This window comes from Eschrichtius robustus, chromosome 1, assembly GCF_028021215.1.
Source record: "Eschrichtius robustus isolate mEscRob2 chromosome 1, mEscRob2.pri, whole genome shotgun sequence".
Taxonomy (NCBI): Eukaryota; Metazoa; Chordata; class Mammalia; order Artiodactyla; family Eschrichtiidae; genus Eschrichtius; species Eschrichtius robustus.
Window position 1 is genome coordinate 122,720,118 of NC_090824.1, and position 144,179 is coordinate 122,864,296.

The window sequence follows — 144,179 nt, forward strand, 5'->3', positions numbered from 1 at the left end:
TGGAACCAACACTTCTTTAGGCATGTAAACCTTAAACACAGCCAAATTCAACTTAAGAAAAGGCACCAAAAGTGTTTCCATACTAACAAGAAAAGAGAGAGAGAAGTTAAAGAGCAAAGCTACAAGAGTCGCTTGGTTTTTCCTCTTTAAATGGATCCTGGCTGTTTAGGGAGTGGTGGCTTCAGGCATGGGAAGAACTTTGGAGGAGTCCTTGGGCTATTGGGCAACAGACATCATTCAAATGGGAAAGATTAAGCAAAATACACTTGTGTGTGACGCTTGACAAATTCTGTCTTCAGCTGTGAGGGGAAGAAATTCATTGTTTCCTCCAATAACATTAATTATCCAACCACAGCAGAAACTTGACAACGGCTGATAATGTGTTTAGATACAGAGTATAGTGAATCACTGGACACAGGTCCGGAGATTCTGACACCCCACAAGAGTGACTTTCCCCTCCCCACACTCAAGGTGAGGGGTGACTCCAACATTTTCAACAAGTCAAGGCAGGAATGGGCAAGTGTGCCTTCCAGGATTTGTGTTCTGGAAAATGGGATCAATTAGAGAGAGAAAGATGCCACTGATGCCTCGGAACTCAACAGCCAGGGTGTTAATCCAGCTGCAACCATTAACCCTTCTCACACATGACTTTTCTGGAAGAAATTCCCTAAAACTTTCACAGACAAAAAGTCTCATGAGCTGCTCAAAGCCAAAGAGCTGTTCCTACTCTTTATGGGGTGACAAGCCAGTTGCCTGTCCCTTTTTTTTTTTTTTTTTTTTTTTTGACTATAAAGCAGAGGATTAAAAAAAAAAGAAAGAGTGGGTCACAAGGGAGGTATTAAAATATTTAAATAAAGATATTTAAATAGCTGTTCCTGTTACCATGTTTAGGATAACTGGTCCAATACCTTGTGTGGAAGAGGAGTCCGCCTGAGATAGGAGGTTCCTTGAGTTGTTTCTTTTAAGCGAAAGGAAGAAACAAAGGGAAGTTTCCCTTCTCCCCACACAGGCCAGCACCCCCTACAGCACATGAATCATAAATTAGCTCAGGGAAGAGGCTCCCCCAAGGAGTCGTCTCAGCTCCTCTCTATTATCTTCCCCAAATACAGGAAGAGATGGCGCCAGAGAACAGCCCAGCAGGAATCTGTGGGAGTGAAAAGCAAACAGGAAGCCTGAGACCCTAGGAGGTAGAGGCAGTTTGGGAAGGAGAAAAATGTTGGTAACTATGGCATTCTAAAAGCCATCCTCTAGGTTAGGGCCATGAAATACAGCCAAGGCTTGGAACTACACAGACCCTTGGAACTGGAGACTCCTCCAGACCCCTCCATTTTACAGATCATGTGAAAGCTGAGTGAGAAGAGGTCAAAAAACTTGTTCAAGTTCACACTTCTGTGACTTACTAGTAGCCCCTAACGAGGCTTTGCCTATTAAAAGGATCTTCCAGAATGTAAACGACAGCCTGTGCAGATTCAGCTCAACACCATCTATCTTCTATAACGAATGGGAAGAAGGATGTTCTTATTGAAGCACCTGGGGACTGCCAGAGCCCCGAGACCCTTCTCAATCACCCAAGCAATAATATGATTAATACATTAATACAACAGAAATTAACACAACATTGTAAATCAACTATACTTCAGTAAAGTCAATTAAAATTTTTTTTTCAAGGTAGAATATAATTGATTCTTCTCCCACCTTCAGAAAACTGAAAAACCCCACATGGTCCATGGAGTAAATCTTAAACACAATACTTAAGTTAGCTCCTGGCCCGTGGTAGGTACTCAGTATGTTTGTGGGATTAATAGATGACCAAAACCAAGTACTTTGGCCAAACGAGAGCAGATGATATCACTGGAAGCATTAGGTTTTACCACCTCTGGGGGGTGAGGGGTGGGAATAGCCCTTTAGCATGACACAAGCGATGCCATGAATGCAAAAATTGGCTTCAAACCAGACACAGTTCATGCTGGGCACAGAAACCAACACTGTCCGATGTTGGGGAGCTAAATTAGCTCCTCTGTGTTTCATCTACCAAGGAAAGAAAAACACCTTTTAATTTTCAAGAGTTATTTATGTAAAGCAAGGGATATAGTGAATATGAAACCAAATTGTAAAGTTAAATACTGGACAGAATCAGGTATTTGTGCTACACAAATACCATTTATTTGGTTCTCAGAGCACCTCACATTCAGTTGATTATAACACTTATCCTATTGTTCTCGAATAGCCAAGATTTAAGGGACAAACCCACCACCGTGAGCCGGGCGCTATGAAAAGTACTTGGCCTGCGCAGATGAAATAAAAATCCTTGTGATTGATTTTACGTAGATTTGTCCCACTAGTGTTTATAGTGACTAGCCCTAGACTAGGGACCGCCCCACACTAGGCCATTATTACATGACTGCTGAATAAATGGATGGATAAACGCACACGTGGAAGAATGAATGGATGAAAATGAAAGCAGCACCGGGCAATCACCGCATGCCTCAGACCCACATCAGGGTCTGAAAGAGAAACAACGTCAGGCCTCGGAAGCATGTGTATGTTCCTTGGTTGCAGCCAAATCCCACACCCTGGAGGGCATGAGAGCCACAGTTCAAATCATGGGAAAACATGCCAAAGCCCAACCCCAGCTGCACACTGACGCATAGGAAAACTCACCAAATTCCCTTCCAAGAGAGTTTGCAGGACCACGGTCCCAAACAGAGCACTGATCACATGTCAGACTTGGAGACCAAGTCCTTATCCACAGAGTGTGGGATGAGCAATTCCATCCTGACAGATGTGATCTCCAGAGCGCCTGCAGTGACAGCGTGGAGTTTTCCATTCCTCCAGACAACAGGGAAATACGTGCTGATCTGCCTTGGCTTACAGGAAGGTCTGACAGTCTCCTCCCTGGAGGGGTCATCTCTACTGGAAATCAGCCAGGATGTTTTTCTAAGTCCTGCGTTCTCAACTTTCTAGAACTGGTGGGGGATGGGCAATCTGGAACATGAATTGGACATTAACCTTCCATTCCTGCCCCAGGGTAGTTAATATTGCTCACAGGCACATTATTTTGACCTCCTCTACGTCTAAATAGGTAGGAAGCTCATTACTTTCCGGGGAGCAGTCAGTCTTTACCTTTATTGATTGAATCAACACTCTCTGAGCCCTTGCTATGTACTAACCACCTTTCTAGTGCTTTACAAGTATCCACTCATTCACTTCTCATGCAGTCCTTTGAGGTAGGTACCATTATCCCCCTTCCCCCCAGTTTGCAGATGTAGTAACTGAGGCCCCAAAGAAACAGCTCGTCATCCGGGTGGTTGCAAGAGCTGTCATGTTGGGTAAAACAATATTTAATGAAAGACTTGAGAATAAAAGAGCGCCATTCCTTTTCAGGGGTGAGTCATTCTGAAGCCAAGTCTCTCATATTTAAAGGATGGAGGCATGGATGGAGTGGGGAGGACCGCAAGAAAAAAGTACATCGTTAATATTGCACTCACATTTTTATCAGCACCTGTAGCTAAGGACAGAGGCCACAAAGGGGAAGCACATGACCCAAATGTCTGTAGGCTTTTCCCTTGGATTCAGCCTCAGTCATTTGAGGACTAGACTGCAGTAAACGGCAAGCATAGAGTAACTCACATATAAATATACAGACAGGAGATATATATATATAAATAGATATAAATAAATCAGGGCCTCTGAGTAAATATATTAAGAACAACCTCCTACCCTTTGCTAATTAGAAAATAACCAGCTCTGGCAAGTTCTCCTACATGGAATGCGAGGGGGTAACTTAGCCCACATAAGAGAGTTTCAGTTATTAGCCTTTTTGAAGGAAAAGCCACACCCTTTGAGACACTTCTCATTAAGAAATGGCTTTGCCTTTCCTATGTATCCATTAAGAAATGGCTTTGCCTTTCCTATGTATCCATCTACTCTGGCAAAACATCATTAAAACATTACGCCATCATCTAACCTAGGCGACAAAATTTAATTCTGAAGATCTACTCCCCATTTTTCTCTTACCATGTTATCACCTACAGCTATCCCTTTCTTCCGTCAGAAGTCCTTGTCAAAAACTGATGGTTTTGTTGTTGTTTTTGTTTGTTTTTTTAACATCTTTATTGGAGTATAATTGCTTTACAATGGTGTGTTAGTTTCTGCTGTATAACAAAGTGAATCAGCTATACATATACATCTATTCCCATATCTCCTCCCTCTTGCGTCTCCCTCCCACCCTCCCTATTCCACCCCTCTAGGTGGACACAAAGCACCGAGCTGATCTCCCTGTGCTATGTGGCTGCTTCCCACTAGCTAGCTATTTTATATTTGGTAAAAAACTGGTTTTTGCATGCTAATTTCACCACAAATACCTGATCTGAATTCAAAGTAATTAGCAAATCGCGTAACCTGTGAGATGCTGATCTTTTTTTGTAATCACAAAAAAGCTTTTCTTTCACTAAGGATATTTTAGTTCAAGAACATTTCCAATCAGGAAACCTCACATCGTGTTCCAAAATACCCCCTCCATGTTGCATTCAGGCAACATACTGACTGAGGGTAATAATGTACCTTCACATCAATCACACTGCATTTTGAATGGGCAATGGTAACGAGGTGTATATTATGTATGTTTCACTAGTTTGGGCAGCTGTCCATAAAGAGTACCAGCTATTGCCAAATTCATTTCTTGAGGTTCAGTTTTCTACTGTGAATGAAAAGCATTTGTTCATTTAAGTAGGAATATTTGTTTACTGAGATTTTCATTTGTGAGGCTCTGGGGATGAGTACACCCAAATGATAAAAAACACCATTCCTACCCAGTTCTGAAAAATATGGTGTAGTGGAATCTGGGAAAATGATTCGCTCCATTCCCTTCTCTGTTGATCACCAGCTAGGTGACCTCAGTTTCCTTGTCTATAAAGTGGGAACACTAATATGTACATACATCACAGGCTGTTGTGAAGAATTTTTTAAATGGGAGAGTGTTATACAAAATTAAAGCACTGTACCACATAAGCTCTCACGGTACTGACAGGAATCACTAATCCAAGAATTGACAAGACGAAGTTCAAACAAAAAAAAATAGCAAAGTAGCATGAACCTGCCTCCAATTACTGATACTAGTAAAAAACCATTCCCTGTTTATAGGCATTAACTTGCTAGGTCTTTAGCCTAAGGTAACATATGTAAAGTAACTGAGGTGAGAAAGATAATTTTTTTTTTTTTTTTGTAATTTACAAGTTCATGTTACATTAAATTTATTTTCACAGCATTGTTATTTTAATGTTGAAACACATTTCACACTATAGCATCTTATTATTGAGCTTTAATGTTCACTATATTAAGCAAGTACTAATAAGTAAGTAAGTTTATGCTTATTAGTACTTTCAACAAAGGTAGAAAATCCTTGAAACACTGCGTTCTGCAAATGATAAGAAAGGGACAGTGGTGAGGAGGCAGTAAGGCTCCGGGCCTGGTCCTGAGCTGGTCTTTAGTATCTGCTTGATGAATAAATGGATGAGTGAATACACTGCAGAGGTGATAAGAAACAGTGGCGAGTGAAGAATTTCAGAACTGCATGCTATTTTAGAGCTATCATAATTGATCATAGCAAAGACAGACAATTCTCTGAGCGGGAACTCTTAGGGGGTTATGAAGAGAACTGTCTTTATAAATGAAGACATAAAAGTCACAAATGCAGAGTTAGTACAAAGAAAAAATTTTTTTCACTGAGTCTCAAGCACTAATCTGTTCAATGAAGGAAGAGTTCCATTAGAAATCTGGGGAGGACGTTTCAGGCGGATGTACCACTCTAACATGCCCACTTTGTGCTGAGGGGAGCAAAGACCTGCTTCAAGCCAAGTTCCCATGAAAAGCCAATCGCATTCCTGTCCAACACTCGGGCAGGAATTTTGCTACTCTGAGAAGGGGCAAGCCGCAAAAATGGAGGGAAACATCTCACTCAGAAGCCCAGTCTGTAATACTAGGAGAAGCTAGGTTGCTCTGGTTGAAGTTAAAGGAGGGTAGATGCTGGAAACTGAGTATCAACTTGGATCCCACGTGAACCCCAACCTCCCAGGCCCAAGTAGCTCCAAGGAGCCAAGAATCCTCAAGAGCAGTGGCTGTCTTTCTGAATTTCTCCTACAGATTTATAGTGATGTGGGGCAGGGAAGCAGGTAGCGACTACCTTAAGCCAGGCTTTAATTGTATTTAGGCAGACTGGTAAAATATAGGAGGATTTGGGATTTTGGACTTGATAGACCTGGGTTCAAACGCTGGTTCTGCCATTTTCCAGCGGGATAAACCTGGGCCAGTGCAAAACCTCTCTGAGCTCAGTTTTGTCGTCTTTGAAATAAGGTACCATTTATCTCACTGCCTGGTCGTGAGAACAGAATGAGATAACATATGTGCATCCACATAGCCTGTGTTCCATAAATGTCTTCATCCCTTCCTATCTTTTCTGCATGTTTTATTGTTTTGACTGTTTTTATCTCTACTGTAGGGTTTAGTCACACTTAAGTATAAAAATAGAATCTCCAAAAGAAGTCCTTATGTATTATTTGAATTTTTAAACATTAAGCATCTTAGATTGTGGCTAGAAATTTTAAGATGTTAATTACATGTGGTTTCTTCTCCCAATCAACATAAACTTCAAATCTGTTAGTCTGAAGACCTATTTGTCTTCCTACCTACAAAGGCCACTTCAAAATGAACAAAAAGCTCACCAGGTCTAAATAAAAAAACACTGATACATTGTGGCAAAGATTAAATGAATTATGGTACAGCCATTATGGACTATACGCAGCCACTGAAAATTATGTTTTTGAACTACTTTTAATCACATAGGAAATGGATAAGTTCTAATATTTGACACAAGAGGCTGAACACATATACAAAATAGAAATGTATCTATATATACACAAATATGCTAAAAAGTGGTCATTTCTGGGATATTTTATTGTTTTCGATTCCAAAATAAGCAAATATTTTGCCTATAATCAGAAAGAAATTAAGGATGGCTTTCAAAAATATTCCACAGGTTAATAATAGGCTTCTGTAACTTGAATGAACTTGCTCTGAAACATACATGTAGCTTTCCCGTGTCATATGTACACATGTCAACGTGCCCTGAGCCATCAGCAGCCCCAGAGAAAGATGTGTTTAGTGACCACCTGGTGGAGTCTTTGATTCTAGGTCACATTACAATGGTGATAACTTCTAACAGCTAATTTTGCTCTTCATATCACATAAAGTGAAAAAATGGTAAAGCAAAAAGAAACATCTTTGTAAGTGTGTATTTTTAAAGAAACCAGTCTTGGCAAAAGCCCTGTCAGGCCACACCCAGGAGACCAGCCACATGCTGTGGACTGTTCATGAAGCAGGTGCTGCCCAAGAAGGCATTTCTGCTTCCACACCAGGCTCACAAGCAATGGTCTTGGTGAGGGGATCTACCAACTCTGAGTAATGTTAAGGGATAAGGTGAGAGCAATCCAGCAATAAGAGGAGCAATCCTCTTTCAGCCCTGACATTTCAAATTAACGTTTATAAATTAATAGAATTCAAGAGCTGGATCACCTAGATCAGCTGCCTCATTGTATAGCTAAAGAAGCCAAAGTCCAAGACAAAAGTTAAGTGTTTTATCCACAGTCGCACTTAGTCAAGAGCCGAGACCACAAACAAGGTCTCCAGACACACAATCCAGTCCTCCTTCAGCTGTATACAAGCTACTTTGTGAAGCAGGTTTCTGGGCTTTCTGTGACAGGTTCCAGCTACTCAATCCTCATCATAGTTCTTCAACGGAAAACCAGACAAAAGCCCACGATCACTGGGGAATTTGGCAGAACGTAGAATTGTCTTATGCTCGATTTAATAGGGTCGGAACAGGTCTTCCAATCTGTGTGTCCCTCACTGCACCCAGAAGAATAGCTCATAAGGTGCACAGACCTGATACAGGCCGGGTAACTCAATGCATCAACGAATCAATGTCAATGGCTTCAGGCAGCCCAAGAATCACATCCAACGTAGTTACACATGATGACTTCTTTCCATCTATTCCAGGGGGGTTTACCAAATTCTATTTACTGTTCTCCAGTTATCTATTTCTCCATTTATTTGTGTGTCTATGTTTGTACACATCAGTTGCTTCAGTGGCAGTTTACCAAAGCACAGAAGGTTACATGGGAATTAAGCAGACAAGGGTCCTAGGTCCTGGAGGAGAAACCAAGGGCATTCGTGTTCCAGTTCACACCCAGGTAAGTCAAAGTCCACAGATCAGTGCCATAATGGGTCAGGGCATCTATGACTATCTGTTCACGGGCAAGTCATCATTCCAAAAACCAGAAAGACCTCAGAGGGCAGGGCACGTAGAAGTTTCTAGAAACTGACAAATTAGACAAGGCAAGAAAGCACCAGCGACCAACACTCAGACATGAGCCTAACCTTCAAGTAAGAACAATTCATGCTCAGTACTTCCTCCTGGAGGAGGGGGGATGTGGAGGGAAGTGAGAAAATTGAGACGGGATGTGTGGAGATCAGGGTACACAGGTGAGCCAGAAAGTCAGTGGTAGTTGGTTAGGGAGGAGAGGAATCACAACTGTGGGTTTGCTCTGGAGCTAAGATGACTTACACAGAGTTCTCCCAGGAAATCTGGTGTCATCTTCTCATCCAAACCAATGCACAGCCTGTCTACCATCATACCTATCATTCTCCAGAGCACCTTTTACAGGCAAAGGATGGCACTGAGCTCTTTACATATTGTTTCTTTCCAAAAAGAGGCTATTATCTCCATAATTCACATGCAGAAGCTAAGGCTTGGCTGAAATCCCGTGACTTGCCCAAGGTAACACAGACTAATTTGATCTAAATTAGTCAGATTACTGAGGCTGGGCTCAATAGACTTCTAGATAATTTAATCACCTGTATGCTAAAAATAAACAACAATGGAAAACCCAGACAAGCTCTTATAATTGGAAACTTCATCTCTTGTGGGAGTGCGCCTATCACTGGAACAGCCAATGTGTTAGCCAGGTGGCTCAGTGACCTCTCAGATCACAAACATGTGGGGAGTGCATTCTTAATGATGTATTAATGTGTGCTTTTTCCTGACTTTGAGGATAAGGTTTCATCAGCACTTTAAATGTATTTCCCATATTTGTTGTCTTTCTGCAGTCCCCAAACCCAAAAATGGCCAGCACTTGTTGGCAGGCTGATAATTTTCCTATGTGGTAAAGCCGCTCTCTTTCAGACTAATTAGGGAGAAGAGGGGATGGAGGATCATGAGAATTAAAGGAAAAAAGTCTGCTTTTTCCTGAACAATCAGGTGTCATTCTTTTTATCAAGAAGAGCAACAGAAGCCTACATAACACAACCTTACTTTGAGAGGTCTGCTTTAATGAAAAGGCAAGGAGGATTTGTAATGAAGACATCACATGGCACTCTCTTAACTACCTACCAGCACCTTGTTCCCATGAACTTGCTCTGGACAGCCCTTTCCTCCTGAGCAGAGCTAGGCCCACTTTTGCTCTACCTCTGACACAGCGATCACAAATTCTGAATCCATCAAGCCTAAATGAACACTTATTTTTCTGTACTAGATCTGCAGATAATAAAGAGGGTTCCTTTGTAAGGGCTCAAGAGATCTGGAAGCTGCAAATTTGATTTTTTTAATTATTAAAAGAAAGGTATGGAGGTATAACAGAAAAATAAGACTGTTGCAAGTAATCAGAGTACTTTTCAAGGAAGCCCCACTCAATTCCGAGTGCCCGTGTATACTAAAGAATACAGTGCGATTTTATAACAGAGAATCTTTCCCAAGCCAGACTAGGAGCCCTGCCCCCAGTCACCCTGCATCCAGTACTACCTACTCCAGTGGAAGCTCCTACTTAGAGGTACGCATCCTGTTTCTCTTCCCAGGCCCTCCTCTCAAACCCAAAGAATCAACTGCTATCATTGTGAACACAGCATCTGTGTCTTGTAGGAAGAACGCAGTTTCATTCTTTTTTTTTAAATTTATTTTTATTTATTTGGTTGAGCCGGGTCTTAGTTGTGGCATGCATGTGAGATCTAGTTCCCTGGCCAGGGATCAAACTCGGGCCCTCTGCACTGAGAGTGTGGAGTCTTAACCACCGCGCCACCAGGCAAGTCCCCAAAGTTTCATTCTTTTCACCTTCCTGCTGCTCCAACCTGGGGAGGAGCATCCCCAGGTCAATACCACACCAAGCACCCAGTGACAGAAGTCAGTTCTTCGCCAGCTTTAGGAAAATGCCATCAATTGAACAACTGATTGCACATGCAACTCCAGCTGTCATCCTTTGGGGTTATTTCTTACTGGAATGATAGCCCCATCTTCAACAGTTCAAAAGCAGCTACATCTATCTAGGTCTACTCTTTATTCCCAGAACATTTCTATCATTTTATAGCTGTTCCACCTCTTCGGAGTCTTCTCCTTTATCTAACTCTTTTCTTTTGATCCAATGTCTTTATCCTAGACCAAGGCCAACACTGGCGTTTTCAAACTTTATTCCAAAGAATCTTTACCCCAAAGAAATCCCATATGTAAGACAGATGGAAGGCAGGCTGCCTGATTAGAGCCGAGTGGGGCCTGGGGTCCCACCAACCTTTTTAAAGAACTGTTTCCTTAAGAAGTTACTGAGGAATCTAATGGAAAGAGACAAGATTGATACTGGCAGTATTCAGGACCCGTTAAACTAGCCAGTTTTTACTGGATACCCACCACATGGTCAAGCACTGGTAGGTAACAGACGAATAAGCCAACCTGGAATGCCAGAATAATTTCCCCCTGTCCACCTTCTGAATCTGACTAGAGAAAATGGCCAGAGATAGGAATAAGAACAGACACAGATGGGAGCAGGAACAGTACAAAGGGAGAGGAATGGGGAGGGAATTAGAGGTAAACTTTACACAGCATTTGGGCTTTTCATAGAAATTGCACATCCACTGATTAACTATTATATCACCTTATATTTACTCAGAGCTGTTCGACTGAATCTCACAGCACCACTATATTGTAGAAAGGGCAGATAAAAAACCAAGCTTTACAGCTAAGGAACATGTGGCCTCAGGTCATCTTACCCAAAGTCATAGAGCAAATTAGGGGTGGAGCCAGGTCTAGCACCCAGACCTCAGGACTCTTTGCAAAGTGCTCATCCCAACACACACAGGGCTCCATGGGAAGCAGACAGATCCTGTATGTGTTTATCCATAGCTACTCTGACTGCTAAAAGCTAACACAGTTTAAAAAAAAAAAAAAAAAAAGGACTCTTTTCCTCACTACATCTCCTTGATCATAGTTATTCCTCCCCAAGCACCTTCCCCAACATCCTTACCAAGGAACCATTATCTGAGCCCAGCTGTGCTCACTTCTTCAGCCCAGCCCTCCTTAGAATTACAACAGAGAATGAAAAGGAAAAAGTCCTGGTTGCCAGAAGATGGCTCAAATCAGTTGCAGTGATAAAAAAAAAAAAAAAAAAAAAATCACAGAATCGGCTACATCCTCAACTCTTCTTCCGTTCAAAATCCAGTCCTTGTTGTAATGACATCTAATCAGGCAGTGGAATCAGCTGAAATGAGGGCTTCCGTAAAAATCACTGCTCATTTGGTACTCAGTTAAGTCTCTTAAATGCCAACCTGGTAGGAATTAAAGTTTTTCCTTCTTCATTACAAGTCTCAAAACTATTGAGTGCTCGCAACTTCTAGCTGAACCCAGATACTCATATATTCCAGAGGATATAAAAGTTATTTTTCTATCTGCTGGGTGTGAACAATTTTGAGTTACTTGAAGAAGTGTCCACACCAAAGATGCCCAGGTTAACACTAAAATATTCCTTTCCTTATACAGATATTTATAAACCTTTGGAAGTCTTTGGAGATGTAGATACCTTGACCAGGATTTTTGTCTTTGATGCAGTTTTTCTACAACCCAGGACTGTAAGACCACTAGCCCTACAATTTGGCTGTGTAACCGCTAGTTGGTGATCCTGTGCCACAACCCAGAACCAGCAGTGCTGGGATCAGGGGACTTTCCCCAGGTTTTCTCTATCAAAAAAGCAACCTCAGAAACAAAGCCCCCACTTAATTCCCCGCCACATTTCAACTGCTACTTTTAGCAAAGCATTTCAACCACCCCCTCTGGACTAGGTCCCTCATAAAATGTTGAACTCTGCACCAAATCTTAACCTGGCATTCAAGGCCCTCCAAGGTGGCAACAACTCCACAAACCATGCTCACCCCCTCTACTGTCCTACACGATCCTCGTATTGAATCCTTGTTGCCTGCACATTCACAGGGACGCAAAAATAGTCATAACATTTCCCGCTCCTACACATTTGCTCTTGCTCTTCTGATATGTTCGGAAATCCCCCAATGGCACCCACTCTTTCAGGCACCTCTAAAATACTTGGAAATCTCTGCTCAGACCAAACTCTTCCAAATGGGTTTAGAAGCCCAGAGTTCTGTTAGTATTTATCAATATATTAAGTGTTGTTCCCTGTAGAAAATCTGTAAAATAGCAAGAAGAATTTTTTTTTTTTTTTAGCAAGAAGAATTTTAACCAATCACCCCCAACTTCAACACTCTGAGTTAGCCACTTGATTTCATTAGGGCATTAGAGTGTATTATATATGCATCTTGATCTTTTAGGATAAATGTGTGTTAATAAGAGCTGGATCACATAACCTGCTTTATCCACTTAGCTGTATTTCTTGAACATCTTTCCACGTTATTAAATAACTCAGGAGGCATTTTATGATTCCCCCCCAGGAGTCAACACAGTGTGACTGGGCTTGAAACCAAAACCAAGTTTCACTCCTGGTTCTGGCCTGGACTCGCTGTGTTTGGGCAAGTTATTTAACCTCTCTGAGCCTCATTCTACAAAACAGTGTAACGTTCACCTCAGCATCTCTGACTGCCTAAATGAGAGAATTTATGTGAATATGTCTAGCATGGAACCTGCCTCAGAGCGACCCTCCGTAACTAGTCCCTTCTCTCCCTTCTACCTCAGGCACTGATTTCTTTCTCCTCCCAACACCCACTATTCTCTGTGCTTCGCTGTGGTTCTATCCTCCTGTTTCTTACCTTAGAGCAATTTGTGCAAATGCTGTCTTCTTCCTACCAGGGCTTAAGGCCCTTGGAGGTAGAGCTGGCCTGACTTCTCCAACCAGCCCCTGTAGCTGCCAGCACAGTGTTGGCCCCCAGGTGTTCACTGCATTGGGCCTCCTTTTGCCTTAACCAGGGACATTCTGGCCCTTTCCCTCTTGCATCCCTGCACACAGCTTCAAACGAAGTCTGAGCTTCTTTCGAACCCTGGCCTGACTTTGATATTAAAAACATTCAGTCTGGAGCTTGGCTCTTGGGGGGATCCTGATGATATCGCTGTGCTTGGCATCCCCACCCCCCTGGAGTTCTCTCCGGGTGGGCAGTTTTGCTGCCTCTTCTCTAGGCTCCTAGACTCTTTGATCCCAGAGCATAAACTTCCTAAATAAGTGGAAATGCAGCCTCTCACCTCCAAGCCTCCTCCACATGGGAAATGAACAACACACTTCAGCTGGGAGCTGGGCCATGCAGACTTTCTCCAGCCTTACAAGGCTTTCTTCACCCCGGTGTTTCTTAGTTGCTTAATTGTTCTCCCCCGTTTTCATGAGAAAGCACTTTTGGGGGCTCTGTTTTGAATCAGCTGACGGAGCTGCACTGGATGCTAAAGCCACTTCCTGTTTTCCTCTCATCACCACCCCCAGAAACTGCCTTCCTTACAAAATGCCTTAGAAAAGAGAGACGGCTCACATTAATGGTACAAAACCCTTGGGAAGAAAAACTCATCTCATTTCACCCCAGAGCTGAGTCTGCTGTCGACCTTCCTGCCGACTCTGCTAGGCAAGTAAAATAGAAAAGGGGGCCCAGAACTCAAGTCATACTATGCCAGACACCTTCTCCCGCAGAGGCAGTGTGTATCGTGAGAGTTCCAAGTGTGGCTCTGGAGCTGGGTTTGGGCATGATTCCCTGTTGTACCACTTCCCGGCTGAGTGACCCAGGGGGAGCTGCCTTGTCTTTCTGATCCCCAGTTTCCTCATCTGTCAAATGGAGACAGTTGTAAGACTTCCTATATTATTTTCTTATGGCTGCTGGAACAAACTACCACAAGCTCAGTGGCTTAAATAACGGAAATGTATTACTTACAGTTCTGGAGGTCAGAAGTCCTCAAAGCAAGGTGTTGACAGGCTGTGTTCCTTCTGGAAGCACTGGGGAGAATTCGTTTATCTTCCCCTTTCCAGCTTCTAAGAGGCCACCTGCAGCGTGTGACTCATGGCCCCCCTTCCATCTTCCAAGCCAACAGCATAGCATCTTCCAACTTCTCTCCCTCCCTCCTTCTCCCGCGTGCAGGCATAGCTCTCTCTCCTCACCCCTCTCCTCTACCTCTGACTTTCCGCCTCTCTCTTATAAGATCCCCGTGATCACACTGGGCCCACCCACATCATCTAGGAGAATTCCCCGGTCAAGGTCCTTAACTTACCACATCTGTGAAGTAATGTACTCACAGGTTCCAGGAACTGGGATGTGAACATCCTTAGGGGGTCATTATTGTGCCTCCCACCCTTCCCTACAGGATCATTATTTAAATGTGAGAAGAGAATACATGTCTAGTCCCCTGCACACTGCCTGGCCCCCTGAAAGGACTCCCAGGATGTCAGCCACGGTTACAGCAATAAAGCAATGCAAGCATCACAGGAGTGAGGGAATTGGTTGTTGGTGCTTCCTTAGGTAAAGTGGGGCCACGTGGTCAAATTTTAATGCGAGCCGCAGGAAGTGCTATTGTGGCCCAGAGACATCCCTTTAGTTTCATAGCCTCACCCTTCATTTTTTGTAAAAAAATGTTTCTTAGGCACCCACTAGACACCACTATTTCCCACTCCTCATAGTAAGACTTAGGCTACACAGTTTGTTTAGGTTATTCAGCTAGTGTCTGGCAAGGACAGGATTTGAACCCTCTTTTGTTCGACTCAAGAGCCCATTCTCTTTCCAGGCACCAGGATTGGCTCACACGCACTCTGGTCATCAGAACGATGCCAGGCTGGCCCCGCCGGCAGCCAGCACACTCTTTCAGGGCAGAAGGTAGGTCTGTGCTTCTCTCGTATCCTCTCAGCCCTCCACCCATCGATGGACACACGGGGATGTGGGCCACGACGCCCTGGTTATGTTTTGAGGAGCAGGAGATTCCGATGAGATGGATAAATGACTCTCAACTGGGAGCAGGCATCACAATCAGCTGCAGGGCCTGAGAAACCAGATCATAGGCCCCACCCCCAGACTTCAATAGGCCTTAATTTGCATTTCAAACAAACACCCAGGTGATGCTGCTGGTGGTGCTGGCTGACGCTTTGAGAAACACTGTTCTGGAGTGATCTGGGGATAAATTCATTAGAGGAGAATAAATGGCTCAGGTCTGTGGGATCCATGCTCCCTGGTCCCCACCCACTCTTTCCACTTTTTGATTTCCACAGAGCTGCTAGGGCAACCTGACTAATATATCCAGCAGAGGGGACGGGACCTACAGCACACTGCACACTCCACCCCCCGCCTCCCCACCCTGACTCCTCCAGGTGGCGCTTATTGGAAGCCTTAGCCTTGTATCGTCTTCAGAAGGAGCCCTGGGTCACAGGTCCTCCCAGTCTCTGCAGCTGGGCCAAACAATGAAATACAATGTAAGACACCAAACATCCCCTTTGGGAATGAGGCAGCAGGGCAGTGGGGTGATGCCTTTAAAAGGGCAAAGGTTCTTGGGTCCACAGATCCTCAACACCTCATCCACAGCTCAAGGTCATGAGCTTGCCAGGGTTCAAGGAATTCGGGAGCCAAGTTCTCCAGTGTGCTCCGTGGTGGTATTTATCTATTTTATTTATTTATTTTTAAAATTTTTTATTAATGTTTATTGGAATATAGTTGCTTTACAATGTTGTTAGTTTCTGCTGTACAGCAAAGTGAATCAGCCATACATCTACATATATCCCCTCTTTTTTGGATTTCCTTCCCATTTAGGTCACCACAGAGGACTGAGTAGAGTTTCCTGTGCTATGCAGTAGTTCTCATTAGTTACCTATTTTATACATAGTGGTGTATATATGTCCAATCCCAATCTCCCAATTCATCTCACTCCCTCCCCCCTCCTCAGTATTCATACGTCCCGTTCTCTACGTCTGTGTCTCTATTTCTGCTTTGAAAATACATGGTGGTATTTACATGTGACCCTCCAGCCTGAAGGTCATGCACATCAGCCTATTTTGGAATAACTGTTGATGAAGATTTTTTTACACTTTGCTCAGGGGACCAGTTGCAAGGAGGAGCTTTTTATGAGAGCAATATATATTATAGACATCTGAATATATTTCCATGAGAAAATAAGGATGAAGGAAACAAAAAGATGGTGTAATGTTCTTACATGGCAGATGAATATTTAATACGCTGGGGCTTATCTTTAAGAGAAAAAAAAAGACCCTTTGCAATTTGACATGCTTCCTACAACAGCAATCCATATACAAAACGACAAACACTACAGCCACCCATATAAATACCATGTATTTCATTATTCCCTTATTACGGTGGCACAAAGACCAGCTGCTACATGAAGTATCATGAAAACATAAATTACTGGTTATAAATAGAGTATTTAAAGCATGAGGCCATCCAAAACGGGTTGGTTTAACATAGGCTGCTGAGAACAAGTCTGAGGAATTGATAGGACAGGCAGGGAAACTCGGGCAGGGTATGCAGATGGCAGGAGATCAGCCAACAGAAGCTGCAAGAGGGGTTCTCGAAACAGACTTAGAGGGGGACACAGTGGAGCTTTCAGGGGCCCAGGGGAACAATTCTGCTTTCAGTTGACCCTTGCCACCCCAAGAGGGACCAATTCACAGACTGCTTATCACCACTATTTTTAACTTCCTGGCAGGCTAACCCAGTGCAATGGGAAAATCGCCCAAAGTAAATACACACTCTCCCTTGATTCTTCTCCTGGCAAGTAATCTTCTATTATTTTCCGTTAGAACCATTTCCAGGATAGATCACATTCCAGAGGCAGAGCTTAAGTGTGAGGGTCCTCTAAGGAGCATCCATCCTAGACCGGGGAGCTAAGAAAAGCCATGTCTTTGCTCTCCGCTCTAGAGGCTGTTTCCAAACAAGCCCTTTAAGAAGCTTTCCAGGCTCTTCACCTTCAAGGCTCCTTTGTTATTTTTATTTCCTCGGAGTTTTGCTACCAGACAAATTACACATAGTCATGTATGATTATTTTTCCATGAGACAGGTTAATATGAACAACGGGTTTTGAGCGTTTCTTTATGCCAGGCCCTGCACACGCATTCTCTCATGGAATCCTCTCCACAACTCTCTGAGCTGGGTACTACTGTTACCCCGTTTTACATACAGGAGTTACAGTCACACAGGTGAAGTAACTTGCTTGAGATCCTGCAGCTGGAAGGCGGTGGAACATGTCTGAAACTCAGATCTGTCTCCAAAATCTGTGCTTTTAACCACTGTACAGTGCTGCCTTACCTTACAAGTTGCCACACCATGTTAATACATTTCCAGACCAAAGAACGGACTAGTTAAACTAGTTACAAACTTAGGAAGGATGAACACATAACTTGCATTAGATTTTTCGAAACAATTAACATAGCTTGAAGATCCCCAGTGAAGTCTCTGTGGAGCCCTAGCTCTCCCAGATCTCCCATGAGGAGCCCCTAACCTAGAACTACCGGAGTATCATTTGCAATGAGCATCTTCTAGGTCTGCACAAAAAGAGCTAGTTAAAAATACTGTCTGATGCCCTGGGATCTAAGGTCAAATCAAGTCCAAACTCTGAATGACATTCAAGGCTCTTCTTAACTTGGCCCTCACTATCTCTTCAAATCCATCTTTCAGAACTGTGTTATGCTGTGACAGAGTCTGGAACAAGAGGTGAGAGGACTGAGAATCTGTAGCAGGCTCCCCAGGAGACCTTCATAGGCAGGTAGGATTGGGCAACATTTCCATCCTGACCATGACTCTTCACAGACATGGTAACTCTTATCTCCCAGGGCAACTCACCACGTAATAGGCACACTGCCTACTCTCTCAGCTTTGTGCTTTGCTCTGGACCATTCCCCAGGCTGTCCTACCCTTTCCTCCCAGGCCCAGCTCCCAGGCCTCCTCTGGGAACCTTGCCTGCTGTCTCCTGTTAGCAGTTGTCAGGCCCCACCTGCCCCCACAGCACCCTGCTTACATTCTGCCTTCTATCATGGAGAGCTGTCCCTAGTCTGACCCAGTAGACAGTTAGCTCTTTAAGCACAGGACTGGTTCTCACTAACCTTCTTTGCTCCCCCTGCTCTCAGCACAGGCACTGGCCAAAGAAGGTTCTTAATAAGGATTAGCACGTCTAATTTGTCACCGGAGACCAGGAGTAGCTACTGTACTAGAAACAGGAGGGAGAGGAAAAGAGAAGGGAAGGGAGAGGGGCTCATACAGCAATTAAACAGAGAGAAAAAAAATGATGGTTCATTTTTTCCCTTAAGAATGTGATCCAGGATTAATAATGCACAAATGGTTCTCAGGAACTAGTATTTCACTGTGATCAAAACTTCCTGTAATAAACTCTGACATAAAGTTTTAATGTTTGCATTTGTCATCATTATCAACCACCTCATTCACACCCAAAATAGAACAAATGTCTCCTGAGCCTGACTGCACCTTCCCAGACCCCAGGAAGCCTCAGCCATCCAACTCCACATTTTCACTTGGCATCTGTTCCCTGGGGGAACAGAATTTACTGATTACCAGCTAATGTTTATTGAGCACCTACTGTGTTCCAGGAACTGAAGCCTCTATTTATATGCATGATATCTAATCCTCACCAGAGCCCTCTGGGATACTAGGATCACCATTTTCTAGATGAGCAAACTGAACTCAGGAGGTTGACTAACTTGCCCACAGCTGCACAGTTAGCAATGCTGAAAGTTGAACTCCAATCTGCCTGACTGCAAAGCCCATGTTCTTAACTACTCTGCTAATTTTTAAATAAGAACATCCTTATGATTTTCCAGAGTATAAGTAGTGACATCAAAATATCAGTGGAAGAAGAAAAGGCTCTAGATCGAGGCTGGAAAACACTCTTTCAAAGGACACAGCTTCATCACGGGAGCTCACTGGCCAGGGGCACAGAGCTCATCAGGCAAAGGTTCGAGCCTGCGCAGGGGCACCTCTAACTAAAGATGCCACAAGGGCTGTGCCCTTCAGTCCTGAGAACCCTGGGCTCAAGGGGACCTGGCACCTTGCCAGCACTGCGTCTCACAAAGTTTCACAAATGCAAGGGCTAGGGAGACTCCGGACATCCCCAGTCTCATATTCTCATTTTGAAGATGGGAAACTGAGGCCCAGGGAAGTTAGGTGTTTGCCAAGGTCATACAGCTAATAAGCCCCTAAGCTGAGGCCCTAACCCATGTTTCTTGCTGTGAGTCAGACTTGTCTTTTTTTCCTTAATAATTTTTTTTTTTTAATCATAAAGAAAATAGGATCACTGTAGCAGCAGAACAGGAAGAGCTGACATGAAGAAAAAAGCGTTCCCCGTCTCACTCTAACCCCAGGCTCCTACCTTCCAGAGATCAATAGCTTGATATGTACAAGTCATATACTGTCATACTATTTCCTAGACTCACACTAACAAAAATGTAACACACACACACATCTATTCATTTCTGAACCTTAATCACTTAACATATGTTGACTATATTCCCAGGTCAACTAGATCTAGTTCCTTCTTACTCAGTGCTGCACATCACTCCACAGCAAGGAGGGTGTACAGTGCATTCAAACAGCCTCTTACTTGTGGACAGTCCGATCGTGGGGTGCACCTTCTGCAGGCCACCCTACTGCCGTTTAAGTAATGAATCCCGCCAGTATGGGGTCGGGGGAGGGGGGGTGGTTCTAACGCATTTAGTTTCATGTGGATCAAAATGAAAACCTGGTGTCCTAAATGGAGTCTATGGCCAATCTTGCCTAAATGGAGTGACTAGGGGATTCCTTAGTTTTCAGAGAGGTTCCGTTTCCTGGCACATCTGACGGCCAGCCCTTCCAGTAAACCAGTCTATGAAAATAAAATATTTTTACTGACTGCTTTAAAACTTACTTCCTAAGTGGCATGAACTTGGATGAGCCAATGTTTCTCCATCTGCAAAATGGGAAAATAATAGTACTTACCTTAAAGAAGTTGTGCAATTCAAAATCAAATGAGATAATACATATAAAGTGACCAACACGATGCCTGGCATACAATAAGCATTTAACAAAAATGGTTACCGCTCTTATGGTTGTTATTGAACTTCAGGCAGGCCTTCACACATGATCAAAAGAGGGACAAAGGTTATGATATGAATGTTCATGCTTTCTATGTCTTGACCTCTTATTAACATGTTATCGTGTGTTTGTGGAATGCCTGTTCCCATAGGTGGGGGGAAGCAGATGGTGAAAAAGAAGGGAGGAGGGTGGGTCGGCCTCAGACGGATGTTGGTGGTTGAAGATATCAAAGACACTGAAGAGATAATCCAATAATCCCCATACAGCCATTCAGTGTGTATAACAGGCCTGCCATGAAATGATAGAAGGAGCTCTCATGTTTAAGTCTAGAACATTTCAGCACCCACAAATAATGCTACCTCTAGCAGAAAGGAAGAGGATTCGCTGCTTTGGGTTAAGGTTAGAGAATCCAAGCGAGCACAGGGATTGAGGGGATGAGTGGGGACTTGTGTTTCCAGAAATCTGTTTTTAAAAATACTAATAGGCTTGGGTTTTTCACTCTGGACATTTTACATCTTTGAATATGTTTGTAATTTGTGTGGTCTGCACACTCCAGATTTCGTTTTGAAAGGGGAAATTTATAAATCACTGCATTTTTACTACAAATAATTGAACCAAAGACTAATTTGTGGTTGCACACATGTTCACAACCATGTGAAAAATACTGCTGTCAGCACCAGGGCCCAGTTTCCATCACATCGCTGTTTTTTACAATTTAATGGACCTCTGAATGTTGCAAATCTGAGGGAGAAAGAATAAAGAAATGTTTTTAAAGCAAAAACGAGGAAGAAAGAAGAAACTGAAGAAAAAAGTGAAGAGGAAGGAAAGAGCAAGGGAGGGAAAAAAGTCTTCCTTCCATTTCTTTATTCTTAGCCTTAAGGAAAACTTCCAAGAGCTCCACCGGAAAGTGTGTTGGAATACTCTGATTCTCTGTTAATGGTATTAAAAAAAAAAAGAGCAATGGACCTAATGTGTGTTTTTCAAAATCCTTTGATTCTATATCCATTCAACTATAAATCTGGGTTATTACTTCAAAAGCTAGATACATCCTGACTTTCCTAAAGTGACACAAAATATTCAATCCCAGGCCAAGAAAAATCCCAAACCAACCAACAGAAGTCAAGGAAAATTGAATACAGAAGCTTTCAACTTGAATTATTCAGATCCAAGGAAATTAAAAAGTCTTTCATCTTTTCTCCCTAGTTAACTTTTAAAACATTTTAAATACCCGGCACTAAATACTTCAAAATATAATCCAAAAGTGATCAAATTCCATTATGTGAGCTGAAGAGTACAGATAAATATATCAATTTTATCTAGAATATGCATACCCGTTTCTTTCAAGGGTACTGAAAAATACTCATAGTACTGTGTCTATTAAAAATGCTTTTACAGTCGCATTGGAAAGCTTTTTGATATTTTGATTAATTTAACTCTAAAATAAACCATCACCCCAAAATGTTCCTTAAAGATGCCACCAGAAAACTACTAGAGCTAATCAATGAATTTGGTAAAGTTGCAGGATACAGAATTAATGCACAGAAATAAATCTCTTGCATTCTTATACACTAATGATGAAAAATCTGAAAGAGAAATTAAGGAAATACTCCCATTTACCATTGCAACAAAAAGAATAAAATACCTAGGAATAAACCTTCCTAGGGAGACAAAAGACCTTATGCAGAAAACTATAAGACACTGATGAAAGAAATTAAAGATGATACCAACAGATGGAGAGCTATACCATGTTCTTGGATTGGAAGAATCAATATTGTGAAAATGACTATACTACCCAAAGCAATCTACAGATTCAATGCAATCCCTATCAAATTACCAATGGCATTTTTTACAGAACTAGAAGAAAAAATCTTAAAATTTGTATGGAGACACAAAAGACCCCGAATAGCCAAAGTGATCTTGAGGGAAAAAAACAGAGCTGGAGGAATCAGACTCCCTGACTTCAGACTATACTACAAAGCTACAGTAATCAAGACAATATGGTACTGGCACAAAAACAGAAATATAGATCAATGGAACAGGATAGAAAGCCCAGAGATAAACCCACGCACCTATGGTCAACTAATCTATGACAAAGGAGGTAAGGATATATAATAGAGAAAAGACAGTCTCTTCAATAAGTGGTGCTGGGAAAACTGGACAGGTACATGTAAAAGAATGAAATTAGAACACTCCCTAATACCATTCACAAAAATAAGCTCAAAATGGATTCGAGACCTAAATGTAAGACCGGACACTATAAAACTCTTAGAGGAAAACATAGGAAGAACACTCTTTGATATAAATCACAGCAAGATCTTTTTTGATCCACCTCCTAGAGTAATGGAAATAAAAACAAAAATAAACAAGTGGGACCTAATGAAACTTCAAAGCTTTTGCAAAGCAAAGGAAACTACAAACAAGACAAAAAGACAACCCTCAGAATGGGAGAAAATATTTGCAAACGAATCAACGGACAAAGGATTAATCTCCAAAATATATAAACAGCTCATGCAGCTCAATATTAAAAAAACAAACAACCCAATCAAAAAATGGGCAGAAGACCTAAGTAGACATTTCTCGAAAGAAGACACACAGATGGCCAAGAAGCACATGAAAAGCTGTTCAACATCACTAATTATTAGAGAAATGCAAATCAAAACTACAATGAGGTATCACCTCACACCAGTTAGAATGGGCATCATCAGAAAATCTACAAACAACAAATGCTGGAGAGGGTGTGGAGAAAAGGGAACCCTCTTGCACTGCTGGTGGGAATGTAAATTGATATAGCCACTATGGAGAACAGTATGGCGGTTCCTTAAAAAACTAAAAATAGAATTACCATATGACCCAGCAATCCCACTACTGGGCATATACCCAGAGAAAACCATAATTCAAAAAGACACATGCACCCCAATGTTCACTGCAGCACTATTTACAATAGCCAGGACGGGGAAGCAACCTAAATGCCCATGGACAGACGAATGGATAAAGAAGGTGTGGTACATATATACAATGGAATATTACTCAGCCATAAAAAGGAACGAAATTGGGTCATTTGTAGAGACGTGGATGGATCTAGAGACTGTCATACAGAGTGAAGTAAGTCAGAAAGAGAAAAACAATATTGTATATTAACGCATATATGTGGAACCTAGAAAAATGGTACAGATGAACTGGTTTGCACGGCAGAAATAGAGACACAGATGTAGAGAACAAACGTATGGACACCAAGGGGGGGAAAGTGGCGGTGGGGGGGGGGGGTGGTCGTGGTGTGATGAATTGGGAGATTGGGATTGACATGTATACACTAATATGTATAAAATGTATAACTAATAAGAACCTGCTGTATAAAAAAATAAATAAAATTAAATTAAAAAAAATGCTTTTACAGTAGCATTGGAAAGCTTTTTGATATTTTGATTAATTTAACTCTAAAATAAACCATCACCCCAAAATGTTCCTTAAAGATATAAGATACTCTCTAAGAAGAAACTACCAATGATGACACCCCTTTTACCAATACGCACACACCACCAGACAGGAGAAAATGGTTTATGAGTTAGTTTAAACGGAAAACAACCCCACATACAACTGACAAACAGAAAACTGCCAAGAGACATCTGATAAACAGAAACATCACACCAATGGCACAGTCTTGAATAGCTAACTGCATAGAATACATGCAACTTCTGAAATATCTTTTGATGGGATGAAAACATTTTCGTATATCTGGTCCATTATTTAATGTTTTTCCATGACCCTCCCTCATCCATATACTTTGGCACAAAGAAAACCTAAATACAGGAGGTCTCTTTTCTTTTGTGGACTTAAACCCAGAGAAACACAGTCTCATGAAATATCCGTGGACTCCTCTTTTGACGTGTAGCGTAGGCTGGAGGCCACCAGTCTGCAGTCGGCTTCCTCTGGTTCCTTTCAAGCCACCTCCAGTGTTTCAGCATCTCCACTCTAGGGAGAGTAAGGGCATCATTTAGCACAGCAGTTCCCACAGATGTGGTTCTTGGACCCCTGTAGGTCCCCAAGACTGTTTCAAGGAAACCGATGAGGTCAAAACTGTTTTCATAATAATACTTATCACAAGAAGTAGAGTTTTCCAGAGGCTACATGATGTGTATGGCAACAGGTTGAATGCAGAGGCAGAGTTGAGAATCCAGCTATCTTCTGCTAAGCCAGACATAAAAGAGATTATTTACAAGAATACAAAAGAACGCCATTCTTCTGTTTTCGTTTTGGAAAATAGTTATTTTTATTATAATATGTTATTTATGGTAGGATGCAATGGGTTTGTTACTATTTTTAAATAAATATATTTTTAAAACTCTCTCTATTTGCAGTTCTAATATGGCAAATATCATTCACATAAACAAAAGCTCTTGAAGGTCCTCAATAATTTTTAAGAGTGTAAATGGATCCTGAAACCAAACAGTTTGACAACCAGTTATTAGCACAGTTCTTGACTTACAGTAAATGCTCAATACACAAATGTTTGGCAAATTGACTGATTAAAGGGCATTAATTATTTTTAAATGTACAAGAGACTCCGGAGTTCAATATATGGATATGGCCAGTAAAGACCCTGGGATGACCATGTTCAGGCCTCTGTACCCGCTCACAACATGATTTTTTTAAAAGATGGTAAGAACACAAAAGTGTAGAGCCAAAACAAAGACAGAAGATGCCTGGTAAGTACAGGCTAAAGACAGGTAAAGGCAAGTAAAGGAGGGTAGGTATTGGTGGCAATGGGTTCTCATTATCAGTGGATTTCCTTTATCCATCCTATCACCACTTATTTCTCATTTCAGAGAAACAGTATGTTCTCTGAATTCAGAGAGCATGTCCTTCCAAAGGGGTTTATGAGGACTTTATACAAAGGCTAATTAAATTATGTAACATCCTGAATGATTCAAGTGCTAAGAAGACTACGAAGTCATAGGGTCATCTGTGTGGACCAATTAGTTAACTTTCTTGGGTTCCATGGTGTTCATGTGCTTCTTCCAATCTTTCTTCCTGGAAATGTCTTCTTTATCTTGTAAAATCCATTTTGGACAATACATCCTCCAAAAAGCTTTCCTTGCCTTCTTTCCCAGAAAAAATTAAAAATTCCTTCTTCTGACTTACCTCTGTACCTTGTACATAGGTCTGTGGCAGCATGAAGCACATGCTATTGAAATTCTTCACTTCCACTATCTCCTTAGTAGACTCTGAGCCACTTGCAGGCAGGGCCCATGCACTGCCTACCTTTGTGTTCCAGTACCTATCAGCGCCAAAACACTGTAGACATTTTAAAAACCCACACAAACTCTAGTCAGTCACCTTACAGACGCATAAGACAACTACCAGAATTAAGTACAATGCAAAAGAATAATAAGGAAGTTTACTACTTGAAATTCTACTTGCTTCCAGCTGGCTAGAAATCCAGCATGTGTGTCTTAGTGATGATGAGTTAGTCTTGCCATGTTTGAGAATGAAGAGCAGCCCACTGAAAGAGAGCCATCTCCTAAAAACATATCTCCTGGAAGAAGCTTTAGCTTTTCATCCTTCTGAAAGGATACAAATTGCAAATGGTAGAGGCAAGTATTGCAAATGATAAATCAAACCAAGGTAAAAACTTCACAAGGCAAAAAACTGTACTGAAGTGACAAACAGTCTATTAGCAGAAAAGGACTGGAGAAGAGGGGAAATCTAACTATCTGAATGCTTATATGACATCAAAGAAGGCTGGAAAGTCATGCTCTAAGATCAATCAGGCTTTGTTGCCACCTTTCAAGTGACATGCCCATCAGCAAAGAACACACATTTTCATTAGTACAGCAAAGGAAGAATTTGTGTGCCTAGGGTTAGTGTTGGCAAAGAAATGGGTAAAGTAGGTCGTTTCCATGTTTACCTTTAAGAATGTGGCCATATGGTAAGAATTAAGATGCTGCCCAGAATCTAATATGGAAGAGATGTCCACATGCCTCCAAAAGATGACAGCAATACCAGTAGCACTCAAGTGGAAATTTGAGATTGGGTAACTAAAGGCCATCTAATCTTATGTAAAGCTACAGAGAGCAAAGGTCTTGAAGCATAAAAGAGGTTTTCCACCCTCACAACCACCCGGTATAATTGGATGTGTATCCTTTTGTTAGACTTTGAAAATAGCAATTTATTTCTCATTCATTAGTCTGATTTCAAACCACCCTTATTGGATGTCTCAATTATAAGAGACTCCAAGGTCAACTAACACCCAGACACGGTCCGTATCTCTTTTCTTTACTCCATTATAACTCAGTTTTCCTCGTTAGAGCTAGAGTCTTAGCCCAGGGGGAAATCTCATTGAGGAACCACAGAGTGTTAAGAGGTGAAAGTCACCCCAGGAAGTGACTAATCTAACCCCATCCACTTTAGGAAAACTGAGGCCCAGAGAACTCAAATCCCTTACCTGGGGTCACACAGCTAAGGACTGTCAGAAACAGACAGGGCCTCAGGTTTCCTTTCCTGCAATACAGTGCTGTTTCCATCATACCAAAGCAAAGAAGTACAGATACTCGTTTGGAAATGTGTGTTTGGACAAATCGCTAGCCCTGAGCACCACTTCCTCCCTACATAAATAAAAGTAATGCTTTCCACCTGCCACCGCTACCCCGGGAACATCCATAGCATGTGTGTTTATTCCCTCGAGCTGACTGAGGGATGATGGAAGACAGACTATCACCGTGAAGCAGCAGAGCTGATCCTACAAGGAGGCAGCAAGAGAGAGCTCAGGCCCAGGCTTGAGGAGCGGCCCACACTTCTGTATGTTTAAGAAGATGGGCGTTTGCCTAGCCTCAAAGTGTCTCCCTGAAGTGTTCGTTGATTTCAAAGGGAAAAAGAGTGACTTTACAGTGGAGAAGCCTATTACACACCACCTTCACTAAGGGATGGAGGTCTACATCTCCCAAAATGGGAAACAGTGGGGTCCTGTTCCCCTGACATGGTGTGCTGGGAAGGGCAGTGCACCACTGTGGGCTTCCCCAGCAGCCCTGGCCTCCACTTAGCCATGAGGAAACACCAGATCACCCAACCTGGGGGACATTCTAGAAGGTACCTGACTAAAGCTCTTCACAAGGCTCAAGGTTGTGAAAAACAAGGAAAAACCAAGGAACTGTCCTTGTTGCGGGAGACTAAGGAGACAAGACAACTCAATGCAATGTGGGATCCTGGATTAGATTTTGGAACAGAAAAAGGACACTGGTGGAAAGCCAGTGTGAAATCCAAATAAGGTCTGTGGTTTCGATGGCGGCGTCTTGCTAAGGCTCATTTCTCAGTTTTGGTAACCGCAGCGTGGGGATGCTGTGGAGAATGCTAACTCTGGGTGGGCTGGCTGAGGAGCGGGCAGGAGTTCTTTGTACTATCTTTGCAACCGTTCTGCATATCTAACATTATTTCAAATTTTATAAAAGTTAAAAAAAAAGTCTCTCCTCCATCCGGAGGCAGGGCTCAAATCCCAGCCTCCGTCATCTCTTGCTTAGTCTGGGACAAGGGCCTCACTGGTTTCCCTACAGACCAACCCGACCTTAGGCACAACAAAAATCTCAGCTCTTCCCATGGCTCTGGTGGCCTCACCAGAAGATGGTCTGCAGTCACCTTCTCCCTCTGGTCTCTTACCACACAAGCTCCGTGAAACGCCCAGAGACTGAGACCTGCTCTGCTACCCCTCGCCTTTCCTGGGATGCTCCACTCTCTTTCTCTAAGTAAAAAGCTCCTATACATCCTTCGCTGCCCAGCTCTGAAGTGCTCTGGTTAACCTTCGCCCCAGGGAAGACACACACACACTGAATTACTCAGTACTCCATACTAAAGCTCTCTCTGTGGCCAGACCCACCACACTGTGAAGAATGGCGCATCTATGAATTGTCTACGGAATACAATTTGTCTGTTGCATTTAATTGCTTAACTCTTTGTCACTGATGTTTTCATGTGCGTATGTGCTGTGTCTCTAACTAGACGGTGAGCTCCTCCCTCCCTCATATCTCCCAGCACAGCACTCAGCCTACGTGGGTCATTTAAAAAGATGTGTTGGGGCAGTGAGTGACTGAAAAACCATCCTGTACCAGGAGATGAGAGAATCTGGGATTATACCTGTGGTCCTCAGCTCCTGTGTGCATCAGAAGCATCCAGGAAGCTTGTTAAAAATGCAAATGCTTTAGCACAGCCTCTGCAGATTCTGACTCAGAGGACTGGGGAGGGTTCTAGAAATCGGTATTTTCCACTGGGTTCTCCACTCCTGCTAGTTGACTGTGCTGCTCCCCAAACATGAGAACCACTCACTCTTTCACCGTGTGGGTCTGATGAGCTCAGGTCACCCGCTTGCCCTTCAAACTCCCTCCCCCTGGGGTCCGAGGTCAGAGGTGAAGTCAGAAGGAGTCACTAAAGGAGAGAAAGTTCAGGGCCCTCCGTGCCAGCTTCCCTCAGGAACTGGCTCCCCATCTCGGAGGCAGCCGAGAGGTGATTGTATCTAGAGAGCACACAAACTACTTCTCTGCTGTCTCCGAAATGCCAGCGAGTTTGAAAGGCACTTTGTCCAATTAGAAGTGTGGAGAAATATTCATCCTGTCCATGACAGAGATGAAGTGCTTCTTTCAAAAGCAGCGGTGGCAGCCTGCCAGGTTTAAGAAGTCCAACTCTTCCACACTGAGCCAGCAGTTATTAATTAGTTTTATTAGTGGCAGGTCTTTAATGCAAAATGACAGAGGGAGAGCACGAAGATCCCCGTTGCTACTAAAATACAAATTGTCCGGATTTAGGTTGTGTTGTTCCCCAACATGTATAGGCGGCCAGCCAGGCCCAAGTGGGGAATGGAGGATGCAGCCAAATGCCTTTCTGCAGAGTTCCGGACTATTAATGGCATGACAAAGAGGCTCAGATGCTTACCTCAGGTAGCTCTCTCGGGGAAAATCCACCCCTTTTAACGATCAAGGAGGAAGAGCCTCCTAGGAGAGGATAGGGGCATCTGAGGGGAAAACCAGGAGCAGGAGGAGGGGATGGGGTGGGGACGGGCTGGGGGCCTGCGTCATCCACGCTGCTCAACGTGCCCCTGTAAGAAATGAGCATTTCCAGAGAACAGTGCGGGGAGACTTTGCGGAGAATTAGACTTACACTGTCAACCTGTTTTTTATGACCATTAATCACATTTGTATTTATAAGCGCTAAGACAGGATAATCAAATCTCATGCTTCAAAGCATATGTTTATCACCACAGGCATAAAAAGGAAGGAGAAAGAGTTTACAAGCCTGCACTGTTGGCAAGAGCTGCTGTTTATCTGGTCGCTTCCCCAGAAGCCCCCTGGGGGGCTCTGGAGAACATTCTGTGAGGGAGAAGACGGAACTGCCCAGTGTCTCGCTTTGTCAGTGTTTCTACTTCCTTCCGCGCTGGTCCTAAGGCAGGAATTTAAAGGCAGTCCCCTAACATCCTCTCCGGTGATTGATGCTCCCCTAATACAGCCCTGAGCTCTTTGCCTCAGGCCTTCCAGACCTTCCACCTTTGCCCCATGAGAGGGAGGGTCCTGACAGGCTCTGGGCGGTGCCCTTCTCCACCACACCTTTTCTGTTAACATCTTGTACATTCCCTGTGGTCCCTCCAACTACAATCTAACCCAGCCTCAGGCTGCCTATGCTTTGAAGAGGTTTCACATACCGCCTACCTCAGTAGCCTTCCTTTAGACCAGGCCAGAGATGGGAGAACTTTTTCTGTCAAGGGCCAGATAGTAAATGTTTTAGTCTTTTTTTTTTTAATTTAAGAAAGATATGTATATATATATATATATTTTTTAAGAAAGATATTTTTTAAAATTTTATTGGAGTATAGTTGATTTACAATGTTGTGTTAGTTTCAGGTGTACAGCAAAGTGATTAAGTTATACATATACATATATTCGTTCTTTTTCAGATTTTTTTCCCATATAGATTATTGCAGAATACTGAGTAGAGTTCCCTGTGTAATACGGTAGGTCCTTGTTGGTTATCTATCTTATATATAGTAGTGTGGGCATGTTAATCCCAAGCTCCTAATTTATCCCTCCCCCCCAATATTTCAGTCTTTGCAGGCCCTACAGTGTCTGTGGCAACTACTCAACTTTGCCCTTGTAGTCTGAGAGCACATGTAGACGATATATATAAATGGGTATGGCTGTGTGCCAATAAAACTTTATTGCACAACTGAGCAGTACGTGGGCCGGGTTTGATCTGTGGATTGTAAATTGGCGGGCTCTTACTCTACAGCAGCAGTGCCTGATCCAGGGATCCAGGTGCTAATGAGTTATGCAAAACTGGATGGAATAGTTCCAAAATTCTGACAGAAAAGGTGTATTTGCGTTTGCAATACTAGTACAGACTAACCCAGATCTCCCGGCTGGAACTGTTATTAGCTACTTACTTTGACAATACATGCCTCCCATTGTCTGACTAATGAAAACTGGGAAATAACCATTAAATACTTAGGTGATCAAAATCTTTCAAAGCATGAGGTCCATGATTGGAAGAGGGCAGGTAATAAAAGTGGTCCTACTGCTTATACACAAACGGGGCATCTCAAAAGCATCTAAGGCCACATGTTTCTCTAGGAGATTCCCTCAGGTAGCTCAGAACACTTTTAATGAAGGAGGACATAGTCTCCTAACACATGAATAACACAAGTCAGTGTGAAAAAGCCTTACCACCGTTATCAATATTAAGAAAGAATATCTGGAGGACTCACTGAGAAAGGAAACATTTTACAAGCCTGTCAGAACCAAAGGCACTACAAACCCAGGCCCAGATTTTCTAGAGCTGAATGGAAAATGAAAAAATACACAGCTCTGGGGAAAGAAAACAAGAGTAAAGAGACCTTGCTTCTCTTGATGACCTGGCTGGGTGATAAGTAGCAACTCACTGAGGATAAAAACCACGTCTTCATCTTTGACTCTTCAGTGTTAACACAGTACGTAAATGTTTCTTGAATGAATGAATTTTTACATCCATGCTTGATGTTATAAAAGATTCAGAACTGAATATGAGATGACCTTTGACTTCCCAGGGTTAATGGTCTAATAACAGAGAACATGAAATGATGAAGACAATAAATAATACACAGCATCCATATGTAGGCACTGTGTTTGCAGGTTCCTACTCAGCATCCTTGGGCTCTTGTCTTAGAAAAGATCTACTAGCCTTCTTACCTAGCTTCCCAGCTCCTAGTAGATCCAGAGTAGATGATTTAAAAGATGGCAGAAGAAGGAGCCATATGAGGCCAATACAATATCAATGTCCCAGCAAGAAGGAGAGCTACAGCCTAAAAGGGGCCCCAGATGCTAAAGATAGAACGAATATCTGTACTTATTCCAGCATTGTGTGAAATGAAAAAAAAAAAAAAAAAAAAAAAAAACCCACTGCAAACAATATACATATTCATCAACAGGGATGAATAAATTAACACGTGTCTACACTATGGGAAATTTTGCAATTCTCAATAAAAGGAATAAATTAGATTTATATACATTGACTTGAAGTCCACGATACATTTTGAAGTTTATCTGTTCCTCACTCCAAAAGCCTGTTGAAGCAAATTCTCATGTATATAAATCAGTTATTTTCTCCATCAGTTAGTACGTTGGCCAGAAAAAAAAAAATCAGTGTGTCCTGCATTAAGAAGATCAGTGTGCTCAGACCTAAAATGGGGAAACACACACAAAAAAGCTGTAACTCCTCAGTTTGCAAAGGGTGGCCACTAACAAAAGGGACTCCAATAGGTTCCCTAAAATTGAGTATTTTACAGGGTGCACGGAAAGCATGATGTCTCGTGAAAATTAAACTGACTAAACTTTACAAAGACATCTTCTACATAAGGTAAAGCCTACCTTTAAATATCAGAAGATGCTTTTGCTAAAAAATAAAGCCATGAAAAATAGGTTACATAAAGAATTCAAGGAAGAACCTATATATCACCCAATGGATATATTAAAGAATGCTTGCATATATGTATATGTGTGTATATATATGTATAATTTCATACATTTTTCACATAAAGCATAAATACTTCTGTTTATATATAAGAATTCTATTTTCCTACTGGCTTCCTTTAAAAATAACAAACACCCAATTGATCTTCAACAGCTCATAACAGCATAGTTTTGAGATTCCTAGCCTTTCAGCTGAGAAATTAATGGTCTATAAACAAAGACTAAATGCATCAGGGAGATATTTTGTATATTTGGGTTTTCACTGGGGAAGCAGTGTTGTGTAGTAGAAGGAACATAATCTTCAGAGTCGAAGAGACCTTTGTCGAAAGGCTGGCCCCACTGCTGTGGCTTTGGGCAAAGCTCTGAACCTCTGTTTCCTCATCTAAAAATAGGAACAGCAGCCCTTCCCTTGCACTATCATCATGCAGGATGGAAACACTACAAACGAAGCCTCTGGTACCACTCCCGGCCGAGAGCACGCACTCTGTAACTGTTACCTACATTATTATTTCACAAATTGCTATTCGTGGTATCATCATCAGAAAAAAAAAGAGAAATCCACTCTGATCAGGGCACACCTAACAGGTGAGAGTGAAAAGTGAAATGGGAAGTTGACACCACCACCCAGCCCCTTTCAAGTTCATGTTGATGTGCACCAGGATGCCAAAAGGCTGGCTACTGGGTTTCTCAGGCTGTGTCCAAACCACTTTAGTCAAAACCGGAGCTTCACAGATGAACACACTGTCAAGCTTTAAAATATTCATCTTCCCCTTCTACCCTTCCTTCCAGTGGAATGGAGAGAGTGACTGCTGATCTAGGCTCTCTCTCTCTAAACAATAAACACAATAAAGTGGCACTCAGGCAACCACGACCCACGCACTAACCCAAGGACACACCCTCATAACCCCAAGTACAGTTCTGTCCATCAAGGCACCTTCAGCAAGACCCAAGCTGCCAATGGGCTCATCCGTGAATTCTGCTTCCCCGCATTCTGTAGTCTGGCTTCTGTTCTGAAAACCTGGTGGCAACAGGAATATTTAAAAATCAGGTCTGCAGAGTGCTATAAGGTCTGAATGCCAACGACTACTGCCATTCAAGCTTCACTTCTCACAGAAAAGGCTGCCTGGAATGAAGATGACAACTGCAGGCCAGGCTCAATCTCAACCTTGTTTAATGGTGCACAAGGTACTTAGGTGGACAGCCAAGGGAGATGCGCAGCTTTTGGGGGGTAGCTCTCCATAAAGCATGTTGTGTGCAAACAGAGGTCATGTCAACACCAGTCGTCCCTAACCAACACATGGCTATTTAAGTTAAGTGCTAACCTGTGGTTTCGGCCATTGTGATTTATTGAGGAGGATGGTGTGAATAATGCAGAGGACTTGACCGTTGGCCCTTAATTTCCCTCATTTAGGCAGGCTGCTCTTCACCATACAATAGTCATCCTGTAAATTAATGTGTTCTATTTCAAAAGTGACATGTTGTACTGGCTTGTGCTTCAAAGCAAATTACTCTGGATTGCCGGTTTCCCAACCAGGCTACAAGGGTTCCAGCCCACTCGACCCAGGGTCCAAGAGAAAATCTAAATGGCAGGGAAAGGATGACAGATCTACCATTCCTACCAGGGGCCTACAGATACTCCATTCACCAGCAAAGGCAGACGTGCTACAAAATATGGGGAATCGTGCTCAGTAACCAGGCCTCATCTGCAGCTCTGTGCTGGGCCCAGTCTCAGCTACCTGGAAGCATCCCAAATACAGGAGCCTGCAGGACCCAAGGTGGCTCTTCACTTTGCTAAGACTCAAAGCCAGTTGGGCAGTGAGTCAGTCTATTGCTTTTCCTTGCTTAGCACTCAACAGTGAGTCAGGGAATGAATGAATGATTGACACACGCGGCTCCCAGTTCACTCCCAAACGCACTGTGTCCCTCACCCGGCATATGTGATTTGGTGAGCAGAGCACCTCCCAGCTCTGAGCCTCTGGCTCTCAGAGAGCTCTAGCAAGTCCCTTAATATCTCAGAGTACTTACTTTCTCATCTGTAAAAGAAACCTAACACCTGCCTCCCAGGGCTGCTGTGAGGTCCAACAGACAAGGTATCTATGGCAGTGACTGGTAAATGCAGAAGTGTCTGCAAATATTAGTTGTTGCTATTACTATTGTAACTCTTTAGTGTTGAAACCTTCAGCAACTCTCTTTCACCAAGAGAATAACAAAAACCCCAGCAGTCAAGACCCACTGCAGCCCCATATTCCCTCTCCCACCTTACATCTCCCTCCCTTCCAGGATAAACCATCTATTCCAAACATAATGTCTTTTGATTAATCCTGCAACACATGATGTCAATTCCCATCCCTTTTACTTTTGTTCATATCATCCTGAAATACTCCTGTCTTTCTCTCAGCTCAGCCTAGCTAAATTCTATCCTTTCATCAAACAATAATATATTTGTAGAATCCACTGTGCTCTCCACCAGGCCAGGCACAAGATTCAGGGTGGCCGTGGAGGGTCATACAGCCCCCACTAGAGGTGGTTAAGGGTGCAGGGTGTGGTCACATGATCCAGCCTGAGCCAATGAGCATGTTTTTAAGGATTCACATAGCCCCAGGGAGAGAAGACAATTGTACTTTTTCCCTTGGATCTCTTACTGGAGAAGAAACGCCTGAGAACAGAGAAAGGCCAACTCAGAAACTCTTTGGTTGTCCTGACCTTCCCCTTAAACTTTCTAGTTATGTGAGCCCGTTAATTTCCTCTTTTGGCTAGTCTGAGTTTGGTTTTTCTCATTTGAACTCAGAAGAATTGTGACCAATACCAATATCAATAGTAGCTCCATTTGAATGTGAAAAACGTTATGTAAATTGCTTTACATGTATGATATCTTTTTAATTCTCCACTTTTACAGAGGTAGAGCTGCTGAGAACCAGAGAGGTTTGATAATTTCCCCAAGATCACACAGTAGTGCCAGTATCAAAGGCCAAGACTCCCGGCTTAATGCTCCATTACCACCATAAGCCACCGGAGGCACTAACCTAAGTGGATGGCTCTGAGGCATAGGAAGGGTTACTGGTCTTCTAAGGCCCCATTTTCAAGAACTGCCTTAGTTGAAAGGGGCTCCACAGTGATTCTCTACAGCCCCGAGGAGGGCACTGTTACAAAGCTCACCTCCTGCTGCCCTTCACTCACCCTTGCAGCCAGGCCAGACTCATAATGAATGGCCAGTGAGAAGTACACTGAAGTCCAACATGAATCAATAAGCGCACTAATGAAATTGCTTCAAGTTCTAGAGCAGAAGGTAAGTTGAATGCCTTTCAGAGATGTACGACCCTGTGCCCTTTCAAGTTCCCAGAGAAGAAAAGAAAATGCACACGGTGGGGGCAGGGGGAATAGGCACAAAGCAACACATACTTCTTACCTTGACTTAAAATGTGTGATACTCTCTCAGACCATATTGTTGGAGAAAGCAACAGAACTGATTTCATAGATAACAGAAACTCAGTTTAGTTTTTCACTGTTTGTATTTTTGAATGAAACACTGGACATTTCAGTGTGCTATTAAAAGAGTTTCCTGAATATTATTTTAAAATGACTAAAGGCTTGGAGGTTATTAGGAAGTAGAGAGTCTTTGTTAAAAGCATAGGTAGAGCCTCACTGCCTGGGTTTGTATCCTAGTTATACAATTTTCCAACTGTTGTGACCTTGGGCAAGTTAATTAACCTCTCTAAGCTCCATTTTCCACATCTGTAACACAAGGATAATAACAGGACCATTCTCATTTAAGTGCCGTGAGAATTAAGTAAGTAAAATGCTTAGCACTGTGCCAGTAAAAAGAAAATTAGCCCTTTTTTTGTCATTATAAGTAACATAGTTAAGGTTGTTATTTTATGTCATCAATTATTATTTTTTTGTAAAGCAGTGGTTTCTTTAGGATCAACAGTGGTATACAGGTGGGTTTGTGCCATCCCTAAATGATCCCAGGCTGTTTTATAATTTTTTTTCTCTGCTTTCTGTAGTTCTTTTGACACTGTGAAATTTCAGACTGTGAGCCATTACTGCTGTCAGCCTGGAAATTATTTACATTCTGCTTCTAATTTACAATATAGCCAAGCTTGTGAAAATTACGCGTGAAGCAAGATTCGTATCGTTAGACTTTGCAGTAACTCTCTCAGCCACTAGAGGTCTACTCGCCATCCCCTGGTTCACTGCCCTGTTGGGCTTCCCAGAGGTCTGCTGGTCTATCCTGAGTTCCATGGTTAAACAAGCCAAACCACATTAGATAATGCAATGATTTCCTTGGTATTCAGAGCTCTCCACAGTGGGGTTCAGAGCTACATTTCTTACCTCCTACTCCACTATTTACCATATACAAACCATCACTCCCAGACAAAGCATATTCTACTGTTTCCCAGATCGACCTTGGGCCTTTTCATCTCTGTGCATTTTCACACACTATTTGCCCCTGCTGATAAGCAACTGAGACCCCCTACACACACACACACACACACACACACACACACACACACACACACACACACAATCCCCAGTGAGCTTTCCATCTACCTAAATTCTTTTCGTCCCTCAAAGACTCATCAAGGTACACCTGCATTTCAACTTACTAGTGATCTAGCCCCTCCTTTAGGTGAACTTTAGGTCTATACCAATCCCTAGCCAATGAATCCCAGACTATTTGTGATGGATCTCAAACGATTACTTTGAACCTTGACTTAACTCAGTACACATTGATGCTTTGCCTCTCCAATGAGACTATAATCTCCTGAGGCCACAGATGTCTTTCTATTCCACATGAGTGTCCAAGAGCAATAGAAGGAAGGTCTGACCATTTAGTGAGCATCTCGTATGCGCCAAGCACATTGCTGGCCGTTTTATAATCTTGATCGGTGTGCTATTAGATGGATATTTCTATTGCCTTTGTAGAAACTGAGCCTTAAGGACATAAAATTACTTGTCCAAGGCCACACTGTAGGTAAGCCAAAAGCCAGAATTCAAAGCCAGATCTGACCCTGAAAGCCATGTATTTTTGCCCCATTAAATCATGTCTATTTAGCATCGTGAGCAGTACCTCCTCAATAAATATTTAGGGCTTGCTTGAATGGCTAAGGAGCAGCTTGTGCTGAATACCTGGCAGGATTAGACCATCAACCAACCAGTAACATGTGTCACCAGTCCTCAGACCCCCTGAGCCTCTGTGTGACAAATCAAGCAGCTCAGCAGTCCCCCAACAAGCCAAGGCTGCTTCAAGATGGAAAAGCCTCCTTTTCTGGCTGCAGCAGCTCTTAAGACACTATGCCTGGCCCACCGGCCCACTACAGGTTGCAAGGGATCTAATGATCTTCTCAGAGGAAAACTGGGGAGGTGAGAGCCACACAGAAATAACACAACAGCACACAAGGCTATGATCAAAGAGTACACGGGGGCTCGCATGCACATTTTCCCTGCGAGGAGCTTTACAATTCCAGCAGCACTCCTATTCAGTTAGCCATAATATTATGAAAGACGCTGCAAACAACTGGATTTCATTTCAAACAGCATAAATTAACAAATTGCACATGTGCACACAGCATCTGCTAACCTAATAATTAAGATATTTTAAAAAGTCACCTAATGGCACCCAAGTCAGGATAATGGGATAATTGTTACAGTGCTTAAAAAAATTCAAAGATGTATAAGCCAGTCACCCATGGAGCGCACCACACGGAAGCTTGCGTTTTCGTGGTCTCTTTGAGCCCCATGTTTGGATTAGCACGATGTGAAAGGCAGCAACTGCTGTTATGTAACTAAACCCTGCATATACAGTTGTCAGTCGGGGTAAATTTAACTCTGCAGGTTTAAGGCAGAGCTGGCTTGCCAGAGCACAACTTAGGAAACAACGAAAATTTAAAGCCACACTGCCCCGTGGACCCCAGGGGGCTGGTTCAGGAGCTGCTGGAGAAGGCCAGCCCGGCCAGCCTGTGCCATGCTAGGGCACTAGCCCCCTGTAATAGCTGCTTGGAAGACACCGAGGGCCGACAAGAGCACGGTTGTTCAACAACCAAGCTGTCTGCATTTTCTCTCTCCCCACATAGCAATAAAGGCACTTAGGGGGCCTAATGTAGTCCAGAAGGAGAGGCACTGAAACCTAGAATCAGGGCAAGGCTTTAATAACCAGCTGCTTTCCAGCGAGAACAAAGTGGATCCCCATCCCCAGGCGAGGGCTCCACCATGGCCACGGCCTGGCGAAGGCTACCCAGGGAGGAACTGTGGGCTGGGTGCTAGGCCTGGCCCTGCACTGCCAGCCGCGGGGCTAAGGAGGAGCCCCATCACCTCCCTGTGCCTCAGGTTTGGCAACTGCAAAATAAGGACGAGGGTTAACTCTCCAGGAGGCCCTTCCACATCTATCATTTCTCCCTCTGGTTTTATTGGCAGATCTTTGTTCATTTCCGACAAGGAATAACTCTGCAGGGAACCTCTCATTCAAAACTGGGTTATGTCAGGTGAGGCCAAGAGAAGGACATTCACTGTCAAGATGTCAAAAGAGATAAATCCACTGGACCATGTTGCCAATCCTCTTCACTCCCCAGCAGAACTCATGATGAAGTGGGTTTGTCCTGGACCCCATCCAAAGAGCCTTGGTGAACTCGATCTCGACAAAGAGGTGTCCACTGATAAGATGTTCTCCCCCTGCATATCTCAAAACTTGATGGGGAGCGGGGGTGGCCAGGAAAGAAGCCATCACCACTAGAGACCCCCAGGGAGTTCACGGAGGCTGGAGAGCTGTGTTGGTTTAGTTGTTGTTTGTTTCGTGTGGTGTGAGGGGCATATTTCACAAGGACAGAGCAGACTGGAAGAGATGCTGAAAAAAATTCACAGCATGGAGAAGATTTTCCACTCTGTTTTGTAAACTAAACGGGGCCAGACTAAGCAAGCAAGCGAGATACCTCAGGCACAAAATTTAAAGGGGACCAAAAAACTCAGTGATCAAGATAAATAATATTTTAATACAACACTTTAAAAGTTAACATTCATGAAAAAAAATCATGGTGAGTAAAATAACAGAATCTTGAACAGAAAGAGGAGCAGTCCAGGAATGACCAGACAGCCAGATTCTTCTAAAAGAGTAAGTCTAGTTTGTGTGAAATAAACCATCATAACGTCTTCCCATCCCGCTTTAAATTTAGATCTAAGAAAATAACCAGGGGAAATTACCACTGATGACTGATCCACATTCTCATCCTTGTCACATCCACATCTGCATTTGCTAAACATTCTGATCATGGATATTTGGGAATGAGTACTATTCTGCAGAATCACGCTGGTGGGATATGCCAATGAGGGGGATCCGGCTTCTATGTGCTAAGACCAGACTGTGCACAAATTCTCAAGGATGACTCCCAGGAAAGTTTGTGTCCTGGAAGGAAATATTCTCCAAAAAAGGTTTATTCTAGAATGACAGTTCTTTAAAATAATTACTATTCAAGCATTGCTAAAGCTTTGGCCTGCATTATATTTTCCTCTAAAAGGAAAAGACAACTCTGTATGCAGCTGTTATGTTTACTTTGCTGGAAGCATAATTCAGATGATGCCACCCCTCACTCAAAAACCTTCCATGGCTCCCAAGTGCCCACAGACTTAAATTCAAACTCCAAAGCCCAAAGTAATCAAGAACCTTACTCTCTATGCTAATTCCCATGACTCGGCTTTATTCCCCCTTCCTCCACCCACATACCAGGAGGCCTGTCCCTTTCCCCACCCTGGCTTTCCAGCTTTCCTGCCTTTGCTGAGGGTGTGGCCCCCTAGAAGCAGAAACACCCTTCTCTAGAACCTGCCCAACCATCTGTCCTTCTCTAAATCCTATTCATTCTTCTAACCTCAATTCTACAACTACCTTCTCCATGAAGCCTTAGAGCTCTTCTGGGTGCTAAATTGTAGGACAAATTAATGTTAGTTAGAAAGAGTTCCAAGTAGCTTCTGTATTTCAGTTTAACCCAAAATTAACCAAAACACTTAACTGACCAAAAATGCCCCATTGTCAAAGCATACTGATTCCTCCTTCTTTGCCCTCAGGAGCAGTACCGCTGGTGGGGAGGGGAGAAAAGAAAAAGAAAAAAATGGAAAAAATAAAGCTCCTTTTCCTCATTGTTCCTCCTGGAACAAAAAAAAAAAAAACACCAAACACATCCAACTTCTAAGAAAGATGAAGTATGGGGCTTCCCTGGTGGCGCAGTGATTAAGAATCTGTCTGCCAATGCAGGGGACACGGGTTCGAGCCCCGATCCGGGAAGATCCCACATTCCATGGAGCAACTAAGCCCGTGCGCCACAACTACTGAGCCTGCGCTCCAGAGCCCACGTGCCACAACTACTGAAGCCCCCGCGCCTAGACTAGAGCCCGTGCTCCGCAACAAGAGAAGCCACCACGAGAAGCCCATGCACCACAATGAAGAGCAGCCCCCGCTCGCCCCAACTACAGAAAGCCCATGCGTAGCAACGAAGACCCAACACAGCCAAAAATAAATAAATAAATAAAATAAAAAATAATTAAAAAAAAAAAAAAAAAAAAAGAAAGATGAAGTATGGAAAAGAGGTCTATCCAGTGGTCCCAGATACAGGTACAACATGAATATTCTCTGGATGCTGAAGAACACACGCACAGAAACACACACCACTGTTGGACCAAGCAGGGGAGGAAAGGAAAATTCCATTTCGAGTCCTGAAGCTTAACAGAAGCCCCCAGCTATCCCAGGCCTGTGCCGCCTGCCCCAGGTGATTTGCTTCCGCAGCTAAGGGCCTGGTGCTTGAAGCCTGATTTTCCCTGAGCAGAGCAATTCAAAACCATCTTAGTCACACAGATAGAAGGTGAAAGTATATTCCAAGCAAACTACTGGACTGAGGTTGAGTTTATCAAACCAATTACACCGAGATGTTATGGGAAGGGGGGGGAATGTAATCACATATGACAGGGATGATCAAAACTGCTTACACAGTAAATCAGGAAACTGATAATGGGCTGACAACGGCATATACCTGACTGAGGAATTTCAGGCTCAGATTCCCCAGGCTTGTAAAACAGAAATAACAACACTGAACCAGTTGTGTGGCACTGCTGGGCACCTGGGCGCTTCTGGGGTGAAGGATGGAGGGTGAGGAAGGCCTGGTACTGGGGGTGGGGATGGGCAAAGGAGCCCCTCTGATGGGCCCACCTCCAAGACCGTGGTTTGCAGGAAGCAATTTCTCGTTGCCCTGCTCAAAAACATCTTAATGGGTCCTGACCTTGGACACCACAGAAACACAGCACTAAGTCAGGGGACTCTTTGGGGAGCGGAAAGAGACAGAAAGAAGTCAAAGTTGTCCATTGTGGTGAGGACTGGAGACTGCCGAGCGCCACCCGGCAGAAGTCAGGGAGAAGAATCGCTCTGCACAGTTTCTGGCCTAAGCTGACTTGCTGAGGAATGGCCTAGAAAGCTATGTGGGCCTTCTCGACGATGTAAGGAAGCACCCCACCCGCTGGGAAGGTCTCTCTCCTTTTGGGACCCTGCCTCTCAGGTGTTTAGAGAGCCATCCAGGGTAGGCAGGGCATGGAGAGTGGGGTCATTGTGTATCCCAAATAAAACAGTAATAAATTAACTTTGGGGAACACAGAGTCACTGCAGGATCCGCGGGGCCCAGAGCAAAAGCCAACTGCAGGAGATACCTAATGAATCACTGACAGACAGGACACCAAAATAGAGGCCCTAAATAAAGCAACTGACCTGGAAAAGGAAATAAATACCTGCATTTTAAAGGAGGGGCCTCATATTCCTCTGTACATCACTGGGCTTTGCTTTCCGTTAACAACGTGGTGCCTTGAAACACCCTAACAAGTTTGGCTGACTCAGGGCATGGGCTTAAAGTTTATCAACGCCTGCAACAGTCGTGATCTGCATCAAATTCAATGCTGTCCTTTTGGCAGTTGTTGCACATAATTGAGTGAAAAAAGCTGTCAGTCTAAAGCCCCAATCCCAAGGTAAATTCACTCTGAACTAACCATCTGCCAGGGCTTCTCCCACGGTAGTCAACACGTATGATCCAGAGGACTGGATTCACTTCCTCATAATTAGATCATTCCTGAATTAAATTGACGGTCCCAGGGGAAACAAAAAAAAAATGCAAAGTGTGTTTTGAGACCAGAAAGCAGAAGCCGGCTGGTTTTAACAAATGCAAGAAGCTACATATTTTTTCACAGCGATAGAGCAGCACAATAAACGATTTTTCTAAATCAGTCTTCATAACAATTATTATCTTCCATGCCACCCTCGTAATTTACATTTGGGTTTTTGTTTTGGAAGTTGAGGCATTTCTTGGAGGTACCACGCACAAACCCAAAGGATGGGTAGCTATTGTTTTCAGACCCAGGTGCCCAAGCAAGGTCAGACCAGGTTGACCAATCCTGTTAAATGTTGTGAATGTCAAAGTCTCTGTGAATTTGTTGCCGCACCCATGAACCTGCTGCTTCTTCAAAATAAAGGGAAAGAATTACAGGCGGTTTCTTATATCGCACAGTAGCCATGGTGGCTGGTAAGAGAGGCGGGTAGAATAACCCACTAAGAAATAAATCTGGAATCAGGCCCCCAAAACAATGCAATCATGCTGCGAGCCAAAAAAAATGGTGAAGAGATGAAACAGGGGCAGGTGGGATTCTGAAGGTTTCTCTGTAAACATGATTTCATTCCCTGCCAGTAATTGGGTGATTTGCCTCTAGTCAGATTCAGTCCTGTGGGTACTTAACTGCACAAGTATCTTCAAACCCTGCGTATTAACTCAAAGTTTTCCAGGAAATATTTCTGAATTAACTAAAGTGTTTAGTAATTCTATTGTTCTTCAGAAGTTTGCACACCACTGGGTTATCATGACATTTCTGATGAGACAGAGACAGAAAATAGTAAACCACTGTCTCACAGGGCCTCCTCCAGCCATGGGCCAGGGAAGATTAATGTAACTCAAAATAGAATGAGACCAACTCATTTTTGCCTGAATATCCAGATTAGACATTTCAATGCCCACTTTTGTAGGGATGTGATGTGAGAGGTAAGATAAAGGAGGATGGACAGAAACAGAGAAAGAAACATTAGGTCCTCGTAACATCACAGACTAAACAGAACCTAAGAGATTACCATATGTAACACGTCTCACACTTGCCTGATTTTAATAGCCACCTGGGGCATTTCCTAAACACACAGGGTTTTTACGTCCTCCTTCTAAAGATCTGGATTCAGGAGATCTGGGTGGGCCTCCATAATGTATTCTGTTATACAAGCTTACCAGAAGCAAAACTTAGGATGAAACACAGAGGCCAGAAACAACGCAAAAATGTTAGAGCCAGAAAAGTAATGACGTCATGATGCAGTGATGGCCTGGGTTGGGGGCAGGGGGGACACATCCCTATATGTACACACCCCGGGGAGGGCACATAGGGGTCAGGGTCCTAACACCCTCACAGTGATGGGAGACGTGACCTTGTACCCTTGCTAGGCCAAAAGCTAGAACTGAGATCTCTACTAAAACAGAGATCCATAAAAAATTTCGCCGTTCATGAAAGAAACACTACAAAAACTCTACCTCTGACCAAAGGAAGCGAAAAAGAAACTCGCCACCTACTGAGAATTCCAGGTGGGTAATAAAAAAAATCTCCTATAAGAAGTTGAAATCCTAATCCAATGTAATATGCAACTGTATCCAGGTTCTGAATTTATACTACCCTTGTGCTGTAAGATAGGAACACTTCTACAGCTCCATATATACAAGACTCCCTGATGAAAAATTCTGATTGAAGATGAATCCGCAATCAAAAACTACATAAGGAAAAGATCTGTTATACATCAGATACAAATAAAAAAATTAGCACCATAAGAACTTGACATAATAGAATATTATGGTAGGTTCTATAGAATAAGCTACTCTGAAATTATTAAAGAGGTTAAAAAAAAAGAAAGAGGATAAATAATGAAGCGACAGAACACTATGGCAAAAAATAGACAAATTTGAAAAAAAATTTCTAGAAAGGACAAATATTAGTCATTTAAAATTAAAAACTCAAATAACGTGACACAAAAGAATATGTTTGGTATGTTTCCACTCATACGAAACTCAATACAAGCAAAACTAATCTATGACAATGGAAGTCGAAAGAACGTGTAGCTTTGGGAACGGGCAATGTCCTCTATCTTGATCTGCGTGACGATTACAGAAGAGTATTCACAGGTAATGCCATGATTATTTCTTTGTATGCATATTAAACAACCATGTAAAAAATTCAATGGGCAGTTTAGATGCAAATTAGACATAGAAGTTTAGTGAACTCAAAGAAAAAAGCAAGGAGATTGCCCAGAATGTTGAACAGAGAGAAACAGAGATAAAAGATATGAAAGAGAAGAGAAACAGAAGATGAAATGAGATCTCACATACATCTAAAAGGAGTTTCAGAAAGAGAGAGAAAAGAGACAAGGTCTGAGAATTTTCCAGAAGGAAAGCATTATCAGAATGAATAAGCACACCAAATCCTGAGCAGAATGAACACATAAATCCACACATAAACATATCATAGCGACCCTGCAGAACAGCAAAGACAGAGAAAAGGTTAAAAGCAACCAGGAAGACAAATTACCTATAAAGAAGCAACAATTTGACTGACAGCCAACACATCATCTGCACAACTGGTTCCTCCTATTGGTCAAAGGCCACTGCCAACTTGTTGACAACGTGGAGAATGCATTTTGTTTGAAATGACTGCAGGGAGAACATTTTTCTCACCAAGAGCCTTCCACGTTAAATGCACCCTTCATTCACTTCTTCAACAGGTTTTTACTGAGCACCTACTATGTGCCACCCTGGTCAAGGAACTTCCCCGCTCTCAAAGAGCTCAAAACTCTGGATTCAGATACTTTGACAGTAGAAATACAGGTGATCTAAAAGGCCAAGGAAATATATCTAACCCAGAGGAGAGAGGTCAGGGAAAGCTTCCAAGAACAAGCAAATCCAAGCTGAGATCCATCAGATGAACAGGATTAGCAAGGGAGGACGTCAATCTGTGAGAGCAAGGGAAGACTGTCTGCACTGCTGTATCCCTAGGATTCAGAACAGTACCTGGCACCGGGGAGGTGCTCTGTAATTGCTTACTGAATGAATGAGTGGCGGGCAAATCAGTGGAGTGGCTAGAACACAGGTATAAGAGAAAGCAGGTGAAGGCGAGAAAGTATTGCATGTTTGAGCACCAAAGTTCAGTACGGCTAGAGAACAGAGTATGTATGTGAGTGCGGGGAAGATGGGGTGATGAGGAGACAGGTGCAGGATGAGGCTTGAAAGCTAGACAGGGACCAATTTAGGCTATGTTAAAGGGTGTGGATTTTATTTTAAGAGCAATAGGAATTCAATGAAGGGTTTTAAGCAAGGGAGAGGTATATTAGATTTGCATTTGCAAAAATCACTTGGGTCCTAGCGTCAATGTCAGGGAAGTTAGCACTGTTCTATAAGGAGAAAGAATACTTCCTCACCAGTAACATGAGGAGCAGCTTTCAGATTTCACCCAAAAGAGCTTGAGAGAGAAGATGGGAGGGAGGGAGAGAAAGAGAAGAGGGAAGCAGGGGGAGAGGGGCCGCAGGGTGGAGGAGGGAGGGAAGGAGAGAGACCGAGAGACCGTGCATGAACAGGTCTAAGAAATAAACATAAAATCCTGGCTATCCACATCCTGCGGCGGGTGTGTTTTCCAATCAGCCCCAAGGCTTATGGCAGAGATAAAATAGGAAAGGAGTATGTCCCCAGCTCCAGCTGAACATTCTGTTCAGGCTTTTCAATCTAAAAACTTCAGTGTGCTTGTCGGCACCGTTGCTGTTCTCATGTTGTTTGCCCTGCACCGGGCCAAACCCTGCCTCGAAATACCAACGTGTCACATGTGGGCCCAGGCAAGTCTCACTAACTTTATGAAGTTTGAGTTTCCCCCCTTCTTGCGAAAGCAGTGAACCAGAGAAGGGTCCATGGTAATAATTATGACTTCCCTTGTACGGACGGCTTCCATACCAGGGGCGGCAAGCCCACAAGAGTCTGGCTGAATAAAACCATGCCCCAGCCAATGCCAAGTTCAGCAGCTTCTCTGCTGGCAGCTCCTGTTAGGGCTGCAAAGCGCTGAAGGAGCTGGGGGAGGTTCTGAGGATATGTTCACGGGCCCTGGCACGTGGGGAAACTCGGCATCTTTAACAGGCACAGTCGATGGCACATGCAGCTGCCAAGCCGCAATCACAGGTTGCTCTGAACAGTCGGTTAAAGTTACTTGTCAGGACTGCACGCAGGAATTCCTCCAGCAAGATCGGGGTTTTGCTTTGTCTAGTCAGCCGGAAGTCGGCCAGGGCAGTGAGGAAGAGTTAAATCTCTAGGAGTTCTCTGGCAGGACCACCTCCAGCCCGGGAAGGGCAACAGGATACCTAAGGAATGAAAGGAAAACCTGCAACCGGAATGATGAAGAAGCTGCCACAGGAACAGCCAGAGGGCAAGAGAGAGTAAAGAACCGTCTCTAGGGGCGGCTGTGGTCAGCTGACTTGGCTGAACCCTGCACAACTCCAAGGGGCTCCACCCGCCGAGACTGCAACCTCCCACCTCTGCAGATGGAGAGGAGCATAAACAGAGACAAAAAGGCCCCCGGGGCCCCAGGGCTGCTGTCTAGACACCCTTATCACAGTCAGGGGAAGGGGACGTGAGCTGTGGTAGGGGAGGTCCATGTCCTGGGCTCTGACTAAGCCACTCGCGAGAGGCCTCAGTCTTCTCATCTGCAAGATGGGGATCATAATACTTGCCTCACAGGGAGGTAGAGAGAATTTTAAGAGCTGAGCTCAGTGTGCCCAGGGCCTGGAGCAGAGTAAGTGACCAATAAGTAGGAGCTCGTAACTATTAGGAACTCTTATCAAATCACATATCAAGGTAACTGTTCTTGCAAACTCACTAAAGATACAGATAATATTTTATTTCATATCTGTAACCCAAATGCCTAGTACAGGGTAATATTTTATTTCATATCTATAACCTAAATGCCTAGTACAGGGCCTGGTAAGCATAGGAACTGAATACATGGTTGTGGAAGGAAGGAGAGAGGAGGAGACAGGGAGGTGGAGAGGGAGAGAGCCGGGGACTGGGTCCTTTATTTCTCTATCTTTGGCTCCCAGCAACAGTAGCACACCCTACAGTGAATGCTAACATTGTCACAGATATCGTTTGTTGTATGGAAAGTATCTACTCATCATCTACTTATTCACAAAACGATAGTTGAGTACCTGCTGTATGCAAAGCCCTGTGTTGGGATCACTGGAAAACACAGAGGTAACTCTACTGCATCCCTATCCTCAAGGTTCTCATGATATAGGCAGAGACTCATACATAAATACTTCTAGTAATGATCAACTGTGATAATACTGTAACATGGGTCCAAATAAGACAGGCCACCGGCCTTCCCTCCCTCGCCCCACCCACAAAGTGACATGACACTTTTCTCCTAACTGGTTCCTTCCTGCATGAGAGGAGGAAATTTTTTCCCTCTTTAAAGCCATGGGAGAGAAGGGTAAGAATGTGATCATCCTTAGGAAGGCCTGGAAGCACCCAGCCCTGGGCAGGCTTCTCTGCCCACAGCTACCATAGCTCAGGCTCGGCACAAAGGAGGGTCTGAGGTTTACTAAAGAATGTCCTGGTTTATCTTTCTCTACAGTAACCTACCATATGGATTCAACCAAGGCAAAGCTTTCCCAGGATCCAAGAGGCAGGGTGTGATGCTCTAAACATCACTTCCACCACCGGGAATAGTAAACAGTCTAACATCTAAATTCCAAAAGATATTACTGATGCTGTTTATAATTAGCATGCTAAATAAAACAGAGTCAAGCTGCTGGCTTTCAGAGGCCTAGCCGTATTACGCAGTTGGAAGAATATACATGTGTGTGAATCTTTGTGTGTATATATATATGTATGTACATACACACACATACACACATGCACGTGCACGCACACACATACACACACACTACTTGTGGGTCCAGTTTCTGAGATTTAGACTAGAGCATGGCTACAAAACATACTGACCCCATGGAAGTGAGAAAGGCAAAGGGAGTAGTCTTTCTCCTTCATCCTCCATGACACACTAGCCAAGAAAATTGAATGGACCTGGGAATAGATGAAGATGGAAACATATTGCAGATTAGCCACATTTCAAAAGGTAAACTCCAAACCGGAGAACCATTTGAGAAGCATCAAGAGTACTGAATTGCTACCCTCCATTAGCTAAGAGCCTACCAAATGGGCCTACACATCTCATTTTCACTCACAACGCAAAAAGAACACCAAATATCGAAATCCCTAGAGTCTAGCCTATGGCATCTCTTTCAAGAAATCAACGGCCCGAATACTTAACTCAAGATTCTCTCATTCTATCCACCTTTTCTTCACAATTATATTCAGTGGTCTTTGTGATTCACAGCTGAAAAATGAAGCATGAATTTCTCTGCAAGTATTTCCCTCTCTGGATTTGTTGTTGCTCATAATAATTCTGATGACTTTCAGAGGAAAATGCTGAAAAGTAACATTATTACGTCAGAGTAACGGCCAGTATCCTTAACACTTGCTTCCAAGTATTTCATCACCCAATGTGTAAAACAACAAGCAGGCTGTCATTGGGAAAGCTTTTGAGTCAAGTTCATTTATGGGGAAACCTCACATTTACATTAATTGTATATCATGGAGAAGGGTCCACAGCTAGTGTTTTCCCACTTACTGATAGTTACTACATGGTTGTTTGATCACATTTTCAATGACCCAGACAGCTCAGTCCACTAGCTTGGAAGATTTTAAGTGGTTTAAAACACAAAATTCTGGCCTTTTCTACTAAAGAAGATATGAGATAAAGAATTAGCATTTCTCTAAGAGAGATCTGTTCTTTCCCCATATGGAGTAGGCTACGGTGAGAATAAGTGCCCCACAGGACAAAAAAGGAAGAAAAAGGAAACTATCAACTAATGAATGGATAAAGCAAATGCGGTATGTCCATACAATGGAACAGGATTCAGCAATAAAAAGGACCCAGATACCAATACCTGCTACAACATAGATGAACTCCAAAACCATGATACTAAGTAAAATAGGTGACACACAAAAGACCACATATTATATGATTACATTTAAATAAACATCCAGAAAAGGCAAATCTCCAGGGACAGAAAGTAGATGAATGACTCTTAGACTGGGCCATAGGAGGGTGTAGTGACAACAAATGGGCATGAGGGATCTTTTGGGGGTGACAGAAGGTGTTCCACAACTGGATCGTGGTGGTGGTTATACAACTGTATAAATTTACTAAAAATCATTAACTTGTATATTCAGAAGGGTGAATTTTATGATATGTAAATTATGCCTCTTTTTTTTAAAAAAGGGAGAAAAAAAATAAGGAATGTATATTCATTGTTGCATTTAAAACTTGGGTCTTAGTCACGAGGTCACAGAACGTTAGAGCTGGCGGAACTTGTAGTTCAGTGCCTCCATAAGCTACACCTGGGACTCACCTGAAGAAGGTGGGGCTGGGGGGCTGGGGGAGGGTGGGAGGAGGTGGTGGTGGTGAAAGCCAGTTGCTCAAAGACACTTCCATGATTAATGGTCAAGCTGGGATGAGAACCCAGGTCTCTTGATTACTGGTCTAGTGCACTACTCACAACTTATCTTTATTATTTTGCTTCATGCGAACTCCCAAGGCATTAACCATACAGATAACCATTCACAAACAGATGTGCTTGAGTCAAAGGTCAACGTTTTGGGGAATACAGAACATACTGGATAACCTATGAATTAGTTATTCTCTGCTTGCATTAGTGCTTGTATATTTCATTTTCTTGTCTTCTCAATATTTGTTTTTATGTGAAACCTATGCCTGTTTATGACCTTTAGATTGAAAACTCTTTCCTTAGCCAAAAGAGTCACAGATGCGTTTTTTTTAGAAGCTGAATCGACTCTAAAAGGCTCACTGCTTCAGCACCACCAACAGCAAACATCCAAATTCAGACCTAGCCACAGGGGCTTGTCTTTCTAATAGAAATGTAAAATAGATCTTTATTTGCCACAAAATTAACATGTGATCCAATTATGCAGAATAGGAAGGAATTTGTCGTTGAATTACATTAAAAATATCACCCACACTAATTTAAAACAATGATACCACAGCCTTAATTACCTTGGGCTTTACTACTGTAGCTTTCAAACAGTACAGGAATATGATGAGACACAGCCATGCCTACGATAAAACATACACAGAAAAATCGGATTCTGTTTAAACAAACAAATGAGCAAGTTAAGAATTTTAAACAACTTTCTGGAGACAAATCGACCACCCTGAAAATTATTAGAAAGCGTTAAGTGTCCACCAACATTATAGACTATACGTATGTGTCCCTGCCCCCTCCCAAATTCATATGTTGAAGCCATAACCGCTGCCCCCTGTAATGATATTAGGAGGTGAGATCTTTGGGAGGTAAACACGTTTAGATGAGGTCATGAGGGTGGGGTCCCCATTGGGAATAGTGCCCTTATAAGAAGAGGAAGAGACACCAGAACTTCTCTCCATCATGTGAGGATACAGTAAAAAGACGCCCATCCGTAAGCCAGGAAGAGGGCCCTCGTTAAGAACCAAATCTGCCAGCACCTGGGTCTGAACTTCCCAGGCTCCAGAACCATGAGAAAATAAACGTGGTTTAAGCCACCCGGTCTATGGTATTTTGTCACTGCAGCCTAAGCTAAGACAACCAAATACTTCCATTACAGTTGTGCAGACCGCTGTACAATTCATTACAGTGAACAAGGTTAAGTGGTTATACAACATCCCTTTCTCAGGAACTCAATCAGAGGTTAGTTATACATGTGCATTAAAGTATGTGAGAAAATATTTAGCCTTCCTAAATCTGCATTTTGCAAGGGGCTATTCTTGCAGTGACTTACTTATACATTTATAGCCTATCTACCAATGCTTTCGCCTTGGCATAAAGTGAAAATTAAAATAGAACTGCATATTTAGCTCAACTTCCCTGTCACAGAACCAGTCCTTAACTTTCTGAAATATATGAGTTGAGCTTTAAAACAATGCCCATCTCCAAACCGCTTCACTTTTCAGTTGTCTGTATACACAGGGGCCAGCTGGATGGACACTCCCAGGATGCTGGGGTTCCCCAGACAGGCAGGTGTCTCCTCCTCTGGAAACACAGAGGAAAATATACAGTTAATGAGGAGGGACAGAGCTTCACTGACCAGTACGAGTGGAAGCTCAGAATTTAAATATACCAATGACCTCATGCTCAAGAAGGTTCCAAACTGCCCCGAGGGATCAAACTTGTCTAGCCAGTCTTTCTCTAACAAAGCCCAAAACTCTTCCCCTATTCCACTTGACTGACCCACGCGATACCTAAAGTGGAAAGAAAAATTCCAAAACTGAAGGCAGTACTTGTGCAATGAGGTCTGTGAGCCCTAAACCAGAGGATCTTTGGGGCAGGAATAAAGATTCTGTTTCAAATCACAGAGCCTAACCTCATACCTGTTATAACAGAAGCAAATAAAACAACCTCAAACGGCACAACCTCTAAACTATCAAATCCTATATATGGCCTAATTTTCTCAAATGACTTAGTTTACCTAATTTGTGAAAGAAAAAGGCAGAACTGGGAATAATAGAAATATGTGAGGTGGGCTAAAGCTATGGATACTTCTTTCTTTGAAAAAAAAAAAAAGTAAGTAAATGGAATAAAATGAACTCACTGAAAGCGTGAGCGATAAAGGGAAAAAACTGCACCACTCTAAGACAACTAAGCTAATGATCATAAATATCTACTCCGAGCTATTTCCTCTCAGGATCCTTACAGAGCCTCAACCGTCTGCAAGCCGACACTGGACCCTTTAAAACATAACCCAACCTATGCTTCTTCACTAGGAGCCGGAACTCTCTTCCTGCATCTCTGCACAGAAAGGCCGTGACCCTCAGCTTTCCCTGGCTCTTGGGACGGTGGCCAAAGCAAGAAGTCAGGCTGGAGAACTCCCCAAGGTGGTTCTCAGGTAACCAGCTGGTTAGATTTCATCTTGTGTGGGTTAGCTTAGCCTCGCTAAGCAAAGGAGACATTTGGCCTGGGCTGAGAATGATTTCTGTTTAGATTTCTTCAGGCCTTGATTCTAAACAGCCCAAAGAAAGGCTCCGCTGTCCTAAAGGGCACCTTTCAAGAGCAACAAAAATAGGACGCTCACTGAACAAAAGGGGACTGTTTGGCCACCAACGTCCTGAACAGGGTCTGACCGTACAACTGGAAGGGCTTTCTGCAAAGTTAAAAAGACCGAGAAGAAAACAGCAGCAAGAAAAGAATCATCACAGAATCACCCACTCCAAACCTTCCTTCCCCTTCTCAGAAGTGCCAACGGATAAAATTTAAACCTCTTTGAAGAAAACTCCAGCTGGAGCTCAGCTTTCGGGTCTTAGAAGACACTGGCGTCCCAAGGCCTCCCCACTGTCAGATCAAACACACACAACACCGTTCCCTGATATGTGCCTGGTTTTCCCCATACCACACAAAACAGGCTTTCGTGTTAATCTGTGTATCGCACTGTGGGGAGAGGCCTCTAAGTTCACAGCACGGAGATAACACAAATAATTCATGTGACATATTAGCGGCGTACCTGCGGGGGAAGTGTTTAGTCAGGGTTCACTGAAAACAACAGGAGCTCGGCCACCACGTCAGAAGGCAAAGAGAGGGCCCTTCCAACAGGCTAAGCCCCTCCTGTCACACTCACTGGAGTTGTTTCAAGTCAACAGGTCTCCCTAATTACACAACACTTCTTTATTCTTTAGTCGCTCTGTGGCCTCCGACATTATCAACTTCCTTCCAGGGCCTCCAGAGGCTACTGAATACTGGAGAGCTCCTTGCAAACAGTAAGTGCTGCAAACATGCAGAATAGCGATCCCACTAGCATCATTATCAACATTATCACCACCAGCCCACCAACAAACACTTGTGCATTTCTTTGTCTCTTCCTGGTCAACTTAAAAAAAAAGTTTTTTCCCTTTAGTTTCCCACGGCTAGACCCATCCTTTGAAGATCTCACACCCTTTCTCAAGACCCTCTTTCAACCTTCTCTCCCACAAAGCCTTTCTCCCAGGGCAATGTGGCTCTCCACAGCTACTATGCATTCCACTTCTCCCAACCCTGAGGTTCTGTCAAGTGTGAGGCAGATTCCCTTTATAGACAGGATAAATCAAAGCTGGACTGTGTAGAAAGTTTTTTTAAAAAGGGCAACAACTCTACAATCATCAATTAGACATGTTGGGAACAAGACCACCATCCAAGCAGATAACACTCAAATGCAATCCGAAGCAGCAAAGTGCATTAAAACCTCACTCTGAATTTAAAGACATTCTTGGTTTGTTCTGTGTGTGTGTGTGCCTCTAGTAAATGTAAGATTTCCAGGTCCAAAGCCAGTTTTCCGAGATACTTTTCTCTGTCGCTGCACCAATCCATCCTCTTAACTTTCTTAGCCACACCCACCTGGACCTTAGGCTTATTTTCTCCTGGTCTCACTTCAAAATCCAGGAACATGTCCTGTGTAAAAATTTCACCTGCCAGTCCCCCGTCATAAATGCTGCTTTGTAATATCTCCAGCCCGGCGGTCCCTCCTGAGCTCCAGGCCCTGGTTAAAAGACTGGTTTTCCTAATCCCAAAGGTGCCACACTGTCACACGCTCCCTGCCAGACCTACATTTCCAGATACTTCCCCGGCACCTCCAACTCAGCCCATCCAAAATGGAACCCCTGCCGTCTCCCCTCTTCACGTCACACCCCAAACCGTCCCAGCCAATAATTCCACCCAACTCTGGGACTGACTCCTGTCGGAACTTCTACCATGCACCTCCAATTCCGCCCCCTGGGAAATGCTCCCTCAGAGCCCACCTCCTCACAGCATTCCAGTCCCAGCCTACAGTACGGCTCTCCAGAAGCACCCCAGAGATCTCCTAACTTGGCTCCTTATCACCGTCAATCCTCCACCCCAACCTCAACATACTTAGGCTTAAGTACTTCGCCAAAAAGAAATCAGATAGTTTTCACTTGCTCAAAATTTTGCCCTAGGAAAATGTCCAAAATGCTTAGCCTGGCCCCTGTCTTCTTTCTCCAGCTTCATCTCCTAGTCCTGCCCACATAGTCTATGCTTAGGCCAGGCTCCACCTCGTTCACCCTACCTGAATGTGCCATGAACTTGCACTTCATGAACCCTGGCCCAGAATGCCCTCTCACTTTTTGCCCTCTAAGCAAATCACTCCCCAATTTTCCAAAAATTAGGCAGAGATACCCACTCAGTGAGCTTTCCCTGACTCCTCGTGAAATGTTTCCTCCCTCTTCTGTGCACTATACATTTTGTAAATATCTCTATTATAGCACGCTCCATATTTTATTTTATTTTTTTTTTTTTGAAATTTACTAGTTAATGTGTCTTTCCTGCCTATCGATTCTTCCCTTAATTTAACTCTGTACCTCCACTGACCAACAGGGGATGTGGCACATAGTAAGTGCTCAATTAATACCTAACGTATCAATGAAAGGAGGCAATATATTGCATCACCTTTAAACATCTGAAGCTTTCGAAGAATATTAGATTTTCTTGCCTCATCCCAGTTTTCCCTCAGCTGGCTCATCTTTCACATATTGATTCTAAACTGTACCGTCACTGGCATCCTGAGGGCATTCACTGAACGACAAAGTAAGAGGCAGAGATGTGGGACAGAAAACTCAAGACAATCTACAACGCTGCCCTCCAGGAACTGAGACCAATAAGAAGATAAACAGAGCTGAAGCAGCAAAATGTGACTTCAATAAAGACTATAACTAATGAGTGATAAAACCAGAGTGTGTTTGCTACTAAGAAATAATAATGGACAAGACCAATTAATACCAGGATGTTGTCAAACACCATGGTAATTTTCATTATAATGTTTTATTGGGCACAATGTGATATTGATATTTTTTCATCGAGGTTTGCAATAAAATTTCTCCACTAAATATATTCTTAATCCAGATGGCAGGCATGGATGCTGTGTACTCTTTCCTCAAATGCTCACGGAGTTTAAAAAATCAACACTGTTGACCTGAGATACAGAAAGCGCACAGTTGTTTATGAAGAAAATTTGCTTTTGATATTCTGGTCATCGGAACCAGCATTGTATACATATGAAAGTTAGATATATTCTAAAGTACATAAAATCTCAACTCTTTGGACGAGGTCTTTCTGGGGTTTCAGATTATCAGGTGGTGGTAATGACTGACAATGCTGCAGAAGCAAGATCCTGGAGTGAGGGCAGGTGAGAGGTGGAGACGACCAACAAAATCCCTTCCAGATGGCCTCTGCACGAAAACATGGAGAGGAGGTCTTGGAGGCGGCAATTGAGCCTGGAGATTAACCAGGTAAGTCTTCAGGACCTCCCCGGAAATGGCTGCAAATCCATGCACATTTACTGCCAAACTATCCCACTGATGCCAATTCTCCTGAAGGTTCAGGGATAAAGTCACTGGAACCAAAGCGAAGTGTAATTCATTCTGGGACTTTTTAATTCACATGCCCCACTGGGAGCAGCCACATCTGATGCCGCCTTCTCAGATCCTGTTTCTGCTCTAGGGTTAGCTTATGACTTAAGGCGTAAAAATATGCCTCTCTCTTTCTGCTCTGGTAGAAGTTGTTTGGCCAATGTCCTTCCTTGGGAGACAAATGACAAAATAAAATGACCACAGTTCCTGGGCCATTAATGCTTCTTTCCCAACTTGAGACATGTCAATTAATAGAGGTGCCCAGACATAATAAGCATGAAAAGGTTGAAACAAATACACGAAGCCTTGTTTTCAAACCCTACCCTTGATACTATTATTGACTTGGCCTGCCGTAACTGATACCTGTCCCCAGGCGGGCCAGCCAATTTGTTAAAAAGGCAACACAGGCAAGCACTTTGATGCTAGTCATATATCTTCTTCTTGATCTGCCTGACTGGTACAATATCTGTGTGCCTGTGTGTGTTTATGTGTTTGTACTTGTATATATGTGTGTATACATATATACATTTATATTTAAATACATAAAAATTCACTTTTTCACTGAACAACGGTTTATTTTCATTCACTGACTGTTCAATATTATAGGATTGGGGCTTCTCAGCTAGAGTCTGTTTCTTAAAGACCAGCTACTCTAAGTCTGCGTGTGTGTGTATCACTCACACCATCACAATACAAGTTAGACACAATAGATGTTTAATGGTGTAATTCACTTTACAATGGCACTATTATTACAGCATTACTCTATTTTCATTACTACTGCATATTAGGCTCGGCTTCCAACATGTTTGAGTGAAGAAATAAAACAACCTAATCACAGTGCCAATTAATTCTGTAAAAGTCATACAGTATATCAAAACGAAAACATTTTCACAGCATCCCAGGAAGATGGGATTCCACGCCTAGCTCACTTCCTCTAGCTTCCTATGCTTCTATCCCTACAATACGTTGACCGAGCCTAGTCCAATTACAAGCCAAAAATCAATCAAAGACCCTTAGCAAGCTTAAATGATTCTCTAAGGAAGGATATTATAATCCATCGGCACACCCTCACCTTGTGCTAACATTATTTTCCCAGATTTACCCAATACCATTGTAGTACCAATAACTACTCTTTCTCGTGCTGCTCTCTCATCAGCTCAAATACTGTAACAGCAGAGTGATTTCAAGCAGGTTGTGAGTCTCTGAGAGTATTGCTTGCAAAGTGCATGTAAATTATTAGATTACATTACAAGTGAAAGACTCAGCGGTGGGTCACCATAGTGGAGCATTAATGTAGAGCAAGTTGAATGGAACCCTCGAAGACAAGCTTCTCCACTGTGATTTTTTTTGGCAGGGAGGAGAAAGTGACTAAGGGGGGAGGGAGGGCAAGCAAAGATGGGTTGCTGAGAAATGAGGCATGAGAGAGCATCCAGCAGAGTGGGAAGGAGGGCACTCCCCCAGCCTAGATGGCTGGAGGGGGCAGCCAGCGGTACTACAGGAATAGTGAGGGCGGGGGAAGGGAGCAGGCAGACATGAGGCCCTCCTCTGGTTCAGCTGAAGGTGTGGGGTGTAACCTCAGGGAAGCCCAACGAGGGGCTGATGGGGTTGAACTTAAGTGATTCGCCTGCACTTGGCAGGATCTAGCCTGTGGCAGCGGAGCTGAGGGACTGGGATAGGATCCAGTTCAGGAAAGAGAACTGGTGGTTAAACGGAAAGACTCAGATGCCCTAGGACTCTTGCTTATTTCACAGAGCAACCAATCAGAACCAGGGAGGAATGCTGGAAGCAAAGGGAGCTGCAGACCTGAAGAGGCCACAGGGGAGAAGTGGCCAGAGGGCCCCCTGCTCCTGGGTGTGCTCCGCCGTCACCACCAACACTGGAGCGACACTGAATGTGTGCTGGGCATCCCGCCAGCTGCTGCACAGGCATCCTTGCAGGTGAGCTTCTCAAGTACCGTGGGAAGCCGGCATCATAAACATCCCTGGTTTCCAGGTGACATAAGAAACAGACTGAGTGGTGAATGAACTTACCTAAGGTCACACAGCTAGCACACAGCACACCTGGGCCTCACTCCCAGCAGGCTTGTACCAGCCACGTATGCTGTTTCCCAACACGTCTAGCCTTGGTCTGAGTTGCTCAAGACTGGAGCAGGCCTGAACCTGCTACGGAGGGGAGGATTGGTGGATCCAAGAGAGACAGAAGTGGGACAAACAAGGGTGGCTGGGTCCAAACCCAAGGCCCAGTTGGAAGTAGAAGCAGCTAGAAGCTGCACTTGCAGAGTTGGGAGGTGCAGAGCTGAATCTTTTGAGACAGCAAACAGCTCTGCAGGGCAACATGGGAGAGACGATCTGCACAGTTAATGAGCACCAACTTTTTGCAAGGCGCTGTGCAGGGGTGAAAGAATAAACCACGGAGCTCGTCTTCTTGCAGGGACTAGGCTCCTGCCCAGGAAATAACACTAGAAGATAGTGTAAGGGAACCTGGCGAAGGAAGAGGCCACATGCTGATTGAATGAGTAAGGCCCATGTGACTGACCACTGTAAAAGACACGGGGCTTGAGAACTGCAGGAAGGACGGGATGAGTCTTATCTGAAGTTAAAACGACGGTAGGATCTCAAGAAGCAAAGAGACTGAACATAAGATGGGAGATTGGATGGGGAAGAAGAGAAGGGGCAGGGGCAGGGTCCATACAAGGAACAGAGGTAAAAAGAGGCTAAGTTCAAGACACATGTGGAGAAGAACCCTCAGGAGTGTCTGGTCAAAGGCGACCCAGACAACGGGCTACACTGAGATGCCACCATGAGAATGTAGGATGCAGGAAGTCAGGGATCTGACTTCTCTTGTCCACTGCTTTATCCCCAGAGCCTAGCACAGTGCCCAGCACAGAGAAGGTGCTCAGTAAATATTTGTTGACTGAAACAATGCCACCCTCGTGCCTGTACACAGTGATGACAGCTCCAAGCAAAGGGGATCCCGGAATTTACATGCTAAGTCAAACTAGGCAGATGCATGTCTAAACAGAACAGGATATTAATGAGCATGTGCTATAAGTGGCATAAAGACACCGAATGATTACAAATAATAAGCATTTACCTTATTCTCCCTCCCCCAACTCTTCCTTGAAACTATAATGAGTAACACCTGGAGTCCGACATCAGTTACTGTGGAAACCCTCCCTCCCTCTTTCCCTCCCTCCCTCCTCTCCTCCCACCTCCAGGCCACAGCCCACAGAAAGGCTGCTTCTACACCTCATGCCCAGGACAGTGGTTTTCAACTTCGAGGAGCAGCCCATAAATAGATCATGAAACCAATTTGGTGGCTCATGACTTGTATTTTGTCTTTAAATAATAAAGCAAAAATAACGGTGCATTGCAGGTAATGGATACTTAATGTGAAAAGTTTACTGTGTGTGTGTACACTGGCTTACAATATATTGTTTTTCTCATAATAAACCCTTGAAAGACACTGCACTAGAGGGAAAAGAAATTCCAATATTAGAACACTTGTTTTCATATCCAAGCTGAATGACTCTTGTTTTCCTGGCTAAATATCACTGTCAAAGGTACTGCTCTTTGGGCCAGTAAACTTGGCCCATCCTGAAACATCAAGAAATTCTGTGTAACATACTAAGTTCAGATCAGTTCCTTCAAAGTAGCCTCAGTTTCACAACACACAAGCAATCTCTTTCGAAAAAAAAAAAAAAGATTTATTTTTTCGAGTTATAAAAATAATAAATGCATAATGCAGGAAACTCAGAAAATACAGAAGGGCACAGAGAAAGAGAAACTCATAGATAATCCCATCATCCAGAGTTGACCACTTTATCATTTCATCATTTAGGTACACGTGGGCCCATGTTAATATATACATACATACATACACACACACACACACACACACACTATAGTTTTTATAAAAATGACCGCATTCCATGCACACTACTATGAAAGCCATGACTTTCCACTAAGTGGTAGATCCCAAGCATCTTCCACTACAACATGATTTTTACTGGCTACATACTATTCCATTCACAGACTTGCTCAGGAGCATCCCTAGAAAAGACATAGCCTTAAACCCTCTGCCTTGATGAAAGAGGACAGCTGCTGAGAGATAACCCTCCCCCCCTGCACAGCTAGAGCTGGCTGCCTCTAGCTCCAGCAAACATAAGGGCTCCAAGTACTGGATGCCCCACCCTATGTCCTGTATTTTACTTTCTACCAAGTCAGAGCAGGAGACACAGCCACAATTTTCACTATTCTTTCGAATGGCTTTACTGGCAGAGCCACAAGCTCACCAGCTGATTTTTAATGAATAATAAAAATGCCCAGTGGGATTAAAATATAGTAATACTGATAATGTTCTACTGTTGATGCACAACCAAAACAAAGTTACTTTCATACATATCTACCACCTAAGGCTGGGTTAACCTGCGTACATAACGTAATAGCCTCGGGGCGGGGCGGGGGCGCGTCTCCTGGTGGACAAGAACTTGCTGGAACTTCAGAGCATCCTGACATAGCACACAAGTGGAAGGAACATTGTTAGGGAGGGACCTGTGTTCTGGTCACAGCCTTGCTACCTACTAGGAATGGGACCTCAGGCACATTCTGATCTCTGTGGGTACCAGCCCAAATGGGGGGTGGGGTGTAGGCTAGATGGTTCTTAAGGCCTCTTCTGGCTCTAACAGGCTTTAGTCTAATAAAACATGACCCATGGCAGCCTCATGAGTGAGCCCTACATATCTAATGTACACCCCCAAGCTCAAGATGAGAAAGCGAGCTTTTGAATTTTCTAGAGCCCTTTCAGGGGTACATTCAGTTCTCCTACTGATTCTTCTGGGGGGCCTCAGGAAAGTTTAGCAGCTCACCACGCTTCATGCACTTTCTGTAGCAATGTGCTCATCCAAAGTGGGTCACAGTGCCAGAAACGGTAAAATACAACTCCAGCAATTTCATCCTTCTCATCATCAGTCAACTAATACAATCACTAGAAGAAGCATCGTCTTTGATTATCAAAGTATTTCATTTGCCTTTGCTTTCCCCCTGCTTCATTACCTGCACAATTGAGAGTTATGGGCAGTTCACCCTAGCAGGTGCTCTGTACTTCCAGATATAATATCCCTATCACACAAACGTTCCTGGGAGTACATGCTCTATTGTTACCGTGGCCTTTTTTACCATCCACCGGCTTTATAAGTGTACAGTGAAAATGAAAAGCAATGCAGTTTATTGAAGAGAATTGCGAAATGTACCCGTTTCTTCTGCGATTTGTCTGTTGAAAATCCATTAACTTCTAAGCAATCACTCTTCCCCATAACTGGCGTCGATCATATGGGATGATATAGGCCTCTTTGCTTCTGGAAGGGCAGAATCATATCGGGTTGTCTTTTCTCCGTCTTTGTCCATTTCTTCGGGTTTCTTTAAAACTAATTGGAAGAGTCAATAAACACGCCCGCCAATTCCCTTAACACACTAGGCAGCAGATCGGCCTGCCCTTCAGACCTGTTCTTGTTCTGTTTCTCCAAATATTCCCTTACCTGCCTTTGTCAACTGGCATTCTCAACAAGTTTGTCATAACTTCTCAAAGTGTCAACTTTTCCTCTGTTCATCGTCCTTGTTAAAGATAATTTAAAATTAGAAAGGCACAGTCCCAGCCATTTCAGAGTCAATGCTAATTTCATCCTCTTTTGCATGGGAATCTCCTTCCCTCTAGAGATTCCCTTCCTTCACTCACAGCCCCCGCTCCCCAGCCCCCCACAGGCAGCATCCTTAATCTCTGTATGCACGACCCCCTTCCCCTATTTCACCACTCTTATCTTTCCCCCCAAATACTTCACCCAGTGAAACACGCTTTAGCATGTGGCTCTCCTTCCTTCACTCCACTTCTGAGAAAAATGTCTGTGTCTGGAGATTGTAAAGTCACCTTCAGGAAAGAGGCATACAGTCGGCTGTCAATTAATCAGGATAAGACAGAAAAAAGTACGTGTGCAGCTCTGCTTCTCAGCACATGCCTTTATGCTTTGGGGATCAAGAGGATTTCTCCCACACAACCTAAAATTCATAGTGATGCCTTTTGTTTGGCTATAACGAATTCTCTACCTAGCAGCACAGCTGTTAATAGTCTGGATTATTTAAAACAACGATTACCATACCTCATTATAAATTCAAGCGTTGGTCCCTCCTGTTTTCCCCCCATTCCGTTTCACCTCTCTTCTTTGCAACCTGCCTGTTTATCCTTGGTAGCAGTCTTCGCTTATAAAATAAGTCAAATGACTCTATACGCTGTAATTTTTAGTCCCACACTGAGAGTCTGACATATAGATTTTAAGCCAGTTGACTCTCCCCCATTAGGCACAGACCCAAACGTCACCATTCTTGTCACATATACAAGTCCATCAAGTTTCAGAGTGTCATTTATACACCATTTTATTGCTTTTTACTTCTTTCACACACGCCTACCACTTACGTACAGCAACTTCACAACATTCATATTTCATAAACTTCATCAGTATTCAGCCAAATCCTCCCCCGAAGTAAGCTAGGTATTTTTAACAGTGCACTGTCTCCTTCACAGGCGTGAGAATCCTGTACCAAGTGGTACCCTTCCTGGTACCCAGGAAGAGTTTCATCTATTATGGTCTGTTCACAGATGTAGGGACTTCCTAATGGCTTCAAAAAACTTTACGACAGTTCATGATCAAAACTCAAATGCCCAACCACACTGTTAGAGATCATTGGAGGCTGGGTGACCGTAAATCCTCTACACCTTGATTATTCCTCTCCGTTTCCAGCCTCTGATTGAGCTCCAGGGAAAGCAGCAAGGGTGTAGAAACTACCTGGGACAGCCTGGAGGCCTCCAGCACCTTCCAGGGTGTGGGAAAACCTGTCCCCTCCACTGTGGTGGGTCCTGCAGACAGGGCCACGAAGGGCACATTCTGTGGACAAGACAATCACTGGAAAACCACAGGGCCGTGCCATTGTCAACGTGCCACAGCATGTAATGTGATAAGACAGTTTGTAATAATGATGTGTCAGTGGAGGCCATAAACATCTGTTAGGAAAAAGAAGATTGTTCTTCCACCAACACAAGGGAATTGTTACCTGTAATTCCTTTTCACATTAGCATGTAAAAGCCAGAGCCGAAATGGAGCCTGCCTAACCCACGGGCTATGGTACGTTTATTCCTCATCATGCCCTACTCCACTCTTCTAAGGATTTCTTTAGACAATCTCCTTTATGTCTATACTCCAAAAGTAAAATAATGATGATGATAATAATAATAATAATAAGGCTGTCACAAAAGAACACCAAGACTCCCAAGCTGAATTTCCAACACTAGGATATCAAAGATATCATAAGATAACTCAGTTGAGTTATTTGTAGTGAGGTGGATGGACCTAGAGTCTGTCATACAGAGTGAAGTAAGTCAGAAAGAGAAAAACACATACCGTATGCTAACACACATATATGGAGTCTAAAAAAAAATGGTTCTCAAGAACCTAGGGGCAGGACAAGAATAAAGACGCAGACGTAGAGAATAGAGTTGAGGACACAGGGAGGGGGAAGGGTAAGCTGGGACGAAGGGAGAGAGTGGCATGGACATATACACACTACCAAATGTAAAACAGATAGCTAGTGGGAAGCAGCCGCATAGCACAGGGAGATCAGCTCCGTGCTTTGTGACCACCTAGAGGGGTGAGATAGGGAGGGTGGGAGGGAGATGCAAGAGCGAGGAGATATGGGGATATATGTATATGTATAGCTGATTCACTTTGTTATACAGCAGAAACTAGCACACCATTGTAAAGCAATTATACTCCAATAAAGATGTTAAAAAAAAAAAAAAGATATCATAAGATAACCGCAGACTACCATTAAATCAGGTGGGATGGTCTTGAGAAAGTCAGCCTCTGATTGTAGTACCTGGGATGCTTTCCACACTGGTCCATTGAACAAGGGCCTAAGCTTGGAGAGAGAGTCTCCTCTGGAGAAATCTAACTGTTCTTTATTGAAATCCTTGTAAGTCTTCCTTCTAACCCTAGAATTTCCTAACTTTCAGGATTGATGAAACCCCTTCAACTCATCTAAAGGAGAGGCAAAAATAGCTGACATTTCTATCTACCACTACACAGGGAAGAAGTTACATAATGCTACGGTAATACAGCACATAACTTATCTGTAAATACAATAGCCTTCCTAAATTCTTAAGGATGATTTTACATCCTCTACGCCACTAGAGAAAGAATTAAGGTCTAGACTCAGGTCGAAATTTTCCTCTAAAGTAAAAATATCAACTAATCAGAATCAACTAACTGATGTGAATTTCTATTCTGCAACTTGCAACTCAGAGAACAAAGGAGGCAAGTAACAAAACATACTGATATTGAAGATTTAACCAAAAACAGAAAACAATTTCCAAGCAGGGATCAGGACAGATTAGCCCAATTTCTGATACTGTCTCCATTTACAGTTGTATAATGTACAATCAGAATTCATCCTCAGAACAGTGACCCTGTGGTACCCTAAGATCCTCGAACCTCCAAGAAAGATTCAATTACATCCTCAATGTTCTTTCCAGGGCAGGAAAGGGGACCAGCACACTTTAAAAACACATTCAGTAAGGAAAAGACAAAAAATATTTCTGCTCAATCTCCTGTTAGCCAGAAAAACTAATTCATCAGTGACACCTTGGTAGTACTCTTACAGAAAAATCATGGTTTATTGTATATTAATCAATGCTCCAACACTGTCTACCTGTAGAGTTTTGGGGAGGTGTTAATTCACAATACTCAATTGTATTTTTCTTAATGTACAGCTTAATAAGATGGATGAACATTTTAACAGCTCATTTCAAACCAACACTTTCCATTCTGAATGAGATACCAAAAAAAAAAAACCACCCTCGTAAAAAAACATTTTCTTTAAACGATGGAAGAGAGAACACCTCAGAGAGCCAGAGAAAGAAGTAGATAGGAGACTGTTCTGAAATTCTCAGCGAGGAAGACAGTCTTCATTTTCAGAAAGGTATTGCACATTCTAGGTTGGTGCTCACTCTGGCACCTCAAGGCCTTTCAAAGCAGACTCTTCTTGCTCTGGAAGAACCTATTACTAGTCTGGGATGAATGGGTCAGGAATCTCCTTGAGGAGGGGAAGGATGATGTCCACCTCAGAGTCCCAGCACACTAGCTCGTGAAAGACAAAGAGGGCAAGCAGCAGGATACGTCATTTGAGGAGAGTGGCGTTCTCTGTAAAAAATTTTGTGCGTGGGGCAATCACATTAAAACTCTTTCCCCAGACACCTGAAATGTAGTTAAGTATTTTGCTTCCGCAGACACAGAAATACATAGATAAGCTTAGAAGCACCATTCATCAAGGAGACCAGGAAGATGCGGGGGGGCGGGGGGGGGACACCCTCAGAAAAAGTGGCACGTGCTGTTAGGGACCACACCACACCAACGGAATTCGAAGTGACACCCAACTCAGTCTGTCCTTCCAACATCACACCGCAACTTCCTAAAGGCAAGAATGGGAGAATCGGGAGAAAAACGTGAATCTTAACTCAGAACTGACAAGAGTATGGCCCATGGAGAAGAACCCCTGGGCTTGTGTCACTCACATTCCAAAGGTTAGCTTCGGACAGGGATCAGTTTGCTTCCAAAAGTGATTCAGCTGTCACCAAAGACCCCAGAACATTTGCATCCAGAGGCAACAGCTATTGCGATTAACATTCCTACACCTCCCTACATCCCACTTAGGAGTCTGATGTGGAACCAGCAGTTCGTGCTTGTACCCCCCCCCGGACCTCTGCTACCTGGAAAACACAAGCTTAAGGTCTCCTGGTGAGGGGTCTGGTCCATGCAGGCTCCAGATTTCAGTTTTGGAAACAGAGACGTTTTCTAAAGCCAAGGGCTCCTCTTAACGCCGGTAGGTTTTGGAAAATTCCAGCAGGTGACTAACATAAAAAAAAGAGTCTGTTGTAAATGTTTTTAGCCACTCAGGATTTGACTTCTGGATTAATATAATTCAATTCTTTTTAAGAAAGAAGGAGGAAGCAGCAGAAAAGGTTATCATAATCATCATCAAATGCATTTTCTAAAATTATTCTATTACATTTTTAAAGGGTATAATTATAAATGTTTTTATGAGCAATTTACTGGAAAATGAAAGTCCCTTAGTTTAGAAAATAATTATTCCATCCCTCTGGCAAAGACTTTTATCCCAGCCAGTAGCTCCTTCAAACTATGGGGCATCATTTGTTCACTGGGGAGAGCCAGGTCCACATAAGAAAAGCTGATGCAAGAATCAATCTCTAGAAAGTGCTCGAAATTGCCAGGCAAGAAAGCAGACCAGAAAGTGAATCAGCCAAGACGGAGGAGGGGAATGGTGGCAAAGCACTTTGAAAGGCAAAGACGCCTGTGGGTCTAGAAGTCCTCAGGGCTCCATATAAACTACAGGCCTTCTTAACTGATTTTAAGTCAATCTAAGCTGAGCTTCCAGGGGGTTCGATCTCAACCCAACCAAGCTTTTCAGTGTTAATCCCATCTTTTGGCTTCGATTTTTCCCTTAGGTCAGCCTGGCCTAAAAGCCTTCCACCTTCAGCACTGGTGTTCCAGACCAGCTGCGTGGCACACAGCTCCGTGAGGTTAACTTTAGGGAGGTAGAATGAATATGTAAGCTCTGGCATGCGTAGAATAACGAGATTCTGAAAGAGGGTTTTTTGGGGGGTGTTTTTTGAATTTTTAAATTTTATTTTATTTATTTTTTATACAGCAGGTTCTTATTAGTTATCTATTTTATACATATTAGTGTATACATGTCAATCCCAATCTCCCAGTTCCTCCCACCCCCCCCTTACCCCCCTTGGTGTCCATACGTTTGTTCTCTACATCTGTGTCTCTATTTCCGCCTTGCAAACCGGTTCATCTGTATCATTTTTCTAGATTCCACATATATGCATCAATATACGATATTTGTTTTTCTCTTTCTGACTTACTTGAAAGAGGGTTTTTAACAACAGTTATGTTACAATGCTCATGGCTCCCTGAAGTCCCTGAAAGCCTTGTTAAATTAAAGATTCGCTGCAGTTTTTCCGCTTCATTCTTACTTCCCATGTTGCCTCTTGCCTTTCTTTCTTCCCTTTCAATGGGCTGAAAAGATGGAACTGAATGACACCAGCCATCATTAATAACACCCAGAAAACGGAACAGTTCCACTGAAACTGCTAACATTCCCTGCCCAGTTTTCAGAAGAAGGGGAGGCCGTCCTTCAGATTATAAAGTCACACATCTGATTTTGGAAGCTCAGGCACTCACGGTGCATGGCCCATTCACCGGTAGATTCCCAGGAGTTCAGAATCCAGCAACAGCTTCAAGTCTACCTGGGTAATGTCTCATGAGGTCACCTCAATGTCATGAGAATCCTGACCACAATCTCTGTGGACTGCAAACACTGGCTGCCTGGAAGCTAACCCAGCTACCTCTCTGGAAAGCGTCTTCCGAATCAGAAAGCATCCCACTTCACCCAATGCCAAGGACTCCACTCAACCCTCCTTGAGGCTGAAAATGCTAATTTTAAGGTGACGATGTTTGCTTTTCCTTTTGAGTTGTGTGCCTTTACGTTTTAAGTATTAAAAAGGCGTAATCACCTAGTGTGTAGGTTAATTTCTTTCCGATATTGTAATTTATGCAACATTAATACTGGATGCCAGCTCCAATTTTCTTGCTGCTTACACTCTGGGAGCCGAGTTGCATATTCTGCCAACTCCATTACATCATCTGAAAACCCAAACATTTCCCATTTTCAAATCACTCTCATCTACCAAGCATACTTACACATTCTCTCTTTCTCTCCCTAGCTCTCACGTTCAAAGATTGGTACCCCTCAGGAGCAGACAGTACATCTGAGGTTAAAGTCTGCAAATGCACATAATTTCTGGAAGCTATTACTACTGCTGTGTTAGCTAAAGGATGCCTCCATCTCTGACCTTCCTTTTTCCATTCAGACTGTTATATAACCTAGTGCCTGCGTGCAGGATGTGAGTTGAGTGTTTGGGCCTTACCTCCTCTCCCTCCCCCCATTAAATCTCTGGAAGGATGGACAAGAGATTGGTTCAAAGAAGAGAGAGTGGGGGGTGGCCCTCTAGGGGGCAAGGGGATGTGGGTCAGCAGGTCAGCTGTGCAAGATGCATCCTACCCCTACTCTGTCCCTCTCCCCTTGTTGCTGAGCCTAGGGGGCTGGTGGTACTGAAAGCCCCATCGTTATATAATTTGCAAGAACAGCAAGTTACGGATTTGCTAGTCGGTTCTGCAGCCTGCCATCCCGATCTCTTGCAAGAACACCTTCTGGCAAGAATGACACCTGAAGATGCTAATAACACAAGGGAGGGGGATGCCTAAGACGGAAGGGGGTGGCAGCACAAACCAGAAATTACTGTGGCTTCCTACATACTATGTCCCCCACCCTTCCAAAAAAAAAAAAAGGCTCAGAAACACATGAAGGGGATTTTCTCCAGTGTTTCTGATTAACCCTGTTACATAACCCGCTCGCATTCCAAATCCACCGTCTCAGGTCTAAATATACTCTGTGCAGCCAAAAGCTCGCCACACACAAACTCCCCGAGCTAGCTGCAGGTCCCGGCCCCCAGCCCCGATCCCCCTCCCTGTACTCCCGACCCTCGCTGCCCCCTCCCTCCCGCTCAAACCGCAGTTCAATGTGTTCACTCTTTCGAAATCGCCTTTAATTAAATGTTTTTCGCGTGTGTCATCCTGAGGGCTTTTACTGTACTCTATCTAATTCCGTGAATGGGAAAGCGCCTGGACAGGGGGTGTGGCTAAGGTGTGTGTGTAGGGGGGGAATACTGTAAAACAGCTAGCACATGATCAGCCATATTCCTACCTCCAACTCTAACATCGAGAAGAAGGGAGCGGCTCCCGGGGGCCCGCACTCGCCTCTCCCGCCCTCCCCAGTCGCCGCCAGAAGCCGAGTGGCAAGAGGAGGGGGCCCGCTGGGCCAGTGCCCAAGCCAGGGCTGGAGATCCTCTCTGCCCGCCAGCCCTGGGCGGCTCGCGCTAGCCTGCTTCCGCTAGAGTGACAGGGATGATTTATACATTATTAACAACAGTAATTAAAGCCGTAGCTTCCTCCTGTTCTTTGCAAACTCCAGGCACATTCAAATAAATAATCCCCCATCCCCAAGAAAAAACCCCACATCAGGTGCCGATACCTTTAAGAAAGAAGGAAGAGAGTGAGCTTTCCCCAACACTCCACTTTAGCTAGAAAAAAAGCAAGGAGGCGGCAATGGAGCCCCCCCAAACAAACACATACACACGCACACACATTCTACAAAATGAAGTGTGTAAATATCGCCCGGGGAGGGGGGAACATCGATCGCACTATCCAACCAGCATTCAACTCGCACTGACCATTCCCAGGTTCTCGCAGAAACGCTTGGAGAGGGAAGGATTTCCCAGGTCAGAAATAAGTTTGGGTGCCTTGGCGATCTTTCTTTTTCTGCTTGTTTGCTTTTGCAGACGCTCACTCCGAATGCGCGTGGAGCGCCCCACAGGACCGCCGCCCCCGGCGAGTTGACGCGCACACGCCCCCCGCCAGGCTGGGCGTCCGGCTGCGAACCCCGGGTCTGCAAACTTGCGCATCTCCCCTCGCCGCGCCCTCCAGACAACTTGGCGAGCACCTCGCGCACCCGCACCCTGCTTCCTCCAGCCCGATCTCCAAATCCCAAACCCACCGCCGTGCTCCAGAGAAGGTGCCCACGTCGCCCCGCAAGTCCAGGAGCGCCCCCTCTCCACCCCCGGGGCTGCCCTGGTCACTCACTCCTAACGCCCCCCTCAGCTCTGCTGGGGGCCGAAAACCCACCCCGTCTCGGGCTGCCGGGGCCGAGACTGTCAAGAGGAGAAAAGGTAAAGGGGGAAGAGGGTGGTCATAAACAGAATTTTTTTTTTTTCCTTCCTTTCCTTTTTAAAGGACACTGCCGCTTTAAAAGTTTCTTTCCCGGGCCCCCACTCTCCGGTTCTCCGTATTTTGGGGAGCGTATTTAATTTCGGCAACGCGGCTTTCCTTCTCTCTTTGCAGAAAAATCAAAGCCAGGGGGTGAACCCGCCGGCTGTCAAGCCTCCTGCCGCCTCCCCCGCCCCCCTCTCCTCCCGCAACCCGAGAACGGGCTGCAAAAGTTTGCAACATTTCTGGGGGGCGGAGGGGGGAGGGGAAGGGGGTGCTCCGAGCTCGGGGCGCCGGCGCAGGCTCGCGCGCGGCCCCCGACCCCGCGCCCCGGGCGCCCGCTCCCGACCGCCCCCAGCTCCGCGCCGGGGCTCCCGCCGCCCCCTCCTCAGCCCCTCTCGCAGCCTCCTACCTCTGCTGGTGCTGGAATAGCTCTGTCTGCGCACCGGGGCGGGCGGCTCGCTCTTGCGGGCGGATTCCTGGTTCAGCGGGGTCTCCCTGGAGCCGGCGGCCGCGTCCGCGCCGCTGCTGCCCGGCTCGCAGGCGGCGGGGTCGGGGGCTGCCGGAGCTGACTCCATGTTTTTTCCCAATGTAGAGATCGCTGGAGATGGCGAGCTCCGAGACTCCCTCTATCTTCTGTTTTCGGAGCAACTCTATGGTACCAAAAAAAAAAAAAAAGGAGAAGGAGACCGGGGAGAGCAAGAAGGAGAGAGCAGGCGGCGGCGGGCGGGCGGGCGAGCGAGAGCGCAAGGGAGCGCGCGAAGTGTGTCTGGGTGGACGTGTGTGTGCGCCGGAGAAGGGATGGGAGGCGGGTCTGGCCACAGGCAGCGCTAGCGAGAGCTTCTCCAGCCGGTCCCCACACCCACATTCCCCACCCTCCAGACCCCAGACCGAGAGCCACGGACTGGCTGCCAATTTTGGGAGGTGGGGAAAAGAGTGGAGGAGGAGGGCAGAGCCTCACGTGCCCCCCTAGCCCAGGGACGGAAATTAAGATTGGCGACAATGATTCTGTACCTACTTCTGAGACTCCCGGGAGCAGAACTTGTCCCCATCCGCAGCCAGCCTGGGAAGAAACAAATCCGGTTATCCACGTTGGGGAATCGCAGGTAGCTCCCTGCCAGCCCAGACCAGGACTTAGGAGAAACTAAAAAGGAATTAGACCTGGGCTGACACCCCAAGCAAGGCAGAGGATGGGAGGACGGCAGACGTGGCACTTCTTACTTTGAGATGGGACGTCCAGTGGGTTTCCAGTATTGGTTTGATAGATGTGTCTAAAACACAATTTGTGAGTCTAGAATTGCCATGGATAGCCAATTTTTGGTATGGTTGAAAGAGGTCGCTTTCAGCTCCTTTGCTGTTTCCTCCGAGAAGGATCCAGAAACCACTTGGCAGGGCAATTTCTACTAAAGAAAACTTTGGCTTGTTTGGTAGAGGACTATCTAAGCTGGATGAAATATGCCACACTGCATCTAGTTAATGCATGGCTGCTAACTGTCAATTCCCACTGGTAACTATTGCTATAAAATGTACAGTCTCATCCATAAAAGATATACTGGAGAGGTGTTAACATCTGGATGATAAAATTCAGGTAATTAACAGCTTTTAATAAGTCACATCATTGTAGGCATCATTCTGCTCTCCCCCTTCCACTGAAACACGCCCATCACATAGTAGGTGCTTAATGAAACCCAAGGGTAGTGAAGAATTGCATCAGTGTTACTTTGATCCCGAACTCCACTATGAAGGAAAAATACAAATTGGATGAGTGGAAAATATTCAGGTGGTAGTAGCCTGATTTCCCTGCCTCAATACTCAATCCACCATTTCCTCTTGCCTGCCGAGACACTGATGAAATCAGTACACTAAATTAACACACACGCCCACCTTCCTTTCAGAAGACTTGCAAATTTTGACAACAAAAAATATTGTTATATACCAGAAGGTGGCATAAATATGAGTATTTAGGGGGTGGGGAGGGAATTGGGGAACATTTTGCTTTTGCTAACTTCCTGGTTTGGAAAAATGCTTTTGAAAAATAAGAGGAAAAAAACCTAGTTAGATAATAGCTTAAGAGGAACCTCCATATGCCAAACTTCACACATGGTTTGTGTTACTGTTACTGATCTTGGTCTGATTTCAAATACACAATGCTATTTGCCATGGTCTGTGTGTTAATCAGCAAAACCTGTGGTCCACTCTTCGGAGTGACGCAAATGAGATGTGAACAGTTCTGATACCTTAATCCAGTCTCTGCAAGGATCCCTGGCTTTTGCCTGTCTGTTGGCGCCTACAAACAATGCCATGATTGTCTCCTCCCTCCCAAATCAGATGTGTCGGTTTCCCCATACATCAAAGCACAGATTTCCAGAGCAGCCTTCACACCATTTACAATGGGTCAGTCTGTTAATAACGTTCTTGATGCAATTGACCTAGCTTGTCACACTTGACTTTTCTAAGTAAACAAATATATCAAAGTGCACGGTTTAATAAACAAGTTCCTCTGGGACAGTAAGTGTGTCAAAATACATCCACTGCTCCATATTTATTTTAGAATATTTGAGAGAAAAGAAACTTTTCATATTAAATTTCACCAGTGATTCTATTTGGGATCCAAGCAGCTTAAAAAATATCTCTGGCTCATTTTACGTACCAATAGCAACTTATTAATATTTTGGGTGAGATCTATTCCCCTGGGCCTTTATGGGTTCCTTTGCTGTTTTCCTTTGACTAAACTGGTATTTGTTTACCCAGGAAAGACCATCCTGAAAATGGCCCCAGTGACCTTAGTTAAGAGAAACTCCATATTCCCCTGAGGATACCAAAAAGCCATTTCTCTTGCCTTCCTAAAACAATTACTGCTTCTGCAATTTAAAACAATTGGGAACTCACATGCTTTCCCTAAGGGAAAAATAAAAGTGAGTTAGATTCATTCCTTGACTGTCAATCATTGTTACTAAAGTGTAAATTACCTCGACTGGGGAAGCATTTGAAACCTAAGAAGCACAGTGATTCGGTTTATATTTCTTTCCTTCCCTCATGTCCCTTCCCTGATTACTAATTATAAGGCTTTCCAATTTTCCAAATATTTGGAAGGATGGGAGCCTTCCTTAGACTCTGTTCATTGTGAAAGGCAATAGTGTTTGCTTAAAAATGGTTATTTTACTTCGCAGTACTGAGTTCTGAGACAGACAACGGCTTAGAAAAACCTATGCTTTGTAGAAGAGAGAAGCCTAAAAACCATTTTCTGTAGACTCCTCTAGCCCTCCCCAAACTCACCAGAACTCCCCTACCTCCTCTTCAATCACAGGCTCCCCTCTTGATGGTGACTCCAGTTTTTTCTTATTCCAAGGTCATTACTGGGAAGCTCAGAGTTGGCTTTGACTCCCCTCTCTCACTCCTGCACCTCGCTCTGCACAGCCGGCCAGACTCGCCAGTTGCTTTCAATTCTACCTCTGTGACATCTGCCCCTCCTTTCTGCAGCTAACACTCCAATTCCAGACATTACTGCTTGTCTAAACCATAACCTTCCAAATAACTGGCCTTTGGTCTTATAACCATTCTAATCCATCTCAGAAAGCATTGCCAAGTTCATTATCCTGAACTACAGTTCTCATTTCCCACCATGTCACTCCCCTGCTTACAAGACTTAAATGGCTCCCTATCGCCTATCCAATTAACTACTAACTAGCCAACAAGGTATTCAAGGCTCTACCTCACTTAGCCCTGCACTCCTGCACCAGGGATGGCAAATTGATGTCATCTCATGAAGGAACTCCTGAGGCTGTTTGGAAAGGTGTGGGCTGTGATTGATGAATGCTGTCTCCCATGGGTGGAAGATTGGGAGCGGGACACTGGCGCCAGGAGTTTGCTAAACGGCCTGACATCCTTACATAATTCCTGCAATCCATGTGTAATCCTCAGACCAGGCCACGTGCTTCTCTCTACTCCTCTTCCTGCTTGGAGTGCAGGATACAGGCACAGTTGCCTCTGCCTCTTCTGAAAGGCCCTTTCTGCCTTCTCTGTTAATTGAATCCCTACCTTTCTTTAGAGGTCCATTCTAAAAGGCAGCTCCTCTGTACAACCACCCCGGTTTACCCCAAACCAAATATTTGCACTGTCTTAGTACTGTGCACCCCTCTTAAGGCATCTGGTCTGCCTTGTGCTGTGGTTGGTTGAACACTTGCCTTACCCTCCCTGGTGGAAGATCCATTCCTAGAAAACAGGGGCTTTGCCCTTGCACACAGTAGGAACTTATTAGAGCTAGTGGATTTGAGGAACGGAATTGATGATCTAATCATAAGGTAGCATGTCCACACAGTGATTCCATTACACAACAAGAATGAAAACCAAAGTGTTTCAACTTTCAATCACTTGAAATAAGCTTTTCCTTCCTGGATAAAAGATTAGTTGACACGTATGGGCTGTTAAAATTTATATATGCAAAAAAATGTTGACAGTTATTTTCTTTGCATTTCTTGGAGAGGGAGAGAAGGAAAATTATGGAAATATACAGTAGAATTTCCTTGGGAGAGGGGAGCTTTCTACAACATACCTAAGAACAAAGAAGACAGAAAATTAAAACCAAGTGCCCAGGCAAGAAGTTTCTTTTCTTTCAAAAAAGCATCAAGAAACTGCACCTGGACAATATGCTGAAAATAGAAGAAACTCAAATGAACATGCAGCACCGCTCTTGGGTATGGGAGGGGCTCTCCATCCTGCTGCAAGGTTTATAGGTTTATGGTCAGAGCAGCCCCAACCAGAAAAGTCCAGGTTAAGAACAGCACTTTGTTCAAATCAGAGGAGGACCGGTGTAAATCTGAAGTCCTCATGGGTGGAACAGGAGATCCAGGCTTGCCAGATGCTTCAAAATAAAAAGGAAGATGAAGGCATGCAATGTCCACTCTGGATGATCCACTCCACCCCTCTTCCTATTTTGTAGAAGAGGAAACTAAAGTGACTTGCTCAAGACACCCAATTAATCCATGGCAGGATGTGGAATCTTCCTATTACCTGAATTCAAGATCCAACTCTGCCACGTACTAGCAGTGTGGTCAAGGATGAGTCACTCACCATTTCTACGCCTATGTTTCCTCATCTATAGATGAGGGTAATTAGGAGGGTTAGATAAGATGAGCCTTCTAAAATGCTTGCCACTCAAAATTTTGCTATTATTGCATCTTTAATAAAATACTGTATAAAACTGTATAAACTGTATAAAACTGTATAAAACTGTACTGTCCAATGCAGTAACCACTAGCTGCATGTGGCTATTGGCTACTTGAAATGTGGCTAATCCACACTGAAATACGTGATAAATGTTAAAAATCCACATTAGATTTTGAAGACAGTACAAAAAAATGTAGAGTGTCTCATTAATAATTTTACATTGAGTGCATGTTGAAATGACAATAGGTTGGATATATTGGGTTAAATAAAATATATTATTTAAATAATTTCATCTATTTTAGCTTTTAAAGATCTGGCTACTGAAAATATAAAATTACTGTGTACTTTACATTATACATCTATTGGTCAGGGCTGGCATGGAATGTATCTGGTACATAGTAGGTATTCTAATGATTTAACTAAAGTAACTGCTAGGGTTCAGCTGGGAGGCACCACTGGGTCAAGAGTTAACATCCATCTTGTCATTTTACAAAATCTTAATCGCGTGGCTACTTTTTGCAGGGCATTAAGCTGGGTGCTAAGGAAAAGAGAAGCAAAACTATTGTGTTTTACAGAGAAAGTAAGATGTGCTCACCAAAACTAAGTGGCATTCAGTGATGAGGCTTCAGCTGCCCTAGAGACCACCACAAAAGGAACTAAGAATCTCCCTCAGGGAATGGAGCAGGAAGGGCTCTGCCCTGGGAAGCTAATGTTCCCTTCGTTCACTTCTGGACCTGAGGCCATCGACTTTGATAAGAAAAAAAGCATTTGACGACATGCAATTGCCAGGGGACCTAAGAACAGGTGTCTTGCAGTCCAGTGTTTCCAACCTGAAACACCTAAGCTTCACCTGGGTGAGGTGAGGTGATGTATTGGGTCAGTGTTTGTTAAAGAACCATCATGATGAGCCCACTGGTATTGGGCTCACTAACGTCTTTGGCTGACTTTGGAATACACAAGGGGAAAGAAGGCTAGACTGTAAGCTCCTTGAAGACAGGGAGTGTGTCTCACTTCTTCACCTATGCATCCTCAGTGCTGAGCTCTGTGTCTAACACATTGATAAATGCAGGTATGGTTTAAAAATAAAGGAAGCTGTGAATACATCAACAAATAAAGGAGTGCAATTTATTGAACACCTATTAGATTCTAGATACTCTCTCATGTCTCATAGTTATTCTATAGATTAGACTCCTCCACTTTGCCATGAAGCATTCACTTAACTTCTCTAAAGATCCATCTTTCCATTTATAAAATGGGTTTGATCACCTTTTTTTTAACCACTTACAGCAGAGTTGGTGAGGGTCTGATAATAATAGATGAAAGTGACTTGGGAATTCTTAGAGGAGTCTCTCCAATAGAACCATATTTGTGTTATCCAGTATGATTGCCACTAGCCATATGTGGCTAGTGAACACTTGAGATAAGGTTGATGTGACTGAATTTTTTCCTTTTAAATAGACTCTATTTTTTTTAGAGCAGTTTTAGGTTCAGCAAAATTAAGCAAGAAGTGCACAGATTTCCATATGCCTCCTGCCTCCACACGCTCACTGTCTTCCCCATAATAACATCCCCCACTAGAATGGTACATTTGTTACAGTCAATGAATCTACACTGACACATCATTATCACCCAAAGTCCATAGTTTACATTAGGGTTCACTCTTGGTGTTGTACATTCTATGGGTTTTAACAAATGTATAACGACATGTATCCACCATTATAGTATCATACAGAGTAGTTTCACTGCCCTAAAAATCCTGTGCTCCACCTATTCATCCCTCTCTCCTCCCAACCCCTAGCCACCACTGATCTTTTTACTGTCTCCATAGTTTCGCCTTTTCAAGAATGTCACGCAGTATGTAGCCTTTTCAGATGGGCTTCTTTCACTTAGTAATATGCATTTAAGTTTCCTCCATGTCATATCATGGCTTAATAGCTGATTTCTTTTTAGCACCGAATAATATTCCATGTCTGGATAGACCACAGTTTATTTATCCATTCACCAACTGAAGGACATCTTGGTTGCTTCCAAGTTATGGCAATTATAAAGCTGCTATAAACATCCATGTGCAGGTTTTTGTTTGGACGTAAGTTTTCAGTTCCTTTGGGTAAATACCAAGGAGCCCAGGTGCTGGGTCATGTGGTAAGAGTACGTTGAATTTTGTAAGAAACTACCAGACTGCCCCCAAAGTTCTGTTATCATTTTGCATTCCCACCAGCAATGAATGGGAGTTGCTGTTTCTCTACATCCTCTGCAGCATTTGGTGTTCTTGTTGTTCTGAAGTTTGGCCATTCTAAGAGGCTTGTAGTGGTATCTCGTTGTTTTAATTTACATTTCCCTGATGACATATGATGTGGAGCATCTTTTCATATGCTTATTTGCCATCTGTGTACCTTCTTTGGTGAGGTATCTTTTCAGATCTTTTGCCCATTTTTAAGTGGGCTGTTTGTTTTCTTATTACTGATTTTTAAGCTATTTGTTTAGTTTAGATACCATTCTTTTATCAGATATGTCTTTTGGAAATATTTTCTCCTGGTCTATGGCTTGTCTTCTCACTCTCCTGACACTGTCTTTCACAGAGCAGAAATGATTAATTTTAATGAAATCCAGCTTATCAATTCTTTCTTTCAAGGATCATGCCTGTGACGTTGTATCTAAAAAGTCATCACTGTGTCCAAGGTCATCTAGGTTTTCTCCTATGTTACCTTCTAAGAGTTTTACAGTTTTGTGTTATGCATTTAGGAATATGATTCATTTTGAGTTAATATTTATGAAAAGTTGTAAGGTCTGTGTCTAGGTTCATTTTTTTGCATGTAAATGTCCAATTGTTCCAGCACCATTTATTAAAAAGACTACATTTTCTCCATTGTATTGTCTTTGCTCCTTTGTTAAAGATCAGTTGACTGTATTCGTGTGGGTCTATTTCTGGGCTCTCTATTATGTTCCATTGGTCTGTTTGTCTGTTCTTTCACCAATACCACACTGTCCTGATTACTGTAGCTTGGAGGTGGATTTTAAATTTTATTTAATGTCAATTAACTTAAATAGCCACATGTAACTAGTGGTCATTGTAATCGATGGTGCAGGCTTTTTATTTCAAGTTTTAATCTTTTGAACTTCTGTGCCACCTTCACATAGATATTCACTAATTGGTTTTAGATTCTATAAATTTTTATTTTGCACCCGCTATGGAAAGATGCTATAAGGGATTCTAAGATGAATCAGGTAGATTGTACATCTTCTATGAGGGTCTAAGACAAGTCTGTCAGCGACTGTACTCTAAGCTATGTAGTATTAAATGCCATGGGACAGGTTCAGATAAAGTGCTAGGATTGGAAAGAAAGAGCCAGTGTTCCCTGTTGGAGAAATCAAGGAAGGCGTCCTTGAAAAGGGAGCTTTTCATGAGTTGTTTTTGCTGGAGTCAGGACTAAAGATACACGTTTAGGAAGTGGTTGTGGGAACAGATGAGCTTTTTGCATAGAGAACTGAGGCTGCTGACTCCATTTCTGTTCTCCAGGTGGACCAACTCTTAATGTTATATACAGGCATTTTTCCATTGAGGAAATATGTAAGAATCTTCCCTGTGCAAGGCAATGTCCCAAAGAGAATACATCTCAAACATATATACTTTGTACTCCAGTCAGTGGTTCTCAAAGGGTGGTCCAAAGACCAGCAACATCAGAGTCACCTGGGAACTTGTTAGAAATACAAATTTTCTAAACTTAAAAGCTTTTGCACAGCAAAGGAAACCATAAACAAAACGAAAAGACAACCCACAAAATGGGAGGCAATACTTGCAAACGATCTGACCAACAAGGGATTAATCTCCAAAATATACAAACAGCTCACGCAGCTCAATATCAAAAAACCAAACAACCCAATCAAAAAATGGGCAGAAGATGTAAATAGACATTTCTCCAACGAGGACATTGAGGTGGCCAAAAAGCACATGAAAAGATGTTCAACATCACTAATTATTAGAGAAATGCAAATCAAAACTAAAATGAAGTATCACCTCACACCGTCAGAATGGCCATCATCAAAAAGTCTACAAACAATAAATGCTGGAGAGGGCGTGGAGAAAAAAGAACCCTCCTACACTGTTGGTGGGAATGTAAATTGATACAACCATTATGGAGAACAGTATGGAGGTTCCTTAAAAAACTAAAAATAGAGCTACCTTATGATCCAGCAATCCCACTCCTGGGCATGTATCTGGAGAAAACCATAATTCGAAAAGATACATGCACCCCAATGTTCAGTGCAGCACCATTTACAATAGTCAAGACATGGAAGCAACCTAAATGTCCATCAACAGATGAATGGATAAAGAAGATGTGGTACATATATACAATGGAATATTACTCAGCCATAAAAAAGAATGAAATAATGCCATTTGCAGCAGTATGGATGGACCTAGAGATTATCATACTAAGTGATAAGTCAGACAGAGAAAGACAAATATCATATGATATCACTTATATGTGGAATCTAAAAAAATGATACAAATGAACTTATTTACAAAACAGAAACAGACTCACAGACTTAGAAAACAAACTTATGGTTACCAAAGGGGAAAGGTTGGGGGGAGGGATAAATTAGGAGTTTGGGATTAACATATACACACTACTATGTATAAAAAATAGATAATTGACAAGGACCTATTGTATAGCACAGGGGACTCTACTCAATATTCTGTAATAACCTAAATGGGAAAAGAATCTGAAAAAGAATAGATACATGTATATGTATAACGGAATCACTTTGCTGCACACCTGAAACTAACACAACATTGCAAATCAACTACACTCCAATATAAAATTTTTAAAAAATACAGATTTTTCTGGTCTCACATCAGACTTACTGAGTCAGAAACTCTGGGGGTGGGGTCCAGCAATCTGTGTTGTAACAAGCCATCCTTGTGATTCTGATGCACACTCAGGTTTGAGGACCACTGTCCTAAATTCAAGACTACCTAAATTATAAATGCACATATATGAACAACTATGAATCCTAAGGAGGGCTCTTATTATGAGAGAAAAGATCCATGCCTCTGTGGACTTAACTTGGCCTACATCTCCAGCACAACCACTGACCCCCCCAACCCCGTCCCTGTAAGGAACCTTACCATAACTAAGTCTATACCGGGCTCATTATTTTGGTGGTGGTTACATAGAGAGGGCATTTTTCCCGTTTTTCCACAAAAACTTGGATAGAGCTTAAATTTTAAAATAAAATAAAAAAAAAAAAAAGAAGGCAAAAGAAAAAAAACCTGTTAAACTAGCCTGGGGCACTGATGATTCAGAATGCCAGTTCTGCCCTGGTGAAGATAAATGTTTAGATGGAGGGCCTGTGTGAAACTGAGTAAGAAATCAGCAGGAAATATTTTCTGCTTAACAGATCAGAAGGGTGACAAAGATGGTAGCACTGTTCCAAAAAGCTACATCATAGTAGATATTATGGGTCAAACTTTCCTTTAGAAATAGTTCTAAGTTGCTCCTCTCTTTCATGCCAAAAGGAATGTAGTTGGCCCCAAAATGTAGTTGGCCATCTCACTAAATAATTTTTTTTAATTTTACATACGTCAGTTACTTTACACAACAATGCTGCATAACAAAGCATCCCCAAACTCAGTGGCTTACAAAAATAAGCACTTCTTTCTCATTCTTATGTCTGTAGGCAGGCTAGGGTTCAGCTGGGCTTGGCTCCTGTTGGCTGACTGGATTTAGGTCTGCTCTGTGCATCTCTCATTGTTCTTGGGACAGCAGTTGACTGAGGCCTGCTTTGTTCATGGCCAAAGGCAAGTGCACAAGAGAGCAAGCCCATCAACCAAGCACAGGTCAAGCCTTTGCATGCATCACATGAGCTAACAGCCCATTGGCCAAAACAAGTCACATGGCCAAATCCAAAGTCAAGGGGTGGGGAAACACCCTCAGCCCACCAAGAGGCCAGGGCAAGGGTATGAATGTGTAGCACTACTTACCACAGGAGAGTGAACAATTGCGGCCAATAATCCAATCATCAGAGATGGCTTATCTGTAGACCAGAGGTTCTCAAGCTTGGTTGCACACTGTAGTCACCTGAGAGTTTTAAAAACTACTGATGCCTGGGTCCCACCCTCAGAGATTCTGGTTTAATTGGTTTGGGGTGCAGCCCAGGCTGGGAGTGGTAAAAGCTCCATGGGTGACTCTAACGAACAGCCCAGTCTGCGAACCACTGGTGTTAAACCAAATGCCATCAATAAAATAAACCAAAAAATTTTGACCACTGCTTTGGGGAGGTCCCTCTCCTATTCATTTTGGGAACTCCCTATCTTTTAAGACCTTTTACAATTAAAGCACATTATTGTGTCAGATGCAATTTCTGTTCCCTCTAGTGAGCAGCCTCAGGTCAAATTCATAAAAAGGTATCATCAGAGATTTTCTTAGGGTTGAATTCTAATGAATTGCTGGTGAGTCTGTTACTTATCTATCGTTAAAGTGAAAACACTGGTGTGGGTGCTAACTGCTAAATGTCTATATTTCTGGAGAACCTGTGTATAAGAGTATAGAATCCTGCTCTTATTAGAAGTTAGGATCTATAGTCTCAAGGCATAGGATGCTTGTGTAGATAATGTATGTCTTTATTTTGCTTTTCGTATCTTTTCATATTTTCAGTATGTAGGTACACTAAGATTTTTTTTTCTTTCTCTCGCTTTCTTCCTTTTTGTGCCTTCTGGCATTCAAAATTCTGTAAATACGTGGAAGTTATAAAAGACCTTATAACTGATCTTATAAAGATCTGTTCTAAGGGAGTTGTTTTCTGCCATACATTTTGGAAAAGGGATACCTGGGGCTAATTAAAATCAGCAGCTTTAGTCGTCTGTAAACCTCGCTTCTTCCCAGCAGAGTTTTCGCCACTTAAGGGTCTCAGTGTATATTTAGTCTTAAAGCTCTCATGTCATTTATTTCATCACTAATTTTATTTCACAGTTTTCAGTTTGGGATCTTTCTGAACCTCTTTATGACACTGTGAAAATAAAAATATTACGTTGTACTCCCCTTTCTGATTTTTTTTTTTTTACAGTAAGAAAGCTAATATTTCAAGGACCAACCTGAGTTTTAGAAAACCCTTCATATCTTTCAGGGATCGTCTAGATATAGTGATCAAGCAAATCATCCTCCCATAATTTCCCAACATGTTGTCTGGCTCATAGACAGGCTCATTTGTTGGAAAAAGAAGAAGATAAATCATCAGTTTACATATTATTTTCCCCCTCAATTGACTGCTGGCTGTCAAGATGCTTGAGATTTTGAATAACCAATCAAATTATTAATTTTTGGATGAAATTCCATAGTGCTGTGGCTAATTGTGGATGCATATGCAGATTTGGGGAGGGGGAGCGCTGTGTAGAACTACAAAAATGTCAGTGTCAAAGGAGAAGAAAAAAAAGATACATCCGCCCTGCAGATGAGTCACTGGGAACATATTGGATACATTTATCAGAGTAGGAAGCACTGAAGAGTCAATAACATTTCAGTTTGACACTTGCTTCACATCCAAAAGTTAGATCCGCAAATATTTTCTTCCTGGGGACATGTTGTCAAAACAAAGAAAATAAAGCCTTGGGTCTACACAGCTGTTACCCTTTGCACTTATTCCATGATGATATGACCAAAAAGGATACATCATCATGCACTAAGCACTGTGTCACTGCAGGAGGCTGAAGGCAGGAGCCACAGAACAGCTGCCAAAAGGCTGTGTGGCTTTGGAGAAGTTGCTCAACATCTCTGGGTTTCAGTTTTCTCATCTGATGGAACCAGATGATTTCCAAGGCCCCTCTGCAATTCCATTTAATTGCCAAAAGAATTCTTGGCACTACAAAAGACACAGTGTTGGAGGGAGCTGTGTTACAAGAGATGGAATAAAGCAGATGTTCAATATGGAAGATGTTACGGATGGAATGTTCTGGTGCTGAGGAAGTTCATCAAATGGAGAAATAACACTGTGGACCCAGAGAACAGGAAGGTTTCTTAAGTGTCAGCAAGGAAACTAGAGAGGTCAGTGCGGACTTGGCCAAAGTCACTCACAGAGCTGATGGCCGAGTGAAAGGAGGATCCAGGACCCCCATCTCCCCACTTACCACCCCTCCCCCTCCGCCCCAGGCTGCTTCATGGGCCCAAGTTTAGCAAACCAAACTTTACTGGCAGCTGTCCTCATCTGGCTGACAGAAAGGTCACTTGAGAGCACCATTTGTTTTACTGTGAGCAGGGGGATCTTTGAGGACAGACAGAGCCTTTAAGATAGGAGACAACGTGATCCCCATGAGTGTGGCCCCAAACGGGGTCAATATTTTACGTTCATTGTCAACCACACCTTAACCATATGACTCTACAAGGTCACCAGTTGGCCTCAGCCTTAACCAAATGATCAGGCTGGATTCGAGTTACTCTGGGCTTGGCCCATTTGGGCAAATAGTTCCACTCTTCAATTTTGGGGATGCCCCAGAGAAGATATAGTTACGACTTGGAATCTTTACCTGCATGCTTACTGGGTTGTGGCTTCAGGGAAAAGTCAAACATGTTTTGAACCATACAAGGAGTGTTACTTACGTTATCACAGTGCTAGGAACTGCGTGATGGATTCCCTGCTTTACAAAGAAACTTAGCCCAGATTCTTAGGGAGTTTGACCAGAGCTCCATAGTTAATATTCAGTGAATATAGGCTCTCAATCTAGGTCTGTTTAATTGCAGTGCCCATGTTCTTTCTATGACAACATTTTCTTTCTAATGCAAACAATAATAAAATGAAAAACAAAACTAAAGCTTAAATCTCAAGCTAGGGAAATGAAGAAGAAAAGGGGGCAGATGGATGGATCCGTGGAAATAAACAAGAATTAAGAAACCTGGGTCCAAATTCCAGGTCTTTCTTCTTGATCATTGTCTCATCCTCCTCATCAGCAGATATTAGATATTATTATACAACTAACAGCTACTGAGCACTCAGCCTTCAAGTTCTTTAAACATATTTCCTGCACTTTACACATATTTCCCAGACAATGACACAATAAACAGCTAAAGCTATCGTTCCCCTGTTATATTTGAGGAAACTGAAGCACAGAGAGCAGATAAGTAACACGACCAAGATCATACAACTCATGGATGGCAGATCTGAGGGTGACAACCCTGCCCCCCTTCTGCCCCCCTTCCCAACTTCAGACGACACCAGACCTGCCCTTCACTGCCCAATGCAGGCTCTAGAACTGTTCAGATTTCCTGGACAAATCACTCTCCTCTCCTCTCCCCAGACATCCGCTTCCTCATCAATCAAACAAGGAGGCTAGACTAGATGAGACTAGGGTCCTTTCCAAATCTAACATCTGCTGATTCTATGTAAGACAGGAAGACTTAAAAAAAAAAAAAAGACATGATTACAGAGAAACAAGAGTAAGAAGGGAAAGGAGGGGGAAAAGAAGAAGGAGAAGGAGGGAGAGCAGGAAGGGGAGGGGAAGGAGGAGGAGGAGGAGGGGGACGAAGAGGGTAGACCAGGGGAGTGGAGGCAGCCTCCCTCCCACCGGTCCTTCCCCCAGAGGAGTCCTCCACACTTTGGTCAGCAGAATCCTCTCAAGGCAAAGGGCCCTGGTTTTTGAAGGCGCTGAGAGGCATTTGAGAGCCAGAAGTACAAGCCCTGTGTTCTGGAGACACAGAAAACAGGCTTCAGTTTGGGTTTGGCTCCAACCAGCTCTGTTTCCTCAGGTGAGTCACTGCTTCTCCTGGACCTCAGTTTCCTTATTTCTAAAATGATGGTCTCAGTAACCACAAATTCCCCTTTTGCTCTTATGGGCAGTGATTCTATCAAAAGAATAAGCCTCCCTCCTCTCCGGTACTTCCTCCACTGAACTCTGACATTTTTTACAGTGAGAGCTTGTCTGGGTTTAAACATGTAAGACTACCATTAAACTGACTTTTACAGAGTGGGAGTACCTTAAATGTATACATATATGCCATCCACCCTTCGATAGTCACTCATTTGTTTATTTGGTCATTCCCTCCATTGACAAACATTTTTTAGGGCATTGTAAAAGTAATATTAGTTACCATTTATTGTGGGCCTGGCATTTTGCTAGGTACTGGAGATAAAGATATGATAGTCTAGAATTTCAGCTCAAGAAACAAGCTGATGGGGTGGGTGGTGGGAGTGGTGTGGAATGCAGTATGAGGTATGTGTGTGAATTACTGTATTAATTTTGCCCCATCTATCAGAACCATCATCCATCAGGATCCATCCTTCAGCAAGTTATGTTATGGAGAGAGCAGAGGTTTAAAACCTCTGAACATGAGTTCAGATGGCTAGCTCTGTTACCCTTGGCCAGTCTTTCTCCATGTGGGACTTTATTGGGTTGTGGAAAACTCACTCAAAATGTCTTAAGAATAAAAATGTGTCATAATACAAGAGGTCCTATGATAGGATGGTCCTGGGGTTGGCTAATTCTGCCTTCAGTGACATCGACAAGGGCCATCTCCCTACTTTGCATTCTCTGAATGTCGGCTTGGGCCTCATGCTACCTCCCTCTTGATGACAGTACGACTGCTGCTGCACCAGGTATCATGTCCAGCAGGAGAAGAGGGCCATCTCGTCCTTGTGCTTTTTTTTAAAGAGAGAAAACAAGCCCCAGGAACTCCTCAATATATCTTCATTCATGCCTGTTGGCTAGACTGAGTCACAAACCCACTCCTAAACCAACCACTGAAAAAGGGATTGGGAGTACCAGAATTGGCTTAGGCTAACTGAGATTCATTCTAAATTGTTGAAAGGTCACCTTCCCTGAGGGATGGATACCCAAGCACAAATGCAGTCCTGTCAGTGAGCCAGCCATTTCTGCTACAGAACCTTCCATTCCTCAGTTGGAAATAGGAAAAATAACCATTGCTCCTTTGCAGGACTGTTACCAGTATTAAAAGCATGTAGCAATATTTTCTATAGTTTAAGCACTCTGCAGATATAAGATACTAGTATTCCTGTAATATAAAGCAGAGGCTCTCAAACTGAGTGAGGGTCAGAGTCCCCTGGAGGGCTTGTTAAAAAGACTGCTGGGCTCTAGAGTTTCTGATTGAGTAAGTCTGGGTGGGGTCTGAGAATTCATCTATTTAACAAGTTCCCAGGTGATGCTGCTGATGTTGGTCCCGGACCACACTTCGAGAATCATAGCTCTAGACTATGAGAGTCTTGAGTGTAAGAAACAGGTTCTTGTTATATTTATATCTCTAGTACTTCCGTGCCTGGCACATACAGTAGATGGTAAGTAAGTATAATAAGTAATATTTATTCTGTGCTCAGCACTATTAAACCTTTCAGAAACATTGATTCATTTAATCCTTACTGTAACACCATGAAGGAGGCACTTTTATTACCCCTAATTTACAGATGGGTAAAGTGAGGCATAGAGGCAGGAGGCCAATAAGTAGTGGAGTCTAAATTTAAACCCAGATCCATCTAAATCAGAAACTGTGCGATTAACTAAGACTTTATCCTGAATATACTAAGCAGTTGGTAATTGTTTGTTGAATGAATGTATATATGAATTCAATATCCTCAAAGAAGGAAAGATAACAGGGTTATATGTTTATGAGGCAAGAGAGAGAAGGTAGGACAAAAGCACGGACATCTTCCTGGGACTGTGGTCCAGGAAAAACCCTTGACATTTGGGATCCTGGGCAACACAGCAGGCCCCTCAGGGAGGGATGATCCCCAGGGAAGAGGTGTCTCTAACCAAAGGGAAATGGCACATACTCAGGAGTTGAGTCCCCTCCTTCACTAATTCACCTTGGCTTATCTTCCACTGACACAGCAGCCCAGCGTGAGAGTGTGATGGGAATAGAAGAGCAGCTAGGGGGCCTTGCTCTTCCCATTTTCCACCCTAGGCTGTCCATGCATTGCAGGGAGGATTCTGAGAGTGCAACTCTAGATGCGAAGGAAGCCCTGTTATAGATGCGCACTCACTCCCCAAGTCACCAGGTTACCGTGTGGTAAATTGCTGCTGCAAAGCACTGAATGGTACCCTAGCGGCCTCACAGACTGACTGTATCCCTAAAAGTGTTTAATTTATCTCTGGGGGGAATTTACACCCTGGGAAAAATCTGGTTAAATGTATAAATGAATCTTCTAACCAGCCAAGATAGAAGATATGAAATCATAAAGCCAGAAGGCACTCCTCAAGAGCAGCAGTTTCACCCACCCTCCCGGCACACTCTCACCACCCAGTCTCAGGCAAGGTTGATATCTTTGTTGATTTCAAAAGAGAATCAGGAAGGAGATTCCAGAACATTAGTCCACCCATTGACCTTCAGAATATTTCTGTTCATCTAACTTAAACCCCTTCAGCTTGGGCTCATTTCAACCTTCCCAGCCTCCTGTGGAGATGGAGGACACTCGATCGGCAGCACACTCTGAATCAGAACCTTCTGCAGCTTGATGACTGTCCTTAAACTTCCAGTAGGTCTAAAGCTTTTGGGGTTAAGCCCCAGCTTAATGACTCTCCTTCTAATTCCTCAATGCAAAATTAAAATGCCAAGAATCACTCCATTGGAGACTTTCAAGAGTGCCACAGTCAGGATAGACTGTTATATGGTGGATGCAATCAACTGCCCAGTCTTAATAGCTTATAACGACCAACGATTGTGTCTTGCTCACCCTAATGTTCACTGCAGGTCAGAGGTGGGGATCTGCTCTTCGTAGTCCTATTTCAAATACTGCTGGTCACTGGACCAGTGGGAAATCACATGAGGGCTCTTCAAGCTTTCGCCCGGAGGTAACATTTGGCACCCTGTCCACACTACATGGTCCAAAGCAAGTCACACAGGCTCGCCTTACTCAAGGCGGCAGGGAAGGGAAATCCCAACACGTTCCCAGAAGGGAGCCTGGGAAATATTTGGTGAATCAGCTAATGATGACCAGACTATAGGGGACATTCCTGTGTGGGAACTTCCTTGAAAGCTATTTTTCATCACGTATCTGGAAGTACCTGGAGAAAAGTTCAGCCAAGTTGTAAGTATGTGTATGCCACAGGAAGATGAATCCACAGTTCTCTATTTTTGATGGGATGTGCACTTTTCGGGGAACTATGTCCATTCCCACAAATGAACATTCCTACTTCCTACAGCGGTAATCCATTCAAGGGCTGACAGAGAGGGAGGGAGATTTAAATCAGATGAGTTAGTGCTTGTTCTGTGTCATCCTGTACTACCTACTGAGAGTACAGAGTGAATACAAACTGTCCCTGGTCTTAAGGAACGTAGAGTCCATGAGGGACATCTTCAAATGAATAAATTAATTCGTTGTAGTACAGTACACCACAATGGTTAAGTGCACAGGCTCCAGAATCAAAAAGACCTGAATTTGCACCTCTGGTTCTATTTATTCAAGTTTCATCTTCAGCAATTGTCCACAATCATAGTAACCTCCCCAAGAAGCCTTGTGAGAACTGAAGTAGGTAATCCATGCAAAACATTTATGACACATAGTAAATGCAGTGCTCAAAATAAACATTTTATTGGAATAAAGATGCAGATCATTGCAGGAGCACAGAGAGAGCCTCACAGTCCTGGCATTAGGGACCACATCCTGAGAAAGCAACACCTGTGCTGTGTTTTGAAAGGTGAAAAAGAGTTCGTTAAGAAAAGAAGGAAGGTAAAAACTTTCTTAACAGTAAAGGTAACATAACCATGGTCTGGGGCCTAAATCAGAACCAGGGCAGAGCTGGGCGCAAACCCTTGCTTTGCCACTTGTTAGCTGTGTGGCCCTGGGTGAGTAGCTTCACCTCTCTAAGCCCTACTTTCCTGACATCTTTCTCCCTGGGCTGTTCTGGGTGTTACATGCCAAGCTGGTACTTGATAAATTGTAGATTAAATAAAGGAAGATCTGAGCACGTGCAAGAAAATGGAGTATGAGATGCCAGTATTTTTGTCTACCCTCCGTTTTTACTGATGCCTCAAATCTACAACAGAAAGCTGGAGATGCTCGCTCTCATTATTCCATGAACAGCAGGTGAAAGAAAACAGCAGTTTCATTGGCTGAGGCGGAGGACAAGGGCAAGAATAGAGCTCTGTGTTTGTTTTTAGTTCTAAGTGGTAGCCTCTTTTGTAGCAAAGGAAGGTAATTGACTTACAGGTCCCGCTAAACTTGAGAGCTTTAGTTTGTGCCAGACGAAAATTAAATAATTAGCAAGGAATGTTCACTTCCAACATCCTTGGACAACTGCCTATTTCTCCATAAAGATGGGCCCCCAGGGAATGCAGAAGGATGTAACTACAATTGAATAGGCGCATAAACCTTGCAGAGAGCTGTCACCACAGTGCCAGAGCTTAGTTGGGCTCTATTCTAGATAACTCACCATCCCCCATTCATAGTACGCTCCAAGGGAAAATGTATCAAAATGGTGGCGAGTACTCCTGGATTTGCCCATTCTTAAGAAATAAAAGTTAGGTCTTCCCTGGTGACGCAGTGGTTAGAAATCTGCCTGCCAATGCAGGGGACACGGGTTTGAGCCCTGCTCAGGGAGGATCCCACGTGCCGTGGAGCGACTAAGCCCGTGTGCCACAACTACTGAGCCTGCGCTCTAGAGCCGTGAGCCACAACTACTGAGCCCGAGTGCCACAACTACTGAAGCCCGCGTGCCTAGAGCCCGTGCTCTGCAACAAGAGAAGCCACCCAACGAGAAGCCCGCGCACCGCAACGAAGAGTAGCCCCCACTCGCCACAACTAGAGAAGAGCCCGCGCGCAGCAACAAAGACCCAAGGCAGCCAAAAATAAAAATAAATTTATATTAAAAAAATTAAAAAATAAAAAATAAAAGTCAAACAAAAGAGGGTCTCTTAAAGAGTTGCCTGTGAAAGATGACTATTAGGAAAATATGGCTGAGAGGATATAATGTTTTCTTTAAAGTTTCAAAGTCATAGGCCCAAATATGAAAGATGAGATGCGAAATGTATATATATCAACCTTCCTGAAATTCTCAGAATCACTACTATCTTGCCTATAAATGGAAATATGTGCCTCCTACAAACATTTGTTGAGCATTTACTATGTTCTAGGTCCAGTGTCAAGTCCTGTGACTATAATGCTGAATAACACATAGCCCTCTCTGTGTTTCTATATCATTCAGGATTAAGTTCAGCTACATATAACAGAAATCTAATCCAAAACAACAATGTTTTACCCTAGCTAGGAGTTAATTTTGTTTCTTGGGTGAAAAAAGAGAAGGAGCAGGCAGTCCAGGACTAAAATGCCGGCTCAACAAATTCAGGGACCCAGGCTACTTCTGTCTCACTGCTCTGGGCTCTTTAACATGATTCCACAGAGTCCAACATTTTTGCTTTAGCTCCGGCCATCATGCCACATCCTAGCCAGCAATAAAGAAGCAGAGGTAAGAAAGGTCATGCCTCCTACCTTTAAAGACATTTCATAAAAATCAGATACTTCCCAGCTTTCAGGAAGTTAGTAATTATATAGTCATGCTGGCTGGTCAGGTACTTAGCTAAGAATTGGGAGTTCTGTTACTAAGGAGGAAGGCAAGAACTGATTTTGAGGGATAAATAACAGCTTTTGCCACAGGCTTAAAGAGCTTGCTTTCTGTCTTTTCTCCACTGTCTTATTTATAACCAAAGCATCGAAGTAGCACCATTCTCCTCCAAGAGGAAGGAAAAGCCCTGGGCACAAGTATGTTACAGGAAAAATATGTCTTGATTTTTTCCTATCTTTCAGATTATTAAGTCTTATATAAAAAACAGAACAGGAAAATATAAAAATATCAGAGAACTTTTAAGGATGTCCCTCCAGGAGATAGTAGTTTAAGCTCTTGAGGAAAAACAAACTTTGATGCTTACCTCATGCTGTAGATATAAAAAGGAATTTCATAAAGATTAAAAATTCAAATATGAAAAATGGAAGTATTCTACAATTAAATTTAGGATGTTACATACTTAATTTAGTAGTGGGGAGGGCCATAAACAGAACATACACACACATACATACAAACACACACATGCCATTCCATGCACAGAGATGGCATATTAGGAAACATATTCAAACTATACACATAATAAAACGTAATCACATCCTTAACATAAGAAAAAGATGAATGCTCCAAATTAAAACATGACAAAGGCAATGCACAAAACAATTATAATACAGTCAAAAACAAATAAAAAGATAAAGGGAGAGAAAAATCACAATGAAAACTATTGGGGTTATTTGGCTCACATCCCACTCAATGAACCTGCTTGCACTTGAGACAAGAGATGTTGGCCCTATCTCTCTATACTTCATGGACAATGTAAGGGACCTTCAAGAGTCATTTGGACTGTATCTGATTTTCTGTATTAAGTGCTATCTTAAGAATACAAGCATCATATGAAATGCAACTTCTCTTTACCCAGAGTTGGTGAAGAGTTGGGGAGACAGACTTTCTCACACACAGCTGGTGGGAAATATAAGTTGATAGACACTTTCTGGATGGGAATTTGGCAATATGAAGCTCAGTGGCCTGGGAGGTGTTTAAGAACTATAGCTTGTTCAACAAGCAAGGGGAACAGACTGTTAGCAAAGTTGGGTAACAACTTAGTGAAGCAGTTCAAGAAGACAGGCTTGGTAGTTGGCCACGTTTAAACATTCTGGTTATGTGTCTCAATAGAGAAGTAAGTCTATAAACCAGTATTTTTCAGGTGGGTCTTGGGCATCTTGGTGGTCTCTGGTAATCTATCAAATGTTCTCCAGGTCTTTTGTGGTTTCAGAGGAAAAGGTTTTTAAAAATTCTGTTTATATACATTTGAAATATGAGCTTAATTAAGATTTTCTAGAAATCGAGTTATACTCTGAATCACTATATTCTTAAATGTTGGTTATGCACTACTAGAATTATATTAGTTATTCTGTCTTGGCTAATTTCAGGTAATTGGTAGAGTTAATATTGGCTAAAACATTTTTTATGTCTCTTGTATGTTATCATTTTTGTTTGTGAAATATGCATTTATTACTGTTAACTCTATTATTATAGTTCCAATAAATTGAAATGATCACTAATTCAGCAGTCACTGACTGAAGCACACGAGTGGTGATAAAATAACAAACACAATTCAAAATAATGTCTGAAACATGAAGAGTGAAGAGCCCCAGTGCAAACAGAAGCTGTGCATCTGTGTTCTGGGACAACATGTAGTTACAAGTGTGATGATTTTTCACACACATTCAAAAAAGGAAAAAGATAATAGAAAGAATCATGATGAATCTGAAAATTAGATTTTATTGAGCCAGCCAGCCACTCACTTTCAATTCTGAATGTTTTTTCTGATATGAAATTGTCAAATAGTGGTATGAAACTGCCACATAAAAAATCTGTCTACACACACTGACTTCTCTAGTAAATACATTTAGATTTTCCATAGTAAACACAAAATAATCTTTCCAAAATAAACACAAAATAAACACAGAACTGATGTACATTGTTACTAAAGGCAAAGAAGAATCCAAAATTACAGAAGCATCCTTCAAAGTCACATTCTTTATAGCATAACAAGGAGCAAGTGTCACTCCTGAAAGAAAAGCTTATAAAGTAATCCCCAATATAACAAATATTATACTTAGAAAGAACAAGCTATTGGTAAAATTCCTTTATCAAAGGAAAAAGATGGACATGGCAAAACAACTGTGGCATACAATGTAAAAGAACAATTATTCTCTCACAATTGGAAAAGAAACAGCAATATGTAGCATACAAATCAGGTCCTGACATATTATGGTATACGTATGAGGAAGAAGTGCTTGATAAGCTTTTGTTTGTGAATCATTAAAAAATTCATGGGGCTTCCCTGGTGGCGCAGTGGTTGAGAATCTGCCTGCCAATGCAGGGGATACGGGTTCGAGCCCTGGTCTGGGAAGATCCCACATGCCGCGGAGCAACTAGGCCCGTGAGCCACAACTACTGAGCCTGAGCGTCTGGAGCCTGCGCTCCGTAACAAGAGAGGCCGCGATAGTGAGAGGCCCGCGCACCGCGATGACGAGTGGCCCCTGCTTGCCGTAACTAGAGAAAGCCCTAGCACAGAAACGAAGACCCAACATAGCAATCAATCAATCAATAAAATAAATCTTAAAAAAAAAAAAAATTCATGTACAGGCGTTTAGGTAATGGCATTTTCTGAACTAAGATTAAACTGGAAAAGGTACATTGTAAAAAATACTGATGGAACACCAGGCATGTATGCAACAAGATGTATTACCACAGACACACAAAAATGTTTTCCCTGAACACCAGTCCACAAACTGATTTATTCAAAAAAGGCAATTGGGAGTAAACAATGCTCCTTTTGATCTTGATTAAATACTGAAGGAAATATTGACCTCTGTGAATATAAGCAAATCAGAGCCACCAAGCACATTGTTTTTTCAATTTGCTGTGCAGAGAAATGGGCAGTAGGTACAAGAATGTTCTCCTACGCTGATGTATGCTTGCTGTGAAAGGGAAAGGCATGCACCTGAGTTTTTAAAAGCAAGGGTTATACAACCTATCCAATGCCATCTTGAAAAAGAAGAGTAAGGTTAAAAAACTTACTCTGACTTGGAAGCTTACAATAAAGCTACAATAATCAAGACAGGGTGGTGCTGGTATAAGGAACAAATAGATCAATGGAACAGATTAGAAAGCCCAGAAATAGACCCACACTTATGTCATCAACTGATTTTTTTTTTCAAAACATGTTTTTGTATTGTGATAAAATTCATGACATAAAATTCATTATTTTAAAGTACACAATTTTAAATTGTGTGGGTTTTTAAAGTAGACTTGCAATGTTGTGCAACAATCACCATTACCTAATTCCAGAGCATTTCCATCGTTCCAAAACAAAACCTGTACCTGTTAGCAGTCACTCCTTGTTCCCTTCTCCCTTATTCCCTGGAAACCACTAATCTAGTTTCTGTCTCTGTGGAGTTGCCTATTCTGCATATTTCATATAAATGTAATCCTATGATATGTGGACTTTATAGTGTCTGGCTTCTTTCAATTAGTGTAATATCCTCCAGGTTCATCCACGTTGTACAATTAGTGTAATATTCTCCAGGTTCATATTAGTACCTCATTCCTTTTTTATGGCTGATAATATTCCAGTATACAGATATACCACGTTTCATTAATCCTTTCATCCAGTGATAGACATTAGGGTTTTTTCCTATTGTTTGGCCATTATGAATAATAGTGCTATAAACATTTGTTTTAATATGAACATATATTTTCAATTCTCTTGCATATATAACTAAGGAGAGGAACTCTTGCATCATATGGAAACTCGAAGTTTAACTCTCTGAGAAACTACCAAATAGTTTTCCCAGTAGCTATACTATTTTCTATTTCCAGCAGCAGTGTATGAAAGTTCCAGTTTCAACAAATTCTTGCTGATACTTCTTATTTTTCCATTAAAAACATTACTATGATTACAGCCATTCTAGTGGGCATGAAGTGGTATCTCATTATAGCTTTGATATGCATTTCCATAATGGCTAATGATGTTGAGAATATTTTCATGTGCCTATTGGCCATTTGTATACCTCCTTTGAAGAAATGTCCATTCAAATTCTTAGACCATTTTTTAACTGTGTTGTTTCTCTTTTTATTGCTGAGTTGTAAGTATTCTTTTTATATTCTGGATATTAGACCCTTAACAGATACATGATTTGCAAATATTTTCTCCTATCCTGTAGGTTGTCGTTTTTTTCTTGATAGTGACCTTTGATGCACAAAGTTTTAAATTTTGATGAAGTCCAACTTATCCATTTTTATTTTGGTTGTTTGTGCTGTTAGTATCATGCCTAAGAAATCATTGCCTAAGTTAAGATTATGAAGAGTTACATCCACATTTTATTTTGAGCATTTTGTAGTTTTGGTTGTTGATATTTTGAGATAATTTTTACACATTGTGTGAGGTTGGGGTCCAAATTCATCCTTTGCACGTGGATATTCAGTTGCCTGAATACCATTTGTTGAAAAGTATATTTTTTCTTCCACTGTATGATCTTGGCACCCTTGTCAAAAATCAATTGGCCACAGATGTCTGGGTTTATTTTTGGACTCTCACTTCTATTCCTTTGGTCTATAAATCTATCCTTCTAATAGTACACTGTCCTTTTTTTTTTTGCTGCATTGGGTCTTTTTTTGTTGCTGTGCACAGGCTTTCTCTAGTTGCAGTGAGTGGGGGCCACTCTTTGTTGTGGTGTGCGGGCTTCTCATTCCGGTGGCTTCTCTTGTTAGGGAGCACAGGCTCTAGGTGCACGGGCTTCATTAGTTGTGGCATGCAGGTTCAGTAGTTGCGGCACACAGGCCCTAGAGTGGGCAGGCTTCAGTAGTTGCAGCGTGCGGGCTCAGTGGTTGTGGCTGGTGGGCTCTAGAGCGCAGGCTCGGTAGTTGTGGCACACAGGCTTAGTTGCCCCACTGCATGTGGGATCTTCCCGGATCAGGGATCGAACCTATGTCCCCTGTGTAGGCAGGTAGATTCTTAACCACTGCACCACCAGGGAAGTCCCAGTACACTGTCTTTATTACTGTATCTTTAAAGTAAATTTTTAAATCAGGAAGTATGAATCCTCCAATGAGTCTGCTAATCTTTTTCAAGATAATTTTGGCTATTTGGTGTTCCTTACATTCCATATGAATTTTAAAATCAGCCCGCCCATTTATGCAAAAAATGCAGTTGGAATTTTGATAGGGTTTGCATTGAATTTGTAGGTCAGTTTGAGGAGTATTTCCATCTTAAAAATATTATGCCTTCCAATTCATGAATACAGGATATTGTTCCTTTATTTAGGCCTTCTATAACTTCTTTCAGTAGTATTTTATAGTCTTCAGTGTAGGGGTTAAACTTATTCCTAAGTAGGTTATTCTTTTTGATGGCATTATAAATTGAATTGTTTCCTTGACTTCATTTTTTAATTGTTTACTGCTAGTATATGGAAACACAACTGATTTTCTACATGGATCTTGTATCCTGTAACTTTGCTTAACTTATTAGTGTTAATATATTTTTTCTGGATTCCTTGTCATTTTCTATATATAAGACCATGCCATCTGCAAATGGGGATTGTTTTTACTTCTTCCTTTCTAATAGGTATGCCTTTTCTATATTTTTCTTGCCTAATTTCCTTGGTTAGAACTTCCGGTATAATTTTGAATAGAAGTGTTAAGAGCTGACATTCTTGACTAGCTTATGGTATTAGAGGGAAATCTTTAAGTCTTTCATTATTTTTTTTTAAAAATTATTTATTTATTTATTTATGGCTGTGTTGGGTCTTCGTTTCTGTGCGAGGGCTTTCTCTAGTTGCGGCGAGCGGGGGCCACTCTTCATCGCGGTGCACAGGCCTCTCACTGTCGTGGCCTCTCTTGTTGCGGAGCACAGGCTCCAGACGCGCAGGCTCAGCAATTGTGGCTCACAGGCCTAGTCGCTCCGTGGCATGTGGGATCTTCCCAGACCAGGGCTCGAACCCGTGTCCCCTGCATTGGCAGGCAGATTCTCAACCACTGCGCCACCAGGGAAGCCCCAAGTCTTTCATTATTAAATATGATGTTAGCTGTGGGTTTTTCATAAATACCTTTCATTAGGTTGAGGAAGTTCCCTTATATTCCAAGTTTGTTAGTGTTTTTATCTTGAAAGGGAGTTGGATTTTCCCAAATACTTTTTCTGAATCTATTGAGATGATCATTTTTTTCTTTAATTTCTTAATACGTATTACAATGATTCAGTTTTGTATGTTGAACCAACCTTGCATTCCTGAGATAAATCCCACATGGTCATGGTGTATAATCCTTTTAATATGCTGCTGAATTCAGTTTGCTGGTATTTTGTTGAGAATTTTTCCATCTATATTCACAGGGGATAATGGTCTTTAGTTTTCCTTTCATATGTTTTGTTTGTCTGCCTTTGGTATTAGGATAGTACTGGCATCATAGAATAAGTTAGGAAGTATTCTCTTCTATTCTATTTTTTAGAAGAGTTTGACAAGGATTGCTGTCAGTTCTTCTTTAAATGTTTGGTTGAATTCACCAGTGAAATCATCTGGTCATAACTTTTCTATGTTGGAAATTTTTTGATTACTAAGTCAATCCTTTTACTTGTTATTGGCCTATTCAGGTTTTCTATTTCTGCTTGAATGAGTTTTGGCAGTTTGTGTATTTCTAGAAATTTGTCGATTACATTTATCTACTTTGTTGCCATATAATTTGTTGGCATATAATTATTCATAGTAATTTTTTGAATCCTTTTATTTATGTAAATTCAGTAGTAAGAGCCCCTCTTTCATTTCTGATTTTAGTAATTTCTTTCTTTCTTGTTCAGCCTATCTAAAGGTTTGCCAATTTTGTTGATCTTATCAAAGAACCAACTTTTGGCTTACTGATTTCCTGAATTGTTTTTCTATTCTCTATTTTGTTTATCTCCACTCTAATATCTATTATTTCATTTCTTTTTCTTGCTTTGGGTTTAGTTTGCTGTTCTTTTCTAGTTCCTTTATGTGGAAAGTCAGATTATTGAATTGAGATTTCTCTTATTTTAATGTAGGCATTTGTAGCTATAAATTTCTGACGGAGCACTACTTTCAGTGTATCTCATAAGTTTTGAAATGCTATGTTTCTGTTTTGATTTATCTCAAAGCATTTTCTAATTTTTCTTGTAGTTTCTTCCCTCTAACCCATTGGTTATTCAGAACTCTGTTGTCTAATTTCCACATATTTTTGAATACTCCAAATTTCCATTTTAAATTGATTTATAATTTCATTCCATTGTGATCTGAGGATATAGCTTTGTATGATTTCAACATTTTAAAATTTGTTGAGGCTAGTTTTGTGGCCTAACATATGGTCTACTCTAGAAAATGTTCCATGTACACTGGAGAAAGATGTGTACTTTGCTGTTGTTGAGTAGAGTGTTCTATAGAGGTTCAACTGATTTTTTACAAAAGTAAAGAAGTAATCCAGTAGAGACAGCAAAGTCTTTTCAATAAATGGTGAAGGAAAAACTGGATGTCCATTCAGAAAAAAAAAAATTAATCTCTACCATTCCCTTACATAATACACATAAATTAATTCAAGATAGATAATAAGCTTAATGTAAAAGCTAAAACTTTAAAACTTATAGTAGAAAATATAAAATAATATTTTTTTGTGACTTGGGGGTAGGCAAAATTTTCTTAGACAAGTCACACAACACAATAACCATAAAAGAAAAAATGATATATTAGACTTCATTGCAATAAAAACTTCTGTTCATCAATTGACACAATTAAGAAAATAAAAAGACAAGACATAGACTAGGATAAAACATTCACAAAAATATATGTGTCTGGCAGAAAATTGGTATTCAGGATGTATAAAGAACTTCCACAAGCCAATAATAAACAAATTCACAAAAATATTTGAACAAATATTCTACATAGGAAGATATACAAATGGTTATGAGCACATGGAAATGTGCTAACATCATCAGGAAAACGCAAATTAAAGCCGTAATGAGATACTACCACTATAAACTAGTTAACATGGCTAAAACTAAAAAGACTGACACCACCAAATGTTGGCAAGGCTGTGAAGCAACAGAGACCCTCACGTACTGTTGGTGGCCTGTAAAAAGTGCTTTAATCATTTTGGGAAAATGGTCTGGTAGTTTCTTATCAAAGTAAATATACACTGACCTTAGATCCCAGAAATTCTACTCCTAGGTATTTACCTAAGAAAAACTAAAACATATATCTACAAAAAGATTTATACAAGAATGTTCATAGGTGCTTATTCATAATATTCTCAAACTGGAAATGGCTCAGATGTCCATCAACAGGAGAATGGTTAAATAAACTGTGATGTATTTGTACAATGTAATAGAGCACAGTAATAGAAAATAATAGACTACGGGTATACCCAATGGCTTGGATGAATCTTTAAAACATTATGCTGAGTGAAAAAGTTCTTAGAAAAAACAGTTCATAGTGTAGACTCTATGATTCCACTTATATGAAGCTCTAGAACAGGCAAAATTAATCTATAGTGGAAAAAATCAGAATGTGATTGTCTCTGGATAGAGGTGGAAACTGTCTAGGAAGAGGCACGAGGAACTTCCTGGAGTGACAGCTTTTCTACATATCAATAGAGGTTTGTATAACATAGGTGCTTAGATTTGTCAAAACTCACAGAACAGTATACTGAAGATTTACACATTCATTGTATACAATGAATTTTATTTTTACAAGGAACTATAAAAGAAACTGAACTCCAGTTAATAATGTTCATGCTGCAATTTACTTTGAAATGTATCAGAAATGAGATGAATTAAGGTATGAATAGAAGTATGGATAGAGAGACACATATATGATAAAGCAAATAAGGTAAAATGTTAACCATAGAGTCTAGGTAATATATGAGTGGTCACAGTACAATTCTTTCAACTTTTCTGTATGTTTGAAAAACTTTCATAATAACATATTAAAATGTGTCTAATAAAAGTAAATAAAATAATGATTCTCATAATTCTCATAAAGACCATTTCTATGAATTCAGGTGTTTTATCAGGTGGTATTTCTTAGCAATAATTTAAGCCTTTTGAATAAGATAAACCTATTATTTCAGGTTTTAAAAGATGCTTTTTAATGTCAAGGATAAAAGTTAGGATGTCTTACAAAGACCAGAGTGTGGTACAAATAACATTACCACTAAGAATTTGACATTTTCCATCACTTGATTTTCTACACTCATCAGATAATGTGAACCATAAGGACATGCAGACATACCTTCCAAAATCAAATGCAATGAGAGCAAAATTGGGAATCCATTTGCTGCCATCTCTCAAGTTGAAATATTCAACCTTCTGGCTTTTGAATGTGATATGCTAATTGATTTAGCATCTGACTGAATGATGAAAGTAGTTTTCAGTGGGAAATCTCTTCATAATTTCTATGTCCATATTCAATCCAGAGCCATTTGTCAGAATCACCAAAAACTTGCTGCCATTCCTGACAACCTGTGACTGTAAATTTGGATTTTCTAATATAGTGAATAGAAAGAGCAAAAAGAGAAATTGACTGGATACAGAACATGGCCTATGGCTCAAGTTATCTCTCAGATATTAATACAGTCTTGGCCCAGGTTCTCTAGAAAGCAGAGCCTAAGGCAAAAGATAATCTGTTAACACTTCATTGGGAGATACAATTCCAGGGAATTAAGAGTGAGGGAAAGGGGAATTAATTAAGGGAAGCGGAGAGATCAAATACAGGGGAGTGCATTACTGAGGTGGCCAAATGCCATAATACAGCTCAGTTGTTCATTCTTAGAGAGGTATCATCCTTGAGGCCATATGAAACATACATGTTTCAGAACAACCCTGGGCAGGGGAAGGTAAAGAGGGATGGAAGTGGGAGAAAGGTTGACAAATTTATCTCCTGGTTCCCTTTTGCCTTTCCTCCTCCAGTGTTTGAGGTCCATTTAAAAGGTGGCAACTCTCCTTTAGCCGAAGTCTCCATGGGTACACTCCAACAAGTACACAGGTGCGGCATCCTCTCCTTATCAGTTGACAACATACACAGGGGCTACTTAAGCATGCATTTGGTGGCAGCACCTAGGCTTTATAATCTTGAGAATGGAGTGAACTATGGCTAAAGCAACTTTGGTCAGGAGGTAAGGCAAATAGCCACTGTAAGTGGGATTGGGTAGATCTGGGGAAGTTCATAGTAGGCCTGGTACAGATAAGTTGGTGATAGATTGTAAACAATACACACTTGACATAAAAGGGACTAACATAAAAATACCATTAATGTTTTAGTTTGAAAATGTTAATATTTTATTATAAAAATTATGATAAATCTTTTAAAAATTAACCTAAAATTAGTTGTCTTTATGTAGACATAAAGAATAGCCTTGGGCTTCCCTGGTGGCGCAGTGGTTGAGAATCTGCCTGCCAATGCAGGGGACACGGGTTCGAGCCCTGGTCTGGGAAGATCCCACATGCTGCGGAGCAACTAAGTCCGTGAGCCACAACTACTGAGCCTGCGCGTCTGGAGCCTATGCTCCGCAACGGGAGAGGCCATGACAGTGAGAGGCCTGTGCACCGCGATGAAGAGTGGCCCCCGCTCGCCGCAACTGGAGAAAGCCCTCACACAGAAACAAAGACCCAACACAGCCATAAATAAATAAATAAATAAATAAATAAATAAATAAATAAATAAATAAATAAAAAAGAATCGCCTTTATGTGGACTTAAAGAATAGCCTTTAAGTGGTACTTAGTGGGCAGATATTGGAGAAACTGAGCTCTATACTGAAGTCCTTCATGTTTAGTATGGAAGAATTCATGTCATTTAGTTCATTGTATTGTATCACAAGGTATTTTTTCCATTATTTAGTCATGTGTACTTTATAATTGTTTCAAGAGGAACAAAACCAATAATAGTGACCAAAATTATAAAATAAAGCATATAACCTTGTAATAATAGAAATGCTCCATAATACTACATAATAGAAAACTTAGGGTTCATTAGTTTCACTCACATTTTTATTTTTCCTGTGTGCAATTCAGTGTTCATTTTGTCTCTCTGATAATTGAAATCTTTGTTTAATTCTGCAAAATTTCAGCTAACATCTCTTCAACACTGCTTTCTGCAGTTCTGTCCTTTGTTTCTTGAACTTCTAATATATATTACAGTTTCTTATTCTATTATCTGTAATTCCTAAATTCTCTTTCATATTTTTTTCTTTTCTTTATCTCGCCATTCTGCAGTCTGGATAAATTCCTCAGAATTATCTTTCCAATCAACAATTCTCTTTTCAACTGTGTTGGTCAGTGTGGTGTTTATTCTGTCTTGTGAGTTCTTACTTTCCATGGCTATATTTTTCATTTCTAGGGTTTCTATTTGGTTGCTTTAATAGTCCTCTGTAACTTCTTTACTATATTTATGATTGTCATTGCTTCCTTAATCTCTTTATAGACCTTAAACATATTTATTTTGAAATTGCTTTCAGAATCCTTTTTTTATGCATTTCCTCAAAGTCAAATTATTTTGGTTGATGAGGTATCTTTTGCACCTCAGTTTTCCACATTAGCTTTGACATTTTGCATGCAAGTTCATTTGTGTGAAAGTTTCGTTATGTTTTTCTCTCTGATCTCAGTCTTCTCTATTGGATTTTTTTTTTTTTTCTGGTTGCCTTCATAGAGGCCCTCAGTGTAGAGTCCCTTGTTCAGAAACAGGTTTCATATTTGGAACCCCTAAATTCTTGTCCCATGGGACTAGATCTTTAATTACTCAGCCATTCAGCAGACCCACGTAAGAGTTTAAACCTTTTCAACCTCAGTTCACTGAGACAGCCCTACCCTAGAACCTTTTTCACAAAGTGAGTCTAAATATGATCTGTCACCATGAATAGCTGTGTTTGATTCCTTTCTCCTGGAATGAAACCTGGCTGCCTTTTTCTGCTTCTATTCTGGAAGCAGAATAGAAGATCAAGGTTTCAGATGCAACTTGCCTTAGGTGTTTCTGATCTACATAAATGTTTGTCTACTTTTTCAGTGATAGGGCTGTTAAAATTATTTCAGTGGAAATATATTATTAGGCACTGTTATGCATTTGGAGTATGAATGTGCAAGTATGTAGAGAGTTCTGTGATCACACATCTCAACATATTGAGTGAAATTCAAAACTGTGACATAAAGTGGCATCATTCTGATCTGGAACATTTTAGATTATTAGAAATGTGATTTAAGTATTAAATCTTTTAAAGATACAATACTTTTTAAATATGAAATGAACTTTTAGGATTAAGCCCAGAGGAAGTAATTAGGCATGTGCAAAAAAATTTCTCTCTATGATATTCATCACAGCATTACTTATAAACTAACAAACAAACAAATAAAAAAGAAACAACCTAAGTGATCAACAATAGAAAATTTTAGGAACAATACATGCACATGAGGAATTTTCACATAGTTATTAAAACAGTTTACAAACAGTTCATTTAGTAGGATCCCATGTGTGCATATGTGTATTTACTGAAAGGGAATACAGCCAAACATTGACAGCAGTCATCACAAGAGGGTAAAAATATGAGTGATTTAAATTTTTTTCTTTTTTAACTTGCCTGTGTGTTATTTTTGTTTTTAACTAATTCTAAAGTTTCTCAAGTTGGACACTTTGTTACCTGAGTTTTCATTTTCTTATCTGAAAAATAGTAAAAATAACACTAAATTCTTCATAACACTATTATAGGATTAAATGAGATAATTTATGTTCATCAAGTCTGCATTTCTTTTGTATCTTGGAAAAGTGACTTAGCTTCTTTACAGTTCTGTTTCCTTATATGTAAAATAGGAATAATTATAGTATACTAAAAATCATAGGATGGTCAAACGGATGGAATTCTGTGATTAGTACAGTATCATGGTAGTCAATACTACTGCTGTTGCTGCTACTATTACTTTTGCTGTTTTGTTTTTGCTATTGTTTTTAGCCCCTTCAATGCCTCTCCTTAACAGCCTTACTGGTCCTAACTCTCATTTTCTCAGGGATATGCTTGAGCATTGAACTGTTAATTGATGGTAATAACTGAATGTGCCTCTTCTCCTGATAATATATTTATAACAGGAATACTTACTATCATTAATATAAAAAATTAAGAACTTTAACCATTAATACCATTACTTCTTGGCGAAGAGCAGGAGGAGAGAAATTCGGAGCCTATGAACCCTGGGGCAACCCCATCAGATTGTGTGCCCTTCCTGGGCTGAGGAAGGATGCTCAGGATAACATTCTGAGATTTTATGACTTGCACAATGTATTCAAGTACCAAAAGCTGACAAGTCCTTATAAGGCTAGTAAATTAGACATAATAATGAATTATAACTGAATAATGAAAGCAAACAATAACTCTGTTGTATAATACCTCATTACATTATGAAAGAATTTATGTTCAATCATGCCAGGAACTTTTATGTAAAGGAAAACAGGGTTGACTAGTAGGTGTTTCCTATCCTTGGGAATGAATATTTAAGACAGTCTCCATGATGTAACTATGAACCCAGGAGATGTGCAATTGTATCTTTAAAAAGCATACCAGGCTTCCTTGTTGGATCCATAAAAAATAAAAAAAGATATACTTTCAAAAGTGTCATAATGAACAGGTGGGACTTCCAGTTTTGCAGAACAATGGTAAACACCTGATTATAAATCTTTTTTTTCCTCCTTCCCCCCAAAACATAAACTCAAGAGTGTGCAGAACCAGAAGTGTCAGCTTTGAAGAAATGGTGCTTCTGGAGGAGAAGGGGATAAATATAAAGAAGGTGGTATCCCGAGGTAATGATGCAGTGATGAAAAAGAAGGAAATAAGAGAAAAATTAAGGATTCTCAAGAAATGAAGGGAAACTAAATGTGAAATTCTTTCCCCTCCTCTGCTCACCAACAAAATCATCATTGAAAGAACCTTCCCCAAAGAAGACAGAGCTGACAGAGAAAGTTGCTCTCTAACTAGGAAATCTATCCATGCAAGGGACAGAACTAATAAAAAAGCATACCATATCTACACAAAGTTACTGCAAAAAGTCAAATGATGTGAATAAAACTCTTCTGCTGCTGAAAAATCCCCCCCACCCCAGTGAACCATAAATCTGAAGAAAACTTTAACACAGCATTCTAAATGGAATTAAATATCTTCAATCAAGACTGGGGTGGGGGGGACACCTTGAATCAGAAATATAAAAATTAAGAACCCAAATGGACAGAAAAAAGAAGAATTAAACATGAGCTGATGGAACTCAGGAACAAAATGGGTGAAAAAGACAAAATTATATCAGAAATAAAAACTTAATAAAGAGCAGTAAACAGGTAAATAACCAAGAGAATGAAAGCAAGATTAAGAAAAAAGTAAAACAGGTTAGAGAGAAAGTGGTTGAAATGGAAGTCAGGCAAAGGAGATTGAGCATAAATATAATTGTGGTCTGAAGAAGAAACCTGAAACAATAAATCAGGTGTAATATTTAATACTAAAATCCAAAAAAAAAGCATTTCATAAATAAAAGAAGACCTGAATCAGGGCTCACTGGGTACTGTGGAAAATGATTTAGATATCTTTAAAATATCCTGGTAAAACGATTAGAAAGAAATCTTTAAAGAAAAAGAAAACTCTTTAAGACCTCCAGGGAAAAAGATAAAATCGAATACAAAGGCAAGAGGATCAGAATGGCATCATATTTCACAAAACTACCTACAAGGCAAGGCAACAGAGGACCAGCATTTTCAGTAAGCTTGAGGAAGAAAGTGCAAACCAAGGCTATTATATCCAGCTATACTCTCCTTCAACTATCAAGGCCACATGAAAATAGTTTTGAATGTGCTAGAACTCAGAGAATACTGGACATACATTCCATTCCTGTGGATTTAGAGCAGGGGTAAAAGCTATAGCTCACAGGTCAAAAATTTTTTTTAAATAAAGTTTTATTGGGGGACAGCCACACCCATTTGTCTACATATTGTGTATGGTTGCTTTTGTGATACAATGGCAGAGTTGAGTAATTATGATCAAGACCATATAGCTTGCAAAGCCTAAAATACTATTTACTCTCTGTCCCTAATTTACAGAAAACGTTTACCGGTCTCTACTTTAGAGGATGCATATCATTCAACCAAAGGATAAATGACAAAACTTTGCAGAAGGACTGATGATGAATATTTCATATATTTAGCTAAAGATCTAAGACTAGAATGAGAGCGGCACTGTGGGTTGAAGAATAATATGTTATCGATGGACCCAGAGAGTGTCATACAGAGTGAAGTAAGTCAGAAAGAGAAAAACAAATACCGCATATTAATGCATATATGTGGAATCTAGAAAAAATGGTATAGATGATCCTATTTGCAAAGCAGAAATAGAGACACAGACAGAGAACAAATGTATGGATAACAAGGGGGAATGGGGGGTGGGAGGAATTGGGAGATTGGGATTGACTTATATACACTATTGATACTATTTATAAAATAGATAACTAATGAGAACATACTGTATAGCACAGGGAACTCTACTTAAAGCACTGTGGTGACCTAAATGGAAAGGAAATCCAAAAAACAGGGGATATAGGTATATGTATAGCTGATTCATTTTGCTGTACAGTAGAAACTAACACAACATTGTAAAGCAACTATACTCTAATAAAAATTAATTTTAAAAAAGAATAATATCATCAGATGTTCTAATAGAATAGAAAGAATGAAACTAAAAAGTGAGAGAAGGGAAAAAAAAAGAGTGAACTTAAAGTAAGATCATCGACTTATATAATAGATGAGAGTTAACTAATACTATTATAATTGAGGAAGAGGTTAAGTAAGTAAAGAGGGAATTAAGAATACTATAAAAAGTATTAATATGAATGTAGCCATTAAAATAAAAATAGAGACCTACTTAAATACTACAATAAAAGTTTTGAAAAAGCAAAGAGGTACCTCAAACAGAGAAAGACACTTAGTAAATACAACATAATACATCCAATAATTAAAAGTAAGATGATATGAAAGCACTGAGACCAAAGATTACATTAATGTAAATAAATATGAATAGACTTTTCTTGCTTATTAAAGAAAAAGGTTTTCAAATTTTCATATAAATTAAAAATCCAAATCTATGCTGCTTAAAAGAGCTTCATATAGTACTTGGCCTTAATAATAAATTCCAAATTCATGGTAGCTAGTGTTAATTACAGTTTATATGATCCTCCAATCTCTTATTTTCAATTCCAAACATCTCTGAAAAGGTTTCTAACTCATCTGGCAGCAATAACTGACCTGATCTCAACTCATCTGATTAAAAAAACCTTGAGCTAAACTGATGAGAGGCTATTTATAGTCTTTATTTCTACTATATAGAGTGAATACTCATACATCTCACTATTGAAATATCAATGGGATTGATTATGGGGTGTTGCTTTCAGACACTACTGGGAGTTTTATATGATATATAGTATACTCACCATATGACCTTTCTAAAATCTGAATGATTCTGAATTCTGAAACATAATTTTCCCAAGGGCTCTCCATAATGGATTGTAGAATGCTTCTTCTTCTACTACTATCATTACTACTAGTTCTGCTAAGAAATCCCACAAATAAGACCAGTCAGAGAAAGAGAGAATAATATATTGCAACATTTATTAATAGGAAAGAATTGGAAACAACGAAAACCTACAATAGGAAAATGATTACATAAAATAATACAGTCTACCAAACTGATAAAAATTTCTGTAGTTATCTGTGATGATTCTGTAACAACATAGAAAAAATACTTATACTACAATATTAAGCAGAAAAAAATAGGATATAAAATTCTAAATAGGTCAGAAATTAAAATATACTACTCTTCTTAGTAATGCAAATGATATGGACTAAGGTGGCATACAGAAAAATAAAAACAAGTGATTTGTGGAAATGGTAAGATTTTAGGTAATTCTTTTCCTAATTTAAACAGGAAAATCTGCATGCTATTAACTATTTAGGAATTATCCAGGATGAAACTGAATTTAAGGTTGCCTGAAAATCAAAAGGAGCTTTGTAGTGCTTAAGAATTTAGCAGTTTGAGAACCCTGCACATGTGATTGAGATTTATAATCAAGAATAGAAGGGTCACTTACTTATGCTTTTGTTTCCTTTGCATTTGGTGACAGATCCAAAAATATACTGCTGCAAGTCACATAGTGTCCTGCCTATGTTTTCTTCTAGGAGTCTTATGGTTTCTAGTCTTACATTTACATCTTTAATCCATTTTAAGTTTACTTTTGTATATGATGTGAGAAAATGTTCTAATTTCATTCTTTTATGTGTAGCTGTCCAGCACCACTTATTGAAGGGGCTGTCTTTCCCCACTGTATGTTTTTGCCTTCTTTGTCATAGATTAATTGACCTTAAGTGTGTGGGCTTATTTCCGGGCTCCCCATTCTGTTCCATTGATCTAGGTGTCTGTTTTTGTTTTGTTTTGTTTTTGTTTTTTTGCCAGTACCATACTGTTTTGACTATGGTAGTTTTGTAGAATAGTCTGAAGTCAGGTAGCATGATACCTCCAGCTCTGTTCTTCTTTCTCAAGATTGTTGTTGCTATTCAGGGTCTTTTGTATTTCTACAGAAATTTTAAAATTATTTGTTTTAGTTCTGTGAAAAATGCCATTGGTATTTTGATAGGGATTGCACTGAATATGTAGATTGTCTTGTGTAGTATGGTCTTTTTAACAATATTAATTCTTCCAATCCATGAACACAGTATATCTTTCCATCTGTTTGTGTCATCTTCAGTTTTGTTCATCAGAATCATAGTATTCTGAATAGAGGTTTTTTACCTCCCTAGATTTACTCCTAGGTATTTTATTCTTTGTGATGTAATTGGAAACAGGATTATTTACTTAGTTTCTGTTTCTGATAGTTCATTGTTAGTGTATAGAAATGCAACAGATTTCTGTATATTAATTTTGCAGCCAACACCTTTACTGAATTAATTGATAAGCTCTAGTAGTTTTTTGGTGGCGTTTTAGGATTTTCTATGTATACTGTCATGTCATCTGCAAACAGTGACAGTTTCACTTCTTTCTTTCCAATTTGGATTCCCTTTATTTCTTTTTCTTCTCTGATTGCTGTTGGCTAGGAATTAAAATACTATGTTGAATAAAAGTGGTGAGAGTGGGCATCATTGTCTTGTTCCTGATCATAAAGGAAATGCTTTAAGCTTTTCTCTGTTGAGTATGATGTTAGCTCTGGGCTTATCATGTATGGCCTTCATTGTATTGAAGTATGTTCCCTCTATGCCCAGAGTTTTCTATCATAAAGAGATGTGGAATTATTGTCAAAAGCTTTTTCTGCATCCACTGAGATAATCATATGATTTTTATTCTTCAATTTGTTAATGTGGTATATCACACTGATTGATTTGCAGATATTGAACCATCCTTGCATCCCCGGGATAAACCCCATTTGATCATGGTGTAAAATCCTTCTAATGTATTGCTGGATTTGATTTGCTGATTTTTTTTTGAGGATTTTTGCATCTTTGTTCATCAGTGATATTTGCCTATAATTTTCTTTTTTTGTGTGATATCTTTGTCTGGTTTTGGTATCATGGTGTTGCTGGTCTCATAGAATGAGTTTGGAAGCATTCCTTCGTCTGCAATTTTTTTGGAATAGCTTGAGACAATAGGTAACTCTCCCTAAATGTTTGGTAGAATTTACCTGTGAAACCATCTGGTCCTGGATTTTTGTTTGTTGGAATTTTTTTTTTCCATTACTGATTCAATTTCGTTACTGGTAACTGGTCATTCACATTTTTTATTTCTTCCTCATTCAGTCTTGGGAGATCATACATTCCTAGGAATTTGGTCATTTCTTCTAGGTTGTCCATTTTATTGGTATATAGTGGCTTATAGTAATTTCTTATAATTCTTTGTATTTCTGTGGTGTCAATTGTAACTTCTTTTTCATTTCTGATTTTATTGATTTGGGCTGTCTCTCTCTTTTTTTGATGAGTCTGGCTAAAGTTTTATCAATTTTGTTTATCTTTTCAAAGAATCAGCTCTTAGTTTCATTGATCTTTTCCATGATTTTATTAAATTTAAATTCTATTGTTTGAATTAAACTTAAAAACTTTTGCACAGCAAAGGAAACCATCAGCAAAATGAAAAGACAACCTACTGAATGGGAGAAAATATTTGCAAATGATATGACCACAAAATATGTAAATAGCTCATACAACTCAATATCACAAAAACAAACAGCCTGATTTAAAAATGGGCAGAAGACCTGAAGAGACATTTTCCCAAAGAAGACATACAGATGGCTAACAGGCACATGAAAAGATGCTCAACACTGCTAATCATGAGAGAAAAGCAAGTCAAAACCAAGTGAGATATTACCTCACACCTGCCAGAATGGCTATCATCAAAAAGACCACAAATAACAAATGTTGGCGAGGATGTGGAGAAAAGGAAACCCTTGTACACTGTTGGTGGGAATGTAAATTGGTGCACGCACTGTGAAATACAGTATGGAGGTTCCTCAAAAAACAAAAAATAGAACTACCACATGATCCAGAAACTCCACTCCTGGGTACGTATCCAAAGAAAATGAAAACACTAATTCAAAAAGATACATGCACCCCAAGGTTTATAGCAGCATTATTTACGATAGCCAATATATGGAAGCCACCTATGTGTCCATCAACAGGTGAATGGATAAAGAAGATGTGGTGTACACATACAACAGAATACTACTCATTCATTAAAAAGAATAAAATTCTGCCATTTACAAAAACATGGATGGACCTGGAGGGCATAATGCTTAGTGAAATAAGTCAGACAGAGAAAGACAAATACTGTATGTTATCACTTATATGTGGAATCTAAAAAATAAGACAAACTAGTGAATATAACAAAACAGAAACAGACTCACACAAACAGAGAACAAGCTAGTGGTTACCAGTGGGGAGAGGGAAGGGGGAGAGGATTAAGAGGTACAAATTACTATGTATAAAATAAATAAGCTACAAGGATATATTATACAGCACAGGGAATATAGCCAATATTCTATAATAACTTTACATGGAGTATAATCTATAAAAATTTTGAATCACTATGTTGTACACCCGAAACTAATAGAATATTGTTAATCAACTATACTTCAATTTTTAAAAAAGATTAGAAGGGTCAATTCTATGTAAAAATCATAAAAGAAGATTTTTGACAGATCATAACTCTGTCAAAGTCTCTTAGTCTTCCTGATCAATCCAACACTAGCACCATCAGACATGTCGATTCATATAATCACTGTAGTCACCATGCTCCAGGAATAGGCCTGTCCCTAACATTTGCTAGGCCTGCAGCAAGAATACAAATGGAGGCCCACATATAACAAGTCTAAACACTTAAAGGCATCAAATGTTTAAAAGACAGTTTAATCAATTATGTTTTGACAAATAATGACGGAACTTAAAAATATGTGAAAATTTATGGTTTTTGTATGACTAAAAATAAGAAAATTATTGAAGATAACTTAGTTTAATAATTGCATATGCCTGAGGGATCTTTTGATGAGTTTTCAAGGCTTAGAAGAGTAATAAGATACTGACAAACACATTTAATAAATTAGGTATCAATTTCATACAATTTATTTTTCTGGCCTTTACACAGAATCATTTATGTGTTATCATCAAGATTTTGATTGAAATTGTGTCCTATGATAGTCATGATCTAAAGGACTACAAAGATAAAATTATATTTGATCATACAAAATGAAATTGATGTCAAAAATGGCAAAAGAGGGGCTTCCCTGGTGGCGCAGTGGTTGAGAATCTGCCTGCCAATGCAGGGGACACGGGTTCGAGCCCTGGTCTGGGAAGATCCCACATGCTGCGGAGCAACTAGGCCCGTGAGCCACAACTACTGAGCCTGCGCGTCTGGAGCTTGTGCTCCAAAACAAGAGAGGCCGGGACAGCGAGAGGCCCGCGCACCACAATGAAGAGTGGCCCCTGCTCGCCGCAACTAGAGAAAGTCCTCCACAGAAACGAAGACCCAACACAGCCAAAAATAATAACAAAAAAAAAAAAATAAATTTTTTAAAAAATGGCAAAAGTGGCATCCCAAAAATCCTTCCCTAAAGTGGACCTCTGAGTGACAATGCCTATGGACTGTGGACATCACAACATACACAGGCTGGATATTGTACTACTGCCTTTCCACCCAGGCTGTCTGAGGCCCTCCAGGGCCTAGTGATGTGGGCTGGAGACTTCCCTACTTAGTTTACATCAGCTGTCTTTGAAGTGTTTCTCACCAGCCCAAGAAAAGCAGGAAACCAGTTTAGCATAGGGAAATAAACAGATGGACAGAGTCATTTATTTTGAGGGGAACTCTGTGCTGTTTGAATTAAAGTAATGAGCACTTTACGATGCAGTGAAGCTGTTTTTACATTTCATTTGAGTAATTCAAGATGTAAACAGAGCCCCATGGCAGATGAGCAGTTCCAAACTTCTTCAGCTTCTGAATATTCTAATAAAGGATTGGAGAAGGGAAGATCCTCCCTCTCACAGAAGTTAATAATAATAGTAATAATAGCAATAGTAATAATATGATGATGCTCTCAACAATAGCATCTTCATATCGAGCATTATGATGTGCAGGTCCCATGTAAGACACTTCTGTATACATTATCTTTAATCCTCATCATGCCTCTGCAAGTTCCTACGTAAAGATGACAAAACTGAGTCCCAGAAATTGAGAAATTTGTTATGGTATCAGAGCTGATAAATGGTGGAGCTGGGATCTGAACCCACTTCCCTGGGATTCTAAAACTCTTGCTCTTTCTGCTGCAACATAGACTGAGGAGGTTCTGCTGTCACCCATTCCTCCACTTTATTTATTTATTTTTAATAGATCTTTCTTGGCGTATAATTGCTTCACAATACTGTGTTAGTTTCTGTTGTACACCAAAGTGAATCAGCCATATGCATACATATGTCCCCATAACCCCTCCCTCTTGAGCCTCCCTCCCATCCTCCTTATCCCACCTCTCTAGGTCATCACAAAGCACAGAGCTGATCTCTCTGTGCTACGCTGCTGCTTCCCACTAGCTAACTATTTTACATTCGGTAGTGTATATATGTCAATGCTACTCTCACTTAGCCCCAGCTACCCCCTCCCACCCCGTGTCCTCAAGTCCATTCTCTATGTCTACATCTTTATTCCTGCCCTGCCACTGGTTCATCAGTACCATTTTTCTTTTTTTTTTTTAGATTCCATATATATGCGTTAGTGTACAGAATTTGTTTTTGTCTCTCTGGCTTACTTCACTCTGTATGACAGACTCTAGGTCCATCCACCTCACTACAAATAACTCAATTTCCTTTCTTTTATGGCTGAGTAATATTCCATTGTATATATGTGCCACATCTTCTTTAACCCTTCATCTGCGAATGGACACTTAGGTTGCTTCCATGTCCTGGCTATTGTAAATAGTGCTGCAATGAACATTGTGGTACATGACTCTTTTTGAATTATGGTTTTCTCAGGGTATATGCCCAGTAGTGGGATTGCTGGGTCATATGGCAGTTCTATTTTTAGTTTTTTAAGGAACGTCCATACTGTTTTCCATAGTGGTTGTATCAATTTACATTCCCACCAACAGTGCAGGAGGGTTCCCTTTTCACCACACCCTTCCCAGCATTTACTGTTTCTAGATTTTTTGATAATGGCCATTCTGACCAATGTGAGGTGATACCTCATTGTAGTTTTGATTTGCATTTCTCTAATAATTAGTGATGTTGAGCATCTTTTCATGTACCTCTTGGCCATCTGTATGTCTTCCTTGGTGAAATGTCTATTTAGGTCTCCTGACCATTTTTTAGTTGGATTGTTTGTTCTTTTGATATTGAGCTCCATAAGCTGTTTGTAAATTTTGGAGATTAATCCTTTGTCTGTTGTTTCATTTGCAAATATTTTCTCCCATTCTGAGGATTGTCTTTTTGTCTTGTTTATGGTTTCCTTTGCTGTGCAAAAGCTTTTAAGTTTAATTAAGTCCTATTTGTTTACTTTTGTTTTTATTTCCGTTACTCTAGGAGGTGGATCAAAAATGATCTTGCTGTGGTTTATGTCAGAGTGTTTTTCCTATATTTTCCTCTAAGACTTTTAGAGCGTCTGGTCTTACATTTAGGTCTTTAATGCATTTGGAGTTTATTTTTGTGTATGGTGTTAGGTAATGTTCTAATTTCATTCTTTTACATGTAGCTGTCCAGTTTTCCCAGCACCACTTATTGAAGCGGCTGTCTTTTCTCCATTGTATGTTCTTGCCTCCTTTGTTGTAAATTAGGCGACCAGATGTGCATGGGTTTATCTCTGGGCTTTCTATCCTGTTCCATTGATCTATATTTCTGCTTTTGTGCCAGTACCATACTGTCTTGATTACTGTAGCTTTGTAGTATAGCTTGAAGTCAGGGAGCCTGATTCCTCCAGCTCCATTTTTCTTTCTCAAGATTGCTTTGGCTCTTTGGGGTCTTTTGTGTTTCCATACGAATTGTAAAATTTTTTGTTCTAATTCTGTGAAGAATGCCATTGGTAGTTTGATAGGGATTGCATTGAATCTGTAGATTGCTTTGGGTAGTATAGTCATTTTCACAATATTGATTCTTCCAATCCAAGAACATGGTATATTTCTCCATTTATGTCATCTTTGATTTCTTTCAGCAGTGCTTTAAAGTTTTCTGAGTACAAGTCTTTCACCTACTTAGGCAGGTTTATTTCTACATATTTTATTCTTTTTGTTGCAATGGTAAATGGGAGTGCTTCCTTAATTTCTCTTTCTGATTTTTCATTGTTGGTGTATAGGAATGTCAGAGATTTCTGTGCATCAATTTTGTATCCTGCAACCTTACCAAATTCATTGATTAGTTCTAGTAGTTTTCTGGTGGCATCTTTAGGATTTTCTATGTATAGTATCATGTCATCTGCAAACAGTGACAGTTTTACTTCTTCTTTTCCAATTTGGATTCCTTTGATTTCTTTTTCTTCTCTGGTTGCCGTGGCTAGGACTTCCAAAACTATGTTGAATAAGGGTAGTCAGAGTGGACATCCTTGTCTTGTTCCTGATCTTAGTGGAAATGCTTTCAGTTTTTCACCATTGAGTATGATGCTTGCTGTGGGTTTGTCATATATGGCCTTTATTATGTTAAGGTAGGTTCCCTCTATGCCCACTTTCTGGAGAGTTTTTATCATAAATGGGTGTTGAATTTTGTCAAAAGCTTTTTCTGCATCTATTGAGATGACCATACAGTTTTTGTTCCTTAATTTGTTAATGTGGTGTATCACATTGATTGATTTGCATATATTGAAGAATCCTTACATCCCTGGGATAAATCCCACTTGATCATGGTGTATGATCCTTTTAATGCGCTGTTGGATTTTGTTTGCTAGTATTTTGTTCAGGATTTTTGCATCTATGTTCATCAGTGATATTGTTCTATAGCTTTCTTTTTTTATGATATCTTTTTCTGGTTTTGGTATCAGGGTGATGGTGGCTTTGTAGAATGAATTTGGGAGTGTTTCTCCCTCTGCAATTTTTTGGAAGAGTTTGAGAAGGATCAGTGTTAGGTCTTCTCTCAGTGTTTGATAGAATTTGCCTGTGAAGCCATCTGGTCCTGGACTTTTGTTTGTTGGAAGATTTTTAATTATGGTTTCAATTTCATTACTTGTGATAGGTCTGTTTATATCTTCTAATTCTTCCTGGTTCAGTCTTGGAAAATTGTACCTTTCCAAGAGTTTGTCCATTTCTTCTTGTGGTTGTCTATTTTATTGGCATATAGTTGTTTGAAGTTGTCTCATAATCCTTTGTATTTCTTCGATGCCAGTTGTGATTTCTCCTTTTTCATTTCTAATTTTATTGATTTGCGTCCTCTCCCTTTTTTTCTTGATGAGTCTGGCTAAGGGTTTATCAATTTTGTTTATCGTCTCAAAGAATCAAGCTTTTAGTTTTATTGATCTTTGCTATTGTTTACTTCATTTCTATTTCATTTATTTCTGCTCTGATCTTTAGGATTTCTTTCCTTCTGCTGACTTCGGGTTTTCTTTGTTCTTCTTTCTCTAGTTGTTTTAAGTGTATTTAGGTTGTTTATTTGAGATTTTTCTTGTTTCTTGAGGTGAGATTGAACTGCTATAAACTTCCCTCTTAGAACTGCTTTTGCTTCATCCCATAGGTTTTGGGTTGTCATGTTTTCATTGTCATTTGTTTCTATGTATTTTTTTATCTCTTCTTTGATTTATTCAGTGATCTCTTGGTTATTTAGTAGCGTACTGTTTAGCCTCCATGTATTTGTGTTTTTTACAGTTTTTTTCCTGTGACTGATTTCCAATCTCAGTGTTGTGGTCAGAAAAGATGCTTGATACGATTTCAATTTTCTTAAATATTCCGAGGCTTGATTTGTGACCCAAGATGTGATCTGTCCTGGAGAATGTTCCATGTGCACTTGAGAAGAAAGTGTATTCTGCCACTTTTGAATGGAATGTTCTATAAATATCAATTAAATCTATCTGGTCTATTGTGTCATTTAAAGCTTGTGTTTCCTTATTTATTTTCTGTTTGGATGATCTGTCCATTGGTGTAATTGGGGTGCTAAAGTCCCCTACTATTATTGTGTTGCTGTCGATTTCTCCTTTCATGGTTGTTAGCATTTGCCTTATGTATTGAGGTGCTCCTATGTTGGGTGCATAAACATTTACAATTGTTATATCTTCTTCTTGGATTGATCCTTTGATCATTATGTAGTGTCCCTCTTTATCTCTTGTAACAGTCGTTATTTTAAAGCCTACTTTATCTGATATGAGTATTGCTACTCCAGCTTTCTTTTGATTTTCATTTGCATGGAATATCTTTTTCCATCCCCTCCCTTTCAGTCTGTATGTGTCCCTAGCTCTGACGTGGGTCTCTTGTAGACAGCATATATATGGGTCTTGTTTTTGTACCCATTCAGCCAGTCTGTGTCTTTTGGTCAGGGCATTTAATCCATTTACATTCAAGGTTATTATCAATATGTGTTCCTATTACCATTTTCTTAATTGTTTTGGGTTTGTTTTTGTGGGTCTTTTTCTTCTCTTGTGTTTCCCACCTAGAGAAATTTCTTTAGCATTTGTTGTAAAGCTGGTTTGGTGTTGCTGAATTCTCTTAGCTTTTACTTGTTTGAAAAGCTTTTGATTTCTCCATCAAATCTGAATGAGATGCTTGCTGGGTAGAGTAATCTTGGTTGTAGGTTTTTCTCTTTCATCACTTTAAGTATATCCTGCCACTTCCTTCTGGCCTGCAGAGTTTCTGCTGAAAAATCAGCTGATAACCTTATGGGGATTCCTTTGTATATTATTTTTTGTTTTTCCCTTGCTGCTTTTAATATTTTTTCTTTGAATTTAATTTTTGTTAGTTTGATTAGTATGTGTCTTGGTGTGTTTTTCCCAGGGTTTATCCTGTATGGAACTCTCTGTGCTTCCTGGACTTGGGTGACTATTTCCTTTCCCATGTTAGGGAAGTTTTCAACTATAATCTCTTCAAATATTTTCTCAGACCCTATCTTTTTCTCTTCTTCTTCTGGGACCACTATAGTTTGAATGTTCGTGCATTTAGTGTTGTCCAGTGGTCTCTGAGATTGTCTTCAATTCTTTTCATTCTTTTATCTTTATTCTGCTCCTCAGCAGTTATTTCCACCATTTTGTCTTCCATCTCACTTATTCGTTCTTCTGCCTCCGTTATTCTGTTATTGATTCCTTCTAGTGTATTTTTCATTTCAGTTATTGTGTTGTTCCTCTCTGTTTGTTCTTCAGTTCTTTTAAATCTTTGTTAAACATTTCTTGTATTTTCTCAATACGTGCCTCCATTCTATTTCTGAGATTCTGGATCATCTTTACTATCATTACTATGAAGTCTTTTTCAGGTAGATTGCCGCTTTCCTCCTCATTTGTTTGGTCTTGTAGGTTTTTACCTTGCTTCTTCATCTGTGACATATTTTTTTGCCATCTCTTTTTTTTTTTTAAGAGTGGGATTGTGTTCCTGTCTTAGTGGTTGTTTGGCCTGAGGCTTCCAACACTGGAGTTTGTAGGCTGTTGGGTAGAGCTGGGTGTTGGTGCTGAGATGAGGACCTCCGTGAGACCTCACTCTGATGAATATTCCCTGGGGTCTGAGGTTCTCTGTTAGTCCGGTGGCTCGGACTCTGAGCTCTCACCACAGGAACTTTGGCTCAACCCCTGGGTCGTGAACCAAGGTCCCACAAGCCACGTGGGGTGGCAGAAAAAAAAAAAAAAAGAGAGAGAGAGAGAACCATAACAAAGTAAAAAATAAAATTAGACCAGGAAACTAACAGATATGTTAGAAAGAATATAAAAATAAAAATATAGGTGAATCAACAACCGGAAGGTACAACAGTACCACAATAGTAAAAAAGAGGAGGAGGGAAAAGAAAAAAAAGAAGAAAAAAAAAAAAGAAAAAAGTAAGGGGAAAAGGCCTTGGCTGTGGAGGGCGGGGCCTAAGCAAGGGTGAGGTTTGGGCACTGGGTGGGGCCTATGCTTAGGACCTACAGGGCTGGAAAAGGCCCTTGGGGCTGTGGGGGGTGGGGCTTAGGCTCAACTGAACAGCCCCCCACTCCTGGTCTCAGAGGGCAGGGGACCTCACCTGGGAGTCCTGCAGGCTTCCTGGGCTCTAGTGCGTGAGGCAAACGCCCTCCGTTCCTCTCCTGCTCCTCCAGTCCAGAGGGCCCCTCCCACCTGCCTCTCCTGTTCTCCCCTCGACCTCCTTCCTATGCCCCCAGGACCAATGTGGCTGGGGGAGGGTGGGCCCTGGAGGGCAGGGCACCGGCCTGGGAGTGAGCTCAGCAGGCTCCCCGTGCCTGAGTGGGCCGTGCGATCGCCCTCCGCTCCTCTCTCGCTCCTCCCGGAAGGCCCCGCCCACCTGCCTCTCCTGATCTCCCCAGCTTCAGGGGCGCCAATCCTGTCTGGCCTCCACTTCTCCTCCCCCCTTAGTACCCCAACATCCTACCAGTTCACTTGGGGGTTCCTCCCGTCTCCTTGGGTGTCAGGGTCCCCAGCAGAGGCCAGCAGGCACCTTAATTGTGGGGAGACACTAAAGCGGTGTCTTCCCACACTGCCATCTTGACTCTGTTATCCATTCCTCCAATTTAGTGTGTTTGCTTTGCTTTTACTTGAACTTACTTGCTTTGTTACTGATGCTCTGTAGCTAAACTAACAAGCAAAGCAATAGCTTGTATTCTGGCTCAGGCTCCAACAGCTACTAGTTTAGGATATTCAGTGGGTTACCTAATGTTTCTGGGTTTCACTTCCCCGCATTTAAAAGGGGCTAATGCTATCCTTATCACCTAGGGTAGTGAATGAAAAAGCATTTTTGTTTTTTTGTGGACTCATTGCTAGGACAAAAGTATAGCAATTATGTGACAAGCTATTCATAAGGTACTAATTACAGCATAGCATAGTATAGTGTAGAATAGACTAATATAGTACAGTATTAAATACTAGTATATAGTATAAAGAACAGCAAGGTGGGACTTCCCTGGTGGCATTGTGGTTAAGAATTCACCTGCCAATGCAGGGGACACGGGTTTGATCCCTGGTCTGGGAAGATCCCACATGCCGTGGACCAGCTGAGCCCAAGAGCCACAACTACCGAGCCCACAAGCCACAACTACTGAGCCCGCATGCCACAACTACTGAAGCCCATGCACCTAGAGCCCGTGCTCTGCAACAAGAGAAGCCACCACAATGAGAACCACGTGCACTGCAACAAAAGGTGGCCCCCGCTCACCGCAACTAGAGAAAGCCTGTGTGCAGCAATGAAGACGCAATGCAGACAAAAATAAATAAATAAAATTAATAAATTTATTAAAAAAAAAAAAAAAAGAACAGCAAGGTTAACTTCTGTGCAGTGTTCTTTGCTTGCTAACATTACATTGCAGGGGAGTAAATTATTTTGAAATGCACATTTTATAAGCAGAGAGCACATTCATACATCACATAACAATAACCTGCGTTCACTAAGTTCTACAAGAGTTTATTGGGTACTAAATGTGTATCAGGCCCTATAGTAAAAACGGAGTCAGAAGGTGAGAAGAAGAGAGATGTGAGAAAGTCACTTCTCTGGAAACCAATTCTAAAGACCTCCTGGCCTTTGGTAACTGTGTCCGCAGGATGCTATCTCAACACACTGAGTGCCAGCTATTGCCCCAGCTACACAGGCCTAGAAGTTCAAACTTCAGAACCCCAAATGGTGCTGGGAAGCAAACTGGTTATGTTGTGTAGTGATGCAACTCCGTGAAGGCTGGGATGCTGACTGTCTTATTCAACTCTGTATCCTTGGTACCAAGCACAGTATGTGGGGCAAAGTAGGCGCTCAGTAAATATTTGCTAAATGAATACATAGCAATAAAATGCTCTCCCCATCTATCAAAACAGGTTAAGAAATGCATTTATTGACATGAGGAGAAATTTGCTATTATTGTTAATTGAAAAATGATTAAGCAGTAAGTATAATACCATCTTCTTTTTGTAAGAGAAATATATTTAAATACAGAGAAACACACATACACACATACATCCATAGAAAAATACCTAGGAAGATAGACAAAATATTGACAGTACTTATCTCTGGGTGATGAGATTTTAGATGTCCTTAAATTTGATTTCATTACCCTTATCTTCTTAATTAAATAATAATCATGCATGGCTTCTAAGTAAGCGTTTCCACTCCTGGAAGAAAATACTAGGAAGACATTTCACTTATCAATGCCACACATTTCAACAGCCCCACACACCTGGAAATGGGGGCGTCTACATCTTTCCAGACTGGAGAAGCATTGTTGCTGATATCCTGGAAACTCAGTATTGAGGGGAAAGAGGGAGCCTCTGTTCAGTAATGAGCAAACAGTACTGAAGCTGTAAGTTTGCTGCGTGAACTTTCACATCTGTATGAAAGAGAGTGCTGAATATTCATAGTTTTAGGTTCTTGCTCAGGGTAGTTTTGAGACTCAGATTAGCTTGGCACTCCAGTTAGCACTGGCTTCATGACAGAAGCCAGGTAGCAGACTGGTGGAGCACAGGCACAGATTAGGTTGAAGGTTAACTGGTTATGTGGGCTTGGGCATGCTTTTCACATCTCTGAGCCTGTTTCTACACTGGAATAATAAGGAGACTGAAGCATGTGATTGCTAAGTTTTTCCTTGGAATGATAAATGTATTGGGATTCTCTTTCCACTGTGATGTCCACTTGGGGTCTGACCTCTCAAAACAAAAAAAGCAGAACTGATTGGTTTTGAAGACCTGTGACTGTTTTCACCCAAAGTCTTTGCCTCTCTACAATCTGAAAGGCACTCCTGCCTTGGGGACAAGGCATCCTGTACTTCCACCCTGAGCTCAGCCGGAGGTCTAGAGTTCTCACGGAAACATTCTTGACACGAAAAGATGCTCAACGTAAATTGTTATGAGGGGGAAAAAATGCAAAGCAAATGTTAACAGAAATTCACTTTGGGAGGTGGGATGATAGAGGTATCCAAGCAAGGGGATGTTGAAAGTTGATTTCCTGGAATCAAAAGACCTCTGCTCTATCCACAGTAGGTGTGCGTGGTCTGCTTGGGTAGACCTCAGGGATGGTGGGGTAAAATGGGTATTGCACAACTTTCCAGAAGACTTTTTTTGAGTACCAAATAAGCTAACATGTATAAAGCACTTAGCATGGGGGTTGATAACCACAGGGTACTATGGTGGTGACGGTCATTGTAACTTGTAAATGTGATGTACAGCTCTTCCTTTTTCCCTCTTACCACACTGACCATTTCATTTCTGCCTCCTGGGCTGCTGCTCAGACTTTCAACCTTCCCCCTATCATTCTCCTATACCTAATACCTTCCTTCTCTGTATGCAGAGACAGCATGACAGAGGGAGGCCAGTGGGATCCACATGGTTAACCCAGAGCAGAAAGTATACAGTGTCAATATTTAGAGTGGCACTATTTGACCGACGGTGGTTTTTTCCTCCATAGAGTAATTACTCTGTGTTTGGATTCTCGGTTTTCATAAAAGAAACGTGGCTTGCTAGCGATTACATATACCAAATGAACCTAAGCTTGAGTAAATGTTGAATAATGAATTGAAATTGCTTCTTGCGATGGGTCTTCCATGACTTCGTGTGGTTTTCGAGGCAACAGCCCCTATGTCAGCCTCCGTGAATATCAGAGTTGTCACATGGCAACACCTTGTCAGTGCTCCATTTGGCTGAAAGATGGAGACAGTTCTAGAGATAAGGAGGGGCTCCTCCTTTATTCCCCTGCCTACACTTGGTTCTAATATGTCGACAGATAATCCTTGATTGGATTAATCAACACACACATATATATATTTTTTTAATTTAATTATTTATTTATTTTGGGCTGCGTTAGGCCTTCTTTGCTGCTGTCCTTACTCTCAAGGAGCTCACAGGAAGACAGATGTCCAGTGAACAATGAGCTCATCTTGTGCACTAAGTGAAAAATCAGAAGTGCCCCCAAGTTACCATGTTGGCGTGGACAAAAGACTGTGCCTGCTCTGGGTTGTCTGTTTAAGACTTTGAGGAGCAGCAACGTGATTGCAGGCGCTGGGAGTAGGTGGGAGCAGTAGGAGGTAGATAGGGTTGCTAGATTTAGCAAATAAAAATAAAGGACACCCAGGTATATCTGAATTTCAGATAAACAACAAATACTTTTTTAGCATAAGTATGTCCCATGCAATATACTAAATTTGGGGGATTATTTATCTGAAATTCAAATTTAACTGAGAACCTTGGATTTTAGCTGGCAATCCTAGTGGTACAGGACTTGTCTTGAAGCTTTAATTGCTTAGCATTTCACCATGACTGAGACAATGTCAAGGTAGAAAGGCTTCCTCAAGGGAGGTCTTACCCAAGGGCAGGGTTTTAAAGACTGAAAATTAGTCTTAGGTCCTAGTTATTCAAAGTGTGGTCTGTAGACCAGCAACATGGTATTACCTGGGAACTGCTGGAAATGCAGAATCCTAGGCACTGCCCCAGACCTAGGGAATCAGAATCTGCATTTTAACTAGATTCCTGGTAACGCATTAACATCTGAGAAGCTCTGGTCTAGGTGGGAAAGGGTAGGGGGTACATTAAAGAAATGGCATGTGCAAATGCACAGACACCCAAAATAGTGTGGTGGTCTCCGCGTGGAACATCAGTCACTTGTTTGATCCTCTGCTACACACAGCCTTAATGCTATCTTGCACTTTATTTTTTTGCAGAGATATTTTTCTTCCCCTCTCAAATATAGGAAGCATGAGGGCCCATATTACTCTTATTTAGCAGGTGATGAGTAATGAAAAATTTATAGACATAAAACTTAGTTACAACATACTAAATTATTTTCACTCATGTTCAAAAAGTACATGAAACATTAGTGTGTAGTGTGCAGTGTGTTACACCCTCTGTAGAGTGTATAATTACACCACCCGTTAGGTGGTATTTCTACATTTTACAAATGAGGAAACTAATATCTTAAGAGGTTGAGTGCTTGTAAGTTTCAAAGGCAGAATTCTATCCCAGGAACATCTGACCCCCCCCCCCCCCAAAGTATGTTTTATGCCCACTGCCTTCAGCTAAGTGGTGATTGTAAGCAAAGTGAATTTTTAAAAAATTTTTGGAAACACGGAAAATTCAGGTTAAGCACACTCAGCCTTGGATATCTAGATATTTCAGGTGGCAGGTTTTTTTGTTTGTTTTGGTTTGGTATTTTGGGAGAGGGCAGCACTAAGTTGTTCGTTGCAATTATATATCCTTGTGTGTATATATATTGATGGGCCTCATTACTGACCTAACATTTTCCCTTCTTTTCATTTATCTTAAATTTCACCCCTTCTTCAAGGCCCACCTAAGACCCTTTCTCCTTGTTCTCCCTCAAAAGGCTCTCCTACACAACCAGAGCTCACAGGAACCCCCAGCTCCAACCCTTCCTCCCAATTCTTTGTTCTTATTGATTCTGCCTGTGAATCTCAACATTTCCCCCAGCAGTGGAATCTTTTTAAAAATATAATAAACATTATGCATGAGCCCAATTTGAAAAAAGAAGTGGAGTTCTGAGATGTCCGAGACCCTCCACACTCAGCTCCTCGCCCATCTCCCAAAGAACCCTTAGGACACATGGGGAACATATTTTGGGAGGAAATAGATCTGTGCTACTTGCACTGTTGTCTCAATTTATTTTCCTTCCCACGCTTGTCTATCTTCCCATGTAAATAAAAGCCCCTTGAAGATGGAGGGTATTGATTATTACGGGTACCATCTAATTCAAACCCCAAAATGGGGCTCATGTACTCCTGGGGAAAAGAGGGCAGGACATTTGAAGTCCAACCATGAAAAACCTAAATTATGATCATTTGAGACTTTTGTGTATCTTCCCATGATTCATAGCATAGTCCCTTCCAAGTAAAATATGTTTAATCAATTCCACACATGCTGATTAATTGACTGTTCTATGGAGTTAAGTGGATCATTTTAATCTTGTTGGCTGAAATATATTTATCTAAATTGTATAAATAGACTGTAGTCTTTATAATAGCACGTTGTCAGTGAAAAATGTTTTTAAAACTTAGAAACAGCAGGAATAAAAACAACCTACATGCAGACAGCAAAATAGCTGCCACCCAATTTACAGGTCGTGGTGCTTCTGTAGAAATAAATATGTAGCTAGACATAATGAATTATACACATTCAAATTCTGAGAGGGCCTTTTCATTAGAATATTCTCCTTTAAGCATTTAAAAATTTCTTCCAATACCTTAATGATACATAATGAAATCCAATAAGATAGGTAATCATCGTAATGAAAACATTGCTGAAAATTCTGATGGACATATGAATTGGTGTCTTAGTTTTAAATGGAAGGTTCTGTCACATGGAAAACTGCAGCTTCTCCAAAGTTAGGTGGGACAACTAGAACACTCATGCAGCCAGTCATCTATTTATTTATTCACTGAACATTTATTGATCAACTTATGAATGCCGGGCACCTTGCTAAACACAGGTGGCTATGCTGTAACACAATATACATATTCCTAAAAAACCTCATATTCTGTAAAAAAAAAAAAAAAAAAAAAAAATAGCAGGACTTGGAGGTAAAATAAGGTTAGAATAGACCACTCAAAACCTAGGCAATTTTGGAACCAGAGCATTAATTAACACAAGTAACAACAAATAGGTGTTCTAAGAAGATATAGCATAGTTAAAAAAGACATGTTAAATTTCTAAAAGACAAGAACTAGAGTAAATATTTATTAAACAAGTAGTTTTCAAAAGGTGATGTTACTTGGTAGAAGTGGGTGTGAGGGGTAAGGGAGTTGGAAGCTGCTGGGTTACGGAGGCAGGGCCAGGGCCAAGGGCAAGGCTATGGAGGGCCCTGCTACAGGCACTCGCAGTACCACATGAAGATGCAGTCAAGAGGAAGAGCGAGGTGGGTTAGTGTAGCTTTCCCCCAAAATGTACCTCGAGATCAGGATTTTGGTGCAGGGAGTTTACTGGGAGGTGATCTCAGGAAGCACAATGAGGGAGTAGAGTAGTGAAAGAGGGAAGGGAGGAAAATCTCTTCCCTTTATTAAAGTGCCATTAATGAGGAGCTACCACTGCGGGTAACTGGGACTCAACCCCAAGTGGGACCCTGGCAGGTTGCAGATCACTCCTGGGGCACTAATTCCTTGGCACTTCTTGCCTTATACACAAGCCAAACGCTCCCTCCCGGAGGGCAGAGAATACCCTCAGTGAGGGAGAGCCAGAAAGTGACGGACAGGTCCTGAAATCTGGAAGTGACCCTGGTAGAAGCAGGTAGGCTGGAAGGATCCAGGCAGGAAACCTACAGCATCTCTGAGGGGACAAATGGGGATTGTACACACTGAGGTGAATGGGCTTTGGGTTCAGGACCGTGTCCTTTCGTGGCTTGCTAGAGTCAGTATGTTAGTTTGCACTGGCTGCTGTTTGATGGAACAAGAGGAAAGTGTTAGAACGAACTGCCTACAAACCAATGAGACTTCCACATTACGCAGACACCATACCCCTCTTTGCAACTTGTGTATGAGCTCATTTGCATCACAGGGACCACGTGTTACACAAGAACAGACGGTATTGGTTACCGCCTTTGAATAAAATACTGAACAGTCCCTGATGGCAAGAAACTCACAGTCTAGTGAGAGAAACAGGAGTTCAAAGTTCAGTGAGGTGCACGCTGTGGCAGATGTTACAACGCGCTATGCATCCCCCAAGGGAGTCCCCTGTCCACTCTTGGGGGACCAGAGAAGAGACATTTAAGCTCAGTCCTGATGGATGAGCAACAGGGAGATGGAGAGGACAGAGGAAGAGAAGCCGAGGTGAATTCATGAGTGAGGAGACAGGGTGAACTTCCAATATCTGTGAAGCCTTGACCCCCACTCCCATGCAGGTCACTAGAGACCCCTGGACATCAGGGCTCAGCTTAAGGAAATGGGAAACACTAAACTCAAGAAACTTAGGTCCCCAGAGAAAAATGTTAAGCCCTAAAATAGGTGCTGAGACCAATCCCTGCATCGTGCAGAACCTGCCTGTTGCCTAGTGTTGGATAAATAATAAATACCGGTCCCTTCTGTCCCTGGGATCAGTGTCCTGCCTTGACCTTGCTTATCAGATCAGGTAGGAAAGCGAGGTCCTCCTTACCACATGTGGTCATTACATTTCCCATGGCATTTTCACAAGAGGCCGGGCTGCTCCCCTGGCTGTTGGCCAGGTAGGTAATTATCTTGCCTCCTGTTCTAACTCCCTTGTGGTTTCAGTTGTAGGAGACAGCCTCCTTCACTCCCACGTGATTGGCTGCCGGTGCTGAAAGGTTTCATTCTGGAAATCTGTTACCTTCTGCCCTGGAGCTTGGCTGGCATTCAGGTGTGGGAGAGGATGTTTGAGGACAACTTGGCCAGGCTACACTTACTAAGAGAAGTGGAGAATTGGGACTAATTTTCTGATAAAATGAGCACCAAATGTAATGTTTCACCATATGACTTCATTGTTTAAAAATATGAAAACCTGGATTGTGCCAGGAAAAGAACAAGTTCCCTATTCAAAATTGCTGACATAAAACCTGTATCATGTAGCCTTACCACAAGAGTGTGCTATTTTGGCAAACTGACCAATGATTATGATGGTCAACTGTTTTGAAGATGACACACCTGAGGAGTGGGTATCTGAGTCGAGATGTACTGGAAAACCTATCTATCAATCTCTCTCTCTCTCATTATCTATATCTACCGTCTACCTCTATCAATCTACCTACCTATCTCTCTCTCTCTATATATATATACCTACCATCTACCTATATCTATATATCTATCAATCATCTATCAATCAATCTACCTTTCTATCCATCCATCCATCATCTGTCATCTGCCATCACTGCATACATAGCCTTTTACCTCCTTCTATATGGATCCTTAGTAGATAGCCATCAACACGCAACCCACGATTGATAATGTTCCTGGCAGTTCAATGAATAGTTTCTGAGTACCCACAGTTGCACGGCCATATGACTCAGGAGATACGAAGATCTATAATGATAGTACCTTCCCTCTGCCCTCTGTACACTTCCTAGCAGTAACGCAACATAGTAAGACCAGCTCCAAAAACAGTTAGACCGGGGTTTAAATTCTGGCACCATTACCTCCAAGACTCTGAGTAAGTTACGTAATCTTTCTAATCCACAATTTCTTCACCTATAAAATAGGGATAATAATATCAGGACCTAGTTTACAGGGTAATACTAAATTATAATGACATATTGATATTAAAGTGCTCAGCACAGTGTCTGGTGCATAATAGGCTCAATTAAAGTTTGTAATCATTACTATAATAAAAACCACCAGACATATATACAAAAGCAAGACTGAACTGCCTGGTCCTGCCCTTCTGTCTTCCCCCCGCAGTTCTGAGAAGAGCTGATTATCTGTAGCCATGGGATGGCTTTGTGGTCAGATGAGCCTGGGTTGGAATCCCAGCTTTGTTACTTATTAGCTCTACGACCCTGGACATGTTAAATAACCTCTTTGAGCCTTGGTTTCTCATGGTAAAATAGGATAGTTATAGGATAAAATGCAGTAACTATTTATAGTCACTATTTATAGGTTCTATACCTGCCACATAGAAAGCATCACATAAACGGTAGTCCTTAGTGTATCAGAGATAATACAAGGCATTTGAGGATTTGACCATAGGAGTCACTCAAGATGCAGATGCTTTTATTATCTTTATCAACCAAAAAATATGTTATTCAGTATTTACCAAAAGCCCAGTTGAAAGAAATACTGTCCCTGGAGGTCTCATGAAGGGTGGCAGTCCCTCCACATCAGCAGACCAGGCTGGGCCACCCTACTGTAAAAGTAGGCTCTTACTGACTATATCTTTGACATTATGCTACTCACTTGCATTGGGGAACAAGGCAGTTATCATTTGCATAAAACTCACAATTGGGTTCAAGCAACAACATTGTTGAAATCAAGGTCACTCCTTCAAACAGTATTCCTATTTGATGACTCATAGGAGGAAAATCCCTTATGTTTCAGTTCCTTGAAAAGTTGGAAATTTTTGCATTACCTTTATTGACTTTATTGAAATGTAGAGTATGCCTAACTGATATTAACCTTGACTTTCTTACTAGAGTCTCTATTTTCTCTTTATTTTGCTTTCCTCTTCAGTTTATTTTATCATGTTTTTGCATTACACATATGCAAGGTGCCTCAAATGCTTTTGGGAACAAGGTTGGGAATAAATAAATAAATTAATGAAATGAAATATTCCTGTAACGCTAACATTATGCTCTGTGGTGTTTGGATTATTGTCCGAATGGAGTCAATCTATAACCATAAGAAAGCCTAAATTTGTAATGTTTCTTCTCTGTACTGTAGGCTCTTACCAGAGCATTTTAACCTAAAGAATCTTCCATTACCTAAGGACAGTTACTTAATTGACTAAGACTCAGTATTTTAAAATTATAAAATGAAGAACAGTGGTATAAGTCTAATAATGATAGTAAAAGTTACCAACTTCTGAACACCTATGATGTATCAGACACTATGCAGAAAACTTCACAAACGTCCTATGGTTAAATACTTTCCAGACGTATTTGATCTCATAATAACTGTATGATACAGCCACTGACCCATTTTACACATGAGGACGCTGAGGCTCAGAGAAGTTATCTGCCCAAGGTGACACAGCTAAGAAGTGGCAGATTATTGATTGAACCCAGAAGAACTTGCACTGTGGCACTCAGAACCACATTTTTGTTGCTGGTTTAGTTTCAGCAAAATGACATCCTCTGTCATAATTACTGCAGCAAAAGAACACTGTCTGTGACATGCTGTGAACTTGTTTTTGGTTGTGAAGTTTTGTTTTACATAATTTATAACTTTTTATATAATATAAAATTATAAAGGATTTGTACCTCATTTTATGGTTGTATATTTTACATATCATCATAACACTAATTTAAGTTAACAGTAAGGATATGAGAGACTATTTTCCCCCACTGGAAGAGCTGATATATTTTTCAGGTTTGGGAAATATTGATTCCCAATATGGAAGTTTTTATCTTTTATCTGTTTTATCTTAAATCTCTAAGATTTAAAATCACTGAGAGGAGAAAGAGAATGCATTGAGATGGCTGAGAAAGGTGAGATTTGGATTAGTTTTGAAAGAGATGCAGAAGGCAGAATGTGAGGGACAGCTGACAGCAAGACCCCCCGCGCAGGTGATTCTACTAGATTGGTTTGGCTCACCTGCATGGCTAAAGGATGTCCTTCATCCCACACTGTTCCAAGTGGAGCCCTTCAAAAGCTGAGGGCTTTTGCTAGAGGAGCTCCAGGAACACGAGAGGGAATGAATAGAACACATAGAAGCCCGATATAGAGTGGGCCGTCAGAGCAAGGGTCTGCAGTGGCAGTAAATGCAGGAGAGAGGAACCAGAATCAGAACCAAGCCAGAAAACATAGTGGATGGCTCTGAATGCAGAATGAGTTTAGAGAGTAACCAGTGGGGAGGCATTGCTTACTCCTGAGTAGGAGATTGGTATGAAATTGATGGTGTTTTAATACCAAGGCAGAGGACGACTAGAAGAAGGGAAAGCTTGCTGGACTGAAAAGAGCATTGGTTGGGTTCACCAGGGTGGAGTTTAAACAAGTGGATTTAAGGTAGGAGGTGATAACCCTCCTTCACTCCCCAGGTAATGAGGATTCTGACATTCCCATCAGGAAGTAACTTACGGGCACTGGTGAACACAGACTAATTATGGCTAGAGCCTCAGCTTCCCTGATGGTTTCCCACATTTTGGTCAGATCTATAAATATAAAGGAGAGATCTTAAGATTGCCCCCTTGTCCTGCTGGCAAAGCTTGTGCCTACAATATCTCTCTGGGACCAAAAACCACATTGAGATTCCACAAGTACATTTGTAACAATGCTGGTCAATAGCTCTTTCAGAAAGACTCTGCCCAGGGTAGCTACTGCAATCAACTTTCTCGCTTTGAGTTTCTATCGTAAAGAACTTGTCTGAAGGTCTCATGCAGAGAATTCAACTTATATCATCCAAATAGGGGAAACGTGAAGTGTACCTCACTAACCCCTGGGGTTGGCAGCAGTCACCATGTTTACTTTCATTTTTTTCTGGTTTCTGGGGGCAAATGAATTAAAATTCATATGTTACAATTAAAAACCATTAATAGCAAACATCAGAGAAAACAAGCAATTAGTTAATGTATTTTTTAAAGCCTTACTACACTTCAGCTATCAAGGACAATCATTCTGAGAAAGATTTTTTTTTACCCATTATTAAAAGCTTACGTGTCTACCAATAACTGAAAGTACGTTTGGATTTGCTTGAATTCTACTCTAGAGAGCAATACACTGACAATATTTCCTGACCTAATACCTCGAACGTATTAACTTTCAAACACAAATAAAAAAACTAGTCTATAAGTTTTGCTATGGATTCTTTGCTGTACATTGATCCATCCATAATTTCTTTTTTTTTTTTTAAGATTTAATTTTATTTATTTTTGGCTGCGTTGGGTCTTCGTTGCTGCGTGCGGGCTTTCCCTAGTTGCGGCGAGTGAGGGCTACTCCTTGTTGGGGTGCGCAGGCTTCTCATTGCGGTGTTCGCTTGTTGCGGAGCACAGGCTCTAGGCGCGGGGCTTCAGTAGTTGTGGCACGCGGGCTCAGTATTTGTGACTCTCACAGACTCCAGAGCGCAGGCTCAGTAGCTGGGTGCATGGGCTTAGTTGCTCTGCGGCATGTGGGATCTTCCCAGCCCGGGGCTCAGACCCGTGTGCCCTGCATTGGCAGGCGGATTCTTATCCACTGCACCACCAGGAAAGTCCCCCATCCATAATTTCTAAGCATCTGTTCTGTTCAGGGCATTATGCTTGAAGCTGTAGGTTAGTTGAAATGTACTTATTATGCTCCAGGAGTTTCAACTCTTCTCCTCTATGGTATATAACTAGCCATTGATAATGACAATAATAGTAGTAATTACCTGTTGATAGATACTTCTAAAAAATTTAAAACTTTCACTTACATAATTTAATCTTTTAATCTTCCATTTAATATTCAAGGGGATTCTTTGAAATAGGAGGTAGGTGGAAGCATCTACTAGCCTCATTATATGAGGGCAAAAGTTTATCTCAGAGAGAGACTCAATAACCTACTCAGTCACAAAGTTAACAATGGAACCAGAACTCACATGAATTTCCTGACACAGAATGAAGTCCTCTGTCTACCTACTAACTGAATTTTTTTGATATATTACACTACCAATCCCTTATACTGTAGTAGAAGCACTCTTTAATGGTGAGGGGATTTAGATGTAAGGATCTTCCAAACTAGAAGAGATAATTTTCTAAATTTTGCAAGTTTTCTGGCTTTATAGAGTGAATTTAGATGGGTATATTGAGCTAACTGTGGATGCCACTCTCTCTCTCCAAACATGAGAAATTATGGATAGAATTTGAAAAAACTTAGAAATGTAACTAAGTATGAAAGCAAGACGTGAAAATATCAAGATACCAAAAATGAGGAGGACACCCAAAACAAAAGCAACAAGAAGTTGACAATAGGGAGGCCACGGAGCTGCCAGGAACTGCTAGATGCCACAGGGCAGGGAAGTCCTGACTAGGAAGGAGTCCGGACCGTAGGCAGCTGGTACTGGACAACTGGCTACTGTGCTGAACAACTCAGATCCATAGCCCAAGAAGTGGCCGGTGGCACACAACTCATCCTGGGCTGTGAAGGGTAAAACATTTGCCTAAGAAAGAAACTGGAATCCCATGCTAGGTGCTATGCGCGCCTTATGTTCATGTGGGCCAAATTCCTATTACCTGGGAAGCACAGGGGCTTAGGCTTAAAGTTGTTTGTGGATGTCTCTTCCCAGAAACCATACTGAAAATGTTACATTGCTAAAATTTTAAGGGAATCACTAGAAGAATAAAGAACATATAATTTCCCAACCAGCAGAGGTGAAAAATGGGGGAGAAAAATCCCCTCCAAAACCCTGACCAACTATAAAAGAAAAACCAGGGAAGAGACAAAAAGATAGGAAAATTAAAAAAGAAACATATAATAATACAGTATAAATATATCCAAATGTATGAGTTATAACTATAAATGATCTAAACTCAGTGGTTAAACATATTGCAGGTTAGTTTAAAAAATAAGAATTGAGTACTTACATCTGAACCAAAAGTTTGAAAATAAAAGAATAAAAGAATAAATAAATGTAAACACAAATACATTATCTATCTATCTATTGAAAATACTATCCAAATAAAAGCTAGAAAGCTTTATAAAAATAGAAGAGATTTTAAGACCCAAAGCACTATTAGAGATGAAAGCACTGTCTACATAATGATAAAAATGTAATTCACCAGAAAGCTATAACAATTCTAAATTGGAATATCAAAAATACAGAGAAGCGAAAATTGACATAATTACATGGAAAAATAGAATTATCCACAATCTCAGCAGGAAGTTTTAATATATAACTCACTATAATGACAACTCTAGAAATTAGTAAGAATATAGACTATTTGAACAACACAATCATCATGCTCGACAGAATGGGTACAAATAGAACCTTATACCCAACAATTTTTGAGAATACACATTCTTTTCAAACATTTATAGATTTTCTGTGAAAACTGACCAAGAATCATGTCTCGCAAAGCAAGGCCACAAAGCAAGTCCCAATAAATACCAAAGAAATGATATCGTGCAGATCACAATTCTGAACAAAGTGCAAATGACTTAGAAATGAGTAAGAAAAAGAAAACTAAACAATCCCAAATATTTGGGAAGTTAAAACTCCACTTCTAAATAACTCATAGGTCAAGGAATAAATCAGAGTAGACAATTAAAAATATTTAGAACCAAATACTAATGGATATATACAAACTTGTGGGGTATAGTTACAATGGTATATATACAAGAACATCACACCTCACATTCTCCTATTAGAAAAAAAGAAAAAGAATTGAAAACCAATTGAAAACCACTTACTCAAAAAAATTAGGAAATAGATTGAAATAAAACTATGTATAAAGTGACTACTTAGTTATACATAGTTTTTGTGATGGTACCATGCATAGAGTCAAATCCTTGTGATGTTTTGTATGGCTGTAGACTTTGGCAACATGTAAATAATGTGTAAAGCAAGTTTTTATAATTAAGGAATCAAATTTATTGACTTTTACTGTTGAAAGTTGAAACAACATGTATGAACAAAAACAATAAAAGAATATACTCTTTTCATGGAAAAAAAAAGTGACTTCTATTTTTGTCTATGATGGAAAAATTGTATAACACTAACCCTACTACCAACAATAACTATTCAAGAATAATTATACTGGGTAAAAACTGTTTTACTCAGTATAAGAAGAACTGTTTGAAGTCATCAGAGATCAACCAAGGTAGATAAGATGTGAGAGTTCAAGGTCTTAAAGAGAAGATAAGCCCACTGAGGGCAACATCACATTAGCCTCTATTTGTTCCCCTAAGGGGATTTGCTGATTTGTGGAACAAGGAAAAGTAGAAAGAAGCAGCTTGAGGTTTGTGATGGTCTCACTGAGCTGGAGACTTTGGATGACCCAGGTGGCCAGGACTTGAGAAGTCCAGATCTCACAGAAGTGGGAACTGCAAAGAAGTCAGCTTAAAAATTCTACAGGTAATTTTCTTTAGAGCTGTTTTTCAGCTCCTAAGCTGCATGTGCACTGGGCAAGGTGCCAAGAATCCAAGTGGAAAGCAGCTTCTGTGAGGCTGAAGAGCTTGAGTAGAGGCTTTGGTTGGAGAGAAAGAGGTTGGAGCTGGAACCTACAGAAGTGGAGAGGCCCTGGTCAACACGCCCGGCTTTCCGTTGAGGACTGACTCCGTTGAGGACTGACTGCTCTAGGACTGACAGCTGGGCCCTAGGAGCAAAAGCAAATTGAAAATAGAGTCCCTTGTCTCCAGCAAAGCCTGAAGCCCAGTCTCAGCTCATCAAAGTAACCTGCCTGTACTCTGTGCACCTGCCAGAAAAAAATTAAATCCTCCATATACAAAGATAACATTATCCAGAGCCTTTACATTATTTACGGTTAGATACAATGTCCAGCATTCAATGGAAATTACCACAGAAAGCTAGAAAGGGGATCAAATGACCAAAGTTAAAAATATAACAATAGAAATAGTCCCGCAAGTGACCACAGTATGATTGTATGATCAAGAAAATCGAGGGAAAAATAGAGCATTTCATTAGAGAATGCATCGCAGAATCTGTAAAAAAGGAATTAAACAAAAAGTTTAGACATAAAAGGATAATAACTAATAAAAAGAATTTAATAGATTGGTTTAGTAGTGGATAAGAAACAGTAGAAGAAAGGATTAATGAATTTTAAGATAAGTCAGTAAAACAAAACTTGAGATTCTGCATTTCTAACAAGTTCCTAGGTGATGCCTATGCTGCTGGTCTACAAACCACACTTGAGTATCAAGAATTTATAAGACTCAATATCATAATTTACACTAATATACATAATTAAATAGTAGGATTAGTGTAAAATGCACAATGTACACTAATATTTCAATGTGATTCCAATAAAAATGGACAGTTCTTTGACAGAATTTGGTAAGCTGGCCCTAAAATTTATATGGAAAAGCAATGTGCCACAAATAGCTAAGGCAACTTTGAAGAAGAAGAAGGCTAAATGGGGCTTACCCTATCAAATATCAAAGTTTTTATAAAGCTATAATAAATAAAATGGTGTGGAATTGGCACAGAGAAGACAGATAAGTCAATGGAAGAGAATAAAAGGCAAGAAGCCGACCTGTACATGAATGCAAAGTTGATCTATGATAGTGGTAGAACTGTAGAGTGGTTAGAAAAAAGAAAATTTAATCAAAGTTACTGGCACAATTAATTACTCATATACAAAAATAAACGCAAAGCTTATCTTACACCATACTTGAAATAAATTCCAGGTGGGTTTAAATGCTAAATTTACATAGCAAAACTTTAAAATTAAACAAAAAGTAGGAAAATATTTTTATGACTCAAAGTGTGGAAAGATTTTTTAACCAGGCAAATAAGCACAAATGTTAACCTGATAGATTGAGAGCTTTGACTATATTAAGATGAAAACTTCTATAAACCAAAAGTCACCATTAGAAAAGTGAAAGATAAGTGAGACTGGGAGGAGACATTTTCAATGATTACTACTGGGAATTTGCATCCTGCTAATTCTAAAGCATCCCAAAATCAAGAAGAAAAAGAACTTGAAAGAACTGGAATAAGAGGGAGAAACTCAAATGGCAAATGTACAAGTGTAAAAGTCTCCTCTTACTGCGGACTAGAGATATAAAACACAAGAGAAAATCACAAAGGGATATGATTTTAAACCCACAAGAGTGGGAAATATTAACATGCTGATAATTTTAGGAATCGGTGAAGATGAAGAGCCAGATGAAATGATATTTATAAGTGGTGGAAGAGTAAATTATGTGTAGCTTTGGGGAGCAGTTGGACAAAATCTATTAAGTGGACAATAGATTCCCTATTATCCAACAATTATTTTCCTAGGGATTTTCTCTGGAAAAATTCTTGCATGTGTGTACAAGTTGGCATGTACAGGACAGTTGACAGCAGCATTTCTGGTAACTGCAAAATTTAGGAAAAAGCTAAATATGTATAAACAGTAGAATGAATAATTAAATTATAGTACATCCATGCCATGGAATATAATATAGAACTGTAACTAAATAAACTAGAGATTTATGTATTATTAAAATGACAAAATAAAAATTTTAATTGAAAATGAAAGCAAAATGATACTGTGTGATACCATTTTATAAAGTTAAAGAATATATAAAGCAATCACACGTATTATTTGGAGGAATATATGGATGTGTAAGGGACCAAAACCCACCAAATTCAGCATAGTGTTTATCTCTGGAGGTAGGAGGGGAAGAAATTGCAATTGAAAGGTGATATATGGAGGCCTCAAAAGTATGTGTAATATTTTATTTCTTAAGCTGAAAAAGGTTATACAGGTACCCATTATACTGTTCTTTATACGTTTTTGTATGCCTGAAATATTTTATTATAAAACAATTTTTAAGTGTTCCATACTTGGTAAATCTTGGAGGGCACAGTTAGAAGCAAATGCTTAACTGTTGGATGAGATCACCTCCACAATCTAGGGCACTACTGAGAAACTACTGTGGAAGACAACTGTTGAGAAGAATCTAACAGTAAAAAATATGAAGCACATCAGGAAACCCACTCTCATAAGAGAGACGCAACAGACGCAACAAATGAGAGAATTTTCAGTTGAGATACTAAAGAAAATAGAGCAGTTTCCAAAGGACTTCAAAATAATTATGTTAAAAAATGATCACAGGGAGATCAGCTTGATGCTTTGTGACGACCTAGAGAGGTGGGATAGGGAGGGTGGGAGGGAGGCTCAAGAGGGAGGGGATACGGGGATATATGTATACACATAGTTGACTCACTTTGTTATACAGCAGAAACTAACACAGCATTGTAAAGCAATTATACTCCAATAAAGAGATATATATATATAAAATTTAAAAAAATAAAAAATAAAAGAATGATCAAAGAGATAAATCAGTCAACTGAACTCATGCTAGAAGAATTTACTATGAAAACAGAGTAAGCAGGCTTGAAAATAAGCATATATTCTAGAAATGAAAAATATTGCTGTCATAGTTGTAAAATTCAACAGAACATGTCAAAGTAGACCAGAGCAAAAATTAATAAATTGGAAGATGAATTTAAGAATCCAACTTAGAGACTTCAAAGATGTATGATAAGAAAGAGGCAATGAGAGGGACTTCCCTGGTGGCGCAGTGGTTAAGACTCCATGCTCCCAATGCAGGGGTCCCGGGTTCGATCCCTGGCCGGGGAACTAGATCCTGCATGCATGCTGCAGCTAAGAGTTCGCATGCCACAACCAAGGAGCCTGTGAGATGCAACTAAGGAGCCCACCTGCTGCAATTAAGACCCGGCGCAACCAAATAAATAAACATTAAAATAATAAGAATAAAAGAAAGAGGCAATGAAAGAGATGAAGAATAGAATAAGAAACTCCATTATGTGTCTAAAAGAGTCCCAGAAGGGGAGAGGAAGGAAAGGAGTAGTAACATGCAAATATGTTGGTGAATTTTGTAGTAAGACATGAGTTTTCAGATTGAAAAGTCACACACAAACTCCCAAATGGAAGAAAACTGAGGTGGGGTGTAGGAGAAACAGAGAGAAAGAGAGACAGACACACGGACAGACAGAGAAACTGTAGTACATCAAATATAAAGAAAACAAGTTAAAAACCACCAGAAGAGATAAGACAGGAAATCTATGAGGAAAAACAATCAAATTGATGTTGGACTTCTCCTCAGTCAGAAGGTAATCTGGAAGAAAAAAGAATAATGCCTTCACAGTATCAAGGGAAAAATATAACAGCCAATTCAGAATCTTACACTTAACTAAATTATCACTCAAGAATGAGGATGAAATAAAGATATTTTAAGAAATACAAAGAGCTTATCGCTTACTGAAAGAACTTTCTGATGAGGGAAATAGAATCTAGAAGGGAGAAATAGAATCTAAGTGGTGATGATGAGAAAAATATTAGTAAGCATGCTCATAAATAAAAATGTCACTGGGCAGTGAAAAAAATAACAATTAATATGATTTTAAAAATAAGGCCTTATAAAACATGACTTATTTTCTTAAGTGTGGAGTAGTTCAGAAATAATTAGAATACTCTATTTTCCTCATTGTTGTTTGGGTGAATAAAGACGATTACTTTTAGACTTGGTTAGAAAAACACAGTCAGATATGGATCTTAAAAAATTTAAAGCCAATCACATAAAGAATAAAAATTATAACTTGCAAACTAGAAAATAGCTAAAAGGTAATTGAGAAACTCACAGTTCAACAAAAGGCAGGGAATTAAGAAAGAAGGAGGGGGAGGAAGGAGAGGAGAGGAACAGCAGCAACAACTAAAAAACCTAGTAAAAGAGAAAATCCATATAAGATAGTAGGAATTAATCCAAATATGTTAATGATAACAATATACTATTTATGAGGGTCTATTTTATTTACCAACTGGACTAGGCTATGGTCCCCAGTTACTCAAACACTAATCTAGAGGATGCTGTGAAGGTACTTTGTAGATGTGACTGAAGTCCATAATCAGTTGACTTTAAGTAAAGGAGATTATCCTAGACAATCTGTGAGGGTCTGATTTAATCAGCTGAAACGTCTTAAAAGCAGAGCCAAGGCTTCCCTGAAGAAGAGGAAATTCAAGTCTGTGGATAGCAGCTTCAGTCTACGCCTGAAAGTTCCAGCCTGCCCTTTCTGACAGCCTGCTCTACAGTTTCAGCCTTGCCAAACCAGCCTCAATAATTGTTTGAGCTGATTCCTTGCAATAAATTTCCTAATATACAGCTCTTACTTGTTCTGTTTCTCCACTTAAATGCTAACTGATACATTACACAGATGAATGAAACACATCTTCGCAGGCACAGAGTCTCAAACTGCATTGAGAACAAATAAAAATGCTCTTTATGAGAAACATACCTAAAACATAACGAAGGTTGAAAGTGAAGGGATCAAAAGAATGCATACAGCAGGCAGATGTGCACCAAAAGAAAGTAGTGACAGGTATAAAGAGGAGTAATGTGATGACAGGAGTAACTCTGATGAGCAATGACATCAGGACCAACAGGAGAGTCTCCCATGAAGTTGCTTACGCTTCCAATGAGGTCCCAGCCCCACGGGTCCCTAGGAAACTTGGTGATTCCTTTTAATTTCTCAGAAGAGCCCAGACAACTTCCTTATTTAAACCTGGACAGTTTTTTAACTTTCAATTTTGAAATAATTACAGATTCACAGCAAGTTGCAAAGACTGTATAGATAAGGTACAGTGTACCCATCACCCAGTTTCCCCCAATGGTCACACTTTATGCAACTAGAGCACAATACTGAAACCAGGAAACTGATATTGCTGCAATGTGTATGTATAGCTCTGTCATTTTATCACATGTGTAGATGCTTGTACTCATCACCCCAATCAAGATACAGAACATCACCACAAATATCTCCCTTGTGCTACCTTTTCAAGTCACACCCACCCCCTTCCCCTCACTGTTTCAACCCCTGACAATCACTAATGTTCTCCATCTCAATAATTTTGGCATTTTTCCAAAGAAGACATACAAATGGCCAACAGGCACATGAAAAGATGCTCAACATCACTAATCATCAGAGAAATGCAAATCAAAACCACAATGAGATAGCACCTCACACCTGTCAGAATGGCTAATGTCAAAAAGTCTGCAAGTAACAAATGCTGGCAAGGATGTGGAGAAAAGGGGACCCTTGTACACTGTTGGTGGGAATGTAAAATCAGTGCAGCCACTATGGAAAACAGTATGGAGGTTCCTCAAAAAAACTAAAAATAGAGCTACCATATAATCCAGCAATTCCACTCCTGGGTATGTATCCAAAGAAAATGAAAACACTAATTTGAAAAGATACATGCACCCCAATGTTCACAGCAGCATTATTCACAATAGTCAAGATATGGAAGCAACCTAAGTGTCCATCAATAGATGAATGGATAAAGAAGATGTTGTGTATATGTGTGTGTAAATACATACACACAATGGAATATAAGCCATAAAAAAGGATGAAATTCTGCCATTTGCAACAACATAGATGGACCTAGAGGGTATTATGCTTAGTGAAATAAGTCAGAGAAAGACAAATACTTTATGCTATCACTTATATATGGAATCTAAACAATAAAACAAATAAATGAATATAACAAAAAAGAATCAACTCACAGATATAGAGAACAAAGTAGTTGTTACCAATGGGAAGAGGGAAAGGGGGAGGGGCAAGATGGGGTAGAGGATTAAGAGATACAAACTGCTATGTATAAAATACACAAGCTACAAGGATCCATTGTACGGCACTGGGAATATAGCCAATATTTTAAAATAACTTTAAATGAAGTATAATCTGTACAAATATCAAATCTTTAAGAAAATAATAATTTCGTCATTTTTGAGAATGTTATATAACTGGAATCATATAGAATGTTACCTTTTGAGATCTGGCTTTTTCACTTAGCATAACGCCCTCAAGATCCATCCAACTTGTTGCATGTATTATTAGTTCATTCCTTTTTATTGCTGAGTAATATTCCGTAAACCTGTGCATGTTTTTAAGTTCTAAAAAAAACTAGGAATTTTGTTAAATGAAATGATTCATTTTTAAAATATTAAAAAAGGTAGCATCTCTTAAGATTACAGGATTTTAAAGTTTTGTCTTAAAATAGGTTACTAATTTCACTGTATTGGGGCTTACACACTCTCACAATTTGGGGGAAAAGAGATCATTTATGTTCTTACCAAATCATTAATTGAATGGGCATAATCATCCATTTATGACAGAAATATTTATTAAGTGCCAGCTATGTCTTACGGAGCTAGATGCTGGCAAACACAGAAAGAGGAATGAGATATTGATCTTGTGCTTAACACAGAGCCCAGCACATAGCAGGCCCTCAAGTGCTATTAACTGAATGAATAAATCCTGCTTCTAAAAGGAATTTACAATTTGGTGGCAGAGATAATGTGTGGATACAAGTAAATGTGAGTTAGAAAATGGTGTGGGACAGTTCATAGGAGAAAGATTATCCTTTGAGGATGACAGAAGGCTTCAAGAGATTGATGACGTGTGTTTGGCATTGAAAAATGACAGGAATTGGGATAAAAATAAATCGGGGGCGAATAATAACAGTAGTTGACGATTATTTCTATCTTCCTGTGTGGGGGGCACTCTGCTGAGGGTTTTACATACTTAAATCAAGTCATCCTTACAGCATCTGTGTTATTATCCCCCTGTTACAAACAAGACGCAGAGAGAGGTTGTGTGCCTTGCCCAGCGTAACAGCTTGTAATGGGCTGAACTTGAAAAACTAAGCAGTGAAGCTCCCACACTCTTCCTCTAATGGAGTAAAGAGTGGAGCGGAAAGAAGCTTGGGAGTAGAAAACAGCGAAATATGACTGGAGTCTAGAGTGTGTAACTGGGAGAAGGAAGAAAAGCCTAGAAATATAGGTGGGAACCAGGCCCTGGAGAGCTTTGAATGCCATGCTTAATAATTTGGATATAAGAATGCTTTTTGAAGGTTTTGAGCACAGGAATGACTTGATTAGAGCTGTTTTGTTTGTTTGTTTAGTTTTGGGCTTTGTTCAAAAATATAGCATTAAGAAAGAGCGCATCGATATTAGATGTGGGAAAATCAGTAACATCAGTCCAGGTAGCAGCTTAGAGAGCACCTGTGAGAATGAAGGTGATGGGCAGTTGAGAGATGCTGTGAGGATGGACAACTTAGGACCTGGCAACTGGCTGGAATGAACAGGGATGGGTGGGGTACAGGGATGGGAGCATCCAAAGTATCTTAGGGGCTTATCACCTGCATACCTGAGCAAATATGGTGACTTCAGTAGGAATTGGAAGTTGAGGAATAAGTTTCAAGGGGAAAAGAGATGTCAGCTTCAGATATTTTAAGTAAAGGATTCCAGGGACACCTCCAATTTTCAGGTAAAGGACTGAAACCCTGGAAAGAGTCTGAAGGGGCTTCACATTAGCCATGAAAGTGGATGACCTAACTTTGGGCAAGATTTTTTAAATACCCAGGTTTAAAAGAATTTCTACTCAGGAAACAGATCTCACGTTAAATGAACCAAACACATCTTGGATTATGAAGCTCAGACACCGCTGAACCAAGAGTTTCCTCAGTGCTTTTTTTTTTTTTTTTTTAATAAATTTACATTTAGATTGTACATAAAAAATGGTATAGAAATATTTGGACTCAAGGCTTAAAGGAATGGCTATGAGAATTAACACGGGGCTGTAGGAGAAAAAAAACACAACCAAAATTCATTCTAAACTTGTCACGATTTCAATTTACAAGCAGGAGACAACTATTCTTATTAGTAGCTGTTGACCCTTTATAAACTACCAGCTGAGGCCTTCGTGAGCAAAGAGTTTTGAAAATTCAGTATTTTACATTTAACTTTTCCCTATCTAGCATTACTTAGCTAAAATTTTAGGTTTAAGAGAGAAAGAGTGACAAAAATTGCAGAAAAAGTCATAATTTCAAAAAGCAATAATAGTAGTAACAGTGGCAATTTCTAAAATTAATAACCTTTTGGGTCTACTTTGAAGTCTTTTAAATATTGGATGTGTAACTCACGTTTTGGCAGTCCTTGGGACAGGCTGCTTGGATCAAAGTCTATTTTTTATTTTCCTGTTTTCAAAATCAGTTCCTTTTTGAAATGTATATGTTAGTTGAGGTATTCTAAGTAGAAGAAAACAAAATGACTCCCTTACCTGTCAGTTATCCCCTAAGCAGTCAGTAACGTTTCACCTCTTTGCTTAGAACACGTCTCTAAGTACACCCTAGAAGAGGGACTCAACTCCAGATCTGTAAATTGGCTTCAAGCAAGCCCTTGAACTTGTGTGTTAAAATTGGAGTGAGGTGCATGCATTTTCCTGGAAGCTGGGATTAACAGAGCTTCATCATGATCTCAAAGTGGTTTATTAAGATTACAGAAGCTAAGGCTGTCTCCCAGGATCCTTCTCAGTTGAGGGACCATAGGACCAAGGCGCACTCTCTCCTGCCTAATACTGCAGCATGGTGGGCTGTATTGGAAAAAGCTCCAGGCTGGGATTTAGGAGATTTTTCTTGTAGTTCCCGCTCCACTCTGAACTTCCATGAACTTCACACAAGTCACTTATCCTCTTTAGGCCTCAGTTTGTCACTCAAATGGAACAGAATATCTATCTGACCTAGATAGACTCAACCAGCTCTTGTGAGAAAAAAACAGTGTGGGGAATGTGCTTTGAATGAGGCAAAACACTCTAACAAGGTCAGGTATTCCTCGGCGTCCTTGTGCTGAACTACTGGCTCCTTCATTTTCTAGCTTCTCTGCTCCTTTCCTTTCGTAGAGGCCATCAGTTCCCTCAAGTCTGCATTCTCTGCTCTTTTCTCCCTGTTTTTCAGGTGCTGCTTCCTGCAGCAGAGACAGAGAAGAGAAAAAGGATGCCGAGTAGGCAAGGGGTCACTTTAAGAACTTGCTTCTAAGAGGGAAATATTAATGCTTTGCGTTTATAGAGTGCTTTACAGTTTTTCAAAGCATTTCAAGTTAACTGCCATACTTCTTCATGACTACACACCCAGGGGGAAGTTTTCACCATGCCCATTTTATTTGATCTGGAAACTGAGGCACAGAGAGGTCAGGAGTCTGAGGTCATCTGAGTTGTCTAGAGTGGTGGTAGGGCTGGGACTGGGTCTTCCAACACTGGGTTCCAGGATTTTGCCAGAATTCTCCTGGGATCTCATCTCAGGTGGGAGATGGAATCAATCATGATAGTATTACTTAGTCATATAGTGAGAAGGTATTCACCAGCAAAGGAAGGAAATATCCCTTTTCCTTGTACAATGATATGAGAAAAACTGCCTGTCTTCCGTTGTGCCTGTTTTCAGATGAGGCTTGACCTTGCAGCTAAGACTTTCTCTCGCTACTAACTCTGCTCACCCTCCTTCAACTTGATTCATTTGGGCCCCAGTGGGTCCTGTTTGGGGAAAGGCCCATCTGGGAGCACTCAATACATTCCCCTGTCAAGCAAAGGAAAAGAGCTGCACTTGCAGAATAAGGAAACTTCCAAGAGGGCTCTGGCCAGAAGTCAACTCGCAGCTTTTGAGAGCAGCACTTGATCCAGGCACTGGCATACATGCCTGTTGCTTATTATTTCACAAATGCTGCTGTGCATCTTTTTACCCTTGCCCATTGCCATGAATCCTCTAAACCAGCATGCTGATCAAATTTTCATCCAATCATTCAACATGCTGGCACCTTACATACAATTATTGAGCACCCACCCGGTGCCAAGTGCTCTGGGGAATAAGAAAATGAAAGTTGACAGGCCTGCTCCAAAGTCGGCCAGCCTGCAGGAGAAAACACTGATAAAGGGATGCATGGAG

General features: G+C 41.1%; 1 protein-coding gene across 1 annotated transcript; it reads right to left on the reverse strand.

The window, feature by feature from the left end:
• Positions 1-23,876: 23,876 nt before the first annotated feature.
• LOC137770264 (nuclear receptor ROR-alpha-like) lies at positions 23,877-70,412 on the reverse strand. Its single transcript, XM_068552847.1, has 3 exons — positions 70,247-70,412; positions 50,514-50,573; positions 23,877-24,294 (listed from the first exon to the last, which is right to left on the reverse strand). The coding sequence occupies exons 1-3, from the start codon at positions 70,410-70,412 to the stop codon at positions 24,281-24,283; spliced, it is 240 nt and encodes a 79-aa protein (XP_068408948.1). The 3' UTR covers positions 23,877-24,280.
• Between the last annotated feature and the right edge of the window lie 73,767 nt (positions 70,413-144,179).

Coding starts and splice junctions, on each gene's coding strand:
- LOC137770264 (XM_068552847.1), bottom strand. CDS start 70,412: ATGGAGTCAGCTCCGGCAGCCCCCGACCCCGCCGCCTGCGAGCCGGGC. Junction 50,574..70,246: donor CTATTCCAGCACCAGCAGAG/GTAGGAGGCTGC, acceptor GTTTTATCGTAG/GCATGGCTGTGTCTCATCAT.